This window comes from Lygodium microphyllum, chromosome 30 (assembly GCF_053477565.2).
Source record: "Lygodium microphyllum isolate KBCC chromosome 30, Lygodium_microphyllum_v1.1.10, whole genome shotgun sequence".
Lineage (NCBI taxonomy): Eukaryota > Viridiplantae > Streptophyta > Polypodiopsida > Schizaeales > Lygodiaceae > Lygodium > Lygodium microphyllum.
In genome coordinates, this window is record NC_141164.1 from 58,274,174 (window position 1) to 58,418,352 (window position 144,179).

Consider the following 144,179-nt stretch of genomic DNA (forward strand, 5'->3'; position numbering starts at 1 on the left):
TGCCACTATGAAGCAAGCATGATTATATTAGGTTCAGCTAGCCCAAGGTCAATCATGGTTTAGCAAATGTGCCAAACATGGAGTTGAGCTACGTAAAGCATTTGGATGAGGCATTTACTGCTTGGGTGGACAATTCTTCCACCTTTTATAGATTAATTAGCATTGATAGGGTTTCTTCAATGTGGCAGTGGAGAAGATCAATATTTGCTTACTCAATATGGGGGAACTTGGTATAGATTAGAAAGGATATCCTCTTATTGGGGTAGGTTGGCAACAACAATGGTCTCCAATTTAGAGGATTGAGGTTGTGTTGACTAGGGAATTGGTAGGTGAAGAAGGAGTTGCCAACGAGAGAGAAGGAACCAATTATCCTTTATTTTGATTAGGAGTGCTATGTGAAAGTTCAACAATGATTAGTTTGGCTGACTTATGAGGTCTCATCAAAGTGAGAGCGATGATTTGAATATGGCAAGGAGCCAAGTGTATAGCCATTAATGATTTTGGAAGCCAAAGAGTGGAGCAACCATCATAATACCCATGTGCTTCAAGAAGGGCCTTTGGAATCTATCGACTATTGCATATGGCTTACAATAAGGTCTGGTGACACTGATGGACATGCCTTCACTTCTATTTCCCTAGCTTGCACTGCAAAGAGAGGCGAGAGGAGTTTTTTTAGACTACCACTTCCACTAAGTCGTGGAGCTAACTTGTGGGCTTGGTTATTTAATAGATAGGTCAAAAGTGAGGTCATTTTTAGAGACATAGGGATTATCTGAGTAGGCAAAGTTCGCACCTCTTTAGAACTGAAGGTCATGATTATTTGAGTAGGCAGAGTAAGCATCTTCCAAATGTTGATAGATGTGATTTAAATGGCGTAATTGATATTACAATTGGTTAAGAACTTGAATGTTTGTTCCAAAAGGATCTTGGTGCCACTGCCTTCTTCAGAGTTTAGAGGAACGCAAAAGAGGAGTGTAAAGATTTCATTCTCAATAGTGATGGTCAATTTATATTTTCCCATCTAAGGTCTCCCTCCATAGGGATTCAATTTTGCACAAAATGGAGTTTGTCCCATGCAATCTTGTAGGTTGTCTGATAGGCCCATAATGCTTCCATAAGCTCACAATTCCAATTTGAATGCGATGCTAAGATGGGTTTTATTAATATAGTGATGAGCTCTTTGCTCATTGCTTTTGGCTACCCATTTCCTTGGGGATAATAAGGGCTAGAATTCTTATGGATGACCTAGAATGTTGATAACAGGTGCTCAATCACTTGAGTAAGAAAGTGCATCCTTTGGTCACTAACAATTTCAATGGGGCAATGAAATCATAATATAATTCACTCCCAAAAGAATCGTACCATGGTTCGTGCATCATTCTTATGTTTTAGCCCATTCAGTCATGCAGTCTATGGCTATTTACGATAATGTATCAAGCCTATGAATATTATGCGGCTGGACTAATGGGTCCCATGAATTAATTATATACCCCATTTCTTAAAGGGTTGGTGGGCGATTACTAGCATGAGTTCAGTTTGATCCTTTTGAATAGGTAAGTTCATGTATTAGCACTCATCACAATGTTTGACAATTCTAGCTACATCCTTAAAGAGGTGGGCCACCATAATTGGGAGAGAAGCACTTTTTGAGCTGTGGTATTTGCATCAAAATATCCTCCAACTATACTACCATGAGGCTCTTGCAAGACATCCTCAATTTCATGCTCACAAACACACCACCTTAAGAGACCATCCTACCCTAGGTGATATAGTTGACTTGCAATTAATTGGTAGGGTTAGGTCTTGATCAAGGACGTCTTAGTCAAGCTTCTTTGATTGGTCATTCTGGTAGGCCTTTCTCAAGGATATATACAATTCCCAATAAGGCATGAGGTTAGTCTTAAAGAGTTGGAACTTCTGGGTTAATGTGGAATAGATGAGCATTAGGGAGTTGATCTTGTCTCCTATGGCCTTCTCATCATTGGTTACTCATGATAAGTGATCAGTAATGAAGTGTTATTTCCCCTTGCATACCACAATAGAGAAATCAAGCTCTAATAGTAGTAAAAGCCATCTGGAGATGTGTCCCATGGCACAAGGTTTATTTACAAGGTAGAGTAGAGCCTAACAATCAACAAAAAAGACAAAAGGTGTAGCCATGAGATCATGGTAAAACATTTTTACAACATAAACCATTGCTAACCCTTCTCTTTTGGTGGTGGAATAGCTCATTTCTGCCTCAATGAGCTAGTGACTAGCAAAGCTCACGGAAAAAGCCATATTATACTCATCGGCTTGGCTTAACATTGAGCCAATAATAATTTTAGAATTGTCAATATATACATGGAATGTTATAGTCCAAAATATTAGTCTTGTAAGATGGGAGCAGTCATACGGCCCTTTTTTAATGCTTCATAGGAAGCTTGACATTCCTCTCTCCAAGCCCAAGTAATCAATAGCTTATAGAGTGGTTGTGTAATAGCAGTGTAGTTTAACACAAAATGCTAACTTATGATACCCAGGTTAATGAGCAAGCTCTCAGTATGAGAGGATTTGGGATCCATATAGATTTGCTCAGTGGCATAACCATCTATGTCATAATCGACCAAACTAGAGTCCAAATATTTATTGTCTTGAACTGAATAGTCGTCTTTAGAGTCACTTAGTTCCTCTTCTTCCATGCCTTACTCTATCAGTGAGGCAAAGAGGTTGTTATATAAATTGAATAGTGCTTAGTACAAGTTGGTCCACTACTAGGTAGGACTATTCAACGATTCATCAAAGATAGTCAAATTAGTGTTCGCTCGGTTATGGAAGCAAGGCCACCACTGGCTTAGGATCTTGTGTAATGCAAGTCTATCCATTGGGGTAGGATAGCCCTAGAAGGTTGCAGTTGTTGAGTCAAGGGCCATCATAACGAATGGCACTAAAATTGTTTCCTTATGGGGTTTTATCACATGAGAATTGAAGTGTCTCATGCATCTCTCTGACTCAAGCACTCATAGGCCAATTACTATTCTGCCTCTTCTATGAGAATGGTAGTTCCAAGGTGGCTAGAATGTGCATCCAATCTTGATCATCCTCATGAGAGGAAATGCATCAGGTCAATGGTCTTGGGAGGTTGGAGGGTCGTTAGAATCTCCTTGTAAGAGTGTAGATATAGCATCCAAGTCAACTACAAAGGTTTTTCAGGATACTATCTCGATACGAATTACATCTTGCCTATTTCCTAAGAAGACTAGACCATTGTGCTAGTGCTTGATGAGACATGCATTGTGCATCCATGGTCAATCGAGCAACAAGTCATAGTCTACACATTTAATAATAATAAAGTTAACTTTGAACTACACTTTAGCATCTTGAGTGTCCAATCTCTTAGGATGTCCATTGATCAGTATCAAGAAGTAAATTGGAGGGGAAGAAAGAGGAGAAAGAATACTATAGAACAAAGAGAAGAGGAAGTGCAAAAGAGAGAGAAAGAGAGTGATGAGGAGAGAGAAATAGTAGAATAGGGTAGAGAAAGAAAAAAAAGAAGAAGTCATTAAAGCTGAGAGCAAGGTAATGAAGAGAAGGACAATAATGTATCAATGTGCTGAAGATAAGAAAAATTACATGTCCCCTCCTTTTATACCTATGTCAGTGTGACATGGTATCACTATTATTTACACACTAAATCACTATTCTTCCCAACTTCTTAGTCATCCCGTCCCAAGGGTTTTTGCCCTAAAAAAAAAAACTTACAAAGATTGGAAAATGATAGATAGAACATAGTACTACTTTGTTTAGCTTTACAAATGGGAAAATGAATGAAAGATGAGAGACTTATGGACTGAAATGAAGGATTGGAAATAGGCCTTAGCTATATACATAGTCAAGAATTCTTCAAAAGCACTTGAAGCCTTAAAGTCTTCAATTGATGAGCTCAAAATGAAGTAGATAGCTTAGTGTATAAAAATAACCTACTGAACCAAATTTGCCATAACTTCTAATAGAAGTATCCAAATGAAGCGTGCCACATGTCAAAACATAGCTCTTGAAGAGTACTTTGACTTTATGTAGCTGGCATAATTTTGAAAATTAGGCAGAATAAAATTTGTTCTAGAATAGTATGTTGTGCACCACAACTAGCTCCATAATTAGTAAGCTTCAGTCACCCACCAATATATCCCTTAGGTAAGGAAACTCATCTAATATGGAATCAAGCCTCCAAGAAGCTTCCTTAGGTGGTAAACCTCTCCATTTGATCAAATATTCAATGATGGAATGAGATCAAAGCTTCTTCTCATGCTAACCTATGACAACCTTTGGGATGTACTGAATAAGACCTTCTTCATCAATAGGTGGCATCTCATCAACTGTATCAATAGGATCACCATAGAAAAACTTGAGTTGACTAACATGGAATACATTATAAATCTTAGTGGAAGAGGATAGCTCCAATCTATATGCCAAGTCTCCAATGCACTTTAGGATTCGATAGGGGCCATAAAATCTATGAGCAAGCTTGTTACCAGGTCCATCTTTCAAAGTAGAATATTGAGACTTGGGCACCATCAACAAAACCGATTCTCCTTCTTGGAACTCTAAAGGTCAACTCTTTTCATCTGCATACATCTTCATTTGGTCTTGAGCTTTCCTAAAATTCATCTTACACTGCTAAATAAGGGTTTACATTCTTTCCAATTCTTCATTCCCATGAGGATTGAATCTTTCATTAAAGATGACTATGGGTAAGGGCACCTTACAACCATACATAGCCTCAAATGGTGAAACTCCAATACTAGCATGAGTGGAGTTATTGTAGGAAAACTCAACCAAGTGTAACTAAGAATCCCATGAATTTTGAAAACCATAACAGAAATGGCGAAGATAAGTCTCTAACCACTTATTTACCCTTTTTGTCTGTCCATCAGTTTGTGGATGATAGGCCATAGAGGGAGGCAATTTAGTACCCATGGATGTGAATACCACCTACCAAAAGTTACTCATGAACTTTGAATCTCTGTCATGAACAATCACCTGGGGTAATTGATGTAATCTAAAAAGCTGCTCCATAAACTAATTGGCCACTTGAGAAGTAGTAAAGTGGGTCTTGGAATGAAATGGGCTGCCTTGGAGAGTCTATCCACCACCGCATATATATACTATTCCATCCATTTTTGGTATTAGGCAAGCTAGTAATGAAGTCCATGGTAATGTGTGTCCATTTGCCCATAGGAATTGGTAATGGCTATAACAAACCACATGGCTTATGGGTGTTGTCCTTATTTTGATGATAAGGTATGCACTTCATGCCAAAATCTTTGATATCTTTCCATAGCCCTTTCCAATAGAAGCTTTTGTTGTTCCTATCATAGGTTTTGAAAACTCTAAGGTGTCTAGCTAAAGGTGAAGAATGCAAGTCCTTCATAATTTTTCATATAAAAGAAGAAGTAGAGGGAATAACAATCTTGCCATTTAACCAGATTAGGCCATTTTGAAGCTAATAATGTGAGTATCATACATGAGACCTTGCTATAATTTTTGAATCATATGGCTGAGATCTTCATCCAAAAGATAAGCCTCCTATAATTCTTCAATCAAGTCACTATGTAGCTTGGTCATTGTTGAAACTTTGCAGGCCCACATACGAGAAAGAGAATCAGCCACACTACATTTCTTTGCCCCTCGTATGAGTGATGTCAAAATCATAATTTTGCAGTGTACCTATCGACCTACACTACTTACGAGTAAGATTGGATTGAGTGAGAAAATATTGCTTGATCCTATGATCACTTTGAGCTCTGAAGTGGTTGCCATAAAAATAGTGGTGTCATTTCTTTATTGCATGTAAGATAGCCAACATCTCTCGGTCATAAATGTTCATAGCCATTTTTTTATTTATAGGACCTATGACTTTCAAAGGCAATCACTCCATGCTCTTGTAACAAAATAGCCCTAATGCCTCAGCTACTGCTGGCATCACACTATATGGTAAACTCCTTCAAAAAATCTAGGCATACTAGAATAGGAGCAGAAGTAAGGAGCTCCTTTAATTGGTTGAAGCTACTATCTGCAAGAGAATCCCAAAAGAAAGCTTCCTTCTTCAACCTATCAATTAAAGGAGCTACAATAGTTGCATAATGCTTAATGAATCGACCATAAAATGAAGATAGACCAAAGCCAATCTTTAATACACTGCATCTTCTTGGGGTCAGCTTGGATCCCTTTTTCACTAACAATATGTCCCAAGTATTCCACTTCAGCCTACATGAAAGAGCGTTTGTTCTCGAAAAGAGTCTATGATGTCTCAATACATCAAAAACCTTCCTCATGTGTGAGATGGTCTTGAAGGTTCTTACTGTAAATCAAAATGTCATCAAAGAAGACCAAGACAAACTAAAAGAGAAAAGGCTGCAAAATCTTGTTTATCAGACTCTGGAAGGTAGCTAGAGCATTTGTAAGCCCAAATGGCATCATTAGAAAATGGTAGAGCCCTCGATCAGTCCTAAAAACGATCTTAATTTCATCACCCTCTCCCATATGGATCTGGTGATACCCTAACCTCAAGTCAATCTTCATAAAGAATCTAGACCCCTTGAGCTCATCAAGCAAGTCATCAATCCTAGGTATTGGGTACCTATTCTTCACTGTGATCTTGTTAAGATCCCTGTAGTCAATACACATCCTGAAAGATCCATCTTTCTTTTTCACTAACAAGATCGGAGATGCATAGGGTGAAGAACTAGGTTCAATGAATCCCATTTCAAGAAGCTCCTTGATTTGCTTGGCTACTTCTTCCCACTCACACTTGGACAATCTATAGGGTGGCTTATTGATTGCTTTGAGTTGGGCTCCAAATCAATGGGGTGATCTACTACTCTCTTGGGAGGCAATAAAGGATGCCCCTTAAACAAATCCATGTACTTCTCAAGAAGAGTTTTCAAGGCTCGGTGACTTGTTGAATTTGTAGATTGAACTTCAACCCCTTTATTCAAGTGCAACACAAATATATGTGCACCTCTTGTACTCCTTTTTGAGTTGTTGAATGGTGATAAGCTGAAAATTTGATTTACTAGGAATTCCATGTAAATGGATGAGCTATCATAAAAAATAAACTCCATATATAGCTATGAGAAATCCATAGTGGTTTTGCCTAATATCATCAACAAATCACAATCGAGTACAATATCTATGGGCCCCATTTCCAAGGTTATCAAGTTTACTTTTGCTTCATAATTTTCAGCCAGCTGCTGTAAAGAAACTAGTGGGCATATTTGAGTGTTGATTTCTTCTTCACCATTGGCCACCTAAACTCTTATAGGCTGATGTAAGTCAATGGAAAGATAATTTATCTTGTCCATAATGGACTTTTTCACAAAACTGTGTACTGCCAGTATCTATTAGGATGAACGCATCCTTCCCATGAATATTACCCTTCATGCAAAGTGTATTAGGGCTCTTAGAACCTATTGAAGCATCCATGAAAATGGAACAACTAGTGGTAGCAAGTGGCTCAACATAAATCCCTTCTGGGTTGAAAGGAACACTCCCACCTGGGTCGAAAGGAAAAGAATCGGTCGGATCAAAAAAATATTATTGCCCAATTTCTTCCTCAAGATCATAATTTTCAGTAATATGTACAATTGCATTGGCCCCATCAATGTCATTTTCAGAATCCTCAAAAACTAACATAGTATGAACCTTGGCTTTTGCATTTTTGTATACACACTTTGTGGCATGATTAGTTGTATACTTTTCCCCACATTTGAAGCATAACCCTTTTTCCTTTATGTCTTTGTAGAGGTCCATAGGAATAGACTTTGGATTCATATTGATTGAAATAAGACTTTGGATTCATATTTATTGAAATAGATTTAGGCTTCCTGTCCCCTTATTTAAAATCTACTCTTGGACTATTTGCTACCCTGAAATTTCTTTGAGGTCTTGAAGCATTGAATAATGGATAAGTCGGCACTCTTAAGCTCCCACTTGGCACATGATTGCTACCATAAACATTACCAAGTTGTCCTTGTTTAAAAATAATCCTTGGTTGTCCATAATGGCTGAAATGGGGACTCCCTTCTATATTTCCTTCCATAGCACTTTGCAAGCTCAATAGCTTTGAAAAGAGTGGTAGGGTTTTGTGCCATAATATCAACTAATAAGGAAGGGTCTAAACCATACATGTACTTGTGGAGTTTAGCTTCATCACTAATGCTCTCTACATATATGGTAAGATTGATGGTATACTCTCGTACACTTAGGCCTCTTTATTCTAATCCATACCACCTTTGTGCCAATTTCTCTTTTTCAAGAGGAGAGTCAAAGACCTCAGCCACCATAAGTGTCTTGAATGCATCCCAATTCTTTACAAGTATGTTCTCCTTCTTAATGTATCTCCACCAAGTATGTGCAAATCCCTCCAAATGCAAGGATGTAAAATGAATCTTCATATCATCAGTTCTAGGAATATATCAAAGTAAGATTCCAATTTGAAAATCCATTCCTCTAGATCAAATGGTGAAGATGATTGACCATTGTACTCTGCCAAGATGATCTTATCTTTCAGCTCTCTTTCATGGAAGGGTTGCTGTCCCAAAATAGACTAGTCATGAGTATTAGGCATTGAACCCCAAAAGAAGATGGAACTCTCCCAATAGGTGGTTGAGAACCAGTATGAAACCTTCCCATTGGTAAAGGACCTCCAGGAAGTTGGGTATTTAGTCCAAAAGCTTGGGAATTGCCACCATCCAAAATGCCCAAATAGTCATAATGTCTTTGGGAAGTCTTACCTACGTTATATTGGCTATTTGGAATACCCCTTTGTCCAATTATTCCATAACCTTGACCATTTTGGTTAGGTAGCTGAAGTGGGACCTAGGGTTCATTGATTGAATGAGCTTTCTCCTCTAATAACTTGTCAATGGAATCCTTTGTTTAGGTAGTTGAATCCACTATCTTCTCAATGGAAGACTTCGTTTGACTAGTAGACAGTACCATCTGCTCCACTCTTGATAATAGCTCCATACGACATTGGGCATGCCTATTCTTATGTTCACACATGGTATTTTTGAGTGCATTGATTTCTCCATGCACTTGAGGCTGTTCACAGACCTCTTGAGGTATATATTATCCAGCATGGAATCTCTAATTTGCTATGCATGCTCATCTTGGGCCTTATTCTTGCCTTTAAGCCTTGCCATAGTAGTGTAGTCCTACAATACCCCCTGTCAAAAAATTGGCTATAACTTGAGCTAGAAAGCTTTGATTACCAAATGTTTTTATTCAAATCAAAGCCAATGATGCCATCTTTAAGATGAGTTATAGCACATCATAATATGTTTAGGACAAAAAATTATGCAATTCAATCTCTGAGTCTGAACTATCCAAGCTTGCATCCTGTTTCAACCTGTAAATACCATGTTTCCACCTGTAAGGGTAAAATGGTGGTTCCAAATGGCTACCAAACCTTGTAGGAGGTTGAATAGGACTTGTGGGAACCAAGTAGTACCTGCACCTATACTTCAGTAACGAAGTTGGTACATGTAAAGACCCTACAGTGTCTTGTAAAGTCCATGTTTTACCTTATTTTGCTCTTGAAGGTACTTGAGTCTTTAAAACCACTTAAATCTTCAATTCTCCACTCGTTGTACCTATGTGAGGGATAAAACAGTAGAATATGCTCCCTACAAAGGCTCTGAATCACTAGAAGGTGGACAAAGTTCCCCCCAGGTCGGTTGGTTGCACCCTTTCAAGATCCTTAATAGTGAGGGAGGGTCACCTCTCTTTTGTCTCACTATCTCCCCCTAAATCCACCTTTTTCCTCAGTGGGAATATCAACATGGCTATAGCATAATACTCTAATAAATCAGCATGAGATGCATTATTGAGATATCCATTCAATCCTTTTTATGAAATGCAATAGGATGGAAATTTTGAAAAATTGGATGGGAAGAGGGTCTTACCAATGTAATTTAGTGACCCACCAATTGCTAGTATTTACCCTTTACAATATCTCAATCTTGGGTAAAGGAATTCAAATAATCAAGTCAAGGCTATGTGGCAAAACCTTGTAAATGATATCCATGATGGATAAGATTGAAATAAATGCTGAGATTTAATGTAATAGGCGTTGATTAATAGAAAGATCACTAATCTCTGATCTATTGATCAATTCAGACAATTAATTGACCAATACTCTCTCATTAACAAGTGAAAAAACTAAAGCAAGTGGATTATTGAGAGATTTCAGAGATTAAGCAAGTGGAATACCTTGATTAAGCTTGAAGAAGATAAATAATGTCAGCTCCAATCCAAATAATAAAAAAGTCATCCATAATCCACCATGAATCCATCATAAAGTTTGAAAGATCCATAAGATCAGTCCATATAAGCTCCAATATGATTGAATCCCTGAAGAATTAATGCCCAGAGCTTTCTTGAACACTTGAATGTCAAATATTCAAGCCCCTTGAAGAAAAGCCCCAAAATAAACCTTCAATATGAGCTTCAAAATCCTCAATAGGTTGAAATCATTGCAATGTCTTCAATTTTGGAGTCCATTCAGCTTCAAAATGATGGTAGAGAAGCCTTGGAGGTCAGAAATGCCCAAAGATTGAAGAACTTTAAGCTTCCAAGTCCGTGGCTATGGTTGCCCTGCTATGTTTTAGGGTTTTCAACAAAGGGAGTGAAGACTAGGGCTCAAATCTTGTTGAAACTTGCTAAAGATGTTCCCCACTAAGTGTGCCAAGAATGTTCAGCCAATCTGAAAGAGATTTGTAGCAGGATAAGTGTGATGCAAGAGCAGGAAGATCAGTTCATTTTTTGGTGTAAATTTTAGGCTGCAACCTGGTCCATTCTCTGCATCAACTACTTCACATAGGTGCTCTATTTGATTATGTGCAGGAGATGAAGAATCTTTACCCCATGGTTTGACTAAAAGAAATTGTCACTAGAAAGCAAGCTTGAAGGATTTCTTGGTAGCTACCATTGAAGCTTCAACCAAAATCTTGGAAGAGGGAGAAAGAGAAGATCCACTTGAAAAGTAACCACAATTTATTTCCCTTCTAATCTCGATCAACTCCCATTTTACCAAGTTACCTCAAAACTGCATGGAAATTTAATGACGACCTGTTATTTTAGCCTTCCATCGCCATATTTGTCCTTGAAGATCTTCAGATATAGTCTTCATCTAATTGTAGATGTCCTACAAACCTCTGCTAGTCACTGTCTATGTCAAGTACTAGTAGTACTTGTCTGAATTTGTTTTTTATGGAGAAAATTTGAACTAAAATAGAGAAAAATGGATCAAAGACCAATGCTTTGATACCACTTGTTAAGAAGTGAACTGGAGGGGAAGAAAGAGGAGAGAGAAGACTGTAGAACAAAGAGAAGAGGAAGTGCAAAAGAGAGAGAAAGAGAGTGATGAGGAGAGAGAAATACAAAAAAGAAGAAGAAGCCATTGAAGCTAAGAGCAAGGTAATGAAGAGAAGAACAGTAATGTATTAATGTGTCAAAGATAAGAAAAATTGCATGTCCCCTCCTTTTATACCTATGTTAGTGTGACATGGTATCACTATTATTTACACACGAAATCACTATTCTTCCCAACTTCTTACAATCATGAACTTTAAATCCATTGTCAATGGTCAAATTAAAGTGTATCGATTCAATTGGTAGATTTTTCCAAGTTTGGAGTACCTATAATTCCATAACGAATAGGATACTCCAAGGGTTTGCACATGAAGAACAACATGTTACTTAGTTTCTTCCTAGAATGTGTTAACCTCTAAAGCACTTAAGGTTAGGGGTGCACTAAAGCTGGGTTGTGAAATATGATAAAATCTAGTAGGGTTTGTACCTTCTATCCATTACTTTAATTGGTGTCGGATCAAGGTACTATTTTCAAATAGAGTTCTAAGTGGAATCGTAACTTTAGTTGATGTTGAGATGGCAAGCTCAACACGTGCAAACATTGATGATGGACTATCTAGCTAGATGGGTCCACACGTCTACACTTAGCACATCCATGGTCATTATAATCCCCACATGGCCATCTAGTGACTTATCACTTATTATATTTAGTTTGGTGTACCTACCTACAACTAGCATAGTTATAACACCAGTCGATTAGTATAGTCAATTATGCACTGATTGACTTAGTAGGCCACTTTTCTTTATGTTCTATCTTATCTATAATTTACGTGCATTATATTGTGTGTGGAAGAAGAATAAGAAACCAGCAAGAAAACGTTTTGGCCTCCATCTCTTTTCTTGTGTTCTTGAGTGTCTTGTGTGTATGGTGTGTGTATAGCACAACAACTCGAGCAAGTCCCCCACCACATGATTCTTGACACGGTATCAAAGTGATCACTGAGAGAGGCTGGTTTTGAAGGTTGAAGTGAAGGAGAAGAAGCATGGATTCAAGCAAGCAAGCAATGGGTAAGCTCTAACATTCTTCCACTCTTTCTCCTGGATAGTACCTATGAAAGCACCAGAAGCAGAGCACGATGAAAACCTCAAATTGCTGTGAGATTTAATATGCGAGTAGAGCACTATGTATTCTACAAATTTACCCTTTAGGCCTCTCCCGTAGGTTTTTTAGCCATCTAAGGTTGCGGATAGTAGTTTCAGGGCATACTGCAAATTTAGTTGTGTCAACCAAAAGTGGGTGCACATATTACACATTTCAAATTTGTAATTTTTGAGGTGTTTGCCAAGAAGTAAACATAAGTTTTATTTATAAACAGGTTGCTAGAAAGTAAACATAAGTTTTATCTATAAGCAGTTGTAAATTACATGTACTATTGAGCAATCAGTGAAAAAAGTTGCTTAATGTATTGATGTGCACTTGTTGTGAAAGGTTGATGAAGACTTGCTTGTTGTTTTGTATTGTTTTTGTGATAATAGCAGAGAATAGTGGAAATCCCATCATTGAGAAGCTAGACGACAACAACTACTCATCATGGAAGTTCCATGTGACAAACTTTCTTTCTTATTGGAAAAGGTCTTTATGAGTTCGTTTTAGGTGAAGATAAGGAGCTAGAGCTAAGTAACCTTGTGACTGCAAATGAATTAAAGGCATAGAAAGAATCGAATGCAAAGGACAAAAAAGTGATGTATTGGCTACTATAGTCATTGATAATACTATGCTGGGGTATATTAGGAATGCAAAAACTTCATGTGCAGCTTGGAAAATTTTCGAGAACATGTTTTCAGTAAATACAAAGGCATGAAAGACTCAACTCAAGCAAGAGTTGAATACTTTGAAGAAAGGAAAAATGTATGTCAATGAGTATGTTTTGAAAGTGAGGAGTACTACATATGCTTTGGAAGCGATTGATGCAATGCCTAATGATGATGATTTGATTTTATATGCTTTGAGTAGCCTTTATAATAATAAGATTTGGAAATCATTTGTCACTTCTCTCTCTCTATGAAAGCCATTTTTAGATTTTAATGAGTTAGTCTCTCTCATGATTATCGAAGAGATCAATATGCAAGGTGACTCATTTGAAAGAAATGGGGAACGGGTCTAAGCATTTTACTCAAGTTCAGGAAGGGAACATGGTAGATCCTCTTCGAGAGGCTGTGGTATAAGCGCTGGTGATAACCTGCAAAATAGGTTAAATCAACAATTCGATGAAATGTAGATTTTAAGAGACTATTGAAACTTTAGAGGCAAAGAGAGCTCTAGAGAAAGAGGTGGATGGCATGACAGAGGTTCTGGAAATTCTGTTATTGTTTACCATTATTGTGGCAAAATAGGTCATATTGCAACTCATTGTTATGCTAAGAAGAATGATATGCACAGTGGTAAATTGTAGTAAGAAAACTATGCATAGTCTTTATGACAAAATGAAGATAAAAATGAGTGTTTGTTTATTATATAACATATGATGAGTGCTATACAAGAAATGGGACACATGATGATATATGGTATGTCGATTCAGGTATATAGAATCATATGATCAATCATGCTGAATGGTTTGGAGAGATGCATGGTTTACAAAATCCAAGTTATGTGCAAATGGGTGATGATTCATGCCACCCAATTTCACACATTCAAAAGGTTACCTTGTTCTTGCATGATGGCTAAACAAAGAGTTTGTTAGATGTATTGCATGTGCCATCAATTACAAATAATTTAGTATATATTAGCCAAATGGTAGAGTAAGGGTTGCAAGTTCGATTTAATGTAAAAGATTGTTTTGTAGAAGACTTTAATGATAAGTGTAGATTGGTTGCAAAAGGAAGTAGAGTTGGTCGCATGTTCACTTTAGATGTTGAAATTTTTGCTATGAATGCTAAAGGGAAGGAAGTAGTTATAAACAACATTGAAATATAGCACAAATATATTGGATATGCAAATGTGCAAAGGCTAAAGTTAATATAGTCCAAATGATTAGTTACAAGGTTTTGTGCTTTTAGAGTTGCAGAGTTTCATAAAGTATATGAAGTATGTTGGTTTGGTAAGCAGGCAAGACAACCTTTTTCACATTACAAATATGTGAGCAAAAATATACTTAATTTTGTGCATACATATATTTGGGGCTTACACAAAATGTATCTCTTGATGGAAATAAATACTTTGTCATGTTTATTGATGATTGTTCAAGGAAGTTGTAGGTATATGTCATGAAGGAAAATAGTAATATATTTGAGCACTTCAAAACTTTCAAGGCTACTGCTATTGAAATAAAAACAAACTTGAAAGTTAAGTGCTTGAGATCAAATGGAGGGGAGAGTACCTCTTTAAATGAGTTTAGTAACTTCTTGAGGTCTCATGGGATAAAGAGATAGTTTACTTACAGGTATACCCCATGGAATGGTGTCGCAGAAAAAAAAGGCATATTATAGAAGTTGCATGGGCATTGATGGCTAAAAAAAATATATCAAAACATTTTTGGTCAAAAGTTGTTCATACTATTGTCTATATTATGAATAGAACTCCCACAGCTACAGTTCATGGGATAACCCCCGAAGAATGCTTTACAAGCAAGAAGCTCGATGTGTTACATTTGAAAGTGTTTGGTTGTATTATATATGTTCATATGCCAGATGAGCTGCAAAAGAAACTTGATCCAAATGCTGAAAAATATATTTTTATTAGATATTCTTTAGAGCAAAAAGGATATCATTGTTATAACCCTATCACATGTTATTTTTTATTAGATGAGTAGTTGGTATGCATCTAGTGGTGATGTATTAGATGATGATGATGATTATGATAGTTATATATAGAAAGAAAAGCAAGAATCACGAAGCCTTAGTGGACTAGAAATATCATCTGGTACTACATCTACAGTTAGCCCTTGGTCTAGGAGACTAAGGAGTGGCTCCACATATTTAGGTGGATCCACAAGTGTTGTAGGTAAAGACAAAGGAAAGAAGAAAGTGTTGCATGGTAATGATACATCTAGTAGTCATTTGTGGTTTGATGGAGATTCTAGTGGTTCAAAGAGTTTGGATGATAAGCTTAGTATTCCTTTAGTCAAGACACCAAGTGTATAGAGAGAAACATGGTAATATAAAGGCTCCATTAACTAATCCAGTGGTACGCACGTCTAGTAGGGTCAAATACTCTACTAAATGATTTGGTTTTGAAGGTTATGTAGCTCACCATTATGCTTATATGGTAAAGGTCATTGAGGATGTTGATCCCACTTTTGTTTTGAGCATAATGTTGATCATGCTCATTGGGATGTAACAATGGATGAGGAGATGGCTATATTAAAAGCCAATAAGACTATGTGTGATTGCTTTGGCAGTAGTAGCCAAAGGTTGGAATTTGTAGCAAATAGATGTTAAGAATGCCTTCTCACATGGTGAATTGCAAGAAGAGGTGTATATGAAGTAGCCAGCAAGTTATGAGGATTTAGAGCATTCCACATATGTGTGTAGGTTAAAGAACATGCTCTATGGGCTGAAACAAACACCTAGAGCATGGTCTAACAAGATCAAAGAGTATCTTGTTAACATTGGATTTTATGTTTTTGATGCTAAACACTCACTTTATGTGAGAAAGGGAGCCATCTATGTGGATGAATTGATTATTACATGTGGCAATGACAGTGGGATTGCTAACATTAAGGATTTTTTGAAGAAGAAGTTTGAGATGAAGGATTTGGGGGAGATGAGGTACTTTCTTGGTATTGAGGTGATCAGATGTGATGATGGTATATGACTATCCTAAAGGCAACATGGCTTGGATATGTTATCCAAGTATGGTATGACAACATGTAAGCCTCTTTCAATACCATTGGAGCAAAATGTGAAGTTGAGTCCTAATATTGGGGATGAGATAGAAGACCCTACTATGTTCATGAGGATAGTAGGGAGTCTAATTTATATAACTATCACAAGGCTAGACGTGAGCTATGGTGTTGGCCTTGTTAGTCAGTTAATGCAGATGCCTAGAAAGCCTCATTTGGATGCAGTTAGACACATATTGAGGTATGTGAAGTTCACTTTACATTATGGACTTTTTTATAATGGGGATGAGATAGAAGACCCTACTATGTTCATGAGGATAGTAGGGAGTCTAATTTATATAACTATCACAAGGCTAGACGTGAGCTATGGTGTTGGCCTTGTTAGTCAGTTAATGCAGATGCCTAGAAAGCCTCATTTGGATGCAGTTAGACACATATTGAGGTATGTGAAGTTCACTTTACATTATGGACTTTTTTATAATGGGGATGAGATAGAAGACCCTACTATGTTCATGAGGATAGTAGGGAGTCTAATTTATATAACTATCACAAGGCTAGACGTGAGCTATGGTGTTGGCCTTGTTAGTCAGTTAATGCAGATGCCTAGAAAGCCTCATTTGGATGCAGTTAGACACATATTGAGGTATGTGAAGTTCACTTTACATTATGGACTTTTTTATAAGCTAGATAAGGATGTATAAGTGCTTGGATATATAGATGCAAATTGGGCTAGTAGCATGCCAAACAAAAGATCTACCAATGGATTCATGTTTTCCCTTGGTAGTGTAGCAATCTTATGGAGTAGCAAAAAGCAACCTACAATTGCTTCATTGAGTATAGAGGTTGAGTATAGAGGTGCTGCTATGATAGCATGTGAGATGGTATGGCTACAAAAGTTATTGGGTGATTTGGATGTGCAAGAAGATGGTGCAGTTGTTATTCACTGTGATAACATGAGCAACATACAGCTAGCTAGGAACCCAATATTCCATGTTAGGACAAAGGACATTGAGGTGCACTACTGCTTTGTGAGAGAGAAGGTACTTGTAGGAGAGATTGACTTGGTATATGTCAGCACACATGATTGGATAGCTAACATTTTCACAAAGGCTTTGGGTGTAGAGAAACTTCAAAAGTTTCGAAGCTTACTTGGAGTTGCAGAGATATGATTGAGCATGAGGGGGAGTATTGAGAAGACAAGCTTAACATGTGCAGATATTGATGATGGATTACTTGGCTAGATGGGTTTGCACTTCTATACTTAGCACATTGATGGTTATTATGATCCTCATATGGCCACTAACTTATCACTTATTATATTTAGTTTGTTGCACCTACCTACAGTTGGCATACTTATAGTGCCAGTCGATTAGTATAGTCAATTATACATCGGTTGACTTAGTTGACCACTTTCCTTTATGTTATATCTTATCTATACCTTGTGTACATTGTATTGTGTGTGGAAGAAGAAGAAGAAACAAGCAAGAAAACGTTTTGGCCTCCATCTTTGTTCTTGTGTTCTTAAGTGAGCTTCCTCTTGTGTGTATGGTGTGTGTTTGATGCAGTAGCTCAAGCAAGTCCACCACCACACAATAGTTGAGAGTTGATATAAGAGTTGCAATAATGGTCCCTTCAGTAGTCTCATAGACATGGTGCAACTTGCTTACATCAGGGACAAGAGAAGTCTCTTGTTCTATGGGTTGTGATTCATGTAAGGGCTCAATTGTGATTTCATCTAGATGTCGGGCCTTCTTTTATAGAAGTGTGTGGAATAGGCTTGGAAGGCTCAAGAACTTGTTCATTGGCCCTACTTGCAACTCATCTTGAGTCACCTTTACCCATTCTTTGACCTTGCCAATTACAACTAGCTTTGCTAAATTGGGTCAAGGTATTCCTTTAGCAATTTGTGGTGTTGTCGTAGCATTCTCTATGCTAGAAGTAAGAGGTGTTTTGGGTTGTGATTTAGCCTCATAGACTTGCTTGAATTGATCGATAAAATTGTAAGTGTAGTCTATGATGAAATACTTATCTAGCTATTTCACCACCAATGGAAATTTTGCCAAGTCTCTAGTGCGCTAGTATATTTCCCATTCCAATTAGAATGGTTAATGCAATGTGGGTCCCTACTTGCATTATATCTAAGTGGTCAAACATGTGTCTTTGCATGAGATTCAAGAGAGAATCCTATGATGAGCCCATTGCTCTTGCATTCAACTGCATTCTATGGATACCGTCCATCTTAGTTGGCATAGTCACATGTCTGTGTCTAGTATCAATGTTAAGGTCTAGGTTGAGAGTGTTTGTTCCTTGGCCTTGCAACTCTTAAAGTTTCCTTTCCATAGCCTTAGAGGTCAAAGAGTAGACATTGAAATTTGTAGCTTGTTGGAAGCTATCAACTAAAGCCTAGAAGTCATTCGAAGCATCTCCTGATCTCACCATTATGCTTGAAGTCATACCCATGGCTCCTTTCACTTCTTGCTAGACTAGATGACTTGATCGTGGATAGGGGTGTTTTCATAGTCTATGGTGGGTCTCTATGGGATGTGGGCATTTGGATGTCTCATCCATTGCACAAAGTGCATGTGCCTAATTCATGATTATTTCAAGTCCTACGTAGTGCTCAAGTTGTTAGTTTATCCCTCATTTCTAGGTCTCCTACCTTGATTGAATTTTGAACAAGAATAATTTATTATGATTTGATTGGTGCATATGAAATGTGTATACACATGCTTTCTTATTTTCAAGCAACTTGTCATTTCAAAGAACAACAACTTTGCAGCATTTATTGGATGGTCAATATTGAGTAGTCATTCTATTTTTTCCTTGGTGTTGTGTGATTTCAAAGAACAACAACTTTGCAGCATTTATTGGATAGTCAATATTGAGTAGTCATTCTATTTTTTCCTTGGTGTTGTGTGATTTGGTCCTTCTCAAAGCATGCTCATTTTTACTCCTTGGGTTCACTTGCATTGGTTGTGTGGACAAAGGCTTATGTATGCATAATGGTGTGATTCATCCTATGTACCCTATGCCTATATGTGTGGGATGGGTGCAAGGGAGTTGTTGTGTACTAGTGCAACATATGTGCAATATCCTAAGGAATATCTATCACACTCAAGTGCTATGTGAATGTATGAAGGTGGACTAGTGCATGTGGTGCACAAGCATACAATGTGCTAGTAGGGTTAGTGTGTGGGGGTGAAATTTGTGCGTGCATGGGGCGAAATAGTGCACTAGTGGCTGGCTATGCACTAAGTTAGGTGATTGTGGGTTGGGAAGGAGGGTGGGAATTAAGTACCTTAAGTTGGTGGGATTGTAAAGTGCAAAAGGCATACGTGTTCATCGCACTAGCACACTTATGCATACTACGGTGCTCATGGGTGCACTAGAATGACCTAGGCATGCAGAGTATTAGTGTGCTTAAAGGGTTTAGGTTATGCGAGGGTTATTTATGTGATATGTGCTAGAATGTGACTATGAGCTAGGGACTATGTGGAATGCATTTAGGATGTGCATCCATGTGCTAGATAAGTGGACTAGGTTTTTTCACAAGGTTATGTGCACAAGGATAGACAAGTGTAGCCTAAGTGTCATGTTACAAGTGAGTATGGTGCAACTAGAATGCTTTAGTCCTCAAGGCTCGAATGCATATATGTGAGTTTGTGCGCAAAAGTGAGTTGTATGAATGCACAAGTATGTTTGGTAAATAATCATGTGCATCAACACACGTGTGCTTGTGCATGCTTGCTAAGATCACTAAGTGTCTCGTAATGTGGAAAAGGGGGTGCACTAGAATGCTAGTGAGTTATTCTCTATGAGTGTGAATCCTAGGATGTAGTGGATGAGGAGTGGCCTTAGTGCTTATGTGCACTAAGATAGAATGAATTTACTCATGTGCACGATATTGCATGGAGACACACTAGGGTAGGAAGTCAAAGGACTTAAGAGAAGGAGATTTCTTATGGATATGCACAATTAAGGGTGATCTAAGGGTCAGTTCAGACAATGGCGGACGGATGCTTATGTGGATCATGCTTTCTTTGGATTGTGTGTGAATATATTCAACGGTCAGACATGTATTTCCCAAGTTCTTACCCGGATGCTTGGTTTAAGTGGTAATTTAAGGCCCATCAATTTTGACAGGGGTTTAAATCTCGTGATCGTTTTTGTTCCAAAAAGTTAATGGGCCTTGTCTGATACTTTAAGTTCGGACATGTATAGATTTGCGCAAAAATCATCTTGACAAATCTACTTTTAACACGTCGCCATCACGAGCATGTATGTATGTTTTTAAATGTGGCCTTTTGCACAGTCTGAACCGGGCCTAAATCTATGTGCTCTAGAGAGAGCAAAAAAATTGAAAGAGAGAAAAAATGAGAAAGTAGGGAAAAGAGGGGAGATACCAAGGGGTAGAGAGAGAGAGAGAGAGAGAGAGAGAGAGAATATATAATTTTGAAGAGAGGGAAGGAAAATTTCCGTTCGCTTCGCTCATAAAATTGCTTCTTGGCATAGCCTCCTGAAGTGCGTAGACTCTAGAGGGACGCTACTTCAGACAACACTAAATTCAAAGCTAGCTATATAAACACATACGCATATATTTAAGATAGCAGATAGCAGATGGTAGGAAGTTCTGTTCCAGCTCTTGTGGAAGACGGTTTTAGTGCAGAGGCAATCTATCGTGCAAACAGTGCAATCGTAATAATCAGTCATGGCGACACCGCGCACCCTTTGCTAAGAAGAAAAGGACCCACCCCATCTCTCTCTCTCTCTCTCTCTCTCTCTCTCTCTCTTATTACCTGTCCCCTCCTTTCTCTTCCCGACTTCCTGTCTCCCGCGAGATGCTTCTCTCCCGCGATATCTCTGTCCTGTACGCTCTCTGCCACACCTGTAGCTGCCTACTGCCAACTTCTTAGCTGATTTCGAGATCTCCCGCAGGTCAGAGCTCTGTATTCGCAGTGCATATGAGAGAGAGAGAGAGAGAGAGAGAGAGAGAGAGAGAGAGAGAGAGAGAGAGCGGAATTGAGCTACCTCAACTAACATTCCATCCTTGGTAGAGACTCTATAAGCGATCTGCCTTGATCAGATAGTCTATTAATGCCGCAATTATGCTGGATATGATGGCAATAGTGACCATTGTGGTAGCGATAGTGATAATTGTGGCATAGCTAATGGTCCACTACAGAGGCATTGGGGTGGGCCTTCTTATCCGATTGTGAGTGCATTTGTAAGATGATATCTTTGAATTTTCATTGTATTATTACCACAATTGTGCTGGATATGATGGCCATACTGACAATTGTGGTAGCAGTAGTGATAATTGTGGTATAGATAATGATCCACTGCAGAAACATAGGGGGGGCCTTTTTTGTGCAATTGTGAATTTGTAGTGAAATCTTGGGCATGATATATCTCAATACATATATCTAAATTCAAAACCAGGATCGAGACACTGGGTGCCTTTGGAACGATGAAGTGATCATGACAAGCGATGGATGCCTTTCCCATACATGATTTTGCCCAGTAATGGGTATATTTTCCGTACATCATTGCTGTGATCCACTTCACCTCAGCATCTTATCATAAATTGCCAATACGCTACAGACTGAATTTGCTAGCAGTTTTGACTTTTCATATAGATACTTGCATCATATGGGATTTTAGACTGAAGTCTCCAAGCATCCATCAAGATTTGTTTCCTATCAAGTCTGTACGTATCTGTTGACAATGAAGCGAATGCAAGAGTGAAGTATAAACGGAAGGTTTTTGGTCGCTAGAAGCCAGGAGGTATCATTTATCATGAAGATGATGATGTAAAAAAGATGATATCGGTTTAGTTTTTATTGAATGTGTTAATTTAGGATACTCTAAGTGAACAAGTTACTGAGCTTCAGATTTGGTATACTACATTTTCTCAGTCTTATAAGGTGCAATGTATGGCAGGGATGGAAGGATCTGACTCTACTGCATTAGATACCATTGCTTTACTGCATCGGTTATCACAGCTTGAATCAGGTTGTTTCTATGTTGTTTTCTGTTTTTCCAAGGCAACATCCAGTGAGACAGAATGATCTCTCAATGATATCATGATATTTGAAAAAAAACTTTAATTAGTCCTCAACATGCTATTGCTCAGTGTTATGCAAATGAAAACAAAGGTATTTGTCTTTGGTAGATCATCTTTAGGACTTGCATTGTTTGGTAGATTGAGTCTATCCAAAGCAGTACAGCCATGGATGCTCTATCTGGTTGATGTCATAGTCACAGGTTTGGCTTAGCCACCTTTTATTTTATTGAACATGACATGAGAACCTGCAACCAGCACTTTCTGTACAACGAGTGAGTATTTAGTGAGTCAAGTGATAGTCATGGATTGGATGAAATGCATGTGCTAGGATAGGCTAGTTCTGAATTTTTCTCAGATTTTTGTAAACATTTAGAAGGTCATTCTGATGCTTGAAGGAACTGCATTTGTAGAGAAGACTGGAAAATGCTCATCCAGTTTCTCATGTGACTAACCTACGTACATGAAAGTCTTAGAAGGGTTGACAAATGTCCATCAAGATTCTTGTGACCAACGTACTTACATGAAAAGCTCGGAGAACCTTGCTCTTGTCGCAAAGTTGATCCAACCTCATTTAAGTCCTGTGAATGGACATCAATACCTTGGAGAGGTTTTCCCAGTCTTCGAACACTAGGAATGTTTTAAGCTCATGGTCCACACAAAACTCAAGTTTCCTTTACTCTTAGGATAATCTTGGGCTCTTTTAACATTTTCTCTTGCAAATGCCACTGTTTGGTTCATTTTTTTGAGGAATTAGTCTCTTGAACCCACTGATTTTGCAAACCAACAGCAAAACAAGCTAGGTTGATAGCCATACATAAAGCATGAATGGGCTATGATCTGTCTTTGAATATTTAGAAGATTAGAAACAAATTCCATGATTGTTAGATAATCTTTGGAGTCCAATTGCTTGTTACTCTCATAGGTTGTCCTCTAGAGTTTGGCTCTCCATCTAACCTTTAGATTTGTATGCTCATCGGCTCACAAGTGCTAACAATATTAGAAGGAAGTTTGCAACTCGTATAATTGTGCAATAGACATCCATGCTAGCTTGGGCATTCTTACATTTATTCTACTATTAAATAAGATGAAGCATCTTTGTTTAGTATTTTATGCAGTCCTTGTTTCTTTGTCATTGATTCAAGTTTTGCGTTCTTCTTTTTATGTTCTCTCTTTCTCTCAGCGAGAGGTGGCACTTGGCATATGTACACATAAGCATGCTCGAACACTCTTCAGACGATTGGTACGCAAAAAGAAGCGGGAATACCTGAGCAAACTAGACACAGAAATGTATTCCATGTTCTTGGGACAGGACAGCAAGAGAGCATGGAAAAAGATGCATGAGAACCAGCCACCTTTACAGATTACTAGACCGGATGATTGGCATGGATATGCTTGCACACTCTATGATGTTCCTGGCCAAGAGCCTATGCCACTCCCCTCAACCTCAAGACCAGCAAATTGCAGATTTTTCACAGAAAAAAAAGTGAGGAATGCCATATGGAAACTGAAAAATGGAAAAGCCCAAGATCATGATGGTTTAGTAGCTGAATACTTCGCACATGCTTGTGATATCTTGGCACCAACGCTGGCTCACATCTTTAATAGGGCAGTTTGTGAGGGATTTCCAACCTGTTGGTCAGACCATATTATTGTGCCGCTCTTTAAGAGTGGAGACCCTGCGCTACCTAGTAACTATCGAACTATCATGATTGGACACATGCTGGCCAAAGTATATGGCTCTATCGTGGAACAAGCATTGAGTGAATGGGCCGAGATGCATGGCCTGAGATCAAAAGGCCAGGCTGGCTTCAGGAGGGGATATACAACTCTAGACTATATCTTTACATTGAGGGCAATCATCGAAGAAGGCAAGGCATTCAAGAAAAAGATCTACTGCTGTTTTGTGGACTTTCGCAAGGCCTTTGACACAGTGCCACGTGCTAGACTCATGAGAAGAATGCAAAACATTGATGCGCCTGTAGAGATACAGTGGAGTATCTATGCCTTGTATGAGACAGTGACGGGCAGAGTACGAACACCTGAGGGCATCTCAGATACAATCAATAGCACCATTGGGGTGAAACAAGGCTGTCCACTTTCACCGACACTATTTGGGTTGTACATAGATGAAATTTCAGAATATGTGGACAAAACTGGTGGAGCCGGAGCCAGTCTAGCTGGAGTGCTGATACCATTATTGCTTTATGCCGACGATATTGTACTTATATCTGACTCACCTGAGGGACTAAATAGACACTTGGATGCATTATCAGCTTTTTGCAGAGATAGAGATCTTAAGGTGAACCTTGGGAAAACTAAAGTTATGGTATTTAACACTTCAGCTGCTTGGGTGACAAGAGCTGAGCACCAGTTTACTTTTGATGGAGAGCCAGTGGAGATGGTTAGGCAGTATGTCTATTTGGGGGTCACATTGAAGGGACCACAGTTCTCTTGGAGAGAGACATCAGAGGCTCGTTTGGCAAAAGCATATGTAGCCTTAGGTGCATTGGAGAGGCAATGTGCTCACATACAATTTCATGAGCCGTGCACCAAATTGTGGCTTTTTGACACCCTGGTTACACCCACACTCCTATATAGGGCAGCTATTTGGGGTCCGAGTCTCTTTCACACGAGGAGACAACCTTTGGGAGACCAGGATGGACCAGAGAAGGAATACTATGACGGGTAGGAGCATATGGAAAGACCACTGGTCATGATGATCTCACGTATGATACGAGCGAAGAGCTCGACCCCACATGAGGAGCTCCCCCAAGATAGATACCCACGGCTAGCCTTGGCCTCTTCTAGACAACTAGCAGCAGATGGTGACAGACATTGTTGGTATGCTCAGATGAGTACATGGATGAGTCTACATGGGCTGCAGATTGACAGACTACCCCCCTTTGACTATAGCTTGGATTGCCCTACACTTGACCTAAGCCGATCAAAGCTAAACCATGTGATCAGAGCAGACATACTGAAGTTAGATACGGAGAAGACTTGGATCCGACCCCCCTCCCCCCATGGCACGAGGATGGCACACTACCAGACCCACTTCCTTCAAGTATCTGAGGATGGTTTCATCATCTGACCCAATTACATGGACACACAGCTCCCTCATGGACTGCGCACAGTTATTGGTCAGATCCGCACCTCATCCCACCACTTGAGGATTGAGACAGGCAGATGGGAGGGTATACAGACAGAGGAACGCATATGCCCACTATGCGACAAAGAGCTAGAGACAGAGGAACACTACATTTGCCGATGCACTGCATATTACGATATATGAGGTAGATACCATTGTGTGTTTCGAGAGGGTTTTGGACCCTTGAGACGGATCATGCAGTTTGAGGATCAGAGATGCTTGGGATTCTTCCTCTTGGAGCTCTAGAGGCACAGAGCAACAATTCTACGGAGTAGGAGGCCCCCACAACTCGGCTCACATAGACAGAGAGCAGTCACTAACTTTTTCACTGATACACGACAGAGTATGGCAGATACCACTGCTACTGCCACAGAGCCTACAGGAGTACATCATCATTGGACCTCATCTTTTGTAGGTGTCCCTTTGGATAGAGCAGTGGCACTTAGCCGGTCGAGGCGCCCACGTCCACCCAGACGAAGGCCTAGACATCCACACCACAGACAAATTAAAGCCATCATTGAGCGCCACAGAAGACAGATGCCGAGACACCTCAGCCATGTAGAGATACACCTCCTTAGAGGACAAACATCTCATTGATGGAGAGTTTTCCTTTCCTTTTTCTACTTTCACTTTTAAATCATTGACATGTTTCCCTTTTATAGGACACTATTTCATTTTTTCAGTCTTAGAGGCATGTTTTTCATCTTTTCTCATTCCAGATGAGAAATACACCATCATTGTATGTATTGCTTTGGTCTCATAGGCCACGTTGGCCTTTTAGAGACGTTAATACTCTTTCTCTCTCTCTCTCTCTCTCTCTCTCTCTCTCTCACAATTGCATTGTTTCTTCTGCATGTGCACTCACATACCATAATCGCCAAGTGCTTAGCATCTATGAGAGATGGTGCATTTCTCTATCTCGCTGCTGCATTTCCCCCCTTTCTGCGTCTTTTAGGCCTGCTCATTCTGTTCTTTGCATGTCAATCCCTAAAGGATAGAATTTGTGGTTTGTGGATGGCAATGCACACTCTCTGTGCAGCATCTTCGGCAAAATTCTGTGAGAGTGCACAACAGAAAGAGGAAAGAGAACACATAGAGGGATACAAAGAGAATGCAGGAGAGAGAAGGAACAATGTGACCACAATGGCTGAAGGTACAAGGTTGCAACAGTCAATGCCAACAGGTCATCTAGAGTGTCTAACACACATAAAATGATAGACAAATACAATGTGAGAGCTGCTAATGTCCTCATTTGACTCAGACTGAGGCTTACCGGTAGGAGATGACCACACAAGTCACACATGACGGCTAACACCTCCTCTCAGATCCTGGATGTGATGGAAAGTTAGAGGAGATGCAGATTTGAGGGTGGCAAGAAGAGTGCCAATGCTGATGTAGTCCATTGATCAAGAATGCCAGCCAAGGAGCAAGATCCCCTCTCCATAGGAAAATCTGATAAAATGGAAGGTCACCAAAGAGCAAAGGAAATGGATCACTCTTGAAAACTCCAGTAGGGGATGGGCGGGCCAAGCCTCTAACCTAACTATGAGACGATAGTAAGGAACTGTTGAAGGGGCTACATAGAAACACTAGGGACCAGGGGCCAAGTGGCAGGGAATGGTGGCTTGATGAGGAAGAAAAGGGGTAGCCGCATAAAAGCCCGGGGGGTCCACTAGGATTTACCGTATGGTACTATGTAAGGGAGGGGGGTTATTTAAGGGAAGGAATGTACATTTTATAAGGTAAGGTCCCATAAATAGGGGGTAGATAAGGGGTATTTTCATCTCTCTCTTGCACGTAGGTGACGTGTCCTTATTACTACTAGTGAATCCCCCGTGCATAAAAGAAAGGCCTAAAGTAGAGGGGAAACCCTGAAGCAACTTCTCACGATCTTGGGAAGTCCCTCTGAAACACAAAGGGCTAGGAAATCCATAGCCGCATCATCAATATCGTTTCCCTTTGAAAGGGATGGAAGGTATAAGGGAACCACTAGAGGAGATGATGGGGTGAAACTTGTGGAATAGATGGTGCACAATTGGGAACGAGTGTGGCAATAGGAAATTGCTCGGAGGACCCTACACAATGGAAGGGGAATGGAGCATAGATAGCCCTCTCTCCAGCCAACCCGTCACACAAAAGTGGATCTTGTAGAAGAATCCCCAAGGAAGACGACGGGCTCGGGGAAGATGAGGGTTTTGAGTCCAAGAAGGCCATAAATTGAGAAGAGAGAGAAGCCCAAGTTAGGAACATGTAAGGCCTTGGAAACGGAGCTCGATGGACGGTCATACAATAGAGGCAAAGTGCCAACACCACTAATAGGCACTCGAGAAATGTCACCAGTAGTGACAATATCCTTTAATGGATGGAGATCTTGCAACAAAACACTTGGTGGAGTCATAGGACTCAATGCACCAGTGTCAAAGAGCCAAGGCTACTCACAAGTTGAGATGATCTATGAAGGCTCCTCCACTTGATAAATGTGTAGAAGCACTGATCCGCGGTAATAATGGGTGACGAAGGAGAGAGAGACGAAAGTGCCGATGTAGATCCACCCTTTGCTCCCGGATGAAGGTGAGGGTAAATCCTCCAGCACTTCTCCTCGGAGTGCAAGGTCTTTCCACAATGAGGACACATGGGATATCCTCTACGCTTCCCCACAAAAGCTATATTAGAGTCAGAAGTTGACTCTGACTTCTTCCTCTTTTCTTTCTTTTGCTTGGCTTGCCCTGTACCTATAGATAAAGCCGCATAAGCACGGCCATGTGCACAGGCTCCACAAGAAACTGGCTCATTGTGATGTGTATCCTGCTCAAGCACCAATGGGACTAGCTCCTCCCAAGTGAGAGCCTCCCAGAAAGTGAGAAGAGTGGTGTAGAACAGATCATAGGTCGGTGACCCAAGATATGAGAGAAATGTCACAACTAGGTCCTCTAAAGAAATGTCTATACCAAGGAATAAAAGCTCATCCCAAGTCTTCTCCATCATGTGGATATGATCCCGCATCGTAGGGGAATTTGCTGGCAAAAAGATGTTGTAGCTTCAACTCAAGAGATAATCAATGCCCAAATGTTTGGATTTGAATGAGAGATGTCAATCTCTTCCAAATCTCTATAGCAGTGCGGATACATCTAATATGCTTGAGCATAGAATCTGTACAACTCAATAAGAGACAAGAGCGGGCTTTGGCATTCAACGGTTACCATAAAGCTGCTGAATTTGCGGTCATATCATCATGAGGAGCCATGGTAGGTTGGGGTATAGGGACTATAACAAAATCCCAAAGGTTACAATCGTCGAGGAGACACTCCATGCAGCATGACCATAGAGTGTAGTTCATCCCATCTAGCTTGTCCGATGCGGAGAGAGGGTAGGAGTGGCACTTGCTTAGGAGATGCCATTAATGCCAATTGGGGTCTAGAAGCCCCAGAAGAATATAACGGGAAAGAGTAATAAGATGGTGGTCGGTTTGAATGATCCTGAACCACATGATCTCCCATAGCATACACATTGGCTATAGATGTCAAGGTAATGTGTGCATTTTAGTTTATGCTTAGTTATTAATTGCTGTACTTAAGTGGTTGATTAGGTTTACCAGGGTGGATGTTATTATTTCATCACCTTCATTGATGACTTTGGACGTTTTTGTTGGGTTTATTCATTGGCTAAAAAGTCAAAAGTGTATGATGCATTTTTGGCTTTTGAAACACTTGTGGAGATTCAATCAGGCTATCAGATTAAGCCTCTCCATTCGGATCGAGAGGGGAAATATATGTCTTCCTTGTTGAATAATTTTTTGAAGCAAAAAAAAATTGCACATCAATATACCACTGCATATACTCCATAGCAGAATGGGTTTGTAGAAAGAAAGAATTGGTCACTCATAGAGATGGCGGGATGTATGTTGAAAGCTAAAAAATTGCCACATGGATTTTGGATGGAAGCAGTTATGTGTGCTTGTCACGTTTTGAATAGGTGTTCTTCTAAGGCATTGAAGAATATTACTCCTTTTGGAGCTTGGAACAGTTGTAAACCTTTAGTTTGTCACTTTCGTACTTTTCATTGTCTTGCATATGCTCATATTCCCAAAGTAGTGAGAAAAATGCTGGACAATAAGGCTGTCAAGTGTATATTTGTGGGTTATAGTAGTGAAAGCAAAGGGTACAGGTTGTAGGATCCTATTTCCAAGAAGGTTTTTGTTAGTAGAGATGTGATTCTTGATGAAAAATTAGAATTATCTCTTGCTGGTTATGACACATATCCAGCTGCAAAAGATGTATTTGAGGGGTTGTTGCCTATTTCTTTTGATGATACAGTTGGAGCTTTACTAAATGAACAAAATGTTCAGCTGGCTTCTCCATTAAATAATGCAGAAATTCAGCCTATGGCTAATTTGAATATTCAGCAAAATGTTGAACATGAGGTTCATCGAGAGCATGCACGTAATCAGGAGACTAGACATATACCTAGATGGTACTTGTAGACTCTACAAGACAATCATTTAGATGCTCCTCTTGCTGGTCGTACTCGAAGACAAACACGTTTGCATGATTATGCTAATGCTATGGAGTTTGCTATGGTAGTAAACACGATGATGATGAGCTTGATTCTTTTGAGGATGCACAATAGTGTGCATTGGATGGCAGCAATGCAAGTTGAATATGATTCTATCATGAAGAATCAAATATGTGATTTAGTTACATTGCCTGTTGGCAAAAAAGCCGTTGGTACTAAATGGGTCTATAAGCTGAAACAAAAAGGGAATGGATCAATCGATAAGTACAAGGCCAGGCTTTTGGCAAAAGGCTGTGTGCAAAAGAAAGGCATTGATTATGAGGAGCCATTTGCTCCTACATCTTGTATGATCACTATTAGGTGTATGGTTGTATTGGCTACCCATTATGGTTGGATTGTGCACCAGCTTGACATTAAAATTGTGTTTTTACATGGGGAACTTCAGGACGAAGTGTCAACGGCCCATGGGTTTTGCAGTTAAAGGATCCGAACACTTGGTATGCAAGTTGAAAAAGGTTTTGTATGGTTTGAAACAAGCTCCGCGAGCTTGGTATGCCAAAATTGATGCCTTCTTACTTAGCCAAGTGTTCATTAACAGTCCATTAGAGTCTATTGTTTATGTATGCAAAGAGGGGGATCCTTGCTGGTTATTTTTCTTTATGTGGATGATCTTCTGCTCATAGGACTACATGTTGATCAAAATTTCAGTATTTAAGAAAAGTTTGCAAAAAACTTTTGATATTTCAAATTTGGGGCCTTTGCATTACTATTTGGGCATTCGGTTTATTCATGATTCTAGAGGCATTGGTTTGACATAGTCCAGATAAATTGGTAAACTCCTTGAGAGATTTGGTTTCCATGATTGCAAGGCAGTAAGCACACCAAGGGAGACTGGACTTAAGCTGTCTTTGAATGATGACAGTGATATGTTTGACATTCATACATGTCCCAGTAGTTGAATGCCTTATTTATTCATGCAATACAAGGCCAGATATTTAGTTTGCAGTTTCATCCTTGAGCAAATATATGCACAGGCCACTCATGCCACATTGGCAAGTTGTGAAGTGTATTTTCCGTTACTTGTAGGGCACTAGGACTCTTGGATTGCTTTATGCCAAGGGGGGGCCGCTGCAATTATATGGTTATAGTGATTTTGATTGGGATGGAGATTTTGATTCTCATTACTCTACAAGTGGAAATTGTTTCTTTCTTGGCTCTTCTTGCATTTCTTGGCTTAGCAAGAAACAATCCACTGTTGCCACATCGTCTTGTGAAGCTGAGTATAAGGCAGCTTTCACTACTATAGTTGAATGTATATGGTAGAGACGTTTGTTGGCTGATCTTGATGTATCTGTCACAGAGCCTACTCCTTTGTTTATTGGCAGTTAGAGTGCCATTGCAGTGGCATGGAACCTAGTGTTTCATGCACGCACAAAACACATTGAGATATATTATCACTTTGTTAGAGAGAGGCTACATAGGAGATACCAGCCTTGTCTACTGTCCTACCAACAATAACGTGGCAGATATCTTCATCAAAGCTCTTTCTTGCGACAAATTTGAAGCATTTTGCAATGCTTCAAATTTGATCTCCTTTGATGGATGATCCTTGTATGTTGATCACTTATCACTCTAGGGACATTTGTTGGGTTTTACTCACGTCTATGCTCACACAGGAGTGTCGGTGATCAGCAGGTAGAACATTGGGGTACTTTTTACTCTCCATAAGAGAGATTCTTTCCCCCAGTCACATTATTCTTCGTTTGTGTATTTATGTTACACAGTTTAGTCGCTTACCTCACATTACACATATCTGTGTGTTAATGCACTTTAAGCCACTTACATAACCCTAAAGTCTAAGGATTGTACTTTGTACTTTTGGACTTCACTTTCAATCAATCGAGTGTCGAGAAGTGACCATACCCTCTCTCTATATTGTGTGTACACTCTCCCAAGTTGAGCTGCTGTCCATCATCCTGTTCATCACCAACAATTGTATGCTTTACAGAAGAAGAATATGCCATTTAGATGGACAATAGTGGAAATTTCAGCATTTGAAAGTTAAAGGAGAAGATGACTTCGGATCCTGTGCTTATGTTACTTGATCTAAGGAAGTCATTTGTCGTTTAGTGTGATACATGTGGTAATAACATTGGGGTTGTTCTTATGTGGGATGGTTGTGTTGTGGCTTATGAGAGCCGAATTCTCCTCAGTGTGGAGAAGAATTTGTAGGTCTATGAGAAAGAGCTCTTGGTTGTAATTCATGCAGTCTATATGGAAATATTATTTGTTGAGGATTGATTTTATAGTGCAGACAGAGCATCAAACTTTGATACACTTTTCGATGCAGACAAAGTTGTCAGAGAAACATATGAGGTGGGCAAAATTTTCTCTGTATATTTCATTTTTAGATTGTACATATTAATAGTAAAAATAATGTGGCTGATGCACTGCTACCTAAGTTACAAATTTCAGCCATTAGCATGGTTTATCACATTGAGTTGGATGCCATAAAAGAGCAATATGTTGCTGATTTGGGCTTTGCTAATGTTTATGATCAGTTGTGCAATGGCCAAAGACATGAGTACTTTGTGCCAAGAGATGGATTTCTGATGATGCATGGAAGATTGTGTGCCACAAAGCACTTGAGACCTAGAGTTTCATTGAAAGTCATGCTCCTCCGTATGCAAGACATAGAGGTATTGATGCCATAGCCAAGGTAGTGGAGCATTCCTTTTATTGGCTAGCTTTGAGGCCTAGAGTTATCATTAAAAGTCATGCTCCTCTGTATGTAGGACATAGAGGTATTGATGCCATAGTCAAGGTAGTGGAGCATTCCTTTTATTGGCTAGCTTTGAGGCATGATGTAGAGCAGTTTTTGAGGACATGTATCGTATGTCAGAAGATAAAGCATGATAGGCAAAAGATGTCGGGCTTGTTGTAGCCCTTGCCTATTCTTTATAGGCATTGGTAGAGCATTGTGATGGACTTTATTTTTGAACTTCCTAGGACATCTGTAGGGAATAATGGGATATGGGCTATTATTTGCAAGTTTAGCAAACAGGGCCATTTCATTCCGGTGAGGAAGGAAATAAAGGCTGATTATATGACACCCTTGTTTCTGTAATATATCTTTAAGTATCATGGTACGCTAGAGTCGATCGTCAGTGATCGAGACCCTTGGATGACTAGTTTATTTTGGAAGGGGTTGTTTGAGAATATGGGTACAATGTTGAAATTCTCATCATTCTTTCATCCATAGACAGATGGTCAGTTTGAGCAAACAAATTCCACAGTGTTAGATCTTTTGAGGTGCTATGTTTCAGACCATAAGACACAATGGGAGCAGTATTTGCCATTGGTTGAGTTTGCTTACAACAATACAATGCATAGTTCCATTGGCAAAGCTCTGTTTGAGGTGGTTGAGGGTGGCAAGAAGGTACCATCTATCTTGCAAACTAGGAATAAGATCTTTGTGATTGACCATTATGTGGAAACCTTGGATGTAGCCTATATAAAGATAAAATATGCACTTTAGAGATTACAGGAAAAGCAAAAGAAGGTAGTTGATTACCATAGATGTGCTTCAAAGTTTGTAGAGGGCGCGTTTTGAAAAGGCAAGGCTGAAAAAGATGAAAGAAAGAGAGAGGTTATATCCGAAGTTGAGAATGAGATACTATGGGCCCTTCCAAGTATTGGAGAATATAAGTTATGTGGCATATTGGCTGAAATTACCTCCACATTGGTGGATATACAATGCCTTTCATGTCAGTTTGTTGAGATCATTTCATGGTGATGTGCCAAAGGATATGTCTACTGAAATTTAGCTTGAGGTTGAGGAGTTGGATGAGATCTTGGTACTCGATTAGATCTTGGTACATAAGGAAAGAAAGGTCAAAGGTAAAGTTTCTAGGAGATATTTGGTGAAGTTTTAGAATTATTCACCCAATGGATGCAAAATGGATGGAAGAGGATGACTTGGTAGACCATCCTCTGTTGTTGTAGCTTTACCGAGATGCCTTTCAATTAGAGCCGACTTCAATTTGGGCTCAGTCAGGTTCAGAAGAGTAGGGGTCTGGAGTATTGCCTAATACTCGGGGGGGAGGTAGCACTTCCACTCCTTCAGTTGTGGACAACTCTTGTATGTAGTGGGCCTTGGATGTATTAAGTATGTATCCAAGGTATTGTGCTGACGGTATGTTTGCCATGAGATCACTATTCACTGTACTAGTCATTGTGAGATGTATGCATATGAGTATGGTTGTTATCATGGCTTTGAGACTATAGTTTTGTATCAATTTGAGATTAGTTCATGATCAATTAGGCATGAGCTTTTGCCTCAATTTCGAGATCAAATTTTGATCAGTTTGAGAACTGGTCACTTTTGGGATTAGTTGCGCATCAGTTTTTGCATTAGTTACGCTAATCAGTTTTTCTAATTAGTTTGGGGTAACATTTGTAGCAGTTTGTGATGAGTTCTCAAATCAGAAAATGATCAGTTTATGATTAGATTATGCTTAGTTTTCAATGGTTTAGAGCTGCTTCCATGGATAGCAACATGTTAGTAAATGCAATTGACAGTTTCAGCCATGGCTTGTGCTGAGAATTTTGAGAGTGTGCAATGGAAGTTAACGGAATCACAGAGACAAAGGAATAGAGAGAGACTGCAAGAAAAGAAGAATGAAATCTACACTAAACAAGGAAGAATGCTAATACAATTCATCCCCATTCTTTTGCTTGAGGCAAACACAAATGGGAAGAAAGAAAAAATGTGAAATGGGAATTTGTAACAACTATGAAGCAATGGAAGGGGGTAATTTACATGCAAGTGCAAGTGGTGTTAGAACACTTGGGATTCTAGTTTTGATTTAGCTTGTTTGCTTGCTTACTCAATTTACTATAACATACTAGATTTAGATACATTTTTACAGTTTTAAAAAATTAAAATTAGGGCAACGTATGATTCAGCCCCAAGGTGTGAATCGTACTCCAATCATATTTTCGTACCTGTCTGTGTATGACGTATGATTTCTGTATGAAAAAACTATGCAGCTCACAATGTCAGTGAGGTCACCAGATCAGGCTGATGACGATGATAGCACCAAGTATGGAGGAGATGAAGTGCCAGAGTGTGCACCTGTTGGAGAGTAAGAAGACCGAATGAGATAATTTGCCAAGTGTGGGATAGGCAGGCTATAAATAGCCATAAATGCGCTTAACTAGCCGACCTATAGTATATAGTGATTGACCAGCATTTAATGCTGGTTGCATTGGGAAAATACTAGAAAAAATGACAGGTGGCCATAGAAAAATCGCGACAGGCATGGACAATGTCTAACAAGTGGAGGTAGACTGAGAAATGTAGAAACTGACCTAGAAATGCATACAGGATACTGACAACTCAAGGAAATGCATAGAAATGCAATTGGAAAGCGACTCAAGAGTGACTAGCCTCCCCCATTAAAACACATGACAGACATGTCAAAGCTCCTAATGTCCTCATCTGACTCAGACTGAGGCTCACAAGCAAGAGATGACAAGGCATGACAAACATGACTGCTAACACCCCCGCTCAGATCCTGGATGTGGCAAAAGGCCAAGAAAGAAATGAATCTTGGGGGTGGCAAGAGTAATGCCAAGGTTGATGAAGTCCGTCGATGAAGACTATCAATGAAGAAGCTTCTCACGATCCTAGGTAGCCCCTTTGAAATACGAGGGGCTAGGAGATCCACAGCCGCATCACCGAGATCGTCCCCCACTGAAAAGGATTGGGCGTATGAGGGAACCACTAGAGGAGAGGGTGGGGGATGGGAAGAAACTTGTGGAAAAGATGGTGCACAAGCAGGAATGTGTGTAGCTCGAGAAGGGGAATGGAGCTGGTAAAGCTCACCCTCTTGCCAACTTGTCACTATAATAGTCCTTGTAGAAGAGTCCTTAATATAAATAGTCTGCTTAGTGAAGACAATTCGGGTACCAAGCCTAGTAAGGCCATAAACTAAGAGGAGTGGAAAGAGGAAAACACTGGTGAGAAACTATCGCTAGGCATTGTAGAAGGTTGCCTCCACAATAGGACGATTGAGTGGTGGCAGAAGGTGGATGCCAAGCATAGAGAGATGACATCTAGATGCTAGATGATGTTGCCTCTACACAAATGCTCCACAAAAGGTTGTGTTTGCAGCAAACATAGATGTGGATGGCCTCCTTTGCAAATGCCAAAAAAATGATAGGTGACCATAGAAAAATCCCGACAGGCATGGACAATGTCCGGCAGACAGACTGAGAAATGTAGAAACTGATCTAGAAATGCACACAGAATGCCGACAACTGAAGGAAATGCATAGAAATGCAATCAAACAGTGACTTGAGAGTGATTAGCCTCCCCTATCAAAACACATGACAACATATCAAAGCTTCTAATGTCCTTGTCTTGACTCAGATTGAGGCTCACGAGTAGGAGATGACAAGGCATGACAAACATGATTGCTAAGAAGAATATGCTTTACTATGGTTGTGAAGTCAAAACAGTTGAGAAACATGAGTTATGCATGTATCCAATGGGTTTCTGACAATAGTTTTGAATTATATTTCAGATTTATCATGTTTATGCTGGTTGGAAATTTTCAATAGGTTTGGGGCATATGGCATGGTTGGACAACAGTAGCCAATGTTGTGATTGTGATGCCTTGTGGAAATTCCAATATAGTATGCTTTTCTTTTGGCACAATGCAAGTGCAATTGAGGACGATTGAAGGGATTTCAAGGGGAGATGTGTCATGAGGATGTGAAATTTTAAGATGCTTTAATCTTGCCGATAACATTTGACTAAGTTATTAATCAAATGTGCAAGGTTGTTTAGCATGTGATGCACATGGCAGTTATTTCATGGTAACATGCCAAGGACCCCGAGGATGAAGTGGGTGCCAAAGGCAAAAGTTGTGATAAGTTATGCCAGTTGGGCTTTGGGGGTTAGTTGGTGTTAGTTTGGACACCAACTAATAGTCATTTGGTCAATAACTGTTAATGGTGATACTAGGGACTATCATTAATTAACTAATTAATGCCAATCTAAGGGTCAATAGAGGTTGGGGACTACTCCAATTTGCAAATGGCCTAGCCAATTTAACTATGGATGGGCACATTTAATTTTGAGCAAGGTCAGAAGGGCTGAAATTAAATTTCAAGAATATTTAAATCTAAAAATTAATTAAATGGCTGGATAATGCTGAAAAATGGGTTTAGAAGGTTGCCACTCAGCAAAAATACTTGTGCAGACTGAGAAAACGTTTTTGGGGGGGTGGTCTCAGACATTCATTTAGTTTTACACACACACACATACACGCACACACACACACACACACACACACACACACACACACACACAGGCTCCCCCCATCCTTTTAGGAGTTTGCTGACCTGGTTCTTCCTGATATTGCTACTCCCTGGTTGGACATTGTTCACTCGACACCAGCTGTGCTTTCAGTGTGATACTTCTGTGTTAGAGTCTGTGTAGACTTTCCCTCATGACTATTATTTTTTGTTTTTTTCTAAGCCGACTTGATGGTCTGATGTAAAATATTTACTACTAAATTCAATTACTTCACGGAGAGAGAGAGAGAGAGAGAGAGAGAGAGAGAGAGAGAGAGAGAGAGGGATCACTGCTTACCCATTTGGTATGTTCCTGGAAACTGGTCCTCCGGAAGGCTCAGTGGCATCCAGTGGAGGATCGCTTAGTTGCTAATTCTTTTCAGCTGGAATTGCTGGCAGTCTCGCGGTTACTTTCATGGGAAGGTAAACAAGAGCTTCGACCACAATTCAACCGTATGGCACGTTTGGGCTTAACTTCAGTCGCGGATGCCACCCTTGCCAGTCGCAATGTGTTGATATCATTTCGTACAGCCAGGAGGATCTTTAGGATCCCTCGTGGATACAGGCATTTATGGGAACAGCTTTTGATGGTGCTCCAGAGCAGACAACCCTTTCCTGCCCTTGCTTCGGATCGTCCTTGGCAGGATTGGGACTTTGAAGGCCGCCTGAGTTTAGACAAAGCTTCCGCTAACCAGGTCTATCATCTTCTGATTAAAGATCATCACTGGCTGGTCACTAAAGCTAATGCGCTATGGGGATTGCGTAAATCCCGGTCATGGTGGAGGGCAATTGTGATGGAAGGGTGGCTGAACAAGACACCCTTCAAATATAAGGTCTTTCTTTGGAGGGTGATGATTGGGGGTCTTCCGCTTGCTTCGGCTCTTTCCAAGCAACGAATATCCAATGGCAATTGTTTCTTTTGCATCACCAGTGTCGAATCTGCCCGTCACCGATTTCTTTCTTGCCCTATCGCTAAGAAAATATGGTCGTTCTTGTCAGCCGTTTGGAGAGCAGTGGTTGGTTTCTCTAAGGCCTTTGATTGGGTCTTTGTGCAGCCCAAATACCCAACACCGGCACAGCCACATATGAAGCTCGTGTTTCACTTTCTTCGATATTGGGGCTGTTGGCATAACTGGACCATTCGGAATGCTTTTCTTTTTGATTCCGCCTGTAATGTTCAGCGGCATATTGCTAGGCTTAAGGGCCCCTTGTATTGGCAGATAGATCTTTTTCAGCATTCTGACTTACTTTCCCGGGAGGACTTGCGTCCCTGGCATATGGCAATTTCCTCTATATCTTTGCCATGACCTTGTAACTCTTAGAACTAGAACCGTTTCACATGATGGCTTAGTGCCATCATGTATCTTGTAATCAAGTAAACTTGTACTTTTTTAGGGAGTTGCTGGTCCATTTTCTGATCAAAGAACAGCAATTTGTTGTAGAAGATGGTCATCTAGGGGCCTTAGTAGCCAGGAGATAGCAAGGAGACACCTTCTAGGGGTGGGCAACAGCATTGTTGATTAGGTGATAGCATTTTGGAGGTGGTTGGCAGTACGTGATTGCATTAAATGCAGGCTGGAGCAGGCAGCAGGTAGATTTTGGATTTTCTCACGAAGAAAATCAGATTTCTCTCTCATCTTGGCTTTCGCTCATCTTCTCTAGTAATTTCTCGAAAGATCTCTGCATTTCTCAGCCATTCTCAGCGGATCTTAGCCCAGTTTCGGTGGATAACAAGAGGATTTCTGTTGTAAACCCTAAATTTCTATAGAAATTAGGGTTTGACAGCCACCTTGGGACTCTTGAAAATAGGAGAAGGCATCATACATTGAAATCAGCACTTGAAATTCATGGAATTGACATGGATTTTACATGCTAGCCCATCCATTGTAAATTGGGGCAGCATTTGCCTAGTTGGTGGTTCCATTTGTGCAAGTCCTAGGTGAAAATCAAGGGGCAATTGGCCCGAATTGCGTGCTGATCAGATCAACAAAGGAGATTATTTAATCTCAACTTGTACACTATCCATTAGCAATCAAAGTTAACGAAATACTGAAAGGGGAGTTAGTTTTGGGGCCAACTGGGTGTCTATTGTCCAAGATTATTAATGTAATGTGTGCATTTTAGTTTGTGCTCAGTTATTAATTGCTATAATTACGTGCTTGATCAGGTTTTACTACTCTATCTGAGAACAACGGTTGGTTTCAGCCCCAAATTTAATTGGTGAAATTTGAGCTCAAATGTGAAAAGCCCTAAATTTTGGCACAAGATCAAGCAATTTTTGAGCACGGAGTGTAGAATCCCCAAAAGTTTGGTGAGATTTGGGATTTTTTGGCAAAAGTCCAAAATTCTTGAAGAAATTTGAGAAATATTGAGATTTGATGTTAAATCCTCAAGATTTGTGCTCGATAGAGGTACTCTATGCGAACAAAGGTAATTTGAAGTGGCTTAATGTTGATTAAGGCTTGGGCACCGGTGCATATGGAGAAACTGAGTGAACTTGAGGAGACGGGTTGTGGCAACTTGAACGTGCTACATGTGGGAAAATGGACCTGCCTTGGAGTTGCGTTGGGCTAGGATTGTTGGGTTGTACGTGGATAGGCTAGCGTGGCGAGATATGATAGGTAGTGCAGGCCTGAGTTGGTGATGGGGGCACACAAGATGGGTAATACAATAGGTAGTCAAGCTTGAATTGAAGGTGACATGCAAATTGAGAAGATTGGAGAGTAGTTGAGCTCGAGGCTCAATGGCAGCTATGGCAGCACACAAGTGGCGGCGGTTGAGAGGTATGGCTCTAATACCAATGTTAGGCTAGTGTTCAGCAGCATACACACACTCATAGTGAACAAGTGACTAGCAGGAGAGGAGAGCGCAGGAAGGTTATATCCACTATGTGAGAATGAATGAAAGTACAGTCCCTAAGATACTAAGTGTATCATGCCCACTAACAGGTGTTTACATGGAGAAAACACCTTTCTCCAACTAGAAGGTAAAAAGTGCACGTGGGATAAGGGAGCGTTCACACCAGAACTTAGGAGGAACACGATAAGTGTAATAGGATCCACTAAGGAGGGGCTCGGAAGATGATGTTGAGGTGTGGGACCTCTGCTCCATGCCACTATTTGATGTCCATCCTACATCTTGGCCATTGCTATGCTAGTAATGCAAGCCCTGCCTCTCCTAGCCGTTGAGAGACATGGTACCTATATGTGTCTATCCTTAGGCACTCGTTGTGCAACCTCTCCCTTCTGTGCCATAGAGTTTATTTTGCATTGACTTTGAGATTTTTATGCTCAAGCCAATAAGATGCATTGGATGTGTACTAAGTCCTCTCGAGCAAAAAGAGGATCATGAGGTGCCATGGTCTCCTTGTGACCGCCACAATGTGCTACGAAGGTTGTTTCTATTTCTTCTATGGTTTTAGGAATACCACCTTGACAACCTACGGTTTTATAGTGTGCTCCATTGAGAGCAGTGATGGTTGGATACCATCCCCTTGGCAGTCTGCTCCTTCAAGAGACAGTGGTTGTTCGACACCTTCCATTACTTCAGCTCCGTAGTCCACTCCATTGAGAGACACTGATTGTTGCCAACCCTTGGCTTAGGATGAGCCTCACTTTTTCCCACCCTCAACTACTTAGGTTCGAGACACCACCTTTGGGAGTTCTTCGACATCTTTGCCACCCTAAATACCTTCTTTGGCATGGCTGGCAGCACTTCCTTTGTCATCATAAGATGATTCAAATCCCATGATCCATGAGTTTTTAGATTTCCCTCTTTCTGGTAGTGGAGGAGAAAGAGGGGCATGTACTCTCTTTGCCCTCAAGAGGGGGCTTGTACTTCTTTGGCTTTAGAGGGGGCCCTTGCACCTCCATCGTTAGAGGGGGCACCTACTCATCATGAAGTTCTTCCACACCATTTACTCTTTGGGGATGGCTGTCGTCGCACAATCATTTCTCCTATGATACCTAGGATCTTTAGGTACCACCTAGATCGGGGCCGTGGAGGTGTAGCCGTGACTTGGTGATAAGGCCTTTGAATTTTTCCAGCATGGAGTTACAAAGCTAGTGGCTTCTCTCTCGAGGTAGAGTTAGTTACATCCAATCTATTGTTCCTTACCATACAGGTTACCTTTTAGGTGGAAATCTTGGATCTCTCAGATCCTCCGCGTCTTCTTCGTATCTCTCTTTGCTCCTCTTTCTTCATCCCTTTTTGGGCTTGAAAGGGGGTGTTGATAAACCACTTCTTTTGTGCATCCACCTCAGTTAGGAATTCGCATTGACAGCGCCAAAAAGGGCTTGTGCCCTCATTTTGGGCACTTTTATCAATGGGTCCCAACATGCATCCACCTGCTGGGTTGCCTTAGCACTAAGGCGGGTACACTCCGCAGCCTGGTGCCCAAAACCTTGGCATTGTAAAGATTGACCTGGCTGTCGTGTCACAATAATATGCTGTCTAAAGGTGTGCTTGCCAGCCTTGATCTCTAGAAACTTGGGTATTTTCTTGGTATCTTTCACTACCACCCATACTTTTGGGACCCTTGCGGCCATCACTGCATTGGCAAAGGAAGGGGGAAGAACCATGCCGAAGAGGCACCCAAAATCCTCTGCCAGTGATGATCTCTAAAGAACAAATTGCGCACAAATACGCTATGATGGCCACCCCTTGCCTCCAACAGGTCAAAGCCAACAGGCAGACCCTCAACATCTGAGTGCAATGAGCTCTTCCAACATTTCTCATAAATCTTAGATAGGGAGCTCCTTGCTTACATAAAGTGCCAACCAAGCAGACCCATTAGCTGCTTTTGCAAGGTAGTAGGAGAGATTTTCAGAATACCATGCTATCATTTCTGTCCATGACCACCATAGTCTTGTTTGGAAGCTCATAGTCTTCTTCCTTTTGCATGACCACATGCCACTTATTCTCATCAATTTGTGTGCTCACATGCAGCCCACCAAACTTTTCATGCAAAACCCCTTAAGAGTCCATTTACATAGGTATGAACTAAATAGAGGGTGTTCATGCCTACCTATCCACACTTCATAGAGAGCATAGAGATAGTTCCAACATGATCATGTCCCTGTCATCAGAACTCATTTGTTTTTGACCATGTTTTGCTCACTTACTGGACATCCAGATTTCCCATGGTAGTCTGTATTCAGTTACCTTATTTGTTAGTTGCAGTCTATTTGTCCTATTCTCAGTAAGTCCCAAGTTTTAGGAGTCAAAGTGGATAAGTAAAGTTTAAAGGCGAAATCTGAGACTCAAGGACAATACTCTTCAGGTCATTAAAATAGGGGGCTTTCTTCAGCAAGATGAAGCTATCTTTAAGAGCCTGTACAATTAATGATGAACAGTTGGGTAAGAACCCAAAAGTTGAAGATATCAGTTCCCAATTCCATTTAAAACAACCTTTCTGAAATTGTGAGATTCAGGTTGTGAAACATTATGATCTTTGCAAGGTGTATCCTGAGAGTTTTTTTGGTGTGAGATCTTTGGTTTCACTTATACAGTCATTATAAAAATTTCATTAAGTAAATTTTGAAGGTTATGCAAGTTGTGAAGATAAGATTAAGTAAAGCTTGAACGTTATACAAGTTGCGTACATTTTCCTTTTTTTGACAATGCTAATTGTCTAGGTTAACTGTTCAAAGTTACTTTTGATATTCCTTATAAAGCTAAATGCCTTGGTGTAGATTGTGAAGGTGGTGAAACTTAAGCTCTTGATATTTATTTGTGATAATGCAGAGCGAGATGGACTTCGACAAAGGGTTGAGGAGCTTTCTGCAACACATGCTAGTGGATTTGGTAGTTTGGATTGGAGTTTGGATTTTGTTCCTCGGTTCCAAGGTCGAAGGTGCACATGTGATGCATGCTTTTGTTATTCATGTTCTTTAATCATATTGCTGCCAGAACTTGATTGCAAATGTGGGATGAGGCCCACCAGCCCGACTATTTCATGGCATGCATGTGTATTTCACTTTGCAATATAAATTATATTCACATGTATGCTGCTGTTAGAAGAGCTGTTTTGTTTGTGGTGATTGAATGTTTTGGATTGTATTCCCACGATTTGAATTGTGGTTTCTACAAATGCAAACTAAAACTATTTTAACTGTCTAGTGACAGCTGAAAAAGTTGCTAGGGCTAGAGGAGGAGAAAATCAAGATAGACAATATCAAGAGTCTCTTTCCGCTGTGTCCCCTGCCCTGTTCTGCCTAGCCTACCTGCCTTCTCCTTACCCACCACAATTAATGGGACTCCTTTTCATGCGCGGGCATTTCAAATTTCAAATGCATATAAGACTTGCTGATGTCAAAAAATGTGCATATAGTGTCATTTATGACAAATGGTTCATAATCTAAATCAATGCATCAACTTACCCTACATAGTGCCTCATAAGGGATCAGCTATGATAGTATGGCTACAACTCCAATACCTCATACAACACTCCAATACTTCATACTATGTCACTCATGGTACAATGTGATTTGTGTCTTAATACTCGCAGGAGATGAGAAAGGGTGAAATGATAGTAAAACATTAAAGAGCGGGTGAAGGTGGTGCATGATCAGAAAAAGTGAACAAAGATGGCAGTCCTATATCTCGGCTATTCGGCCCTCTTATGGGCTATAGTTATCCTGAAGATGAAGCTCTAAGCTAAACAATATCAATTGAATATGTGTGATTTTATTTTGATGTACTAAGGTCCTAACTTGTCATTATTTTAAACATGTGCTTTAATATTATGCCTTTTGCTCACAAGTTGTAGTTAATTCCATCATTTTGTTTGTAAATTACAAGGCCTTGAATTACACTATTTTCAAATCTTATATGCATATAAATATAATTACTTGTGCAAATTGTAATATAAGTAAGTGTACATAATATGTATGCATGTATTTGTGCATGTTTGTAAGGTATAAAAGCTATCAATTTGTTGGAAAACACGGATCTAGAGCATGGCAAGAGCTATGGAGGTTGGAAGATAGAGATCAAACTCATGGTGACATAGACAAAGAAGAGACGATTGTTACACAAGTGAATTAGGTTCCAAGATTGAGACTTGGACTCATAAAGGCATTCTTGTGTATTAGACAGACAATGACAATGACACTAACTGAAAGAGGAAAGCATCATAATATTGTATTCATTCTATATGAAAGTGACAATCAAGTACAATGCTTTATAGAAGCAATTTCCCAATCTGTGCCTATGGGATTCAGTCTGCCTGCATGTCCTAAGCCCAGAACTACCTTATACAAAGAGGCCATAGTGGGTGATTAGAAATATCTCAACACCCCTCCTCAATCACAACCAGAAAGTACAAAAAGTGTGTAGAGGCTTTAGTGAGAGCAACACTTGCAAAGTGTGGACACACCATAAACATGGCAAAACACCAGAGAAGGCTGTCACTAAAAAGGCTAAGTGTGGGTGCCACAAACATGGTGGACATCTAGAGGCTGTAACAGGGGCCTCACAAAGTGTACAGAGGCTGTAGTACAAGGCTACATGAGGAGTTTACAAGCTTATGACAGGAGCATTTTGGGCTAGCAATACAAGGCTAAAAAAGTCAATAAAAATTAGGTCAAGAACCGTGAGGTCCTTGAGGTTTTCAGCATTTATTTTTACATAGATCTTCAATTCATTGTTGATCTTCTTGTCGGTGTAGTCTAGCTTTCTCTTTGGTGTAGGCATCTCCAACATTACCTACAAGTGATGCAAACAAGACTTCTATGTACTGCAAGTGCGCAACAAGAGTAATGTTGCTTTGCATTTGCATTAAGATCTTCTTGTTCATCATTGTCATGACCAAGGATCAATAGCAAATCAACTCCAGAATTCTCAGATTATATTAGTGGAAGAGTAGATTACAGTGTGTCAAGAGACACAAGTAATGACAGTATGAAAACACACTATGTAAAGACTATGTCCGAGTTGATGTCGAACTTGAATCTTCTTAATTCAGGGTCATCGATCCTTCTTCGATCTTTCCAAGTCCTTCCCCTCCTCCTTGATTTGATGCTGGGACAGTAGATCGAATTGGCAATGGGTTGCTCCAGATGGCAGCAGAGAGAAAATGATGAGATTTTTAAGCTTAGGTGAAAATGGCTATGGAGTCACAATTAGGGTTTTTGACAGTGGCCTAGTTTTTTTGGCATTGCAGGAGCTATACTTGATGATTTTTGAAACTTTTTTTATGAAAATGAAGCTGACTTGATGCTCTATCAAAGACCTATGAGCATCTTGAAGATTAGTTACAGCTCGTCACGTGCAGAAGGTCGAAACATAAACAGGTGCATTTTCATCAGCAATCTAAAAAATTCGTAATGCCACGGCCATGGAGCACTAATGTCAATGATTTGTGTGATGGCAGGCTGCGCCTTGAGTTGAGGAATGATTGTCTAGAAGAAAGCAAGAGGAGATATGCTTTTTATTGAGAGATCCAGGGACTCCAAGCAGGGTATGTTCTGCAGGTCACATTTGTAAAAAGCTATGGCAGTGATTGAGAATTTTGACAATGCTAAGCCTATGGTTGTCCGATGTCAGTGATTGGAAAAGTGCATGATGGCACTATCTCTCCATCATGGCCAATGCTGCGTATCCTCGTGTGAGTCGATCTTTGGCTGCCTATGCCATGGTGAATCTTCCAGTGGATGTAGTGAATGTGACCCCTAAGTAGATATATGAATCCACAACCTCCACTTGTCCTCCTCCTAAGGTGAAGACTCCCCAACCACAATCTTGTTTTTGGAGCTTGTAGGTGCTAGAGCTTTGCTGTCTACACTTCTTTTATGGAGGAATTCTCAGCCGGAGATGTCCACCATTGATGCCAGGAGGCATATTTCACGGTGGATTCCGTGCCACGGTGGATTCCGTGAGGTTTTACGGTGGATTGTGTAAACTTTGTTGACCGGGGCTCATACACAAAGTGGATTCTTTGTGCGAGAAGTTGATGGGGACGCCTATCCTTTTCGGGCGTTTCATTAATTTAGTGTGTACATGGGTGATTCCATAGCGGGTAATTCCGCAAAATACATATTAAATTAATAAACGTTTATGAGTTTAGAGTGCGCACTCGTGATAAATTAAGGTTAGGATTGATTTCTAACCAGTTGATTTATTTATGTAGTTAAAGATTGCTAGGTATTCACTTTTGTCGGTTTAATTGTATTATTTTACTAATGATTGTGAATGCTTCAGTTGATGTGTAGAGATAGCAGCAGTGGCGGAGGAAAGCATTGGAGGATAGCATGTATTCGAGTTATCATTTATATTTTGATAGGCGCATACCTTAGGTATGGTGTCTATATTTTGTCGCGCCTATTTATTGAGGCGTTGGATATTTATTTATTATTTTGTATGCGCATGGGCTCATGATTATGATATTTGTATTTGGACATTGTATTGGGTATGCCTGACTCTTTGGGCTCCCGCCCATTAGCTTTATTTCTATTTTGTGCTAAAGCAAACTCAAAAAATTATTTGAGCTTGAAGATTATTAATACAAAAAATACATGCTTTGTGGAGCGCTCACACAAGGCATGGGGGGAGATTGCACCCAATTGGTCTCTTGTTCATGTCGTGCATGCTTTCTACCTTGAGTTTTGTGCAAAAAGTAGAGTTCTTTTGTTCTTGGGGATCTTTCGGCATTCTCTACGCGAGCATACATCATCCGATCTGCGCACCAACCATCGTCATCTACCATTAGGTGCTTGCTTCTCAACCCTCCATCACAGAATTCAACTATTTTCAACCATCCTTTCATTGCTGGACATCAAGGCAGCTGCTATCTACATTAGAAACTTGCATTTGCTGTTGCCCATCACCTGAAAGATTGTGTTTCAGCCCGACCAACTGTCGCATACAGTTGGCGACCTCCCATAGTGCTGCGTTTTCATCATCTTGCTTTCGCCCAGCTTGGTTGCTATTGCGTAGAGCTGCATTTTACTGTTCCTAGTTATCTCCAACTACCATGTCATCCCTACACTGCTACTTTTGAAGTTTTTGGTTAGTCTATTGCCCATCAGAGACCCCGATCCGCCATTCTACTGCTGCGTTTGCTGCTATTAAACACATCCAGAGGTTGCCTTGTTGCGTTTTGGGATCCATCAAAGTATGACACACTCTCCAGCTCATACTCTTTGCCTCCGTACCTCAAGACATGAGAGTTTGGGAGCCAGTATTCTTCATTGCATAGTGTGTTCTATTTAGTTTTCATTCATTATCTTTCATTGTACTTATTGTCTCTGAATTACCCTAACCCTAAGTGTGTATCTTTATTAGTTTGTGCATTTGTCATATGATTGTGTTGTGTTTTTTGTGGTAGAGCATTTCTTTACATGGTATCAGAGCTCAGCAATTGTTACCATGGCATCACTAGCCCCTAGTGCCTTGTCCATTGGTACTGCTTGCTGCCTCCAAGTGCTAGGGACCGATCTAGAGCCATTAGACAATTGTGTTTACAATTTGTGCAGACCACCTTGCCCTCCGGCCTCTTCTTGAGTATCATATAGCTTGCATTTACTGTAATGTAGGCCCAATCTACATCACCTTCACCTTCTACAACTGTCGCCCAACTTTCTATTGTTGATGATCAACTGATATCATCCTCGGGTGGTTACATTGTTGCATTTACTAGTTCTAGTCCCAAGACTGCTGCAATTTGGTTTCTAGCCTATTGCTCTTCTATTTTCAGCATCACCTTAGCTTTGATTGTGGTTACAGCCCTCGGGATTTGTCTTTGATAGACATCACTCTCTGACTACTTCCTTAGCTTGCTCACTTGAAAGTCATCAATTGTTGGATAGCTCTGCCTTTGAGCATCTTATACACCCTTTCCTTCATTTATAACATTCATTCATTCATTTTAGAGAGCTCTTTATATGGACTACGTTTTGATGCCAATACTTAGTCTCCTTATTTGAAGGAAAAAGGGGGTGGTATAGTCCAATCATCACAAAGACCCTTTTAGTATTACTTACCCAAAAAGAATAGCTTTTGTACATTTTGCTAGAAACCAGACCATGTAGATGAGAATTGTTGCTAAAGGCCAAGGGTATTAGATCCACATCCAAAATCATACCATCTATAGGTAAGGGTATTCTACCCATACAAAGTAGACTTTAATACCAATTCCCAAACCAGCCTTAGCCCCTTTTGGCAACGTTAGTGCTACTCGAAGGTAGCTGAGGGGAGTCTTCCCTAGGGGGGTTGTGGAGTTTCTCCATCCCTTGGTATCCGTATTCATGCGGCTGCCCATTGGTGCGGTGGATCCTAGCTTCCCCTTTTAATCAGCGCCCTATGGCATCTTTGATTGGTTTGGTCATTGTCTCCCACTAGGCTAGTCTCTTAAAAGTCCTAGGTCACCAGTGGGAACCTTAGGCTAGTTAGATTCCCTTTCCTTTAGGCTTAGCCATACTTTTCTTATTAAGTCATCTATTGTAGTCCTAGTCCTTGGGCAGTCCACATGCACCCTTGGCGTGATGCCCTAGCTAATTTGGGGTCGGATGCTTTGGGGGTATTATGGTTTGAGCTATGCTTGCCCCCCTTTCATGGTTTTAGTTTTGGGCTTTAGAGGGGGTGTTAAGCTAAAAAAGATGCATTACACATTAAGTCTTCATTAGCTCATTAAAACAGCCTCAAAACTCAAAAATTACCAAGGTTCTAGTGTCCCATAAGCAAACACCCAAAATTTGGGAGGATCCATATCTATAAATAGGAGGCTGCTTGGCCACTCAGGTCATCCCTTGTTTTGTAGGTTTTCAGCCATCAACTCTCCTTCCACTAGTTGTCCAACCCATAGCAACTGTTGCCACATCATCATCCATGATCTGCCCGTGGTGCCCTGTCCACCATTGCTGCCTGTTGCCTCCAGGTGCTAGTGACCTGATGTGGAGCCATCAAACAGCTGCATTTACAGTTTGTGCAAGCCACCCTGCTGTCCAACCTCTTTGTGAGCATGATACAGCTTGTGTTTATTGCAGTGCAGGCCCAATCTACATCAGCTTCACCTTCTATCCTTGTTGCCCAGCCTCCTACTGCTGTTACTGATCAGCTGACATCATCCTCGGATGGTTACATTGCTGCGTTTACCAATTCTAGCCCTAGACATTGCTGTGTTTTGGTTTTGAGCCTGTTGCCCTTCTATTTCAACATAATCTGAGTTCTAACTAGTGGTTCCATCACTTGGGATCTATGTTTGGTGGATATCACTCTCTGACTGCTCCCTCAGTCTGCTCCCATGAGAGTCATCGGCTGTTGGACAGCTCTGCCTTTGAGCATCTTGTATACTCTTTCCTTCATTTACAACATTCATTTATTCACTTCAAAGTTCTCGTTCTTCTCTATTTGTGTTTGAGCTCTTTCTGTTTCAATTGTGGTTGTAGTGTCAATGTCTTCTTTTGCAAACCCTGGCATATCTCCACACATTTTCCCATTTAAAATTTTCCCTTTTACTTTCTTCTCCCTTCATATCATGAAATCCATTCAGAGCTTGGAACCGATGAAACCGCAACTGAAAATGAAAGATCTCTAGATGTGGAGTTGCAAAACATTGCAGAAAAAATTTGTACATGGAATTTGACTAATCTAACACTGGGAGCAGCTCTGACATGCCTCAAAACTTGAAAATGACTTTTGAAAACCGAATTCCAATTTCATAATCATGAGATCTGTAAAGAGTAAGGTGTGATAACCTTAGCCACAGAATAGCTGTTTCTGTTTGGCTATTTTTCAGGTCACTTAATAAAAAATACTAGTCACAATGATTTCCTACTGCTAATTTTCTTCGTTTGTTTTTAAATAATGAAAACATCAATAAACTAAGTTGAAATATTGTGTCAGGTCTACAACTTTGGAGCATGAGCTTGAAGCATGCCAACAGAAACTGAATTCTTACAAAAAGGAAAATGCGAAATTGCAAGAAGAGCTATCAGAAGTTTATAATATCAAGGTAGTATCTGTTTATACAAAACAATTGCTCTTACCTAGGATTGTTTAAAGTCTTTGATAGGTCACAGTTAGGCCTGCACTTCTTTCGACTGTAGTTTATGCAATGCACCATGCAGTTGATGGTTTAGAACTTAGTCAAGTAGCACCATAACATACAGTTTAAACCATCATATCTAAGTTTTGCAAGGTAAATTGATACCTTGCACATTTCTTTCTCTCATATGTCCTGTTTGTTACAGAGTAAGTTTGCTGAACTGCTTAAATCAGAAAGAGAAAAGGTAAATCTGAACTCAGAAATCTGATGCAATGACTCACTCCTTTGTCTTTGTGCCTTTCTGCTCAAGTGTGCTCTTATTTTCTTTCTTTCACTTTTGATTGGGGTCTAGAAAAGCTTGAAAGCTTCTGTTAACAGAGTGGGAAAAACATGAACCAGTTGTTTGTATGGCAGAACAACAGTTTAGAAAAGGAGGTGAAGTTTTTCCAAACTCGAGCAGCTGCTGCCCTCTCTGATAGAGATCGTTGTATATTGGAGGTATATTTACATGTCTTTAGTAGATAGTGCGCTTATTAATACCATATATTTATATGTCCTTACTAACACCAGAGTAGATTGTATTTGTACTTGGTAATCTAGGTTGAAAAGTTTCAAAGGAAAGAAGATGCCATGACAGAAGAAATCAGTGAATTAGAGGACAGGTATAATAGGGTTCATTCTTGATCTATTATTGAAACAGCAAGCCACCTGAGTAAGGGAGGATTTGTCTTGATGTGCATAGTTTAATTCAAATCAAGTTGCCATTGATTCCTGTTTACTACAGGTTGGGTGAGGTTACTGCAGAACTTGGGAAAGTACAGAGCATGTCTCTCGAAGTTCAGACTGAGTTGGACAAAACACAGGAGAAATGTGAAGCTTATGAGAAGGTACAAGTACTGGCCATTATTTATTTCTGACAATCTTTAAACTCCAGTAACCTCTTAATACAAAGGGTATTGAGATTGACAGGTGGTTGAAAGAATGTGGAAAGTGCGAGAACAGGCCACTGGTTTCTGTGCGACTGAAGGCTTTCACAATAGGGCTGGTGTTCTCTTACATGATTCAGAGCATTTGTGGAGTTTTGGAGAGATGAATAGAGATCTTCAACTTCAATTAAAGCAAGCAAAAGAAGACTTGGTATGGTTTATGTTGCCGATCAGGTTGTTTTTGTGCAAATATTGCCAGCCATTTAGAAGTAAAGTTTGGCTTTTGGAGGAAGGATCCTGCCTTTTTTTTTTTTTTTGCAAATAAAGTGTGGCTAATTATATTACTTCAGAAAAAACCTGAATAGCTGTAGGTGATGCAGAGTCACAGATATATCAGATGTACAAGCCTCTTAGGGCGGTCTAGGGGGCATTGGGGCAAGAAGCCATGGAGGAGGGGTGTATCGCCATCTGGGGTTGCCTGCCTCCATCACGAAAAACAGGTCATGGCCGCCCCAAGTGCGCATGAAATGACAATGGTGCTCCTGACGAGCCTTGGACTTGCCCTGCACCTGGTTCCATCAGCCGTGGAGGGAGTGGATGATGGAGGTTCAGAGCTCTGCTAAGGTCGCCTGTACTGAAAGTCTCTCTCCTCCAAAAGTCTCCTGACGCCGCGCCTTCCAGATATGCCATCCAGTAAGACTCCCTATTATCTCCCATACCTCAGAACGGTCTGTAGGCTCCAGTACTTGGCGGATGGGTAGAGCCTCCAAACCGACCATTGCGCACGACCCTGCCTCTAAAGAATATCATGTCTTGCATTCCGGCCTCATATAGAAGGTGACGGCCCTGGCTGATTGCTTGCCAGTAGAAAGCTCTCCATGAGATACATCCAAGGCTGGGTGCTATACGACGAAGGATGTGGCATGCTCCTCTCCACACAAGCTGCGCCGTCTCACATGACCAAAGGCAGTGCTTTGGGTTTTCTAGAGGTTGTTGTGTGTAGCGCTTGCAACCTCCCTCCTTCTACATCTGGGCTAGCCAACTTCCCACCTCCAAGCCTCCATGTGCCACCAACCATAAGAAATAAAATACCCTCCTTGGCCTCCAACTGTTCCATAGGCGACGCCAGAAGGCTTCGTGATGCTGTGCTTTGCCCAGTGCCTGCTGTGCCCAATCCATGTCCTCCTGCATCAGTATGTGTCTACCAATCCTGGTTGTGTACTCTAGGAACCTCGATGGCTTCTTGGCGACCGTAGTAGTCGAGCATAGCTACTCTCTCGGATACCACTCCAGCTCATCAAGTGGCTTGCTCTCCCAAATCTAGAGCCACCACTCCCTGAGCTTCTCCCAGAAGACATAAGAGTCCAGCCGCCATGTCTTTCCCTGAAGGTCAATCACCCGAATCCTCCTCCATGAAAGGATAACTATCCCCTTAGGATTCATCCTGTTGTCCTCTATCAAGGGCCAGATGCCCCCCCTCTTGCACAGTGAAGAAGATCCAGGTGGAGCGCCGTCCACTCTACTTGCCACCTGTAGGGGGATATTTGCTGGTGAAAACCTTGCGGCCCATACCTCCCTGGGCTCTACTGGCTCCTGTGGGGGTGCAAGCCACTCCTGAGGTATTGCTGCGTCTATCTCCCTTCTCCTCAACTCCACTTCTCTCTCTGGCACCCTGATACTCGCTCTAGCACCTCCTCGTCCACCATCTTGTATATCTCCCGCCATGTCCTCATGGTACGAGTTGGGCCAGCCTTACAATAGGTCCACTGGATGTGGGGGTGCTTGCCAATCTGTGGCCCTTCCTGATCTTTTACTGGGGGTTCTAGATCACCTGCTAACGGTCTATCTCCTTCTCGCAGCCTGGGGGGGCTTTGGATTAGGGCCTTACGGAAGCCCTGCTACACATGGAGCAAGCTGCGTAGGAAGGGGGATCTGGGGGGGTGATGTGGGCTGTCGTGAAGATCCATCCCAGGGACTGTCTCCACTCACCACCAAGCTCGGTCTACAATCTTGAAGCCCCTCATGCAATAGGACCTTCTAGGTCTGCCCTCTTGGTGTGAGGCTGCGGACTACTAGCTTGCCCAAGAGGGCCATACTCTGATACTCTGGGTCTATGATCCCAAGCCCTCTCTCTGACCAATGCCGGATGATGGTCGCCCATGTCACCTTGGCCTGGGAATCCCTGGAACTATCTGACCCGGACCAAAGAAAGTTCCGCACTAATAGGCGGCGAAGCTGAACTACACAGGATGAGGAGAAGCACCAATACGAGGCAATGTACCAGGCCGTTGCTAGGAGGACTTGGTTAACCACTAGGGCTTGGCGTGCTAGGGAGAGGCGAGCAGTATTCCAGTAGGTCAGCTTACCCCGAATAGAGTCGAGAACTGGAAGAAATTGTTGGGCGGGAGTGATGTCGAGTCCCACCTTGAACCCTAGGTAACAGACGGTCTGCTCTCTGCTCACCCATCTAAATCCCAGGTGGACTCCCCACTCCGTGCTAGAGTCCGGGTCTGTAAGAAATCCAACCAACTTTCGCCAGTTGATTTTCACTCCCGTTGCAGTACAGAACACCTCAAGATCCAGTCTCACTCTCTCCTGCATCAACTCATCGTCCTCTATGTAGAGTGCTATATCATTTGCATACTTTGAGTCTAATAACTCCGTCTCCTCTCACACTAGAAGTTGGAGGCCGCATAACCTGCTCACACGTGACCTGAGGAAGTGAGACATCGCCTCTGCAAAGAGTAAGAATAGGTATGGGGCCAAGGGACAGCCCTGCCAGACCGATCTCTCCAGCCGAAACTCCTCCCCTTGCCTCCCACCTATGAGAACCCTGCTGGTAGCTGATGTGTAAAGTGCGGAGACCCCTCGGATCCATGCCTGGGGGAAGCCCAACCTCACCATGGTGCCCTCTAGGAAATCCCAGTCCACCTTGTCATAGGCTTTCTCAAAGTCTAGGAGTAGTACAGCCAGTCCCTGCCCATTGTGTTGAGCCTACTCTGTCGCCTCAAAGAAGGTGAATACATTGTCTAGGATGCTCCTATCCTAGACAAAGCCTGTCTGTGTGTCATGGATGATGTTTGGAAGCACAAGGTGTAGTCGCCTACCAATCATCTTTGCTAGTGCTATAGGCCAATGAGAGTAAGGTGATCGGTCTCCACTGGGAAAGCTCCAACCAGTCTTTCTCTTTGGGGAGAAGACTGGTGAGGCCTGTTGAAAGTGTCCTTCGTATTTGTCCTGAAGTGAAAATCTCTTGGAAGGCCATCAGTAAGGGGTCCTTCACCACCTCCTAGTAGGTAGTGAAGAAAGCCTTAGAAAGGCCATCCTCTCCCGGGCATTTCTGCCCTTCTTATGTATGGAAAGCCTCCTCTAGTTCCTTCTTTGTGAAGGGGGACTAGGAGGGAGCGTCCCATCTCCTCTATGACGAGGGACGGGATGTGATCCCAGACCTGCTGTCTACATCGCTGTCCTTTAGCTGAGGCTGTCTCCTGCTCTGGGCCTGTCAGTGAAGCTGCCTTGGCTCCACAGCACGTGTACTTTGCTGCCAGGTGCCCAAAGTCATGGCAACGCAGGCACTGCCCGGGCTGCCCCGTCACAATAACCTATAGCTTGAAGGAGTGTGTGCCTGCCTCAATCTCTAGAAACTGTGGTATGTTCTTTGTCTCTTTCATTGCCACACGTACCTTTGGGACTCCTATGGTTGTCACTACGTCTGCGAAAGAGGCGGGAAGGACAGTGCCGAAGAGCCGTCCAAAGTCTTCCATAAGCTGACGATACTCTATTGCTAGTCCGGGGAAGAGTAGGGTGACCGGATGTCTAAGGAAACTGTTGTGGAGCGCGAATGCCTCCACTGAGAAACCACTGTACTAAGGGACTATGTAAATGACCCCCTTCGTGAAGGCATAGGGTGAACTAGCCACTAACTCTTGGGCTGCGTTTGCTGAGGTGAGTCGTACCATGAAGATTCCTTGCCCCATGAGAATCATCTCCACTATCTGTGCCATGCCGATGCGCAACGTGGAGTGAAGCCAGTTCCTAAGCTGAGCCTTGGATGGGGAGTGTCCTACGACCTATCCAAAGATCACTGTTTCTTTTAGCTCCAGCTCTGTGGCACGGATTGCTAAGAGCTGTTCCTCAAAGAGGAGTACGTGCAAGGTGTTTGGTTGGGGGGCACTCGTAGAATGCACCGGCGTCTGACCAGAGGTTTCCATTGCGCGTCCCTTTTGAGAACCTACCAAACACACTGCTGTACTGTCGGAGAAGGGGATGTTGTTGCTGCAAGTGGAAGGAGCAACCGGGGGGGGGGGGGGGGGGCGATAAGATAGTGAGGACGGGGGGGTCTAGTTTTTGACGGTGGTAGGGCACCGGGCGCCATGGGTGATTGCGTTAGGTTGGAGCTGCATGGGTGGGGGGACCTAGATCCGCAGGGTGGAGGCCAAAGAGTACCTGGGGGGTTAGATCTGAAAATACAAATTTACCTACTGATCTTGGACAATGCACACGTGATTGGCCCCAAAATTGGTGCCCCTTTCATTATTTCTTTAGCTTTATTGAAGAAGAAGTTGATTTACAATGGGATTCTTCCGATCCCCTTCGCAATCCAAACTCCCCTTGCTGTCCAAAGTGACCAGCAAGTCTTCAATCTAATTTGCCCCTTGATTGGATCACTTAATTGGCCTTCACCTACTTCATAGACGATGGAAATGCCCCAACTTCAATGGCTGGCTATAGTCTTCCACCCGAATTTAGTTGAAATTCACCTTCAGCCTTGAAAAATCTTGGAGCTTTTCATTTTTTGCACTCTTTCTGAGGCTATTGCTACACCCTAATTTCTACTGTAAATTAGGGTTTACAACAGAGATATTTGCAATTTCTCAGCCTCCAAGGGTCCAAATGCTGAGATCTTTGGAGCAAGGCTGTGAAATGGTTGGGAGATGAGAGAGAAAGCTGTAGAGAGAAAATTCAGAGTTTTGTCACGAAGAATGATTGAAAAATCAGCCAAATGCAGCTGCTTCCTTGCCACAATAGCATTAAATGCTGTCACCTATATCTGAGACATCTTCACCTTGTACCTGGATGGAATCGCCCAGTTGTGGAGGGTCCGAATTTGCAATCACCTCCTCAAAACTCACTCGTGGCTGGTTGCAATGGCTGAAAATAGGTTGGCCATGGCTGCTCACAACTCTCCCACGTTTGCTACAACAAGAATGATCTCGTTTTTCCTCTTCTTCAGCCTTTTACCAGGTTGTATGGGCAAGTATGCCAAGTGACAGTCTTCCCAAATGGTGCTTTCAACATTATCCATCATTAAATATTAATTTCTAGTCTTTAATTACTGAAAATTAATGTAATAATTATTTCAGTGCCGAGAAAAATAATCAGATTGGCCAATAATTAAATTGCCTAGGCATATTTCATTTTTGAGTCTCTTTATGCCATCTTTGACCATTAGATTGGCATTATGTATCATTAAAAGCTACATCTCTAGTGTTACCAATTGACACTTATGGCCAAATGAATGACCTAGTCCAACAATTGATACCAGATACCACCAAGTACCTATGCAATATAACTTATAACAACTTTTGCCTTTGACATCCCGTGATTTTCTCGGGTCCCGAGCTCGCAAATTTACTCTAACCCCAGTTGCACCTCACATGTGCAACATTTAATCATGCGATTAAAAATTAATCCATATGTTAAGTGAGGTTTCAAAAATACATGTCCTCATGACAGCCCTCCCCCTTGAAATCCTTGCAATTGTCCTCGATTACACTGCCAAATGCATCAAAAGCAAAGTACTACACTGGAATTTCCATAGGGCATCATAGTCAACACAACATTGCGCACTGCTGTTCAATCATTCCATATGCCCAACATATGCTGAAAATTATTAGCCGACATAACATAACATAAGACTCACAAAGAATCTCAAAAACATTGCCAGATTATCATGCAACATGTCCATTTCTCATGAGCTCAACTCATCAGGCAAAACGAAACCATAGTATAGCGAAAACCAAGCATAAATCATGGCTGAAACATCAATGGCATCATAAGACATGTTGCTGTCCACAAAACCAGCTGAGTACCATTGAATATTACTCTCTCTCTCTCTCCCAGTCTCAAGCGTTTTTCCACCTTGGATGGGCAAGTTTTGTCAAGTGGCAGCCTTCCAAAACAATTTGCAGCACTATTCAACTTTATTAAATTAATTTTCAGAAGATTAAATTTGAAAATAAATTTAATAATTATTTATGGCTCAAAAAAATAAAATGAGTGGCCAACAATTGAATTGGCCAAGCCAATTTATCACCCAAGTGATCTTGAGCACTCATTAGCTTGGAACTAGCGCAGAAATTTCGCGCCCTCATAACTAAGTCATAACATACAAAAAGAAACTCTAATTGTTGTCAGAACCCGTGTGGATGCATCCATCAACTTTTTCTCAGAAATGTTCTAACCAAACAACCACAGTAAAGCATAAACTAAGCATAAACCATGGCTGTACTATTAGTGGTGTTACTTCACATGTTGCTGTCCATAAAAACTGGTTGAATACCATTGAAAAATAATGATCATATGCTGAAAGTCAGCAACTAATAATCAGCCTTTGATGATCATAATTTGATGACCATACTCGAATGATCATACACTAATGCAAATGCAGAGTTTCAGAGCTGTAGTGAAAACCATAACCACTTGCATACCAACTACAGTGACTACTGACCTCCTAGCAAACATATTGTTAGCAAATAGTACCTTGGATGCATACTGAATACACTTGAGATCCACTATATACTAGATGTGTCCATCTAGAGGGATGGAAGTGCTACCTCCCCCTTCAGTATTAGGCAATGCTTTGGACCTTCTAAGCTTTGCTGAGCTTGACTAAGCCTGATCTAAAGTTGGCGCCAACTAAAAGGCTTCTAGGTAGAGTTGCAATAATTGAGAGTGGTTTGCAAAGTCTCGCTCTTCCATCTAGTTGGCATCCATTGGTGAATAATTCTGAAATTTCACCAAAGTATCCCCCAGCAACTTTACCCCTAATCTTCCTTATTTTCAGCTTGCTATCTATTGGGACAATCCCTTGCCAAGTACCCCTCCTGTTCACATATAAAGCATCTATTTGCAGCCATTAACTCCTTGCATTGTGCAAGTGTTTTCCAAGTTTTTCCTTGCTGTTTTTGCGTCTTCTCGATCCTATTTTCAAATCAGCCCCTCTTTTTAGCCTTTGAAACTTCCCGGACAGCTCATCATCATCTTGGAAGCTTGAATCCTTTCCATGTAGCAAAGAATCGGTTGTACTTGCCAAAGCCATACTAGTTGGCTTCAAAATCATGTATACATCTTTAATAAATTTCAAGTAGTACATCACTCTTGGTCATTTTTGTTGTATACATTCAATTGTCTCAATCTATGTTGCATAATCTTTTCGTAATATGCGCATTCAATTTGTAAAGCTGGATGCAACCCAATGAGTATGCAATTTAGGCAGAAAAAAACCAAGGAGTTGGTGGTTACAGAATTTGTGCTTGTAGCCATAGGTTTGTAGCTAGTAGCTCCATAGATTTTTTTTTCTGGCTTAAAATTGTTCATAGTAGCATTAAATGATGCATAAAAATTGTAAATCAAAGTGTGTTTAAGTGAATGTTTAAATGAACGCAAAACGTGCAAGTTAAATTGCATACAGAAGTGCAAAAAAAAGTCATATTTATATTTTATGAAATAAGCATAGTTCTGGATGCAGTCTCCTAACACACTATTTATTATGAACTTAGATGGACCCATAATTTTTTTTTCTCATTTAAGATGTGTGCAGTCACCTATGGACCTAATCCCTTGTAGTGTAGGTATCTTTGGAATAGTCTTTCTAAACAACAAAAACAAAATCTCAAGCCAAAAGTTGGAATTAGAAAGGGACTATAAGCATGGCTCAGCCCCAATATCTAGAGGTGTCCCTTGAAAGCAGCTAAGGCATTGGCCAAGGGTGCACATCAGTTGTCCAAGGACCTACTAAGATTACAAAGGCCTCCTTTGATATGCCAACCATCTCCATTCATTGACAAGATAGGTTGCTAGGTTTGGGTCAATGTGCCACTTCCTCTTGAAGTGTGCCACTACTTTGGTCCTTTGTTTGGAGCATCCAATGAATGCTATTTGGTCAAGGTCCTCTCACTAGAAGCAACTGTCCTCCTTATCCATAAAAGTAAATGTCGACTAGTTGCAATGGCTGCTAGAAGAATGTCCCCTCTAGAGAAGAGACCAATCGAAGTCTGAGAAGTGTTTGTAGCTATCCGCCAATCTGGTGGGACTCCCTCCGTCATGGCTTCAATCAGAACTCTCGCTCCCCTGATCCTTGTAGTCTCTCTTTGAGTGCAGTAGCTCTTGAAATGCAAACCAATCCCCCATTGATGCAACAACTTATAGAGAGTGAAATTAGCCTTCTTCTTGAATAGGGTGATAAGTAGCTTGATGAAGCACTAATTCCAGCAAGCATAAAATTCATATAAACTGAAATATAGATGTGGCTAATCAATCTTGGAGATTGGATCCTCACTTGGCCCCAACACTAGTGCCCCTTTGGTATTTCTCTAGCTTGTATTGCAATTGGATGAAGTACATTGAGATTTAACTCCAATCTCCTTCATTATCCACTATCTCTTACTACCAAAAGAGAATAGCAAGCCTTCAAATCAATTTGCATTTTGGTTTGATTGGGATTGTGGCCTTCAATTGGCCCTTGGTGGCTGGTCAAATTTAACCCCAAATCTGGGATGGCTGGCTTCTTGAAATCTTTGGCAATTCCTTGAATTCGAGCTGGTTGATTTCGAGTACTAAGCCTTCAATTTCTTGGCATGGGACTTGAGGTGGTTGTTAAATCCTAATTTTTGCTACATAGCTATTCACAGGCTCATGAAAATGGCTGAAATTTATTGAGGGATTTCTTGTAGAGGAGAGAAAGCTGAGGAGAGAGAAACCTCCAATTTCTATTATGAGAAGGTGCTCACATTTACCGCTGGTTTGTTGGAAATGACTCAATGATTGCAGCCCACCATCAACTGTTAGAGTGCAACGGTGCGGAAGCGTGGGACCAAGACTGAGAGAGTAGAGTGAACACAGAGAGAAGATAGAGAGAGAAAGAGATAGAAGAACATGAAGATCTGCTGTATAAAGTATGCTGAATACAAAGGAATGTAGATATGTATACGGGTGCAGTCCGTATGTTTGCATATCTGGACCTCGACAATGTCTCCCTGCTGGACACCTCGAAGTCTGTTGCAATCTGTCCGATCTCTGCCCTAAAATTTGCAACTGCAAGACTGAGATAGTGTGTTGGTGGCAGGCTATTTATAGCTTGAATAAAATGCCAAGAAATAATCAGGTCGGCTGCATTAAATGCAGTCGACTGTGTAGAAAAACTGGCCGACTGTAAAGCAGTCCGATTGGACTGCCATGTGGCAGTCCGACTGTATCCTCTGTGGCACTGCTGACGTGGCAAACCTGCTCTGCACACGGGAACTCTTTCAGATGACTGCCCGGATGGAAAACTGCTTATGTACACACCCTAACTGAGAAAAATGCTTGTCAAGGGGATGACAATCTCTAACACCCCTCCTCAGATCTTGGACGAGGCATAAGACTGAGGGATCTAGAATGTCGGTGAAGTAGAGCTTGGGGAAGCACCTTCGTAAATAGAGCTGCAAGATTATCCTGAGTCTTATAGTACTCCACATCGATGGTCTCATCCAAAAGCTTCTCCTTGATGAAGTGGTATTGGATCTCTATGTACTTCGTCTAGGCAGGGAATACGGGATTCCTTGCCAGGGCAATGCAACTCTCATTGTTGCACCGTAGAATAGTAGGACGAGTCTGGGGGCAGCCAAGCTCCTCCAACAATCTCCGAAGCCACACAGTCTCACATGTGGTTGAAGACGCCGCTCGATACTCTGCCTCAGTCGAAGATAGGGCTACTATGTGCTGCTTCTTGCCACTCCAAGAGATAACTCCTACACCCAAGGTAAACCAATAGCCTGTAATAGGCCGCCTATGGTCCACATCACCAGCCCAATCCAAATCACTCCAAGGTGCAAGGACAAGATCGGAAGCACCTGTACCTGCTGGATAGTAAATCCCTAGGTCTGAGATCCCTCTCAGGAACTGTAGTATCCTTTGGGCAGCTTGCCGGATGCACCTGCTGAGGTGCACTCTTGAACCTAGCCAAGAGATCTACAGCAAAACATAGATCAACATCTGTGTTGAGGAGCCAAATCAACGATTCAATCAATTGACAGTAGCGGGTAGTATCTGCCAAAGGAGAATTTGAGTGTGAAGTGGCCTTCCAGTTCGGATCCATAGGAGTAGAAATGGACTGACAATCTTCCATCTCAAAAGTCACCAAGAGCTTCTGTGCATATCTCTGCTGAGAGATGAAAATTTCCCACTAAGTCTGATAAATCTCGTGGCCCAAAAAGAAATTGAGAAGTCCTAAATCCGTCATCTCGAACTTGTGATGTAAGGTTGCCTTCATCTCTTCAACCTTCTGGGCATGGTCACTTGTAACAATCAAGTCATCAACATACAAAACAAACAACACACGGCCACACTCGGAAGTGTGCACATAAAGCTGCGGATTGGCCCTAGGGCGCTAATATCCTAGCTTTGCCTGGAGAAACGAATCAATCTTCTCGTCGTTCCAAGCAAGCGGAGCCTGCTTTAGGCCATACAAGGCCTTTTTCAACATGTAAACCTTCCCAGCTGAGGAACCAAAGCCAGGTGGCTGCTCTACATAAATCTCCTCCTTCAAATCACTGTTCAAGAACGCTAACTTCACATCCATGATCCAACTAAAAAATGGGCCATCTCCTATGACCAGCCAAGGCAAGAACAGCACGGATCGTCACCATACGAGTAGTGGGGGCAAAAGTATCATGGAAATCAATACTTGGGCACTGAGCAAAACCTTTAGCAACAAGGCAAGCCTTGTGCTTGTCCAAAGAGTCATCACTATGGTACTTGGACTTCAAGACCCATTTGACACCAGTCGCCTTCTTATGAGAGGGACGAGGCACAAGGTACCAAGTGCCATTCTGCTCAATAGCCTCGAACTTGGCTTCCATCACTTTCCGCCAATGAGTAGATTGTAAAGCCTCCTTCAGGGAGGTAGGGTCTCTATCTTGCATAACACGAGACATCAAACAGTAGCTAGAGCAAACAAGCTCCATAGAATGTGCCTGGTGCCTCTGTGACCTCCGCGGTCCATCCTACGGTTGCCACTCCTCAGGGATCCCCTCAATCCTTGAATCTCGGAGCATGTGACGGGCCCAACGAGGAGGCCAGATCTTGCCTTAGTGCTCTTCATCTGCTGAAGTTTTTGGAAGGTCTACTGATAGCGTATGAGCAATCGGTGAATCCGGTGGCTGGGAACTGGGCTCCTCATCTGAAGAAAGTCCTCAAGAGACACATGCTCGAGAGGAGCAGTCACTGGGGTTCAGCTATCACCGGGATCTCCAAGAATAGGGTGGTCCTCACCCCTCTCTGGGGCTGAAACCTACACGAATGGAATGTCACGGCTCATGTAGACATTTCGCTTAATGGGATCATACAATCCGTAGCCTTGAGATTGCAAGCTATAGCCCACAAACACATGTCTTTTGGAAGCTGCTTCAAATTTGTCACGCTATGTCTTCGGGATGTGAACATAGACATCACACCCAAACACCTTGAAATAAGAAACATGTGGCTTTGACCCAAAGTATGCCTCATAAGGAGTCATACCAACAACAGCGGAAGTAGGGGAACGAGTAAGGATGTGGATTGCAGTAGCCACAGCCTCAGCCCACAGACACTGAGGTGTCTGACAATGCTCCGTCATAGTACGGGCCATCTTGATCACACTACGATTCTTCCGCTCCAAGATGCCATTCTCCTGAGGGGTGTTGGAATTGGCAAACTCTTGGTGAATACCATGATCTGCGCAAAAACCAGCAAACTCATTAGAAATAAATTCTCCGTCCTTATCCAATTGTAAGGTCTTCAGCTTCCACCCCGATTGGTTCTCTTTAAAGAGCAACCAATCCTTAAGGTGGCAGAAGGCCTCTGATTTTAGCTTCAAGAAATAGGCCCATGTCATCATGCTATAATCAATCACAATTAGCATGAAATATAAGCTCCCTCTAAGGGACTCCGTCCTCATCGGTCCACAAAGATCAGTAGAAATAAGCTCCGAGGGTGCTGAAGACCGCCTCGAAGCCTCGTTGGGAACAACGTTACGAGTCAACTTTCCACGGATGTAGGATACACAAGGTTGCTGGCTCACCACAATATCCGGCAAACCTTGAACAAACTGGTTCTTGGATGCCTTTTGAAGGTAATCATAATTGAGGTGGCCAAACCGTGCATACCAAAGCTCGGACTGAGTTTGAGAGGTAAGAAGAAGAGAAGTCAAGGAAGAAGAAGACCGCAACTTGTAGACTCCATTCTCCTCATAACCTGAAGAAAGAACTTGTCTCGATGCTCGATCAAGAATCCAAAAAGAATCTGCATTAAATTCGACCAAAAGGCCGAGGGCACAAATCTTATGTATCGAGAAAAGATGATACCTCAAAGCCGGCACATAAAGTACCTTTGATGCATGGGTACCACCATGTCCATCTGGAATAAGATGCATGTTGCCCCGTCCTTGAATAGGAATAGACGAACTATCACCAATGAGAATCTGACCATGGAAAGGCCACAAATGAGCAATACCTGCTGAAGGAGGAGTCATGTGTCCGGAGGCAACAATCCACTTCCGAGTGAATGGGGCCGTCGACGCAGCATCAAAAGCCGTTAGGGTGGAATCCTCAATCACCTCCAAATGTAGGAAAGCAGCTGATGAGGGAGTAGCCACCATTCCGGAATCCTTTGAAGATTTCTCCTTCTCTTTGTCGAGGCAATCCTTCTTCCAGTGACCTATTTTGCCACAAATGTGACAATTAGACTCCTTGTCTTTGTTCTTCTTAGATTTGTCTTCCTTCTTTTTCTTTTGGTCCTTCCCCTTCTTTTGAGAGGATTGACCAACCAAGGGCCTCATATTTCGAAGCATTAGTTCCTTTCAATTGCTTCTCTTGGTCCAAGACCATACGAACCAACTCTTCCCACCAAAGAGTCTCAGACCGCCCTGAAGCAATCAAGGCGGAATAAAAACCACTGAAGCGAGGCGGTAATTGTGAAAGGAGAGTTATCGCATTCGAAACCCGATTCAGGCAAGGTAAGAGTCTAAGTTGGAGTTTTGGCTCGCTCCGGACGCGATGGTGAGCCATGTCTTTAGAAGTGATCACCTTTCCTGCTTTTTGAACCTGCATCTGAAGTTGCCTTAGCTTGTTGATATGCTCCCGCATGGATGATGACTTGTTGATACTCATGGTCTGCATTTGCACTTCCAAAGAGACTCGCTTCATGACTCTCATCCGATTATACATGTGATCTAACTTGAGCCATATCTCCCGAGCCACCATCAAATGCTCGATATGAGAGATAACAGCTATAGTACATGAGAGAAATAAAAACGAGTGAATGCGAGCATTGAGTTTATCCCAATGTGCATGAGCCTTTGCCAACTCCACCTTCTCACTGGAAGAGAGTCTGGACTCATCACGTGAAGGACGGTGAATAGCCTTCGTAACAAGCTCCGCCAAATCATAGGACTCCAAAATGGCAAGCATTATGACCCTCCAGTTGCGGTAGTTCTTGCCATCGAGCTTTTGATCTGATGGAAGAGCCACTAGGATGCACCTTCCAGTCCATGATCTCCTAAAACTCTGTCTCGGCCTCAGAAGACATCTTCACCTACAATGCCTGCACAAAACAAAAAACAACCCCCTTTGACTGTGAAAATATAGCCTGCTACGACTACTCGTCCCATCCTTCATTCGCCGGAGGTGATGAAAAGGTAAAATCTGCACTTGAAGGCCAAAAACTCAGCCTTCCTTCTCTTGGAACAGTAGCAAGCAGTAGTAACTTCACAAACTTTGATCCTTTTCTGCACGCCCATGCTCGCTTCAGCCTTGTTCTGATGCACATAATGATTGCAAAACAATCCCAAAATCACAACCAAATCAAGGGCTAAGCAAGAGAAACTACCAAAATAGTGAGTTGTAAACAAACTACAATCAAGTAATTGTGAAATCCAAGTGACTGCCCGTAGATAGAATGCATAAAACTAAAACGACATGCTATTGTAATAAATTGCAATTGTATGCCAACAACCAACTGTGAGCAACCAAGAAAGAAAGACCATGAACAGTCACAACTGCAATGTGTTAATAACCAGACATGTGGTAGACATAGACATCATGCGCATAGGAGATCTCAGGGTAAAGAGAAGAGAACTACCAAATGCATAAACCACTGAGAAAAGCTCAATACATAACCCATAATCATATAAATATCATTGACAACACATTGATAGACATAATTGCCAAGTCCAAATGCAGGAAACACAGCCTTGTGTCGCGCTGAAATCTCCTCTTTAGATGGGTTCTTCACTCAGCCAGTCTGTCTTCACTGCTCTAATACCATGTCAGAGTGCAGTGGTGCGGAAGCGTGGGACCAAGACTGAGAGAGTAGAGTGAACACGGAGAGAAGAGAGAGAGAGAAAGAGACAGAAGAACATGAAGATCTGCTGTATGAAGTATGCTGAAAACAAAGGAATGCAGATATGTACATGGGTGCAGTCCGTATGTCTGCGTATCTCGACCTTGACAATGTCTCCCTGCTGGACACCTCGAAGTTTGCTGCAATCTGCCCGATCTCTGCCCTGAAATCTGCAATTGCAAGACTGAGAGACTGTGCTGGTGGCAGGCTATTTATAGCCTGAATAAAATGCCAAGAAATAATCAGGTCATCTGCGTTAAATGCAGCTGACTGTGCAGAAAAACTGGCCGGCTGTATAGCAGTCGGACTGGACTGCCACGTGGCAGTCTGACTGCATCCTGTGTGGCTGCTGCTGACTTGGCAAACCTGCTCCGCACACTAGAACTCTCTCAGATGACTGCCTGGCTGGAAAGCTGCATATGTACACACCCTAACTGAGAAAAATGCCTTTCCAGGGGATGACAATCTCTAACATCAACATGAGGCCCACATGTAGTTGCTTGTCCTTATGGGCCACACACTTGCTATCACCTGCTTGTAGACAACCAACAACGACTTTCACCTACGTCCAATGGCCTCGTAATCAATTAATTGTAGCTCTCTTACAGTCTCCAATGGTTGGGTTGATTACCAATGGCTGGAAAATTGTAGCAACAGCTCTCTCCTCTCCCAATCTCCACAATGTTGGAATGAAGCCTCTAATCGCCTTTCCCTCACTTGTATGGGCAAGTTTGCCAAGTGGCAGAGCCTTCTAAATGCAATTTTTTTAGAATTAATAATTCTGAAAATTAATTGAGTATTGTCCTTGCCTAGAAAATTAATAGTCATATCCACAATTAAATTCACTAGGCCATTTTGACTGCCAAGTGGTCACGTGCATGAATTGCTCTTCAAACAAACATTAATTTATCAAATAATATCTAGTTTCTAGTGTCACCACTAACATTGCTTAAATAAATGCTTTAGGCCTAAATTGACACCAAGCAACACCTAGTACTTGTCCAATATAAATTATTACAATTGTTGTCTTTGACACCAATTGATATCTTGGAATCCTTGGCCCATTATCGTGAATTGATTGTCTTGCATCACACATGTGTACCTCACATTTGCACATTTGATTAATAAGTAAATCAGATGCTAAGCAAAGCATTAAAAAATTTATGTCTCCATGCTAGGGAGAATCACCTCCATGATAAGTATGACCTTTTGCTATGGAGGGGGTCATAGAAACATGAAATGGGGAATGGGAACGTGGATGATGATGGGGATGCCAAACCCAAGGAATGGGAATGGGGGGACGAGAATAGCATTAACAATTCATCAATTTTCAAAATAAAATTATTTCCCCCATAATTCATGTATAATATTAAATCCAAGATATATACTATATAAAGACAGAGCATTTTAACTTTAAAGATATCATATATGTCTAGTTACTATAAATTGAATTTCAACTTTCAAATTGGTTAATATAAAATGCATATGGCATAAAATATTAAATAGTGAACTTAGCTAAAACAATGTACCAAAAAGGCTACAATGAAGCCTATTAAAGACTAAAGTCTACTTTCAAGTTTGAAGCAAAATGTCAAAATGGCCCAAAGGGCAGTTGCAAGTACAACTATCAATGGTGACATCGCCAACATGGCACAATGCCTCAACTATCATGATATACATGTGTCATGATAAGCAAACTAAATCACTCGAGATCATCATGATTTGAGGCTGGCCGAGTTGCTCCTTAAGTGCCAGTCTCATGATCATGTATACCATGAATTGTTGCATTTCCCTTAGCATTAGTGTGTGTTTCCTCTTGCTGTATCCTCCATTTTGTTGTTAGAATTTGCCGATTCTATGGGCAGCGCCCAATGTAATTTGTGTGGTGTGGATACTTATTAAAGTGTCAATGTAAGGTGTGTACACCTAGTATCTTAGAAACTTAAAGTAGTGACACTAGGCTCTAGAGTAAAATAAACCTAACTCTAGTTAGTTGGTGGAAGGCTGGTTAGGTCAACCCTTGACCTAAACATAAGTTGTACTTTCACTCTTATCTTTCATTCTTGCAAGTACACTCTACTCTTTTTGCTTCAGCTCACTCTCTTGCTGTCGTTGTCTTTCCTCTCTCTCTCCATAGCTGGCTGCCATTTTCCAACATTTGGTATCAGAGCAGCTCGTACGTGCGGATTCCATTCAGCCACCTTTAGCTGGTGCCGTCCCGCCCAAGGTCCTACTGCTGCCAGCTTGGTTCTCAGCTCGAGGAAGAGTTTTGAGCTGCTGTGTGGTGCTGCTGAAGTGGAGGAGCTGTAGCTGAGCCGTCTCTTGTCTACTCCAGATCTGTCCATCTGCTCCAGATGTGTCTAGTTAAGCCATCAGCTCCAGATCTGTCCAGCTCAGTCATTTACATTGAGATCTGCTGTTTTCAGCCTGCGCACAGCCTGAGGAGCTGCTGTTTTGGAAGACCTGCTGCTGTTTTCAGCTCTGCCCGCCATTTTCTCAGTCCTGCCTGCCAATTTCTGCAAACCCTAAAAAGTGCAGAAACCCTAATTTTTAGATTTGGGGTTTTCTCGAAATTTCTGGAATTTCCAGTCTATTTCAGCCATCTCTTCTCGAATCTCAGCTCGTGCTGCCCAAAAATTTGGGGCTTTTGCTAATTTTTGCTCCCGGAGTTTGAATTGACAACTAATTCGAAGAAATTTCTTAATTTCTCAGACATTCCCACAAAAAATTTGGGGCTTTTGTCCGACACGCACTCCAAGGCAAGCAACAAGCAGTACAATAGCATTTAATTGCTGTTACAGTCAGATTGGGCAGAGAATTTTGGAAAAATTCAATAAATTTTGGTAAGAATCAGCATTAAGAAGTTGTATTTTGTACTTTTATGGACACACATTTTGAGGCGGGTGTGGTACAACAGTGTAGTGCTGTAATTTACTGGCTAAGTGCTGATTTGGGTGGCATTGTGTACACTTTGGCATTTGAGTGACAGTTTGATACTTGTTTCTTAATCCCATGGGGGATTTTGGTACTCTGAGGAGTATACTCTATACTACAGCATTGAAGTATTTGGCTACAGATTTTTGTCTATCATTGACAACATGGCATGTCAGGGGAATAATGATCAGAGCAACATCCTTGGTGTCCTCACTCAGGAGAGGACAAACTCGATGGCTCAAACTACCTATTGTAGAGTTTTATGGTCCATAACCTTCTTGTGGCATAGGACTTATGGGACTATGTTACAGGTGATTTGCAGCGACAAGGTCTTGCACATTAGACACCTTAGTGTAATGCTCGAGGATAGGTTGCTAGTGGTGGTGGTGGTGGTATTGGTGCTGCTATTGTTGGTGTCCCTCCTCTCCCTCCTACCGAGTATCAGAGGAAATGGGACTCAAAAGATGCACATGCACTTTCTTTAATTGCCTTGTTAGTGAAAAGGGCAACTATTCTGCACATTCAGTCTTGTAAGACCTCAAAATAAGCATGGGATGTACTTGAGCGTATGTTTGCAGCATGCAATGAGGCCAGCATATCCTATCTCCGCAGAGAGTTGGCCAATGTGACCATGGATGAAGGTGATAGCATGACAGACCACCTTACTCACATATAGGATTTGCGTGAGTAGCTATTCAATGTTGATGAGGGCGATACTTTCCCTGAAGTGGAAAGGGAGAGGTTCCGCTGAATTGGTAAACATCACACTGAACTCTCTTTCAGAGTCATATCTTGGTTTCCACACTTCTTTGATGTTGTCTTTGAGGGGGGGACCAGCAACCCCTTATATTTGTGGGGTTGGAATGCCTCTTGCTGCAAGAGGAACAAACTCGGAAGAATGTGGCATTGCGTTCAAGTGATGTGGCTATGCTTTCCAAGTTCAAAGGCAAAGGAAAAGTCCAGCAAAATGTAAAAAATTAGTAAAAGGGTGATGCTAGACAGCCATCAAATAAGGTTGTCCAAGATACAGAAAAGACTAAAAAGAAGGGAAAATGCCATTATTACAAGATGCCCGGTCACTATATCGATGAATGTAGAAAGAGATTGACCAAAGAGAAGAAAAAAAACTCCGGTTTGGCTGTCCAAGAAACATCAGCTAGCAAATGTACTGATGATGATACTTCAGCCAACTTTGTAGAGGAGGACTATGCATTTCTCAGATATAGTTATGATTCTTCAATGGCTGATTCAGCATTTAATGCTGCTGAAACGTAGCAAACATGGTATTTTGACAGTGGGGCATCAAAGCACTTCACTTCTAGGAAGTGTTTGTTTACCTCTTTGCATTCAGCCCTTGCTAGGAAGCATGTTACATGTGTGAATATCAGCAATTATGATGTATGTGGCATTAGGACAGTCACTATTATTGCTGCAGATGGTTGTGATTTCATGCTTCTAGATGTCTTGTTTGTACCTTGCATTACAAAGAACGTGTTGTCTATCCCTGCTTTTAATAAGCATGGCTTTCAGGTCATCTTTGAGAATGACAAATGCATTGTTAGAGATAGAGAGATGGATTATGCACTTAGGCTGTCCGGCACCCTGCATAAGGGTCTATTTTTGTTGGATACATATGACAGATAGTCTCATGATGCTTTAGTAGTCACTACTCTTTCGCCCGCTATGCAAAATGCGGAGCTATGGCATTCCTGCTATGGACACATGAGCTTTGGAAGACCCTTCAGAGGTGTTATATGGTAGATGCATTGCCTCCAGTGGAGATTCCACCTCCTCATGCATGTGAGGGATGTATTTTGGGCAAGATGCATAGGTTTGGCTTCAAAAAGGATGATGCAATGCGTGCTGTCCGAAAAATGCAGCTTATTCACTTTGATGTTTGTGGTCCCATGAGGACACGTGCACTTGGAGGTCATTAGTACTTTGTTACATTTATTGATGATTACTCTCGGTATACATAGGTATATGGGCTAAAGGCAAAATCCGATGTGTTCATGCATTTCAAACATCTTGTTGCAAAGCTTGAAGTTGAAATTGATTTAAAAGTGCAGACACTTCGCATAAATAGAGGGGGGGAGTACATGTCTCGTCCTTTTGAGACATATTTTCTTGATCATGGCATTACACATCAAGCCACTGTTAGAATGACTCCTCAACAAAATGGTGTTGTTGAAAGGAAGAATCGGACTCTTATGGAGATGACTCGTTGTATGCTAAAAAGCAAGGGGCTACCTCATAAATTTTGGCTAGAAGGCCTTCAGTGTGCAAATCATGTGTTGAATCATGCACCCACTAAGGCACTGAAGACGATCACATTGTTCGAAGCTTGGCATGGCAAGAAACCCAAAGTAGACTCTTTCGGGTGTTTGTGTTGCATAGCCTATGCACATGTTCCGAAAGAGCTTTGTGGGAAGCTTGATGACAAGGCTGTAAAATGCATATTTATTGGCTATAGTTTGGAGAGCAAGGGCTATCGCTTGTATGATCCACGCACGAAGAAAGTCTTTGTCAGTGGGGATGTCCTATTTGCTGAAAATGCTGCATTTTCACATGATCGGTTTCAAATGCCAGGCACCCATGACATTGGTGATGTCTTTGAGGGTCTTTTGCCACTTACTTTGGAGTCTGTGCTTGCTGTAAATGGTAGGATAGACTTAATACCGCAAGCTGTTACTGTACCATATACTCCCAAACAGCAGGGTATCGATGATGGTTTGCCACATGTAGTGGAAGAAGTAGAACAGCATGAAAGGGCTGCTGTAAATGCAGCCAAAACAGTCCCAAGATGGCTGTTACAGAATTTCCAGGAGAGTAAAATGGATGTTCCTATACCTTAACGCACTAGAAGGGCTACCGGAAATGCAGCAAATGATGCAGGGGGTGCAATTTGATTGATTTTACGGAAGTAGACGATTGTGATGAGCATGCGTTTATGAGCTCACTATTGGATGATGATGAGCTTACTTCCTTGGATGAAGCTCAGCAAGATGTACATTGGATGCAGGCCATGTAGGATGAGTTAGACTCTATTGCCACTAACTCTACATGGGATCTTGTGGATTTACCACTTGGCAACAAGGCCATTGGCACAAAATGGGTTTTTAAACTCGAACGCAAGGCTGATGGTATAATTGACAGGTACAAAGCGCGGTTGGTAGCAAAAGGCTATGCACAGAAGAAAGGCATAGATTATAAAGAAACTTTTGCTCCTACATCCCATATGAGTACGGTGAGATGTGTGATTGCTATGGCTACAAATTATGGCTAGAAAGTACATTAGTTGGACATTAAGAGATCATTCTTGAATGGGGATTTGTGTGAGGATGTTTATGTGTCACAACCTCCTGGGTTTGTGGTTAAAGGGAAAGAGCACATGGCATGCAAGCTGCATAAAGCTCTTTATGGTCTCAAACAGGCTCCTCGTGCATGGTACTCCAAAATTGATACTTATTTGGCTAGCGAAGGGTTCAAAAATAGTCTAATTGCTCCCACTCTATACATTAAGAATGAGGGGGGGACTTGCTGATTATCATTCTTTATGTAGATGACATGCCGCTCACTGGACCTACAAAAGAAAAAATTGTAGATTTTAAGGTTATTAAAACATGCATTTGCTATGTCAGATATGGGCTTCCTACACTATTATTTGGGGATTCAATTCACCCAAAATCAGCATGGTATCATCATGTCACAATCACAATATGTGGATAAGCTGTTACATAGGTTTAGTATGCAAGATTGTAAACCTGTGTGCACTCCTATGGAGCCAGGCTTAAAGCTGTCTATGCATGATGGTGAAGAGATGTTTGATGTTGCAATTTACAGCCAGGCTGTTGGCTGTCTTATTTATCTTTGCAACGCACGCCCTGACATTCAGTATGTAGTATCTCAGGTGAGCAGGTATATGCATAGTCCACGGACCATACATTGGCAAGCTGTTAAGCGGATCTTCAGGTATTTGCAAGGTACTCAGTCACATGCATTATTATTTCCTAGGGGTGGAGACTTGCACTTACAGGCTTACAGTGATTCAGATTGGGCTGGTGATGTAGATACTAGGCAATCTACTAGTGAACACGCTGTTTCTTTCTAGGCCGTTCATGCATTTCATGGCTAAGCAAGAAACAGTCTACAGTGGCTACCTCGTCTTGTGAGGCTGAGTACAGGGCAGCCTTCACGGCAACAGTGGAATGTGTATGGTTGCACAGATTGTTGGTTGATCTACATTTACCATTGGAGGGTCCTACACCTATTCTTTTTGATAGTTAGAGTGCTATTGCAGTAGTACGAAATCCTTTGTTTCATGCTCACACGAAAAACATAGAGGTGCATTACCATTATGTCAGAGAGAGATGCTATGCAGGAGAGATCAACTTGATGTATGTACCCACACAGAAAAATGTTGCAGACATTTTCACCAAGGCACTACCACGCGAGAAGTTTGAGGCTTTTCGAAAGTCCTTAAACTTGTTACCCTTTGGTGATTGATTATCCTTGTACTTCATCACATTGGCACTGCAGGGGGTTTGTTAGAATTTGCTGATTCTATGGGCAACGCCCAATGTAATTTGTGTGGTGTGGACACTTATTAAAGTGTCAATGTAAGGTGTGTACACCTAGTGTCTTAGAAATTTAAAGTAGTGACACTAGACTCTAGAGTAAAATAAACCTAACTCTAGTTAGTTGGTGGAAGGTTGGTTAGGTCAACCCTTGACCTAAACATAAGTTGTACTTTCACTCTATCTTTCATTCTTGCAAGTACACTCTACTCTTTTTGCTTCAGCTCACTCTCTTTCTGTCATTGTCTTTCCTCTCTCTCTCCATAGCTGGCTGCCATTTTCCAACATTTGTGAATGAATTAGGCTTTGCTATCATACTATTACATAATATCCATAATTTAGCACTAACAAATACCAGATTATTTGCCCCTCTCCACACCAAGACAGTTTCTTCTTTTTTGAAGCAATGTGTGTGTATATACTTCACAATTGCTCCAAACAAGAGGAGCTAATTGGTTGACTCAAAATATTGATGGCTAGCTATTGCAACTTAGAACCATTTGAACCATAGTCCTTCCATCATAAAGTTGTTCCAATCTTGCAGCCAACCTTTGTGCATCCCCACAACCAAAAGAAACTTGAAAGGTCCTATAACATAAAAGTTGGTCTTTGATCTTTCATCTAGTACTATGATTAAGCACTAGACGAGACAATATCAATCTCCATGCATCCATAACCTTCGTATCATTCTCCTGACCCTTGCCTTGAAGTTGAAGATCCACAAAAAACACAGTTGTGTGCATAGGTGAGCCATAGGAGTTCCATTTCATCACAATTAAATGATATAACTTCTCATATGCATCATCATTTGATACTAACTCTTGCAACTTTTCATTCAGCCTATCCATGGCCTTGTATACCTTGCCAATGTAGGGTGCATAGCATCCATGACTCTCCAAAAAGTACACAAAAGGAAACGCCATAGCATATATTTGCTTTAGATCATCCTGAATTTTAGAGTTATTTTCTTTTTTAAAGCATAAGATATGTGTAGTTGTATTTGCGAGTAATGATGAGGTGAACTCATAATCAAGAAACCATTAGCAATCAAGGTGATTCCATTTTTAGCCCATAGGCTCTCTTTCTAATCCATACTGCTTGCTTAATAAGACACTTCTCCTCATCAAGTAGATTGGTGTGCAAGGTCTCTGATGACAGAGACACATATGAAGAACTATAATCACCAATCCTCTTGCACATCCATTTAGAATTCTTTGACTTGATTGCACGACATTGAATGTGGTCATGATAGGAAAAATGAGCCATTGAATATGATCATGATAGAAAAAATGAGCCATTGATGTATCCACCTCTTTCTTCTTCTTTGGATTCCAACTAGTATCAAGTGTGCTTTGTCTATGTGCACATGTGGTGCTGTTGATCGCATGGTTGATGCAAAGTTCCCAGTAGGTGTGGAGGCAACACTGCTTGATATTGATCCTGCTCTAGACACATTAGATGGAGGTAGTGTCACAAAAGTTGCAAGGTTAACTGTAACATGTTGTTACGAGGACGTGAAATTTTGAGATGCTTTAATCTTGCTAATAACATTTGATTAGGTTATCAATCAAATGTGCAAGGTTGTTTAAGCACATGTGATGCACATGGTAGGGATTACATGGTAACAGACCAAGGACCTTGAGGATGCAATGGGTATCAAGGTAAAAGTTGTGATAAGTTATGGTATCTTGGCTTTGGGGGTTACACGGTATCAGTTTTGACCTTGGGACAATTATTTGGTCAATGAGTATCGGTAGTGACACTAGGGACTAGCATTAATTAATTGATTAATGCCAGTCAAAGGGTCAGTAGAGGTTCGGACCACTCTAGGTTGCAAATGGCCTAGCCAATTTAATTATGGATGGGCACATTTAATTTTATGTATGGTCAGAAGGGATGAAATTAATTTTAAAGATGATTTAATTTTGTAATTTAATTAAATGGTTGGATAATGTTGAAAAATGGGTTTAGAAGGCTATCACCTGGCAAAAATGCCCATTCAAACTGAGAAAACGTTTCTGGGGTTTGGGTCTCAGCCGTTCAGTTAGTTTACAACTTGGGGGAGAGAGAGAGAGAGAGAGAGAGAGAGAGAGAGAGAGAGAGAGAGAGAACTGTTGGTCCATTTTCTAATCAGAGAACAACAATTTGCTGTAGAAGACAACCATTTGGGGGCCTCAACAGGTATGGGACAACAAGAAGTCACCTTCCAATGGCTGGCAACAACATTACTGATCAGGTGACAGCATTTTGGAGGTGCTTGGCAGTAAATGACTGCATTAAATGCAGGTCGAAGTAGTTAGCAAGCAGAATTTATGGTTTCCTTGCGAAGAAAATCAGATTTCTCTCTCATCTTGGCTTTCTCTCACCTTCTCCAATCCATTCTTAGGCGATCGCAACGTTTCTTAGTCATTTTGAGTAGATCTGAGCCAAATTTGGTGGACAGCTGAGAGATCTTTGTTGGAAACCCTAAATTTCTGCGGAAATTAGGGTTTGACAGCCACCTCGAGACCTATGCGAAGGCATCATACTTTGAATTCAACATCTGAAATTCGTGTAATTATTAGGGAAATTAGATGCCAGCCCATTCATTGTAATTTGAGGCAGCATTTGGCTAGTTGGTGGTTCCATTTGTGCAAGTCCTAGGTGAAAAATCAAGGGGCAATTGATTCGAATTGATTGCTGATTATTGCCACAGTAAAAAGGGGTTTTTGGAACAACAAAGGGGATTGTGAATCTCAGCTTGTACTCATTCTATTAGTAGTCAAGTTAAAGAAATACTGAAAGGGGCACTTGTTTTGGGGCCAACAGGGTGTCCAATGTCTGAGATTATCAAGGTAATTTATGCATTTCAAGTTATATTCATTTACTGATTGCTGTAGTTAAGTGCTTAATCAGGGAATTAGCACCCTTTCCAAGAAGGAAGGCTGGTTTCATGGTTCAATTGCCGGGATACCACTCAATCCCTTGATTTGATGGGCCTGTTAGATATGATCAATGCCCCACCCTCATTAGATGCTACCAATGATCCATGGTGCTCAAAGTTGTAAGGCCCCCATTATGAGGAGAAGCCAAATGTGAGCCCGGACATTGGTTGAGTCTTGACTTGTATATCAGATGAGGTCTATGTGATCGGATGGCAAAAAGATGACTGTTCGGGGGTCCGGGGGCAGCGCTCCCGGCCCGATGGTAAAGGGAATATTCCCTGGCCGACTAGTGGAGGCAATATTCCCTGGCCGACTAGTGGAGGCTCATATGGTAGGTCGGTCAATAGGCCGACCTAACGACCTTCGCGGGCTATAAAAGCTAAACCCCTTCGCAGCCATCACTTACTTATCTTTCACCTAGTCAGAGTTGTTGTTCCAGCTAGCCTTAAACTCTTCACCTATCTTCTGTCTAGATCGCCATCTAAGCTTCACACAGTGGAAGCGCACGGGTGGACAGAGCCATCTTTGTATCAGTTGTTTGGAGTTAAAGAATTTACTGATTCTCCTCTTATCTGTTGTGTACTCTCTATCTCTTTCTCAGATTCTGTTTGCTGCGCCGTGTAATATTTTACACCTGTGGCACTTGATTGTAAGCCAAAGCTTTGTGTTAGTGCTGATTTTTGCTCTCAATTGAGAAATTACAGCAATGTCTTCATACAGTGAGGTGCAATCAAGTAGTGATGATGCCTCTCAGTATGAGCATTCACATGGGAATGAAGAAAATGCAATGCTTGACCTTGGACAAGGCTGACACCATGGATAGTAAGTTGAAAATGTTGCCGTTGGGCAAGTTCCACGGTCTTCAGGGCATAAGGAGATTGATGACCAACAAAGTGAAGAGGAATTTGATGATTAGTTTACGAATTGGATGAGGACAGTATCAAATCTCTTTACTGAATTGGCAAAGGATCCTTAGTGTACGTGATTTTTGAATGCTCCGAAGAAGGAGGACAACGGCAAGAAGAAGAAGACATCTTCTACACCTTTGAGACAGTAAGGTGCATCGAAGTTAATGCCAAAGCCTTTATTTGAAGCTCCCAAAGATGCAAATGAAACAAGACCATTGGTACCTACGGGACAAGGAACGCAAATGCAAGGCCATCATGGAAGTGCAATCCAATGGATTTTGGATAGCTAAGCTGCTAAAAGCTTGGACTTTCATTCATCAGTTTGATGTAGCCTATAGGTTCAAGGGGAAACTTCACGGAGTCCTCAAAGATTCAAGGGGTAGCCACTTTCTTGAAGGGGAATGCATTACAATGGTGGTCCACTCTTTCTATACAAGATAGAGCATCATCAATGTAGATACAATTCAAGCAAATGTTTGCATCGAATTGATTGATAAGTACCTTTGAGGTAGACATCATGACAACTTGGAATAAACTGGATGCTAAGGAATGTAAGAATTTGGAACAATATAATAAGAAGTTTTGGGATGCATTGCTGTCTATTACTTCTTATCACCTCATACCCCTTCATAAGCAAGTGGAAAAATAGGTTTGTGGGTTGCTCAAAGGAATCATTGATTTTGCATTAAATCCACTATGTCTAGCATGTCTCAACTCATAGAGATTGCTGCTACAGCCACTGCTTTGCTGTGTGGGAAGGATTTAGACTTTCAAAAGAGTAGGGAGAAGGCAAATAAAAAGTTGTTTTTAAGGCTGAGGAAAGGGTCAGATCTGAGAAGCATCTTAATAATAGGCCAAATCAGCAAAGAAGAGGCTCGAAAACATTGGCACAATGTGGGGATGGCTGCAAATAAATGTTTTATTTATGAACAGGAGGGTCACATTGCAAGGGACTATCCCAATAAGCAGCAAGCTGGAAAATAAAAAAATTAGGGAGATTCTAAAGGAAAGAAGCCCAATACATCAGTAAAATTGGTACCCGATGTTATTAGTGATCAGCCCAATGATGATGATACTAAGTTGTGCAGAGCATGGCGCAAAATTGGAGATCGGTGTGTATTGATTTTCTTTGATAATGGTGCATGAGCCAACTTCATCTCTGTTGACATGGTAGTCTGTCTAGGCATTAGAGAAGATGAGATAAGACCCATGGGAGAAGTTGGAATGGCATGTAAAGGCCATGTGGAGTTCATCACATTGCTCATTGGAAAGCTTCAATTACATATACAAGGATATGTGGATAGTGAAGAGTTCTTCATTGCTCCACTTGAGGGTTGTGATGTATTGCTTGGTATGCCATGGTGTGACCATATATACGTAGTGATTTATTCTCGTGCAAAAAAGATTACTATTCAGCATAAGGGAAAGGCACTCACACTTGATGTAAAGTTGAAAGGTGAATCTGTCCTTGTTGTATTTGGAGCACTTGTCATTTCTAAAGTAATAAAAAGTAATCTTTCAGCGTACTTGGTTTTTACTAATGATAAAGATGGTAGCGAGAATGTTGGGAATATGTCTAAGTTAGATAAGAATCGCATGTCATTTCTGAAAATGTATGCTGATTGCTTCTCTCAGTCACTTCTAGGGTAGCTATCAGCTAAAAGGCCAATAGATAATGGCATAGATCTTATCCTTGAAAGTAGTCCACCTAATAAGCCACCGTACAGAGTCAATGTAGTCCAACAGAAGATTATGAGTCAGGTGAATGAGCTATTAGAAAAAGGGCTGATTCAGCCCAGCTCATCTTCTTTTTGTTCTCCAATGCTTTTGGTGCAGAAAAAGGATGGTTCATGGTATATGTGCATTGATTATCGTGCTCCGAATAAGATCACGATAAAGAATTGCTTTCTGTTTCCTCGGATCGATGATGTTATGAATAGATTACAAGGGACAACTTGATTCAGCCGATAAAGAATTGCTTTCTGATTCCTTGGATCGATGATGTTATGAATAGATTACAAGGGACAACTTGATTGAGCCGTATAGATTTGAGAAGTGGGTATCATCAAATATGCATTAGACTAGAAGATGTGCCTAAGACAGCTTTTACGACATCTTTTGGATTGTACAAGTTTCTTGTTATGGCTTTTGGACTTATAAATACTCCTGTCACTTTTAATCGGATGATGGATTGCATCTTTAAGCCACATGAAGGATTTTCCTTTATTTTATGACATGATTGTCTATTCAAAGAATGAGGCAGGGCATAGAAGATGCTTAGATATTGTATTGAATGAACTAAGTAAGCATAGGCTGGTTATCAATGACAAGAAAAGTGAATTCTTTTTGCATAAAATCCACGTTTTGGGACATGTTGTATCTGTTGATGGTATTCGCATGGACCATGCAAAGGTTGAGCCAAAACGATCATGGCCACCTTTGAGAAATATGCATGAGATTCGCAGCTGCTTAGGTTCATATTCTTACTATAGGAAGTATGTACGTGGGTCACTGAAATTGTATCTCCATTGCATGCTTTGTAGAAGAAGAATGTGCCATTTAGATGGACAGCAGTGGAAATTTCAGCATTTGAAAAGTTAAAGGAGAAGATGATTTTAGATCTTGTGCTTGTGTTGTCCAATTTAAGAAAGTCATTCGTAGTTTAGTGTGATGCATGTGGTAACAACATTGGGACTCTTCTTATACAGGATGACTGAGTTGTGGCTTATGAGAGTTGAATTCTCCATAGTGTAGAAAAGAATTTGTAGGTCAATGTGAAAGAGCTCTTGGCTGTAATTCATGCACTGTCTACGTGAAAACACTATTTGTTGGGGATTGATTTTATAGCGCAGATAGAGCATCAAACTTTGAGGTACTTTTTGACATAGACAAAGTTGTTAGAGAAGCATATGAGACGGGCAAAATTTCTCTTTATGTTTTATTTTTACATTGTACATATTGATGATAAAAAGAATGTTGTGATTGATGCACTATGAAATAAGTCATAAATTTCAACTGTCAGCATGGCTTATCACACTGAATTAGATGCCATGAAAGATCAATGTGCTACTGATTTGGATTTTGCTAATGTTTATGATTAGATTTGCAATGGCCAAAGGCATGAGCACTTTGTGCTAAGAGATGCATTTTTTTTGATGCATGGACAATTGTATGTCACAAAGCAGTTAAGGCCCATAGATATTACTGAAAGTCATGCTCCTACGTATGCAAGACACAAAGGTATTGATGCCACAGTCAAAGTAGTGGAGCATTTTTTTAATTGGCCAAATTTGAGGCATGAGGTAGAACAATTTGTTAGGATATATATTGTATGTTAGAAGCTCAAGCAAGTCTCCCCACCACAGAATTCTTGACATGGTATCAAAGCAATGCCACTGAGAGACTGGTTTTCAAGGCTGAAGTGAAGGAGAAGAAGCAAGGTTCAAGCAAGCAAACAACATGTAAGAAGCTCTCCCACTCTTCCATTCTTTCTCTTGAATAGTGCTTGTGGAGACATTGGAAGCAGGGCGGCTGAGTGAAAATCTCAAATTGTTGTGAGGTTTGGGGTTGTAGAGGCGTAAGATTAAATCACATATGTCAAGAAAAGGCAAGGAGAAGATTGAAAACTCACTGTTCATAGTGGATGTATCATTGATGAAGAAAGAACTTGTCTCGATCCACGATTAAGAATCCAAAAAGAATCCACATCAAATTTGACCAAAAGGCGGAGGGCACAAATCTTGTGCACCGAAAGGAGATAAAATGCATGTTGCCCCGTCCTTGTATAGGAATAGACGAACTGTCTCCAATCAGAAACTGGCCTCTCAAAGGCCGCAAATGAGCAACAATTGCTGCTGAAGGAGTCATGTGCCGTGAGGCACCACAGTCCACAGTCCACTCTTGAGTGTATGGGGCTGTCAATGTAGCATCAGAAGCCGTCAAGATTGAATCTTCAACTACCTCCAAGTGAAGGAAAGCAGTTGATGAGGGAGTAGCCACCGCTCCGGAATCCTTTGAAGATTTCTTATTCTTCTTCTCCTCCTTCTCCTTGTCGGGGCAATCCTTCTTCTAGTGACCTGTTTTGCCACAAATGTGACAAGTAAACCCCTTTTCTTTGTCTTCCTTAGATTTTCCCTCCTTTTTCTTTTGGTCCTTCCCCTTCTTCTAAGAGGACTGACTAACCAAGGCCTCAGATATCGAAGCATTGGTACCTTTTAGTTGATCCTCTTGGTCCAAGGCCATAGAAACCAACTCTTCCCATGGAAGAGTCTCAGACCACTCTAAAGCAATCAAGGTGGAATAAAAACCACGGCGGTAAGTGTGAAATAAGAGCTATCGCCATGCGTTTAGAAGTGATCATCTTCTGTGCGTTTTAAACCTACATGTGAAGTTGCCTTAGCTTATTGATATGCTCCCGCATAGACTTGATGACACTTATGGTCCATATCTGCACTTCCAAAGAAACTCGCTTTATGACAGTCATCCGATTGTACATCTGATCAAGCTCCAGCCATATCTCCCAAGCCATCGTCAAATGCTCAATATGAGAGATAACAGTTGTAGTACATGAGAGAAATAAAAACGAGTGAATGAGAGCATTGAGTTTATCCCAATGTGCTTGAGCCTTTGCCAACTCCACCTTTTCAATGGAAGAGAGTTTGGACTCGTCTCGTGAGAAGGACGATGAATAGCTTGCGTCATAGGACTCTAGGATGGCAAGCATCATGACCTGCTGGATGCGGTAGTTCTTGCCATCGAGATTTTGATTTGATGGAAGTGTTGGTAAGACGGGCCCTTTCCGGTCCATGATCGCTTGAAGCTCTGTCTCGGCCTCAGAAGACATCTTCATCTACAATGCCTGCACAGAGCACAAAGAGCAGCCTCTTTGGCTGTGAAAATACAACTTGCTACAGCTATGGTTCGCTTGTCCCACTCCTCCTTCACCCACCGAAGGCGATGAAAAGGTAAAATCTGCACTTGAAGGCCCAAAACATAGCCTTCTTTCTTCTCTAACAGCAAAAACCAGTAGCAACTTCAACAAATCTTCTCCTTTCTCGCACGCCCCGCTCGCCTCAGTCTTCTTCTGATGCGCAGGCCTCCTGCTCGCACTTGAACGCTGAAATTGAAGCCTTGCATTGCGTTGAAATCTCCTCTTTAGATGGGTCACCCTAGGTCGCAGTCCTTCAATGCTCTGATACCATGTTAGAGTGAAGCAATGTGGAAGTGAATGACCAAGAAAAAGAGTGAACATAGAGAGAAGAGAGAGACAGTGAAATACAGAAAATCTGCAATGAAGAATGCTGTTTAAGGATGCAGAATTATACACGGGTGCAGAAAGAATATCTGCGTATGTCTCCACCTCGAAGATCTCAGTCTTTGCTGTCAGCCTCAAGAGCAGTCTCCATGGTCTGCAATGTGAAATCTGTGAAAACAATTGATAGAGACTGTTGAAATTAGGGCCTATAAATAGGCTGGGAAAAACACGAAAAACAATGCAGGTCGCCGACTGTTGTCCGACTGCCTGCCATGTGCCACCTGCGCTTGGCCAACCTACCACGTGTCATCTGCCTTGCTGCCTGCACTCCTGCCACGTGGACTGCCTGCTGAAAACGGCACCTGCCTGTCCAGGGAATGCCACTCTCTAACAAAAATGAGGTGGCATATGGTCCTTCTAGAGTTTGGAGACCTAGCATCATGTTTGGACAGGGCTTTAATGAATGTACATAATATTGTAGACTGTTTTGCAGCTGGAATATACTGTAATGTGGTTGAGGATAAAGGCAGGCCACAGTTAAAACTAATAAAGTGTTGTCATAAAGGGATGGCTGTGAAACAAGTTGGGCGATATTACTTCAATCATGAAAATACTAAGATCCCCTCTGAAGGAAAGAGTTCAAGCTGGGAACTTCTGATTGGAGGTCCAGAGAGGTGGTATGGTGCAGTACTACAAGGTTGCTCTTGGCAAGTAGATGATCACTATGTGGTACTGCAAGGTTGCTCAAGATAAGATTTTTAGCTCAAGACTTCTGATTGGAGGCTTTCCTATAAGTGATATGGCAAGATTGCTATTTTATAGGAGATGAACCTCATCTTTTCGTTTCATCCCTGGTATCTAGGTACTAGGTAGGTATACACCTTCATTTCCAGGGTATGCACATCTATGACATTACAAAGGACTACACATGGATGGGTACTGAAAAGAATGTGAAGGGCTGGTATACTTCACCCACAACAGTCCACAGTTTTTGTTTTCATGATGAATTAGACTTTTGGGGGATTATTATTGTGGCAGGTGGCTTCTGTTGATATGGTGCCTGTTGAACAATCTCAATTGTTGTTTATGCATGATATTATGTTGTGCAATAGGTGTTGTGAATGGAGAATGCATCTCTTATTGGATATGAAAATTTGTGTTCTAGCTAAGGATCTCTTTATCGATTGAGCTGTGTTAAAGATTTGTCTTTTGGGTTGATTCAAATTTATGCAGGAAGTTCTCCAAAAAGATTTGCAAAATTGCAGTGTGTCACTGGCTGTTGTTCAAGCTCAGCTTGAAAAGGTAATATTTTCCTTGTAATGATAGTTTTTATGCATTTACTACTACATTAGCTGCATGGTGAAATAATGCACGTCTTCAAATGTATGCTTGTGGTTGCTTTCTAAGAAATAGTGTTTCTTTGGGTATAGAAAAAGAGCCTGTATGCAAACATTTGTTTGTTGTTGCACTAAAAGAAATAGGAACATGTTTTCTTTGCCTAGGAAACCTTGGCCCGAAAAGATGCAGATAATGCAGTCCTCCATTGCAAGGAACAGATGGTATGATTCTCACCATTATGCACTTGCAGTATCAACAAATCTCCACAAATTTTAAAAATATTGTTGCCTGCAATCTCATCATCTTTTCAATTAAGGCATCTGAGTGGGTAAAGGTTTTTCCAGTCTTGTTTGACAGAACTTGTGAATTCCAAGCTTCAAGAGCTAAGGACAGATAAAGAAAGGTTGAAAGAAGATGTAAACTCCTTTCTTCAAGAGGGAAAGGTGCGGATTTCTTCTCTATCAGAATCTTGGGAATATCTAATTGACAACAAAGTGCAAGAAAAGTCTGTGATCAGTACAGGTGAGGAGAGGGTTGTAGTGTCACATGCTGATATGCAGCAAGAATCTGATGAAACTGAAGATGCACTGGAAAAACCCTTCTACACGGCAGCAAACACTGAGGTATGCAATACAATTAAGAAACTCAAGTGCAGGATACTTAACAGCATGCCTTTATATGTGCATATGAGCTTGTAATGTTTCAACATGTTTGAATTGTCGTGTATATGTATGCACGTGTGCTTGTTTTGGTTATGTATCAGCTAACTGCTCCGTATTTATGGAGATTGTATGAAAAGGGAAACTTGCTACCAATCATTGTCTGCACTGTGTGTGTAGTTCAAGAGATTGTATAAAACTTATTGGTGGCCAGATTGTTGGCATTTTTTGGCTCTCAGAATTTCATAGATATACTTCGCCAGAAACTTTTGGATATCTAGTTGATATGATGGAATATCATTGTCAAGATTTCGGGCTCTTTATACACTTTGGATAAATCGCAATAGATTGGTATCCAAAACTTTCCTACTTTCATGAATCATTACCTATCTGTATACTGAAGAACAGAGATCTGGCATAGTTCCAGTAGTAGCATGTGCTGAGGACCTGTTACAGGAGTGCCTTACTGAGATGAACAGGTTCTACTCAGTGTAGTCAAAGATAATGAAGTAAATGATTGGAAAGTATCACGGGCACACTTGAAGGTTGGCTTACAGGACATCTCTTCACTGGCTCTATGGAGTAGTTTTACAACAAGTAGCTTATTGATCCCACCAGCTGAAAACGAGCTAAATATCACTTGCACTTTCAGATTCGACAGCTGTAGCAATCAATCCCTCCTCCAAATCTATTGGCAATCAATGCCAAGATCTGGCAATCTTACTTCAGTGCCCAAATGCATGTCTGTCATGCAAGCTTTACTCTACAAAAACCTTGCCACACTCATGCCTATGCATTAAAGTCACAAAAAATCTCCCCTACAGGAGAGGGAATCGCATGGACATGCAACATTTAGGGGTAACCAGGGCCCTGCTTCATGAACTCCTGCAGAAGGAATTGTTGGGAAATTGCCTGATGCTCCAAGTAGAGGAGTTCAAAGAACTATGCTGCCTGCCTCCTTTGCTAGGGGAGTGCTCCCACCAGAGTGTGATCCTTGGCAGGGAGAGTAGCTGCCTGAGGATGGGGGACACTATGGAGGGGCCAAGTTTGGAAGAGGGAGGAGGGGGTGGTGGTCACTGGGCAGTGAAGATAAAGGGGGCAGTTGGCCCTACTTGAGGGCATGGCCTGTTGTAAATCCTTTGAAGTTTTCTGCACCTGCTCAGCCACCTTGACCCCACCACGATGTCTCTGGATGTGGTGTAGGCCTTGATGTCCACTGTAGGGGTATGCTCTACCAGAGGTCTGGTCTTACCAGGCATGCTCTGCTGGAGGTGTGGTCTCTTGCTACTTGGCCTTCCGTAAGTGCAGATAGTAAGTCACTCCAATCCATAGCTCTCCTGGGGAGCTCTGAACCCGACTCCCTTACAGTGTCACCAGAGGGGAGCCAAACCCAGGAATATCCCTTGTCAGCCTCAGCAATGTGTGAGGCACTAATAATTAATGATTGGAGCAGTTAAATGTGGGAGAGTGAGGGCCCCAAAATCCTATAAAGAGTGCAGTCTCAAAGTACATCTTCATAGAGGGGCTGAAGAAAATGAGGAAAGGAGAAGGGTGTCGAGGATGGAAAGGGATGAGGAAGACACATGAGAGGGGAGTAGGAAGGGAGGCAAAAAGGGGAGAAGGTGAGGAAGGATAGAGAAGGTGGCAGAAGGAGAAGGAGGGGCAGGCAGCATAGTACAAGTAGGCAATGCATGAACCAGGCCCCTTTGTGGTTTTTTTTTAATTTCATTGTTTTGGCGGCGGGGGTTGTCGTGTTTCTGAAATAGAAGGCAACCTTTTTCAGGAAATGACTGTTTGGTTCCATGCAAGGAAAGACTAGCTGCTCATATTCATTGTGACCAAATTTAATTTCAAATCAATTGATGATGAATTACAAATACACATTTTTCTCTTACCAAATGTGTGCTTTTAGTAATTTATCTCAATAAAAGCATAAAGTTAGCATGTTCTTTTGATCTCTTCAGCTTCATGAAATCTTTGTTGTGAGCAGTTTAGCAAACCTGAAGTTCAGGGACCAGTGGCTGTAGATGGTACAAAGGAGGAAACGGTGTTAGGTGATTCAGAGCATAAAGGGGAACAGAATCTGGTACATTGCTACACAATATAGGCTCAAATTCCATTCAAGTGTTGGTACAAGGAAGCTTTTCAGTATACTTTTATTGCAATTTTATTGCAATAGACTAGTCTGACAGGCTTTGTACCAAGGATGTACAACTAAAACTAATGGGTTATTGCTCTTTCCTTTTAAGCAGAGCAAGGTTATAAATGTGGACGATCAGATGTCAATAGATGATAATAAAAAGGCCTTGGCACAAGCTTTACAAGAAAAGGTGGATAATTTGTTGAGTGTGCTTGTCATATAATAAAGCAACTTATTCTGCTTATTGTCGTAAATTTCTTTTCTGTAAAGCCAGTGAGTTATGTCTCTTCGCAACTATACAGAATGAAATCATTTATGTGAGGGAACATTGCTATTACCCATGGCAGTAAATCTTTAGCTGTTTTTCTGGGAAGTCTATGATCTCCTTGTGGTTGGATGATTCTCCTATTTACAAATCAGTCCAAAGGGATACAACAACTCTTATGCAGGCACAAGAAGACATGACGAGCTCCTAGTCTGGCCATTCTTGAACAATGGCTTCTTGCTGTTCTCTCATCCTCATAGAGTAAGCGTGAAGCTTCTTCCAATAGCTCTGCAAGGAGTGAATGATAACAAGTCAAATGAATGGCCATGAGAGTAGGAATGAGAATAGCTGAGATCTAGAAAATCTTGTAGTCATTCTACTACATAAGCCTTGTTAGCCCAAGGCTGAATTTGATATACAGGACTTGTTCCCTGAATTATTTATCTTAGACAATTGGTATGAATCAAATAGAGAAGCTCGCTTCCATACTATCTGCTCTGGCCGTTTGGGTCCTCCTCCCCACACTGGTACTAGAAAGAAGGTGTGCTAACTTGCAAATTTAGCAGGAAATAACAGTCTGAGTGGAGCCCACTCCCTGGGAAGTCATTATAGACAAAATTTTGCAACCTTAACATTCTTGTGGAGCTCCATGGATAACAAAAAAGAAAAATTTAGGCAACATCCTGTTTCAAAGATAGCACCTAAAGAAAAATGTCAAGGATGTCTTGTATGAATGCAGATGCATGAATCCACAATGCAGGTAGTCCAGTCAATGGGTGTGCTATTTTTAGGATGAATAATTAAATTGTTGACCCTAAGCCATTTGGATTAATCTTGTACCTAATAGATGGGAGTGTGGACTTCTCACTCTCAGACAGAAGCACAAGAACAAGAACACGATAACATGTAAGAGAAACAGTGGACAGGAAAAGGGACCCTCTAGCAATGATCAATGAGGTACAGTGAACATGACTAGGATAGCTATGTGGAATGTGCTCAAATCTCCTCTCTTTCTTACATGTGCAAAGCAGTGGTACAATGAAATGCCATATGTGTCTCATGCCCCACCCCTCTATCTAATAGGCACTATTGTGAGGCATGCACCAATTTTTAATAATAGAGTTACATCAAGTGGGATGTAAGTGTACACATGGTAGGTCCAAATGATAACTGCATAGACCCTCTTGCAAATCATAGGTGAGATCACATGGCAAGCAAGAGCAAAATATCACCCGAGATGCACCATGGATATTTCAACAAAGTGCATTTTACTAGATGCATCTCTGAAAGTAACACACCAAAGTAATGTGATACTCCTAAAATCTCCAAACCAGTTATTCCATGCCCCATGAACATGAAACATAGTGAAGGAAGAAATGTTGATTATTGCCAATCACACCAACTACTAGTGAGCCAGTCATGAAATAGACTCCTCGTCCCGGAGCATCAGCATGCTCCAAGATGCCCCCTATGAAAATTAGGTGTTGAAACTTTGTGATGCCAAAGTCCACCATGGACCTGAAACTATTACATGCGTATTTTTGCTCTAGTCTAAGCAATGTCCCTCAAATCGTGTCATGTGTGCAGTAGAAGATGGTAATCCCTTTACTTGACTTCTTTGAGCACTCCTTGTGGATATGCTCTCTCTAGCCACAAGAGAAGTAATGGACCTACTTTTGTTCTACTTCTCCTTCTTCTTCTTCTTCTTACAGGAAGACATCACAAACCATCAAAGGTGGGTGTCAAAACCAGTGCCTTACACCTCAATAGCTTGGCAGCCATATCAAACTCAGAAGAAAGCTTAGTGGGCATTTAACCACTCAGCTACTTAACAGAAATTGCAGATTCCAAAGAGAGTATTTGATAATGGGTGACGTAAACTGGCATGGGGAAAGTCTGCATTCACTTGCCTTGCTGGAACTGTGAGAAAAAATGCTGGCTGTTAATAGTGAAGATTTTTCTGCATGCTTTAATTCAGCAAACAAGCAATCTCAGCTGGCAGTTGCTAGCACATCTTGAGGTAGTGAAAAATTTGCCTATAAATTGGAAAGAGCTTCTTCGTGTTACAGTACACTGAGTAAATTCTTCTTCATTCCTCTGGGTGGTCCACTAGTTTGAACTCTCAGGCTTCATAGGCCTAGGCTCAGGACTTCTGGAGACCTCATGCCAAAGAGCTTCACTTAAAAATCAAGCTGAAATAGAAAACTCCTAATTTGAATAATTAGGGCCTCTTAGAGTAATACAGTCCGTAGAACAAGGCAATGCCATAATGATGTGAAAACGGGTATACTTTCTAGACATTACCTCTCATGAGAAGAGTGAAGTAGAGGAAAGCATGTTAATCTTGGTGATCAAACAAGTCGAGCATTGTGCATCTAGGCTAAGCATAATACTTCATAATCAACAATGTCTAAAACTGAATTGTAAACAAAGACAATAGAGAGACAAGGAGAAGGCACTAAGGTGGGAAGTGCCCAAAGCCCTGATTGGAAGATGATTGATTCTCATCTAGTCTTTTTCCCCCCCAGTGGAAAGATAAATCTATTAATGAAACTACGATGAGGTAAAAATACTAGGGAAGTGCTGTCTAGGACTCGAATGATACATCAAGGATACAAGATGGTGTGATACAAAGTGATAAGTGAAGAATCAATCAGGCAAGGTGTAATGTGTAATATCAAACCATATGTGCCTCAATGTGGAAGAATGTGTGGAATCCTGATTACAAAGAAAAAAAAATTCTCATTCTCGTCATGCCCTTAGAGTCACCCTTTGGTCTCTCTCACCTTCCTCAGAGCACATGAATGACCTTTGTCCAAGTCCTACAGGTGTGTCTTGTAGAGCAATGATATGGTTATCTTGTAAAGCAATGATATGGTTACATCTCCCTGTCCAAAGTGAGCAATCATGGGATAACATTCCTCATCCACTCTATCTGTGAGAAGTCTGGTGTGGAATCTGGTCAACTGCTATCGAAGACAAAAAAGACTAGCTCCCCTTTAAATCCAAGCTATTTTCCCAGAAGTCACCATTTAAGTCTCAACTGTACCATGCAAGACAATATTGAATGCTTTCCTTTACATCTTTTTGGCCCTGGGACAATCTGATAAGATGATCTCCACTCTATCTCCAATGCATTTGGGAGAGAGGTAAATCAATCCCTCATGCAATCTCTCCTAATGCAATGAACTTTTGGACAAAAGTTGTGAGAATACCTACTTTTAGAATATGCCAATAACTCAGGTAGGGCCTCTCCAATTTGTCATCATGTGGGCATTTTCTTGAGGGCAAGGCTGCCAAAGCTTTCATAAGCTTCTCCTCTGTGGAAGGGGCCATAAACTGCTAGCTCATGCTCTCAGTGACAACCGTCCTAGTGCTTTTCCATATGCTCTTTCTGTGTGTCTCATAGATTGGAGTTCTAGTTGTGAATCCTAGTAAGGCCGTGTAATAATCTGTAGCCACCTTTTCAACCTCCTTTGGATCCTAGGCTATAGATATGTCTGGTCTCTTGAGTCTTCTTACTTCTTGTCTAGAGGTCAGGACCCTATACTATGTAAGGTTCACTAATAATTCTGTGTCCTATCTGTGTCCAATAGGTAGCTATCACATGGTACTTGTGCTCTGACCTAACTTCCTTCATGGCATCTATTTCTGCTTTGGCATCATGCATCCTCCCAGCCGCCCCATCTACACCTTAGGTGTGCTTCTCTCTCTAAAGTACCACAAACAATGCCCTCTCCCTCTCTCTCTCTCTCTCTCTCTCTCTCTCTCTCTCTCTCTCCTCGAAAGGCCCTCTCTCCTCCTCGAGGCTTTCTCCCTGAAGAGAATTGATTTCCTGGGGGCACTCATCCAAGTCTCTAGCTGCCTGACCTTCCAAGAATGGTCTAGCCCCAAAATTTCTGCAATAAACTCCCTAACATTATCATAGAAAGGTGCTTGGGAATCCGGACATATGATTAGAGCCCTCTAGTCCTCTCAAAGGGAATTACTCTGGGAAGAAAGTGATTTGAAATCTTGGTCCTTGGGATAATGCCAAAACTCTCTTAAGATTATCATAGAAAGGTGCTTGGGAATCCTGACACTTGAATAGAGCCCTCTAGTCCTCTCAAGGAAAATTAATTGGGGAGAAAGTGATTGAAAATATTGGTCCTAGGGATAATGCCAACTAAGCATCTGTCAAAAGTATTGTCATCTACATAAATATGTTCTACCCTGGAAAAGGTTGTACTTGATGCCACCCCTCGAAACTTGGAGGGAGCTGGTGGATCTGACAACCCCACTATGAACCAAGGATCCCACCTTTTGGTCTAAAAACAATAACTCCTCCCAGCTGCCTCCTCTAATGATATTGATGCATTTCACCTTCTGTCCTCCAGAGTCTACATACTAAAATTACCATCCACTATCAATCATCAACCCAAGGAAGAGACTGACTAAGGATAGACCAGACCTATGCTCTTCCCTTCGAGACTGTGTGAACAAAGGTCCTATCCCTTTGAATGGCATGGCTGAATATGTTCCCAATATTGGAGAGAGAGGGTGTAAAATACTCATTGAGGTGTGGGGAGCAGATGGTGGTGGCAATGCCATTTCTGAGTGAGGGGTAATCCTTACCCTTGATTCAGCAATCAAGCAATCCCATTGAGGTCTGAATGTCTAGTGGGCTGGTAGGAAATACTGCCTTAAACTACTTCAGAATGCTTAACTGAACCATGGAACACTCCTTTCCCAGGAGTGTATTGCTATTGCTATGATCCTGCTGGTGTCATTTGAGAGATGCTTGAAGTGCAACTTTCAGTGTCTGAAGTGCTGGGTGATCTTCCACCAACCAGCAGGCAAGATATGATGCCTGGAGGCTAGCCATTTTGTCAATGTTGGCAAGCTCCATACCAGTTGCGAAATGGATACTGGGAAAACATTGGCCGAGGAAAGAGGGTTTTGGGGGGCGGGGGTTTTTGCAACAGGGCCTTGGTTGAAGTTTGAGACCACATTTATCTCCTACATTTTGCTGGGCTACTGTTCCTTGAACAGCATTTCTTCCCTTACCTTTCTGACTGATTCCATCTCCAAGGGTAGGACTATGAAGCTGAGGTGATAAGTTGGAGGAGTCTTGCAGAGTGTGGAGGAGCAAGCTGCCATGAGGAAAGAAGTAAAAGAGCAGTAGCTGCAGGTGATGGGAGGAATAGCAAGCAAATAAGTGAGGTACAGGTGGTGGGAGGGGAAACAGGTGGTGGATGGGCAGTGAACCAGAGGTTGAAGGAGCTGCAGACAGGTGGTGGGAGCAGCAAAAGGTGGGAGCAAGGGATGGGTGGTGTGAATATGTGCTAAACAAAGGGAAGGAGCAGGATGTGGTAGCTAAAGAAGCTTGCAGCCTGAATCGGCTGAAACAGCTAAAAAAGGGGGTAAAAGGCACAGCGGGGTTGGCAAGAAGCAAGAAGGGGGGGAGAAAGGTGGTGGAGGTGGAGAGCAGCTTAGCATCTGGCAATTTCAGCTCAGTATGTCAAGTAAAGTACAAATTCTTTTCATGGTCCTCCTCTAGTTAGTTGTCTTCCTAAGATAGCAATTTTTTTTTCTGAACGTAGTCTTTTTGTCTCCTCTTGCTCCCTGCATCTAACACAAGGAACATGGTCTCTACCATAGCCAAGCTATGTATCAATTGCTAAACTCTTGTGCACTAGTAACCATAGAAAGAGTGAGGTCGTTCTTGGTCTAAAGCTCTCTTCCAATCTCCTCCAAAAAGGACATCCCTAGGTCTTTGTAAATGGATCTCTCCATACCCACTCCCAAGGTCCCATGTAGTCTCTTAAGAGGCCGCCTCTTGTATGCCCAATATCTCTAGCCGTCCATCATACATGTCTCAAGGTTTGGGTCTAGGTACCACGTCTTGTCACAATGAGCCACAACCCTAATCCTCTATTGATAGCATCCTGTGAACTCCAATTGATCCATATCCTCTCTTGAGTCTACCGTCCTTCTGTTCTGAGAAAGTAAACACACTCTCTCTCCAATGGTAGACACCTAGAAGGATGTCTACTTTTACGAATAGTGCAGTCTGTGCTTGACGTGCCCATGTCAATCCTCCACGTTGGGGGTACCATCATCTCTCTTTCTCTCCATCATGTCTCTAGCCCCCTTGATGCTGCAAAGTCTTTGTCTTTGTGGGTGAGCCGGTAGCTCAAGAAAGGTAAACCACTCCCCATTTTAGAAGCTATTTGGAAGAGGACCTCTCCCAAGATAAGCAAATCCTCTCTCCGATTGTGTGGCCTTTATGTCTTGAGTATTTGGTTGAAGAGAAATGGCTACCTCAAATAGAGATCTCCAAACAAGGATAGTAGATGGAACACATTTGACCTCAAAACCATTCCCAAGCTTGGCCCAGTAGTGTGGATGCGCTGAAAGATCTAGTGAATGCTAGGTTGCCATTGTCCTCCATCAGCAGGAATTGAAACCAGCCTTCCTTCTTGGCAAGGGTGGTGATAACTTGATTTAACTCAAATTACAACAAGCATTAAATTACACAAATTTGAAAATACACACTTTACCACTTAATCTTGGACAGCCGACACTCGATTGGCCCCAACAACTAGTGCCCCTTGTGGTATTTCTTTATCTTGTATTGCAATAAGGTTGAGGTACATTGAGATATTGGCTGGTCTCCTTCAATCTTCAATACAATGATTGAATTAAATGATCAGCATTTCTTGGGCACAATTTGCCCCTTCATTGTACAACAATTTGGGCTTCGTTTGGGTCTTTAATCTCTTGCATTCAGGCTACAATAATTTGAGAATGGGTTACCCCTTGGATCAGCTGTTAATGCCTTCAGCTGCTACGCCGAGTACTTGGGTCTTCAGTGATTGAGCATGGATCCCATGATGGTTGTGGAAACCCTAATTTGTTCTGTAAACTAGGGTTTCAGCAGCTATTTCTTCAATTGCCCATTACCCCAACCTGGAAAGCGCTGTGAAATGTTGAGGGATTGATTGAGGGGAGAGAGAAATTTCACAATTCTGTCGTAGGAAAGTTAGTGTACCAACTGCTGCCCTGATTTAGGACAGCAGAAGTGCTGTCACTTGATGATCTGTGGGCCCCAAACGGCTGTCACTTGCCCCAAACTGAAGTCATTTGATGCTGATGACCTCTTGGGAGCAGTCATGTGCTGTAGAAGCCCCTCTGCCTGGTTGGAATTGCACAGAGGCTGCTGGTGCCTATTGTAGTACCACTGTTAGTGTGACTGAACTGGCTTGCACTTCACATGTGCACAACTAAATAATGCCAAAATTAAGCATAAAAAATACACATCCTTGTGATCAGACCTCCCCCTTCAAATCCTTGCAAATGTTCCTAATTGCTTTGCAATGAGATAGAAGAAAATAGATATTGAATTGGATAAAAAACATAGGGCATCATTTTCAAAGAAGATTAGCTGCTGCTGTTCATACTATGCCATTGCGAAACACAAGCTAAAATTTCCAGCCAACGTAACTAAGTCATAACTGACCAAAACTAAACCATAACTGTTGTGAGAACCATGTGGGATGCATCCATTAACTCTAAACCAAAAGTGTTTTGACCAAATTGTTAAAAAATGACTAAAGAGGCTAAAGAGACAACATCATTTGCAAGGGAAACACAGAGTTTGTATGGCAAACATTGAGAGAGAAGAAAAACTAAAAAACATGAGAAGAACACGGTGATGATGCATTGAATCATACTATGAGAAGAAAAGTTGATATTGTGGAGCCAAAGCTCAGAAGATGATTGCATTGTCTTGTCTGAATTAGGTAGCAACACGTGTGGGAGCCTACACAGTGAAGGAAGCAAAATACAATCCTCTGGGCAATGGGCTATTAAAGTAATCACTGAAAGGTGAAGAATAGTTGTTGAGGGAGCGAACCACAGTCCTCTGTTTGAGAAACCCTTCACCCTCAGTTTGCATTTTTACGTTTTTGCGTTTTGTATTTAGGGTTTGCAGCCCCAAAAAGGGGCGCCACCCTAGACCAAGTGTGCCGATTTATTGGCCACTCTCTCATTCATTCCTTACGGCTGATCCTTCAGTCCGTCACTCCCACTCTCTCTTCGTAAGCCTTCTGACACTCTCTCTTTCATCATCTCTCTCTTCTCTCCTACCACCTTCTTCACACTCTCTTGGCGCCAGCCTTCATCTCTAGTTGGCTGTGTTTATGGTGGTAGTGTGCTCCTCTTCAGCTGGCGTCCATTCTCCATTATTGGCGACAGCATCTTTTGTGTGCTCCTACACCTTGCATTTGGAGTCCACACTCTCTGGCGTCATCCTCCACTCTTCTGACTGCTCCACCTTCTCGTGTTTGGTTGCCAAGGCCATAGAGATGGTTCTATATCGGCTATCGGAGTATTATGCTCAAGGAAATAAGCCGCAACCGATGCGCACTAAGTCCTTTCGAGCACACGGAGGCTCTAAGACCTTACGAGGCGATACCCCACTGTGCGGAGGTTTCCCCTACCCAATTCCGGGTACAGTGGCTTCCATGGCCCACATCTCCTCCACAGTCCACTCTCTTGAGAGCCTGCGACTGTTCCCCACCCTCTTCCACTCAGGTTTGAGGGGTCACTTTTGGGTGCTTTCTTGCTTCTTCTTCCGAGCCCCAAATATCTTCTTTGGCACGATCGGCGGCACTTTCTTCGTCATCAGATGCTTCGTAGTCCGTGAGCCATGAGTGGTGGGATTCCATTTGTCTCTTAGATTGGGATTCAGAGGGGGATTTTCTTACTTCACCCTTAGAGGGGGCTTCCAGTTCTTCGGTTTTAGAGGGGGCTTCTACTTTTACTCCTTCCGATTCAGAGAGGGACCCTATGTGCCATGAAGTTCTTCATACACCACCACCTTTCACTTTCAAGGAGTGACTCTCCTTTGAGCAATCATTTCCTCTACTCATACCTAGGATTTAGAGGACCTACTTAGATCAAGGCCCTTGGATCTCCAGCAATGACTTGGTGATTAGGCCTTCGTATTCCTTCCACCATGGAGTCACGGAGCTAGTGGCTTGTCTCTCGAGGTTGAGTTTCGGGTTCTAGAGCTCATCTAGTCTCTTGACTATCTTCAAAGGTCTCCTTTTAGGTGGTATTCTCAGATTACAGGGTGGATCTTCTTTGTCCCTTGGTCAGCATGGAGCCAACTCCCAAGATCGAGTACGGGTATATCCTTATGGTTCTCGACACCACACAAAGTCCAATATTCCTCCTATGCATTGCATTTCGCACATCACCACCTTTCACTTTCGAGGAGTGGCTCTCCTTTGAGCAGTCATTTCCTCTACTCATACCTAGGATTTAGAGGACCTACTTAGATCAAGGCCCTTGGATCTCCAGCAACGACTTGGTGACTAGGCCTTCGTATTTCTTCCAGCATGGAGTCACGGAGCTAGTGGCTTCTCTCCCGAGGTTGAGTTTCGGGTTCTAGAGCTCATCCAGTCTCTTGACTATCTTCAAAGGTCTCCTTTTAGGTGGTATTCTTAGATTACAGGGTGGATCTTCTTCGTCCCTTGGTCAGCATGGGGCCAACTCCCAAGATTGAGTACGGGTATATCCTTATGGTTCTCGGCACCACACAAAGTCCAACATTCCTCCTATGCATTGCACAATTTCATCATCTTTGTACTAGGGCGCTTGGGCAAGTGAACAATTTATCCCACAAGGGACATTGTCCAAGTGGCACTTGCTGCATGAGCATTCTTTAGCATATAGCATTGCATCTCCACCTCACTCTTCTCTTGTTACCCTTTTTGGACCTGAGAGGGGGTGTTGAGAAACCCTTCACCCTTCACCCACAGTTTGCGTTTTTGTGTTTAGGGTTTGTAGCCCCCTAAAAATGGGCGCCACCCTAGATTGACTGTGCCTATTTATAGGCCACTCTCTCATTCATTCCTCACGGCTGATCCTTCAGTCCGTCACTCCCACTCTCTCTTCGTCAGTCTTCTGACACACTCTCTCTCCCATCATCTCTCTTTCTCCTCTCCTACCACCATCTCCACACTCTCTTGGCGCCAGCCTTCATCTCCAGTTGGCTACGTCTATGGTGGTAGTGTGCTCCTCTTCAGTTGGTGTCCATTCTCCATTGTTGGAGACAACATCTTCTATGCTCCTACACCTTGCGTTTGGAATCCACACTCTTTGGCGTCATCCTCCACCCTTTGGCAGCTCCACCTTCTTGCATTTGGTTGCCAAGGAGGTTCCTCACCATCTGGTATCTCTCAGGCGTCACCTTCATTAGAGGCAGTTGCACCTTGCGTTTGGTCCCTGACTGCTTCCCACCCTTCTGACGTCACTCCAGCAGCTAGTGTCACCTCATCAAGCTTGCGTTTGCAGACGCAGGCTTCATCAGCTATCTCCTTGCTTGTAGGTACCACTCTTCATCCTTGCATTTGCAGATTCAGAGGCTCCTCACCCTTCGACGACAGTCTCCCTGCTCCAAATGACATCTCCTCGTCTTGTGTTTGTAGGCTTAGAGGCGTCATTTTTGGGCTTAGATTACACGAAAATTTGAAGGTGTGCCTCCACGCGTGAACCCTTGGTAGGGGAATTTTAAAAAAAGAAATTTGAAGAGAAAAAAAATATTGAACGACGGGTCCGTTGACCCGTTGTACAGGTCGCCGCCCAGTCACCTACCCGTCTCGTCGCATGCTGATAGTCGCGTGGTCGTTCGTCAGTGCCCACCGTTTCGTTAGCTAGTCCTGTTCGTCTCGTGAGCCCCGCTGGTCCGTTGCGTCTACAGCTGCCCATTACGCCCACTGGACCGTGCCGCGTCTGTTGTCAGTGCCTCAAATTGCCCTGACTGTCGCACGCCCTGATTGTCGCCTACAGTTTGCTACCCATCGAGAATGTGTGCCACTCGTGCGACTCCTGAAACGCCGCCTGCTGCTCTGTCGACTGCCTCTCCTATACCTGCTGGACATTGACATGCGCTTGTTGCTAAGCCTATGCATGCTTGTTGACTATCTTGAGACGCGTGCACACCTGAGCTGTCTCTTGTTCGCTCTGATACCAATTTGTAGTGACTGGGAGGCACGAAGATCGAGACAGTCAGTGTTCATTAGCAGTGGCGAGACAGAGAGAGAGAGAGAGAGCAGATTAGAGAGTGTGCACGATTTGTGGATACAATCACGAGTGTACCAGTTTAGGTTTTTAGATAGATATATATATATGAAAGTACAAGTGCTAAGGGTGTGTTCACACCCGAGCACATTTAAAAGGCATGAGGGCCTTTATTCCCAATAACTCCGTCCTCATCGGTCCACAAAGATTAGTAGAAACAAGCTCCAAGGGTGCTGAAGACCGCCTCAAAGCCTCACTAGGAACAACATCACGAGTCAACTTCCCCTGGATGCAGGATACACAAGGCTGCTGGCTCACCACAATATCTAGCAAACCTTGAACAAACTGGTCCTTAGACTCCTTTCGAAGGTAATCATAATTGAGGTGGCCAAACCGAGCATGCCAAAGCTCGGATTGAGTTTGAGAGGTAAGAAGAAGAGAAGTCAAGGAAGAAGAAGACCGTAGCTTGTAGACTCCATTCTCTTGATAACTTGAAAAAAGAACTTGTCTCGATGCTCGATCAAGAAACCGAGCATGCCAAAGCTCGGATTGAGTTTGAGAGGTAAGAAGAAGAGAAGTCAAGGAAGAAGAAGACCACAACTTGTAGATTCCATTCTCCTCATAACCTGAAGAAAGAACTTGTCTTGATGCTCGATCAAGAATTCGAAAAGAATCCACATCAAATTCGACCAAAAGACCGAGGGCACAAATCTTATGTACTGCTAGAAGATGATACCTCAAAGCCGGCACATAAAATACATATGATGCATGGGCACCATCACGTCTATCTGGAATAAGATGCATGTTGCCCTATCCTTGAATAGGAATAGACGAACTATCACCAATGAGAATCTGACCATGGGAAGGCTGAAAATGAGCAACACCTGTTGAAGGAGTCATGTGCCGGGAGGCACCATTGTCAACAATCCACTCCTGAGTGAATGGGACCGTTGACACAACATCAAAATCCGTCAGGGTGGAATCCTCAACCACCTCCAAATGGAGGAAAGCAGGTGATGAGGAAGCAGCCATCGCTCCGAAATCCTTTGAAGATTTCTCCTCCTTCTCCTTGTCGAGGCAATCCTTCTTCCATTGACATGTTTTGCCACAATTTTGACAAACTTCTTAGATTTGTCCTTCTCCTTTTGATCCTTCCCCTTCTTCTGAGAGGACTGACCAACCAAGGCCTCAGATTTCGAAGCATTGGTGCCTTTCAGTTGCTCCTCTTGGTCCAAGACCATAGGAACCAACTCTTTGCACTGAAGAGTCTCAGACCACCTTGAAGCAATCAAGGTGAAATAAAAACAACTGAAGCGGGTGATTACTGTGAAAGAAGAGTTATCACCATATCTTCAGAAGTGATCACCTTTCTTGTGTTTTGAACCTGTATCTGAAGTTTAGCTTGTTCATACGCTCTTGCATAAAAGATGACTTGTTGACACTTATGGTCTGCATCTGCACTTCCAAAGAAACTCGCTTCATGACGGTCATCCGATTGTACATCTGATCAAGCTCTAGTCATATCTCCTGGGCCATCGTCAAATGCTCAATATGAGAGATAACAACTGTAGTACATGAGTGAAATAAAAATGAGCGAATGCGAGCATTGAGTTTATCCCAATGTGCCTGAGCCTTTGCCAACTCCACCTTTTCACTAGAAGAGAGTGTGGACTTGTCTCGCGAAGAAGGACGATGAATAGCCTTCGTAACAAGCTCTGCTAAATCATAGGACTCCAAGATGGCAAGCATCATGACCCGCCAGATGCGGTAGTTCTTGCCATCGAGCTTTTGAGATGGAAGAGCTGGTAAGATGGACACCTTTCGGTCCATGATCGCCTGAAACTGTCTCTGCCTCAAAAGACATCTTCACCTATAATGCATGTCTTCACCTATAATGCCTGTAGAGAACACAAAGAGCAACCCCCTTTAACTATGAAAATACAGCCTGCTAGGGCTATGGTTCGCTTGTCCCGCTCCTTCACCTGCTATAGGCGATGAAAATGTAAAATCTGCACTTGAAGGCCCAAAACACAGCCTTCTCCCTTCTCTAACAACAAAAACCAGCAGCAGCTTAAGCAAATCTTCTCCTTTCTCGCACGCCCACACTCGTCGCAGCCTTGTTTTGATGCCTAGCCCTCTCTATCGCACTTGAACACTGAAAACACAGCCTTGTGTCGCGTTGAAATCTCCTCTTTAGATGGGTCCAATAGGCCAGTCCTTCAATGCTCTGAATCTCCACGGCTGCAGTGTGAAATCTGTGAAAACAACTGATAGAGACTGCTGAAATCAGGGCCTATAAATAGGCTGGGAAAAAAAAGAAAAATAATGCAGGTCGGCTGCAATTAATGCAGCTGACTGGACAGCAGCTGTCCGACTGACCAGCTGTGACGTGGCACACATCCAGCACTAGACGCCTGCTGCACCAGCTGCTCCTACTAGTTGTGCCTGTCCAGGGAATGTCCAGGTCTAACAGGTAGTTGCGAGGAATTTAGTTTTTCATGCTCACACTAAGCATAGTGAGGTACATTATCATATGTCTGAGAGAGGCTCCATGGAGGGAAGATTGACTTGGCTAAGGTCCATACACAGGACAACTTGGTAGACGTGTTTACAGAAGCTCTCTAAAAAGAGGTTTAAGCCTTTCGCAAGGCTTTAGGCTTACTACCATTTGGAAATTGATCTGCTGATTCCCTGTATATGTTCACATCTTTCACTCAAGAGGGGTTTGTTACACTTATCGTGTTCCTCCATAGCTTTGGTGTGAATGCTCCCTTATCCATGGGCACTTTTTCTTTCTAGTTGGAGAAGGGTTTTTTCCCGATTGTTGTCAGTGGGTGTGGTACTTTAGTACCTTAGGGATTGCACTTTCATTATCATTCTCACATAGTGGATGTGACCTTCCAGCAACTCTCCTCTCTTGATGTTCACAATGTGAGTGCATGTCGGTGTGCGTATTGCTGAATCCTAACATAACACACCCAAAAAGTAAAATTATTTTTCAAGCTGCTGTGCTCCCAAACAACACCTATCTAGGTAGAGTGGATGAGGTCTTCATTTGAATAGAGAGTCTTAGATAGCAAGGATCCTTTATGGTTGGGGGGGGAACAATGTTGAACGTGTAATCCATTCTTTTGGACAAACCTGTCTTCCACTGTTCAGATTAGGTTTGATTCCTGGCTCTATAAGAAAGTTTCCAACAAAAGGGATGGGCCAGAGGTCCTCCATTATCTTAAGGTTGTGGAGTTAAGTCAATTCTTTAAACCTTCTAGTTAAGTGCATAGTGGTGCCAGCAAAGTGATATGGATGACCTTAGGGAGTGGAAGATAAGACCTTGGACCACAACTCATAATGTTAAAAGCCAAGTGAAGCCTACGTTCTTGTTTCTTGCAAAACAAACCTTGCGATTTCAATTTTCTATCAACAGACTTATTGGCCATTTCTTATTAAGTATGCACTGTTTACAAATGAAACTTATAGCCAAAGTTCTGAATTGTTTCTCATCAGTTTTCAATGATCCAGTATTGAGAGTAGGACTCAGATTTATATTTGAAATTGGTTGTGCTTGAATAAGATGGGTTTGCAACACTATGGTTAAAGGTAGAGCCAAATGTATTTCAGAGACTATTGAGCTTGAGCATTTTACCAGCTGAGATAGATCTGTAGTATTCAGTCTGAAATGCATGATGGTAAACTTAGAAGCTTAAAACTTGCATATTGAAAGTGGGAGGCCAAACAGAGGGCCCTGGAACTGTTAATAGGCATGACCATGATTCACATAGGTAAATTGCATTCAACTTATTTGAGACTTCGTATTTGGTTGTCTCCTGGTCTTATTTTAGCTGATTAGTGAATTAATAGGCGAATCATCTATAAGGGTTTAGTAACTGTCTGAAGTCCCTGGCTAGGAGCCGGGTTATTGAACATTTTTCTCCTTGCACTCTAGTGAAGGAGAACAGGTGAAATGTGAGAACATTTTCATTTTCTTGATTCTGCAGGTGTCTGCCTTGTTACTTCTTTCTCAACAAGAAGAGAGGCATATTTTTGAAGCTAACACTACCTCAGCTCTGGAATCTCAAATTGCTGCCCTTAAGCAGCAGCTCCTGCAGGTAGAGAACGTCTCACATTTGTTTGTTCTTTTGCAAATGTACAATAGTATATGGCTTAAAGTAATTGCTCCTTCCAAACAAATGTATATCAAACTCTCTCAGGTAACAGGTGAAAAGGTGAATGCTCTTGTAGAACTTGCTCGGCTACATGAAGAGTGCAGAAAGCTGCAAGGGTAGGAATACAATGCTGTTGTCTGTACTTCAAGTGTGTTTTTGGAAATGCATCTGACATGGATTTCGGCAGGAGCTTCAAGGAAACATTGCAGCATAGACGAACATTTTCAGGTGAACAGATTGCCTCTATCATGGACAATGGCTGTACGCCGGTGGATGTTAAGCACTTCCCATCACAGGCATTTGAGAATGGAAAAAAGTCCTCCTTGCAAGGCTATTTAAAGCATTTTTGGCTGAGGGGTCCAGAGCTAGGCTTGAGATCAAGGAGTCTGAGTCACATGTGGCCTTCAAGTAAAAGCAAAGAGACTGAAACACTTGGCTTAACCAGGTGAAGCTCTTGTATGCTACTGTGGATGTCATATGCCACAATATCAGGGGAACCATCTATTCAATGTTTCATGTTTTCTCCTTTTAAAGGTTACAGACTGAGAATGCTTCTCTTCGAGAAAGTCTTTCAAGTATTCGGCATCTTTGCAATTCAGCTAATCGATTGCGTCTTACAATAGCTAAAGTAAGCAAGCTACATAACTGTAGGCATGATATATTTTGTCAGTGAGGCTTCTTTACTGATACTGTGGCATCCTTTTGAACAGGTGGCAGCTGAGTCAGTCACACAAAGTGAGAGTTCGTTTCAAGCTGCAGAAAATGCCGTGGATGGTGTTATTTCTGAAGCACTGCATCTGAAAGTTGCTCTTCATGATTCTGCTCCTGCAAATGATTTGGGCTGGAGCAGTATTGGCTCGCCCCTAGCAAGAGCTGGAGTTGGCGATGTGAGTCATGACGGGTCGGATGGAGAGGCAAATGATGATCTTGATATTGTTTCATTTTTTGGACTTGAAGTTGTAAGGTTGGTGCTTTTAGCTGCACAGCTACAAAAGAGGTGCTTAGGTCAAAGCATCCAACTACAGTTGTGATTCGTCCTGCAAGCCCGAATACATCAAGAGCTTGAGGTAACTCTGCATAAGCAGGTTAGTTAACAAGCTGTCTCTGTCATAAGGTATATTACAAAATGCACAATTTGTATCTGCCCTGGGATGGCCTGTTCAGAAGTTATTCCCAATGTTATCAAGGCTACAAGCATTGTATATTATTCTTTCACATTGTTTCTACTACTAGATAGGTCTTTGTTTCAGTTATCAAGTTTGAACATTATATGTTATAATGCTCTGGATCACTTTGAGGGAAGTTGGCAAAATGTTGTTACCAGGAAGTACTTCATATAACATATCATCTTGACCTGGCATGAAAAGTTTCAGCATGTACACATGAATCTGAGCTTGTGGGCATGCACATTACTATCAAGTGGGCCCTTTTTTATCTTTTGTCAACAAAGGATGCTCTAAAACAAGATATGTCTGAAGGGAAATAACCCAAGTTGCATTATTCATCATTGACTATATCGTTGGCTTTTTTAGAAAGGTACTAAAACCAAGGAGCAATCAAGAATCCATTTGATTGCCAAACATGTGGGTAAGTATAGAGAAAGAATGACCCCTATAAATTCATAAAGCAATTTGAGGAGGTATGTGAGGCTAATTACTTCACATGAGGTCCAAAAAGAGCACAAGCTTTTGGATTGTGCCTAGGCAAGAAGGGATAAATGCGGTTTATGGACCTAGACATTGCAGAGACGCCATCTCTGTTGACTCTTACATGTATTGTTGAGCAATCAGTGAAAAAGGTTACTTGATGTGTTGTTGTACACTTGTTGTGAAAGGTTTCAAAATACTTGCTTGTTGTTTTGTATCATGTTTGTGATAATGACAGAGAACAGTGGAAATCCCATAATTGGAAAGTTGGACAAGAACAACTATCCATCATAGAAGTTCCGTGTAACGAACATCCTTATTGGAAAAAGCCTTTACGAGTTTGTTTTAGGTGAAGAAAAAAGGCCAGAGTTAAATAACCCTAGGACTACAGATGAATTAAAGGCATGGAAAGAAAGGAATGCAAAGGACAAAAAGGTGATGTATTGGCTATTTGTAATCATTGATAATACTATGTTGGGGCGTATTAGAAATGTAAAAACTTCATATGCAGCTTGGACAAATTTTAAGAACATGTTTTTAGTAAATATAAAGGTATGAAATATTAAACTTAAGCAATAGTTGAATACTTTAAAGAAAGAAAAAATGCATATCATGAGTATGTTTTGACATACTTTGACAGCGATTGACAGCGATTGATACAATGCTTGATGATGATGATTTGATTTTATCTACTTTTGGATAGTCTTAATAATAATAATAAGGCTTTGAAAATCATTTCTTACTTTTGTATATGTACGGAAATCATTTCTAGATTTAGATGAGTTTGTCTTTCTCATGATCATCGAAGAGATCAACATGTAGGGTGAATGATATGAAAAAAATAGTGAACATGTCTAAGCTTTTTACTCAAGTTCAAGAAGGGAACGTTGTAGATCCTCTTCAAGAGGTTGTGGTATGGGATGTGTTGGTGATAATTGGCAAAATAGATTAAATTAGCAATTTGGTAAAATGTAGATTTTTAGAGGCTAATTTAAGAGACAGGGGGAGCTCTAGAGGAAGAGGTGGATGATAAAATGTAGGTTTTGAAAATTTTGATATTGTGTTATTATTGTGGCAAAATAAGTCATATTGCAGTTTATTGTTATGCTAAGAAAGATCATAATGGTAGATTGTATCAAGGAAACTATACATAGTCTTCATGATAGAATGAAGACAAAAATGTGTGTTTTTTTACTATGCAACATATAATGAATGTTATAAAAAATGGAATATATGATGATGTATGGTATGTGAATTCAAGTGCATCTAATCATATAATCAGTCATGTTGAATGGTTTAGAGAGATGTAAGATTTACAAAATCCAAGTTATGTGTAGATGGGCAATTATTTATGTCACCAAATTTTACAAATTGGAAAGGCTTTCTTATCCTTGTATGATGGTCAGACAAATAGTTTGTTAGATGTATTACATGTGTCATTAATCATAAAGAATTTAGTATCTGTTGGTCAAATGATGGAGCAAGGATTGTAGATTTGATGTAATATAAAATGTTATTTTATAGAAGGCTTTAATGATAAGTATAGGTTCGTCACAAAAGAAAGTAAAGTTGATTGCATGTTTACTTTAGATATCAGAAGTTTTTTTATAAATGTTGCTATGTACGCTAAAGGAAAAGGAGTAGTTATAGATATTGAAATATGATATAAACATATTGAACATGTAAATATACAAAGGTTGAAATTAATAGAGTTCAAAGGATTGGTTATAGGGTTGTCTACTTTTAGAGTTGTAGAATTTGATAAAGTGTGTGAGGTATGTCAATTTGGTAAGCAAGCGAGATAATATTTTTTTAGAACAGAGATATAAGCAATAATATACTTAATGTTATGCATATAGATGTATCGGGTTTTACATAATATTTCTTGGTGGCAGCAAATATTTTGTTATGTTTATTGATGATTATTCAAAAGAAAGTTGTGGACATATTTCATGAAAGAAAAGAGTGACATAGTTGAGAATTTAAAACTTTTAAAGTTGCTATTGAAACAAAAATAGACTTGAAAGTTAAATGCTTGAGATTAAATGGAGGGGGAGATGACTTTTCTAATGAGTTTAGTGACTTTTCGAGATATCATGGAATAAGAGATAATTTACTTGCTGGTATATTCGACAGTAAAATGGAATTATAGAAAAAAAAAGACATTGCAGAAGTTGCACGGGCATTGATGGCTAATAAAAATATGTCAAAATACTTTTGGTTTGAAGCTCTTTATACTATTGTCTATATTACGAATAGAACTTTCACAGCTGGAATTCATAGGATAGTCCTTGAAGAATACTTTACAGACAAAAGATCCATTGTGTCACACTTGAGAGTGTTTGGTTATATTGTATACGTTCATGTACCAAATGAGCTATGAAAGAAGCTTGATCCAAAGGGATTGAAAAATGTATCTTTATTAGATACTCTTTAGAGTAGAAAGTATATAGTTATTATAACATTGTCACTGATAAGTTCAAAGTGAGCATGAATATTATTTTTTATGAGACGAGTAGTTGGTATGCATCTAGTAGTGATGCGTTGGATGATGATGATGATAGTCGTGTGTAGAAAGAAAAGTAAAAATCACAGAGTCTTAGTGGATCAGAAACATCATTTGGTATTGCATCTACAGTTAGCCCTTGGTTTTGGAGACTAAGAAATAGCCCCATATCTTCACGTATATCTACAAGTGTTGCAAGTAAAGATAAAGGGAAGAAGAAAGTGTCGGATGATAATGATGTATCTACTAGCCATTTGGGATTTGATGGAGATTCTAGTGGTTTAAAGAGTTTAAATAATGAGCTTGATATTCCTTTAGTCACAACATTAGGTATACATAGAGCATATGGTAATGTAAATGCTCCACTGAGATCCAATGGTATGCATGTCTAGCAGGGTTAAGTATCTCGTTAAAAGATTTGGTTTTGAAGGTGATGCAACTAACCATTATGTTTAATGATAAAGATGGTTGAGGATCTTCAGCCTACTTGTTTTGAGGATGTTGTTGGTCATGCTCATTGGGATGCAACAATGAATGAGGAGATGATTGCATTAGAAATCAATAAGACTTGGGATCTAGTATCATTGGATAAGAAAGCTATTGGCTATACCTGGATTTATAAAATCAAGTATAATGTAAATGGTTCTGTTAGCAGGTATAAGGCTAGACTAGTTGCAAAAGAATATGCTTAAACATATGGCATAGATTATGAAGAGATATTCAGTCGATTTGTTAGAATGACAATTGTTAGATGTGTGATTACTTTAGCAGTAGCCAAAGGTTGGAGTTTGTAACAAATGGATGCTAAGAATGCCTTCTTGCATTAGTGAAATACAAGAAGATGTGTATATGGAGTAGCCAATAGGTTATAAGGATTTAGAGCATTCCACGTGTGCGAAGGTTAAAGAAGGCACTCTGTGGGTTGAAACAAGCACTTAGAGCATGGTGTTATAAGATCGGAGAGTATCTTGTCAACATTGGCTTTTATATTTTTTATGTTGATCACTCACTTTATGTGAGAAAGAGAGATGCATGTTTGATCATCATAGTCATCTATGTGGATGACTTGATTATTACATGTGATAATGACAGTGGAATTGTTGAACTTAAGGATTTTTTGAAGAAGTTTGAGATGAAGGATTTGGATGAGCTGAGATATTTTCTCGGAATTGAGCTGATAAGATGTGATGATGGAATATGGTTTTTCCAAAGATAGTATGACTTGGATATGTTGTCGAAGTATGATATGATAGTATTTAAGTCTCTTTCGATGCCATTTGAGAAAAATGTGAAGTCAAGTATTGATGTTGAAGTGATAGAAGACCTTACTATGTTCAGAAGGATAGTAGGAAGTTTGATTTACATGACTATCACAAGGCTAGACTTGAGCAATGCTATTAACCTTGCCAATTAGTTTATACAGATGTTTAGAAAGCCTCACTTGGATGTAGTTAGATGCATATTGAGATATGCGAAGTCCACTTTGCATTATGGAAATTTTTATGAGATAGATAAAGATATATATGTGTTTGGATACATTGATGGAGATTAGATTGGTAGCATGTTTGATAGAAGGTCTACTAGCGGATTCATGTTTTCCCTTGGTCGTGCAACAATTACATGGAGTAGCAAAAAGTAATCTACAATTTATTTATCGAGTACAAAGGCTTAGTATAGAGGTGCTACTATGGTAGCATGTGAGGTGGTATGACTGCAAACATTATTGGGTGATTTGGATGTGTAGGGAGATGGTCGAGCTACCATTCACTGTGACAATATAAGCAGCATATAGTTAGGTAGAAACCTAATGTTCCATGCTAGGATAAAACACATTGAGGTGTATTACAACTTTCTGAGATAGAAAATACTTGCAAGAGAGATTGACTTGCTATATGTCAACACACATGATCAGATAGTTGACATTTTTACAAAGGCATTGATACAGAGAAGCTTCGAAAAATTTCGAAGCTTACTTGGAGTTGCAAAGATACAGTTGAGCAAGCTTAGCATGTGCGGATATTGATGATGGAATGCTTGGTTAGATGGGTTCACACGTTTACACTTAGTATATCGGTAGACATTATGATTCTTACATGGCCACTTACTTATCACTTATTATATTTAGTTTGTTGCATCCACCTATAACTATCATAGTTATATCGTCAATTGATCAGTATAGTCAGTTATACATTGTTTGACTTAGTAGACCAATTTTCTTTATGTTGTAGCTTATCTATACTTTATGTACATTGTATTGTGGGTGAATGAAGAAAAAACCAGTAAGAAAATGTTTTGGCCTCCATCTCTCTTCATGTGTTCTTGAGTGAGCTTTCTCTCAAGTGTATATTGTGTATGTTTGGCCCAATAGCTCAAACAAGTTCCCCTACCACGCGATTTGTGACAACAAATACACACCAATGGGTAGTAGAGATGGTGGGGCAACGAAGCCCTCGCTCTGGATGATATCTTTGTCAAAGAGGTGTGGGCAACGAAGCCCTCGCACTGCAAACTACAAAAATAAGGTTGAACTGAGCAGGAGGGCAACTGTCTATTTATAAAAAGTGTGGGGCCTTCGAAGTTAGGGTTTACATGTGGGACACAAAATATGTCGAACCGCTCTAGATTTAAAACAAAGCGTTAAAATTTATTAATTGATTTTTGAGACTGTTTAATGAAAAAAAATGATAACTTACTTGAACATCCCCTCTAGGGCCGAAAATTGGAATTAGAAAAGGATATCAAATCAAGCCCATGTCCTTTTTCTTTGTTTTTTGCCAAGGCAACGCAATCCAAACCAACTAGGGCATTGAACAAAGGATGCATGTTGGATGCCCAGTGTCCTACCAAGACTACAAGGGCAATGTTTATCTCACCAAGGGAGCCAGAGTGTTCACCCCAGAGATGACACATCATCAAATAAAGGGTGCTTGTTGATTGCCTAGTGGCCTACTAAGTCTTGCAAAGGCGGATGGAAACATAATGGAGACTCTCTCTCTCTCTCTTTTTCTTCTTTTTGAGAGGCCTTTTGTTTGGTTTTTCAAAAGATTTAGCATTGAGGATTTTTAGAAAGTTTTGGTTGATTGAATAGCAATGCTTGAAGGGATGATAGGGATGGGCAACCCCAAGACCTTTACAAAACAAACAAGTTTATCCCTACCACTAGTAGATATCAATGATAAAGGAAATAGGCAAGGTGTAGGTGAAGCTAGCTAGCCATTTCACTTAGGGTATTTTGCATTTCAATCAAATGTTTTGGGCATTTTAGACATTTCACATTTCAATACAAGCGAAAACTCTAAAATGAGAACTTGTTTACTTGAACCAGTTAAAATTTAAAACCATAAAGAGGTTAACTTATCATTAAGCAATGATTAAGGGAATAGGAGAAGTAAGAAGCTTTCGATGAAGGTTTTGAAGCCTCTAGAAAATGATGATGTACTGTAGGTTGAGATTTTTGTGGCACCTTTCACGAGAAGCACCGATTGATTGATTGCCCTGGACAATATGTCTGCAAAGTTTTTCGATGACGACATAAACTTTAGGTGAATGATGCCTACTCAACCTACTCTCTAGTGGAGTAAAAGTATACGGCAACATGTTGCGTTGGATGTATGATGATTGGGTTATCAACTAGTGCAATTGCACTCTGGTTGTCGCAATAAATGATAGTTGGTGCAACACATGGAAACTGAAGTACGGTTGGTAAGCTACTTAGGTAGATGGCCTTGGTGGTGCCATCAAAGAGAGCCCTATACTCCATCTTGACCTTGGAAGTTGCCATTGCTGCTACTTACAGTTTGGCCCAAGAAATGGGAGCCATGCCGAGGCCCCAAGGTAAAGAGGTAGCCACCATGGGAACACTGAGTGTTATGATCTACTACCTTATTAGAATCAGTGTATCATTGCAAACATAAACTAAAACCATAAGTCAGTCCATAAGATTAGGTACATCTCAAATAATTCAATCAACCAAAGAGGTTTCTCTACTAGAGATCTTTATGTGTGTTGAGACCTACGGTATTCTTAGATAAGTGGATAGTTGGATGGAGAGATGTGGCCGCATGCCGTGTTTGATCTTGGCAATATTGATCCACCAAACTGAAGAGAGTATTTATGTTGTGGCACAAAAGTACATCCCCCAAATCGAACCATCTTATTCGCAAAAAGTTAGACGACAAATTAAGGTCTATCATCTTGAATGTAGCACAAAGTTTGACTTTAGTTTTCGCTATAGCAGCAGAGTCTGAACTAATGATAAGTAAATCGTCGATGTGCAAAAGAATATAGGTGAATCCCTTTGATGTAATAGAGACATATAAATTTGGGTTATAAGGGGTAGAATGGTATCCATGGGCTCAAGGAACTCATCCATCCTTTGGAACCAATGATCACATTGTTTGCTTCAGCCCATAAAGAGCTTTTTGCAAGTGAAAGACCTTATCTTTTGGGTTAGCAGAAAAAAATCTAGGTGATTGCTCCACATATACTTCCTTCTCCAAGTAATTGTTCAGAAATGCACTTTTGACATCCGTCTAATAGATCGACCAACCGTTGTGAGCGGCTAGCACAACCAACATATGAAAATATGTGAAATATGCAATAAGAGAAAATGTATCTTCATAGTCAACACCTTGCTTCTATTGAAACCCTTGCATGACAAGGAGAGCCTTGTACTTGTTTAAAGTCTCACCTTTAGCTTAGTCCTAAATATCCACTTCATCCCAATGACTTTCTCGTGACTCCGGTGATCCACCAAGGTTCACGTCTCATTTTAGTCAATACTCTCTAGTTTCTTCTCCATGACCTCTCGCCATTGAGGGTGCTGAAGAGTCTCGTGCTAACTATCTAACTCAAAATGCATTGTAAACAACGATGCAAATGAGGTTTGAGGTGTAAGTTAGGTAGATTTTTTGGGGCCCTTTAGAGTGAAATTTGGTGGAAGGATCCTTGAATCCCACATGGTTTGTTGGCACCAACAAGGCAATGCATCTTGCGGAGATGGTTAAGGAGCTGAAGAATCTATGGGAAGGTTAGGAATGGGTAGTAGACTCAGCTTAGAAGGCACTGTCTTCGATGGAACATGCTGAGGGATCAGCTTGGAGTCCAGTGTAGAAGACTACACAATATTTCTCTCATAAAAAACCTTCGCTCTCCTAAGAATCACCTTGTTTGAGAATGTACACTAGAGTGTTAATAGCCTTGAGCCAAAGGCACTCAGAGAGCTTTGCTGTGAACAACATAGAGCGTGCCATGTTCATAATGATTTGGTTCCTACACTCTACGACTCTATTTTGAGAGGGGGAATTGGTAGAGGTAAGCTAGCAAGAGATGTATGCTTTTGTACAAACTTGAAAAACTCATGGGAGGGAAACTCGCCACTACTATCACTTTCATGCATTCTACATGATGACCGGTTTGGTTATATATTAGGAGCATCCAAGTAGAAAAATATGTAAATGTGTTGGAGTTATGTATTAGAATTATGCTTGGTAGAGGTAACTTGGCAAGAGATGCCATGCTCTATAGAACTTGTGGGAGGAAAAATTGCTATCACTATTACTTATGCATTCTACATGATGACCAAATTGGTTATGTACCAATATAGCACCCAAGTAGAAAAATATGTAAATGTGTCTTGAGAAAATACACCCACATGTATCAATAATGATCATCCACTATCACTTCTCATGCATTCTACACGATGACCAATTTGGTTATGTACAAATAGCACCCAAGTAGAAAAATATATAAATCTGTCTTGAGAAAGTACACCCATATGTATCAAGAATGATCATCCACTATAAAAAAAAACTACTATGTGCTGCACAAGGTGGTGATGGATATTGGTCCACAAAAATCAACATGAATCAATCTAAGAGGTGTCCGAGCTCTATGTGTGGATCATAGTTGTCAAGTATGAAAGATATGATAGGGTATGGTATGATAAAATACGGTATTAAATAGTACCTTAAGATTTTATAAGGTGTGGTACAATATTAGTATGAAAAAAAATTTAACTTGATTATTTTGGACTAAATATAATAGAATAAATGTTTAAAGTCTAAATAGTAATGCTATTAGAGTATATAAGATGAATATTTAAGGGTAACATGCCAAAACCTTATGACGTATGCTTAAGGAGTATCCTACGTGTACTACTGCTACCTACAAGTTACAAGTACATAGATGAGAGTGCATACATCATACATGAAGGATCATACAAATAAGAGTAGGCTTGAGAGAGAGAGAGAGAGAGAGAGAGAGAGAGAGAGAGAGAGAGAGAGAGAGAGAGAGAGAGAGAGATGAAAAAAAAAGAAAGGAGAAAGAAAGAAATACACATGCTTAGGGGAGAGTGGCCAAAAAGGGTAAATTATTTCGTATTAAATCATACGAATACATGTGGTATAATACAAACATGGGAGTTGATATATATAATAGCATTTATGAAGGATCATACAAATAAGAGTAGGCTTGAGAGACAAAAGGTTGAGAGAGGGAGGGAGAGGGAAAAAAAAGGAGAAAGAAAGAAATACACATGCTTAGGGGAGAGTGGCCAAAAAGGGTAAATTCTTTCGTATTAAATCATACAAATACATACATTATGATACAAAGATGGGAGTGGATATATATAATAGCATATATGAAGGATCATAAAAATAAGAGTAGGCTTGAGAGACAAAAGGTTGAGAGAGAGAGAGAGAGAGAGAGAGAGAGAGAGAGAGAGAGAGAGAGAGAGAGAGAGAGAGAGAGAGAGAGAGAGAGAGAGAGACTTCAAATAAAAAGAGGGTGTGAGAGGCTTGAGAAAGGCTTGGGGGAGAGAGAAGAAGAAAAAAAGAAAGGAGAAAGAAAGAAAGTTATAGCCTTGGGAAAGAGTGGCCAAAAAGTGCGAGTTTTTTCATACTAAATCATACAAATACTTATGGTACATATTGTATGAATCAATCTGTACTACGTTCGGAGACAACCTTGGTGTGGATTGCTAAGGGAATGGGATAGGATGTTTCTTTTCGAGTTGACAAGATTTATAGATATCTCGAGATAGCTCTAAGCATGAGAGACCCTCAACCATTCATCAAGACAACTCATAAAGAGAGTTATATTCGAGATGGCCTAAGCAAAAAAAACCAATGACGCTCAGTGTTTGTAGGCTCCCATGTAGTGGCTAAATCCTGGAAGTGGTGGAACTCGGAGCCCTTGGCAGCTATTGACTCAAAAAGGAATTGGGTCATGTGGTATAGGCCACTAAGTTGTACCTCACCTCACAAGTAATCCCTAAACCAATGTGAGAGTCAAGGATCTTAATTGTGGTGGTTGTAAAGAAAACTGCTCATCCCAATCGGCAAAGCTACTAAGTAGATAACAAGGTCACCCCAAGCTGAGAGACATAGTATATATCATCCAACGTAGCAAGATGTAGGTTGTGGTCAATGGAAAAATCGAGGTGATCGTGAGCATGAATCTTGACCAAGGAATTATTCCCAATGTGGACCATCTTGATTGCGAGGGCTCATAGATGAAAATATCAGAGATGGGAGTCTGATGATGAGTAGCTCCACTGTCCACAATCCAAGGAGTAGTTAAAGCAATCGGTTGTGACAAGTGGGCCTTTGTAGTTATCTTGTCATTTAGGAGGCAACTTGTAGATGTCGATGAGACTTGTATCCTCAAATGTGTCTAAGGAGACCATGTGGGCCTCTAGAGATTGGTCAGACATGTCCTATAGCATTGAAAACAATGTAGACTATGACGGTTGACTAGTGGTATTGTGGGTTTGGCCTCACCATATCCCTGCTAGGGGTTACTACCACCCTACCTTCCCTACTAGGGGTTGCTCGATTGAGGGGCATGGGTTTGAGTCTTAGCTTTTGGTGTTGTGTCTCTTACCTTTGAACAACACTCATTAAAGTAGCAAGCTTGTTGACAATGTTGACGATAGCTATTCTTTTTAAGTACATTTTTCCACAGGTTTTAGAGAAGAGTGAGAGTTCCCTTAGGTCTCAAACTAGCTTGAGTTTGATTTGAGTTTTGATTTTTCTTGTCCTTCCCTTGCTACCCGTTTTGAGAAGACGCAACAAGAGCGCTCTATGTGGAGGTCATACTATGAAATCAATCCAACACTTGTGTAACATAGTAGTTGACACTCAAATTCATAGAATGTGGATATAGTAGGTTATGAGATCACTTGCTATACAAAATCGAAATCCATAGCAAGTTGTTAAGGAATAATGTGATGTGATCGTAGAGGATGTAGGAGGCCCACAGTAGAGAACTTAGCGAGAACTCGTCGATACTCAATCAACTTGACTTTTAAGTCATCCATCTAGGTTAGTGATTTTAAAGTTTTGGAGCTCATGTCAAGATTAATGTGATGGGTCCTATCCCAAGATGAATAGCAGTTAGTCAAGTGCGCCCAATGCTTTGATGTGGTAAATCAAAATATTGAAGCTGAGAATGAAACTCATGCAATAAACCTTGCATTAACTCGATAATAGCGGAAACATTTCAAGCCTTCCATGAACAAATAACCTCATATGGAACAATTGCAGGATTGTGTTGGGGGTCCAACCCCTGCACAATACTGCATAGGTGTTGGGAGACAAGAATACCTAGTGTAATTAGACCTGTCAAAATGAGTCTTGCCAATGAAAGCATGCTTGATTGATGAGGAGAAAGAACCCTGAAGTAATGAGTAGGTAGGGTAAGAAGGATAGTGTGGATAAGACAAATGTGGTGAAGAGGGATAAGGAGGAGATGAGTAGGTAGAAATAGGTTGTAAGTGTCCAATGGGTGCCAATTGATGGGAAGGCATTGGAACATGAATGTTTCCATAAGGTGCTAGTGGAAGTGGAGGCATCATGATACGTGAGCCTTGTCAAAATGTCGATTGGGGCTTGAATAAATATACAAAATAATGCCATAAATCATGTCAGGTCAGCCAACATTTAACGTTGGTTGACTAGCAGTAAATGATAAAGTGACCATTATAAAATGCTAAGAAAAATGCCTAAATAATCAGGATAATATCTGGTGCCCTAGCCCACTGATATGCAGAGACTTAGCCATGAACTCACATATTTGCTAACACCCTCTCTCAGAGCCTGGGTGATTGGATAATATACAATATAGAATGATAATGTCCCATCATAGTACGTACAACAAGGACCACTAGAGTAGAAACATGGATACCCAAGTACTCGGTGTGGTGCACAAGACACCACCAGGGTGCCTTTGAGAGAACCTAATGTCAATGTCGATCAGATCAACTCCTGAAAATAGAGAAGAATCATAGCAGCTCTCAATATCTGTCAACAACGGTGCCTTTGAGAGAACATAATGTCGATGTCGATCAGATCAACTCCTAAAAATAGAGAAGAATCATAGCAGCTCTCAATATCTGTCAACAACGTCATGTGGTAGCATACAAGACCAGCTTGTCAAAAATGCCTCTGAACATATGTGACCATGGATTCCCTTGCCTTTGGTTGGTCTCAGACTAGGAGCCAATCCTGCTTTTTGTCAAATAACTAGCTTATTGCGAACCTGAATGTCAATCCTAGCTCTAGGATTTGAACTTGCCGGACTTCTATCATGGTGGTGCGTCAGGGAGACCCCTCTCTAAAACCCGTGCATGTGTATACCTATATAGATGAGGATCACCTACCCCATCTCACACCCTCTCACACACTGTCTCTAGTACTAGAGAGTTGTGAGAGATGACCCCATTACCTGTATTAGAAGCATGGAAGGGAGGCCCTTGTAGCCCCATCGTCCAGGCCACATAGATGGAGCCTAAACTTGGGCCTGGAGAAGAGGAAGACTCGCCGAGAGAGTTGTCACCTGCCATCACCATTCGTGCCTGGTCCTATTGAAAAGTAGCTACTGTCATGCAATCTTGCCACAAGTGTCCCTTCTTGTTGCCACAGTAATAGCATTGAGACTTCTTCTTTTGCCATATGGCACCCCTCTTTGAAATGGAAATATTTGAAGCACCAAGAGATAGCATCCTCACCAGAAACTTGAAGCTAAATACAGCAAGTCTCCAACATAACACTCATAGGGGAGTAAAGAATATGTGCATGCTGACCATTAGGAGGAGATGCTGGAGGACCCATGATGAGGGAGATATAGAGAAGATGAAGAAAGGTAAGGGATCTTCAGAGAGAAAAGTATGGCAAAAATATAGACTCACAAGGTTTGCACGAGTTCCAAGTAGTAAAGAAAGCGCATAGAGAAAATATTAGCAATAACCAGAGTGTAATGAAGAGAACACGACAATCGAATGCACATGAACCCTCTCTAAAGTTGAGTATTGTACCACAATGTGAGAAGACAAACAAAAAATAACTAGAACCATCTTGAAAATACTGTTGTCTAGCCTTACACAGAAGCACACAATCAAAATGCAGGTGCTGATCAGTAAAAAAACAAGTAGTAAATACCAAAATGTAGAGTTGGAAGGGTCAGTAATAGATCCGCAGCCCTGATATAAGCCCAAAAAGCTGAAAATGAAAATGACAGTCTACAAAACATTGACAAAATAGGCCAAAAATGATCAAAAGATGGTTGCTTAGGTTGTAAATAAGTCACAATAATCAGAAACATGTCCAATTAGTAGACAAAAAGTCAAAACTCAAACCTAAAATAGTGTAAAAGAGTAGCAGAGGAACAATGATCCTGCAATTTGATACCATGTCATAAGTGGATTGAATGATAGAAGCGTGTGGAAAATTGCTATAATAAACTACTGAACACAAGAGACAAAGGAAAGAGAAAGATAAACACTATAAAAGAAAAGAACATTGCACAAGGAACTCAGAAGCAAAGAGATAATCGGGAAATGGAATCCATATAACAAGATATGAGACAATATAGAATTAATGTGAGTCACTGGCTGTGAAGGCACTTGCACTTGCTCCTCTTCCTCCACAAGAACTAGTCAAGTGATGAATGATCATAATGATGAATGTGGAGGAGAAGCCTGAATAAATAGGTAAAAATAATGCCATGTTGGCTACCTAGTAATACATGCTAAAATGACCATCATAAAATGCCTAAATAATTAGGATAATATCTTGTTGCCCTAGCCCATTGACATGCACAGACTTAATGATGAATTGACATATCTGCTAACAACATGCAAATGAGAGAGAAGCTAAAAACATAGCTTCTAAGATGTGGGCGATAGGTAGATGAGTATGAGGAAGGTGTAAACGCAATAGAAAGTGATAAATGTAACCTCCTAGGTGTAAAACATAGCAGTAGAATTGTCAACACTAGTTGGGGAAGGTCACCGAGCAAGAAACATAGATGTAGACACATTCTGGATCAGCTAGTGGCAATTGGAAGCAATTTCTTAGCAGTAAACGTAGCTTCCTAAGTGTGGTGGACGGCAACTGACAATAGTAGGAGGGGAGATTGGTAGGAAGATAGCTTGAATTATGCACTAATGGTGGGTAGTAAATAGGTTGGGGTAGCATTGGCTAAGATGTCCTCTACAAACAGGGTGTGGGTAGCGAAGCTCTAGCACTTGCAAATTGCAAAACGAGATTGAATTGAGTGGGAGGGCACGCTATCTATATATAGAAAGTTTGAGGCCTCCCAAATTAGGGTTTACATGTGGGACACCAAAACTCTCTCAGACCACTCCACGTTTAAAAGAACCGATTAAAACTCATTGATTAATTGGAATTTTGGGGATATTTAATAAAATTTAATGATAATTTAGCTCAACAATTTGTTCATTTAGCTCAGGAAATTTCCCAATGTATAGGAAAAAAGAACTAAAATATCGATGTGCACACATTTAGACACTTGGTTACAGGTTCTCCCCTTTGGTAGGGTCACTAAAGAAGAGCGTCACAAAGTGATTGTTTCAATTGTCTTGAGAGTTATTTTCTTTCTGGTAGAAATTTTTTTATTGTGGCACTTGCTTAACCGTGTTACCAAGTATATTTATATCACAATGAAGAACCAACACAATTATGATGCAAACTCACAATTAAAGATGAATCACAAAAAGATATAATAGAAATAATACTAAGCATTATAATCCAACTACAATGTGAATTGCATAATTTTCTACAAAGCAAACAATCATGTTAAAATTTTCAATTGTTCTCTACATACATTCTTTTATGAGCCATTTCTAGAATCTCATGAATTTGAGTAAAGATGTATTTTTCTAGTGGAGCCTAAGATGGGATATGCCCATTGTTTATCAAAGAACTTGAAGCAAGCTTAGATAAGTAGTTGCTAAATTGTTGTTCAAAATTAACATGTACAATAGCTAAGGTTCAATCTAAATCCATGAGCATTTTTGGCAAACAAATAGAAAACTAATAACAAAGGTTAAGGGCCAATAAGTGAAGAGCATGTATCATTCTACTATAAGGAGGATAGTAAAGGTCAAATGCTCCATTCTTGCTTAGAAAATCACATTTTGAAGTAAGTGAAATTGATAAAGGAGAATTTCAAATCCTTTACTTGAAGTATGTATGTTAGTTATGCTAATGGGTGATCTACTACGAAGTAAATAGCAATGAATAATATGTTAAAGATCTAATTGTTTTTAATACATGTTTAGTACTTGCAGTAGAGATCCTTTATTGAAGGTCTATAACATTCTAGTAGACCGAAAGGAGGGATTAATATGTGAAGAACACATATCATTTTTTTGAATAACCTTGGAGCAAACATAGAGCAGTAACTATCAATTTGCTATTCCACAATAATGCATGCATTAGCTAAAGTTTGGTCAAAATTCACATGCATTAGATTAGCACAAATATGGTTGTGATCAAGGTTTAAATTTATATTTGTATATTAATTTGAAATATGTTAAGTTGTTAGTCTACAAGCACATAAGTCTCACATATATAATAGTAGTGTTGATCATGGTTCCATCTACATACACAAGTGTTATCAAGTCTTTATTGCATTAACTCATGGCATGTCACCTTCTATGAATCATAGTCACATCCTCCTAATAAAGATGAAATTCATGCTTACATGTGCTATCATATATCTAATATCTAATATGGTAATTTATCTATATGCACATGATGATTTCATAATCAACTACCCACTTGTGTAAGCATTCAAAGTGTCCAACTTGTATCAAAAGCAATAGTAGGCTCAAGTGAGTTTGTGCAGAAGATGAAAATGAGCTTCATGTGTCAATAGGTGTTGAGAGGATATGAAAGTGGTTGCAATGTGAGGTTTGCAGTTCAAATTGCAAGGGATAGCTCATTGTAGTTTGTGCTTTATCTTGCACTTCACCATATGGATTGTGTGCTAAGCTTGAGTGCTCTTCTCCTTCTATCTTGCACCCTTCTCTTTTCTTCTCCTCCTCGGTCCATGACTTTCATTGAGATGTGTCATCCTCTTGCTTTGAGCTCTTCTTATTGCTCAACATATTTGAAAATTGAGACAAAGCCTCTTGAATAAAATTGGACTTAGGTATTAATACTCTATTTAAGGGTGTATCAATTCATTGACCACTCAAAAACAATGTTGATTAGTTGGAAAGTTTACTTGTGAAAATATAGTCAGAACCTAACACATCACTACTTAAAAGACATTTGATTGAGTGCAAATACTAGAATGATTAGTTTTATACTCCTTGAAATGTATTCATAGGATGTTATATAACACACTAAAATTGCAAATTGAATAGTGATTTCAATGCCTTTTTAGCTTAAAGGGAAGGAGAAGTACAACATGTATGAATTATGTAGGCATATTGATAGTGATTATGCTCTTTTTAATGAGGAATTTTGTTGCACATCAAAAGAATCACCAGATATATGACTGCTCTTAAGTGAATTACTATGCTTTGAAATGTTGTAGTTAGCTTGCATTGTGATGTCATTCTCCCATAGCTAAAAATCTTGAAGCTACTATGAGAAATGTAAGGAGAATTCTAAACTATAAGTCAACCAATCAACACAATCCTATATGATTGTATGCAAGTAAGAAAGAGAGTGTACATGCACACACACACACATGCATATGTATGCGTATGTGCACTAGCATGCTTGATAACCTTAGAAATATAATTGTGATTGAATATATTATGATCGATAGTTGTACAATGAAAAAATACTCATACCATCAATTTCATGTGTATGTTAATTGTTGTGTTTGAGGTTTGCATGCATGCACATTGTTGAAGTTAATTGAACAAGTATAAGCTGCCCTTGATCTTCCTAATGCACACTACAAGTGTTGTCAAACATAATTGGTACTTAATGGATTCTACAAGGGTCAATGAATTTGGGAGGTATCTACAAGTTATTGATGCATGGAGAATGAATCTAGGCATGATTATGGTTGACAATTGAGGGCCTAGAATATTTTTACCCTTAGACTTAGTCTACAAGTAAACAAGCTCAACCCATGTAGTTGATTATTCCTAGATCTAGCTTCAAGGTTCATTGGGAAGTTGCTTGATTAGAAGCAGTGTTACAAGCATTTCCACAAGTATAGACAAATCTTGGCACAAACAAGCATATCTTCTTCAAGTGCTTGACATACTTTTGGATGGAGTAGGAGGTGCTTGACCATTTTAACACAGTGATTGTGGATACTTTTGCATATAAGTGCTTTAAAAATGTATGCTATTAGTGCCTAATTGTGTCCAAGGTAAAGAATGTGATAGTAGATAATCTTGAAGACTTTCTTTGTGACTGTGTGCTATAAGGGCTTGCAAATTGACTGTAAGCATAAAATTGCTTGAAGTATGGATGTAAGTACCAAATGAGCACATGGCTTGATGATGAGAGTCTATTTGTGTTCCAAATGGTGGTAAAGGTAAAGGTGTGAAAGTTTAAAGCAAGATATTTACCATCATAATATTTTTATTTATATTTTGGTTGGTGCTTATTCATACTTGTATTACAATATGACTTTACACATGTTCTTCATGGTGCTTGTGCACCAACTTATAATGTAAGCCCAAGGAACAATATACATATGCATCCACTTTTATGGAGCTTTTATGTACATGCCAAACTAACCTCATACGTATTCTGGCTAGTGCTTATGCATCACCAAGTCATAAATATAGAATATATGGTGTTTATTCAAAAGGTGTGTGTACACTAATAATAGAACTTGACATTATGATTGTACTTGTGATCGTAAGTAATAGAATCTTCAATGTCTCTACAACAAGCTATGCTAGCACTACAGAATCCTACTATACCATCTTGACTAGCTTGAAGTCTATGATAAATCTAGACCTTGGCTTTGAGACACAAAGCCAAACCACCCTTTTATGAGACATTCTTCTTTTTGGAATAAGATCAAGCTTAAAAAGCACAAAGGGAGACACTAACTAGTAGATAAACAACTACTAGCTAACTAACATACATTTGTTGAGTAGAGCATGGGTGGCGTATGAGAGCCGCCAATAACACTGCAGGTGATTTGTATGCTGCCTGTCCTAGTGTCAGGGTTTCTATTGGTGATGTAGAAGAGGATTTTCATTTCTTTGTGCAGGATTCATGCTCTTATCCCATAATTCTTGGTCAGCCATTCATCACAGAGATGCGCATGGAAACAAAGGTCATGGATGATGGATCTGCTTATGCACGGATTCGCAGTAAAGATGGTATAAGAGCAGTTCAGTTTTTGACTGTATGTGTGAACCATGTTAGAAATAGGGATACTCTCAGAGATGCACCTTTGCCCACTGTGAGGGATTCGGGTTTTCTTTAGGTACCGCCGTTTCGCGAGACGACGGTGGTACAGAGGAGAGGAGATTGGAGTTCTCACCTCCTAGCAGCGGTGTTTTCTCCTCCGGTTTTGTTGGGATTTCAGCAAACATTTCGATGAGTTATCAGAAGACTTCTAGGTTGCCTAGAGCTGCCAGGCAGTATATATGCAGGAAGGAGAAAAAATTGAAAAATGCAGGAAATTTGGAGGATGATGAGCACATAGATGGGATGTATGACAGTGTGATTTGTGCAGATACGATGACAGAGATGGGAGATATGCTGAAAATTGATATGCAGAATTGTCACAGTAATGTATTAGTGCAGTCCCTGGACATGTTTCATGAAATTGCAGATTTTATGTCACAGATTGAGTCAGAGGTTGAGGTAACTCAGCAAAGAGTGTTGAGTGCTGAAGAAATTCAGCAAACAGAGTTTCCAGCTGGTTATGATCAGTTTTCAGAGAGACAGAGGGCTGAAAACTTTCAGCCAACAGAGTTTACTGTTGAAATATTTCAGCATTCAGAGTTTAGGGCTGTTTCTATGCAGTCCATAGAGCAGAGGGCTGAGGATATTCAGCCATTGGAGTGCAGAATTGCTGATTTACAGCAAGATTTATGTAATGCAGAAGAGCATAATGAAGCCAGGGTTGACACAAAATACAAAACTGTGGATAAGAAGGTGAAGCCGGTTGCTGTACCGCTTCCACCTTACAGTGATCAGCAAATCGAGAGGGCTGCTAAACAGCAAATTTTGAGGAATCCGGAGCATATTGGTCATAAATTTTCAGCAGAGACTCTTGCTGAATTGAAAATTGGAAATGGTGATTTCTTGCTACCCATAGAGAAGCAATGCTTTCAGGAGATGCTTGAGCGTCATGGAAGGGGATTTGCTTTTTTCTCGCATGAGATTGGATGTGTGAATCCTGATATTGTTGCTCCTATGGTCATTTTTACTATTCCTCATATCCCATGGAATCTCCGACCTATTCCAGTGCCTAAAGCACACTTGCCAAAGCTGATTGATTTATTAAATGAGAAAATCAGGATGGGAATCCTTGAGCCTTCATCTGCACCATACTCAAACAGGTGGTTTACAGTTCCAAAGAAGAATGGTACTCTCCGATTTATTCAGGACATGCAGCCAATGAACAGAGTTACTATCAGGAATGTTGGTATAGGTCCAGTTGTGGATGAGTTTGCAGAAGCATTTGCTGGACGTGCCATCTATTCTTTAGGTGATTTGTATTCAGGATATGATCAGTTTTAGCTGGCTTTGGAAAGCACGGACATAACCACCATGAGAACTCCTATTGGGCTTGTCAGGATGTGTACCTTGCCTCAAGGTGCCACTAATTCTGTTGCGCATATGATGAATGCCATGCATAAGGTCCTTCGTGATTATATACCTCAGCTTACTATGCCTTTCTTGGATGATGTACCCATTAAGGGGTGTGTAGAAGAAGAGAAGAATGAGAGTCTAAATGAGCAGGGATGCAGATACTTTGTGGCTGATCATATTTCAGCATGTGAAAAGATTTTGGCCAGGTTAGAAGAAGTGAACTTGACACTTTCAGGGCAAAAATCTGTTTTTGGAGTGAATGAGGTTGTCATTGTTGGGCATATGTGTGGATATTATGGCAGGAAACCCTCACCTGATAAGGTGAATGCTATAGACAAGATTGCGGAGTATTGTTCTACCACTTCAAAGGTACGGAGATTCATTGGAGCTTGTGTGTTTTATATGATTTGGATACCTCATTTTGCACACATAGCAGATTGTTTGTATCAGCTGCTTTGAAAGGGGCAGAAATTCTATTGGGATGAGAGCCACACTAGAGCCATGCGGAAATTGAAGAAGTTATTGCAGAATGCTCCTACTCTCAGGAAAGCGGATTATAATTGTGAAAGGCCTATTGTATTGACAGTTGACACTAGTCCAATTGGCATAGGTTGGGCTGTGGGTCAATATGATGCAGATGGAAATAGGTATGCTATTCGGTTTGGGGCGAAAGTCCTAAACGAGAGATAGAGGAGATATTCACAAATCAAAAGGGAGTTGTTGGGGATTGTTACGGCTCTCAAATGTGACAAGGAGTACTTTATTGGAGCTTTAGTTGTGGTAGAGACAGATTGCTTGCCATTGATTGTTATGATCACGAGTTGCTCTACTCCGGATATAGCTATGCTGAGATGGATTGCATACATCAAGTCATTAAATCCGGAATTTAAACACATAGCAGGGAAGGATAATCTAGTGGCAGATATGTTGTCTAGAGCCAGATATGATGATGAGGAGACTCTACTTGCAGAAGAGGATGATGCAGAAATTTCAGCCACTATGGTTGATCATGTTTGTCATGTCTGTGATATTGTGGCTTTCATAGAAGAACTCTATGTTGGAGATTGGTTGCAGATTGGCAGGTACCTTAGTACACTAAACAAAAGAGATGAATGGACTGATGAAGAGTTCAAGAAGATCAGAAGGAAAGCCTATGGTTATTTTCTCAAGGACGGATTTCTTTGGAAGCATCCGAAGAAAAGAGGCGGATTACCTTTGCGGGTTGTCTGCGATAGAGAGACACAGTTACAGGTGATGAGGGAGTTTCATGAGAGTCCTTGGGCTGGTCATAGAGGAGTGTGGGCTACTTATGAGAAAATCAAGGAGAAATATTGGTGGAAAGGCATGTATAGAGATGTTTCTCACTTTGTTGAGACTTGCAGAGACTGCCAGATGTATTCAGTAGTGCGTCATCGAGATGAGCTTCATCCGACCTATCCGCTATGCATTCATTATAAGTGGGTAGTTGATTTGGTTACCATGCCTATGGGTCTATGGCAGATGAGGTACATTGTTTTGGCAAGAGAGGATCTTACCAATCATGTTGAGGGCAGATCTTTGAGAACGAAGACCACTAGTACAGTGTGTAAGTTCTTATTGGAGGAAATTTTCTGTAGGTATGGTTGTGTGGGTAAGATCATTGCGGATCGTGGTGAATTGGATGCAGATGAAGCTAGGGAGTTTTTCTCTCAGCTAGGAATCAAATTGGCTTTAACCACAGCATACAATCCAGAGGGAAATGGGAAGAGTGAAAGAGGGCATCTGCCAATAGTGAAAGCATTAGCCAAAGCATGTAGAGGACGGATTGGAGAATGACCGAGACTTCTACCATTTGCTTTGTGGGCTGATCGTACGACTCATAGTGTTACCACAGGATATATGCCTGCAGAGTTGATGTATGGTCAGAAACCGGTTATGCCGACTGAGACTTGTGCTTTGACTTGGTCAGTTTTACCTTGGCAGGAGGATTTGACGAGAGAGGAGCTCTTAGCTCTTCGGATTCGACAGTTGGAGAGGAGACCTGATGATATTCAGCTAGTTATTGACAGGTTGAAGGTTGCTAGACTAAGGAATAAGGACAGGTTTGACCGCAGGCATCGCTTGCGGCCTAGAGCAATAGAAGAGGGAGATTGGGTATTGGTCTTTGATAGCAGCCTTGAAAATCAGCATATTGCACTTCAGAAGATGGTGAAAAGATGGTTTGGGCCATACATAGTCAGACATGTCTTTGATAATGCAACATATGAGCTGACAGAATTGGATGGGACAGTGCTTAGAGTGCCTATTGTTGGAAAAAGAATCAAGATTTTCAAGAAAAGAGATGATGAGGATTATGCATTGGAAGAATTTTCAAGAGAAGAGCAACGAGAAGAAACTCCAATGGAAGAGATAGATGATATGACAGATAATCTTGTTGATCTACCGAAAATGCATAACGAAGAGATTGATCTGTTTGTGGATCTTGATGATAACGATCATGGGTAGTTGGCCCATCCGGAGGATGCGTAGGATTAGAGGGGGTGGATGTCGTATTGCTGCGCATTCGAGGTGTGAAAACCACCCAAAAGTTGTGCGTATGATTTGATACTTTGTACATACTTAGTTGTTATGTTTGCTCTTTTATTCTATGCTGAAGACGGAGAAGAACAGGGAGTTTTTGGTAGAATGGTAACTTGAGATGCAATCTCATGGGCTACACTTATTTCAAGATATGCCGATTATGGGTTTTGAGAGGAAGTACTAAACCATTTCCAAGAGATGCAAATCGAAGTACATTGAAGGGTAAATATGCCAAATGTGGGAGCTTGCTTGATGTTGTTTAACTGCCACACTACGGATCAGCGAGAATGACAGAATGGAACTTATAAATTATTATCAGAACTATTACAGTCAATATGTTAGGGCCAAGCCCAGTGTTACCATTGATTGGTTTCAGTCAGGCAGTGCATTTCAAACTGCATCGCTCCTGTACCAAGTTACAGCTGCATTTACTCGGATGGAATGCTATACTCTGGGCTGAGATCATGGAATCAGGAGAAGAGCTGGCTGTTAAACAGGAGAATTATGCTGTGTCTAACATACTGCCTCTTGACCTAGCAAGTACACCACGATCAATGATAGAGTTCGTTTGCAGTATGCGGCTCTCTAGAGGCTTGGAGAGCGGTTCATCGAGGCGTTTGTCAAGGAGTTTCAGATTGGAAGACATTTTAGATACCCTTGAATTGGTGCCATCATCTCTGCCTGAAATTGCTCCTTACATACATCTTGCTCAACAACTTGATGTCATCGCTCCACGTGTTGCATTCCTTTGCCAGAAGCATGCTCTAATCAAGGCAAAAATATTGGATCCGTTATCGAGAGAAAAAGGGCCACTAATCCTGTCGAAAGGGAAAGAAAAGGGTGGCTAAAAACAAGGGAGGGAAAAAGCAGATTTAAAAAAAAAGCAGGGAAGATTCAGCAGTTTAAGGAAAGGAAGGAAAAAAAACAGAGGAGGGGATCGACGGGAGATGAACGAAGAAGGAAGAAGTAATAAGGAATGAAAAGCGATGCATTCGGGTTCCAATTCTCCGACTGTCAGGGTGTAGTGGTTGGATTTGAGCGTTTAAAATGTCTGTGTTCTGTGTGGAGCATTAAGGTGAAACGGGTGAAATTTGAGCCTCTAAGGTAGCTGAATTCTCTGTGGAGCATTGAGTCTGAAACAGGAGCCATTACCTTCCTGCAGTCTTTGGGATTTATGTTCATGTTAAAAGATGATAGATGGGTTCCAAGCTTCTTCCGTGTGCGAGATAAGAACAGGAGAGCTACGGAACGAATCGGGGGGGGGGGGGGGGAGGATCTCTGCAGTCTGCCCACATAGATCGTCCTCTGAGTCTGGATGACCTTGCAAGCGAAGAGATTGTGCATTTTGAGTTTTCATGCCCTTTCTACTATGCAGAGTACGATATCGGTTCACTCTGTTCTCATCTTGAGGAGGAATTCTGCAACTTCGAAGGAGATTTACGGAGAAGGAAAGGAAATAATTTTTTTTAATCACAGGGAGGCTGCGACGTAGCACCGATGATAAAGAAGGTGACGAGCTCCCCTGAAACGAAAAACTGAAAGGGAAGAAGGGTGTCTATTGTGTCAACTTCCAGTGAGAATTGTACGCTCGCCTGATATCTTGGAAGCAGATGGTGGACTCTTGGCAAGCTATGGAAGGACGCAGACATTGCTATGGATGAGGGGCTCGGAGAATGCAGACCAAGGAGATGATCTGCTGTAGAATCCGCTTGAGGAGCAACTCCTCCTTATTTCATTGCCGCTCTGTATCACAGAAGACACGTGATGCTGCGACCTTGGCTATCTTGCGAATTTTCCTCCCAAAGGCTCTTATTTAATTAACTTCTCAATTGCTCATCATGGCTGTGGCATTTCAGAACCTTCAAACAAGCTTGATGATGGTAAAACTGTGTATGATGCAAGGTTGTCTTATGACTGACCTGTTTAAGAAACAGGGTTGGCTCAGAGTAATGATATAATAAGCCTTTGTTTGGACAGAGGCGATTAACTATCTTCTGTTTTGGCTATATTTATGGATCTGCATTGCAAGTAAGTTCTAAGTGTTTGATAGAGTGGGCAAATTGGAAGCTCTCTATTGGCATGTTCAGAGCAATTGCTTTAAGTTTGGGCTTGCTTGAGCCTACTGACAGGCAGAGGGCTGATCTCTGCTAACTATGGTGGTTGTGAGAAGCCAGGACTGCAAGTCTTGCTGTTTTTTTTAATGGAACTCCAATTGATAGAGCAGACAACCAGGAAACAGAATTTGCTGAGATGTTCCAGGAGTTGGTTGAAGCTGCACGGGACATTGTGAACTTAATGTTGTCACAAAATTCATTGAAGCCTTGAATAAAGAATTCCAGGGATTGGTGTAAAGAGATAATTTCAGAATTTGTGCAATATCTATGCTTTATCATTGCTTACTTTGAAAGTGGAGTGATTTCAGTGATAGTGACAGTGGCAACTATAGCATTGACAGCAATAGTGGCAGTGACAGTGAAAACTGCAGTGAAAGTGCCAGTGAACTAGAGATTGCTAAGTTCAACAAAGCCAGAAGTGCTACTGATTTTGGCAATGAACTTTGCTGCATTTTTGTAATGTTATTGCCATGGCTTCTTGAGTGAATTAGGAGCTTCTGAGCTACGTATCCAGATCCTGTATTCATCCATGTTTAGCTTCTCAACCGCATCCTTTATAGCCTGTACAGTTGATAATAGAGCAATAATGGAGGTTCTATCATATTCATGACATCCATCATAGGTACAAAACGGGCTTGTTTCTTGGTGTTTCTGTTATAGGAGCCTCAATTGCAGCTGTCAATTATCTCATAAGATGAGCTGGACAAATACTTGAATTTACAAGATTTCACCCTTTATTTTGAAGTCTGAACCATACACACAATATTCACTTGATTGGTCTTCTATCCTAAAATTATTCAAAGTCCTCTGTGGATGCGATATTGCTTTCACGAACCCTTCGACATCTTTGAGCAATTACTTTAAGTTTGGGCTTGCTTGAGCCTACTGACAGGCAGAGGGCTGATCACTGCTAACTATGGTGGTTGTGAGAAGCCAGGATTGCAAGACTTGCTGTTTTTTTTTATGGAACTCCAATTGATAGAGCAGACAACCAGGAAACAGAATTTGCTGAGATGTTCCAGGAGTTGGTTGAAGCAGCACGGGACATTGTGAACTTAATGTTGTCACAAAATTCATTGAAGCCTTGAATAAAGAATTCCAGGGATTGGCGTAAAGAGATAATTTCAGAATTTGTGCAATATCTATGCTTTATCATTGCTTACTTTGAAAGTGGAGTGATTTCAGTGATAGTGACAGTGGCAACTATAGCATTGACAGCAATAGTGGCAGTGACAGTGAAAACTGCAGTGAAAGTGCCAGTGAACTAGAGATTGCTAAGTTCAACAAAGCCAGAAGTGCTACTGATTTTGGCAATGAACTTTGCTGCATTTTTGTAATGTTATTGCCATGGCTTCTTGAGTGAATTAGGAGCTTCTGAGCTACGTATCCAGATCCTGTATTCATCCATGTTTAGCTTCTCAACTGCATCCTTTATAGCCTGTACAGTTGATAATAGAGCAATAATGGAGGTTCTATCATATTCATGACATCCATCATAGGTACAAAACGGGCTTGTTTCTTGGTGTTTCTATTATAGGAGCCTCAATTGCAGCTGTCAATTATCTCATAAGATGAGCTGGACAAATACTTGAATTTACAAGATTTCACCCTTTATTTTGAAGTTTGAACCATACACACAATATTCACTTGATTGGTCTTCTATCCTAAAATTATTCAAAGTCCTCTGTGGATGCGATATTGCTTTCACGAACCCTTCGACATCTTTGAGCAATTACTTTAAGTTTGGGCTTGCTTGAGCCTACTGACAGGCAGAGGGCTGATCACTGCTAACTATGGTGGTTGTGAGAAGCCAGGATTGCAAGACTTGCTGTTTTTTTAATGGAACTCCAATTGATAGAGCAGACAACCAGGAAACAGAATTTGCTGAGATGTTCCAAGAGTTGGTTGAAGCAGCACGGGACATTGTGAACTTAATGTTGTCACAAAATTCATTGAAGCCTTGAATAAAGAATTCCAGGGATTGGTGTAAAGAGATAATTTCAGAATTTGTGCAATATCTATGCTTTATCATTGCTTACTTTGAAAGTGGAGTGATTTCAGTGATAGTGACAGTGGCAACTATAGCATTGACAGCAATAGTGGCAGTGACAGTGAAAATTGCAGTGAAAGTGCCAGTGAACTAGAGATTGCTAAGTTCAACAAAGCCAGAAGTGCTACTGATTTTGGTAGTGAACTTTGCTACATTTCTGTAATGTTATTGCCATGGCTTCTTGAGTGAATTAGGAGCTTCTGAGCTATGTATCCAGATCCTGTATTCATCCATGTTCAGCTTCTCAACCGCATCCTTTATAGCATGTACAGTTGATAATAGAGCAATAATGGAGGTTCTATCATATTCATGACATCCATCATAGGTACAAAACGGGCTTGTTTCTTGGTGTTTCTATTATAGGAGCCTCAATTGCAGCTGTCAATTATCTCATAAGATGAGCTGGACAAATACTTGAATTTACAAGATTTCACCCTTTATTTTGAAGTCTGAACCATACACACAATATTCACTTGATTGGTCTTCTATCTTGAAATTATTCAAAGTCCTCTGTGGATGTGATATTGCTTTCACGAACCCTTCGACAACGCGTAGACAACGAGTCATGTGGAAATGATAACGTAATTATCTTCTAGAGTTAAATAAATTGGCATAAACCAAAAATACCTAAACCGTGGAGTACTCATTTAGAATGAGTTAAATTCCAAGAAATTCACTAGAAAATTAATAGTGACCTAATCGTACGTATTGCTAAAACTGGAACTCCTATACCCTAAATACTTGCCCACATTCACCGAATGTAGGGAGAGTGAAACATATTTGGGAAATGATCTAGGGTTTGTCCTTAAGAATCTTACAAGATGGAACTTGGAACCCTAGGACTGACGACGTCAACCCAATGTAATCCAGAACAGATTGTTTCGTAACTCCACTAGATGAGTAGAATAGTCTCATAGTTCGATGCGACACTTGCGCAACAAGTGCTGAGTCATATGATCTTGTGATTTGGATCACAAGGGAATGGCCAATTCTCGCAATGAGGTTGGTAGGGCCTTACGCAAGTTATCTTGCAAGAGAATGAATAATCATCCTAATTTAGTATCTTTCTTGAGTAAAGATAATTGCTTGGAGCAAAGGACAAACCAACAAATTGGTATAACATATGAACTTAAGGTATTGACCTAGTCGAGTTAGTAGGGTACACCCTAACCCAAGATATAGGAATCTTGCCAAGTCGCAAGTCATTCCAGATCGAGTGCTAAGCGCATTCGAAAGGAAGGATTCATTCCTTAGCAGTTTGCCAACAAAAACGACCAATGGAAATGTTTGTGCTTGCTATAGATTTTAGAGCACTATTTGGCTTTGTTTTGATCAATGAATTAAGAGAAAAATGGATATCTATACTTCAGGTTGAAGGCCTGAAGGGAGAGGCAGCTTCAGTTACCCCCGACTGCCTACCTGACCCTAACCAAGGGGGTTGTTAACCGCGTCGAGAAAGTGGATGAAACCCGCCGCGAGAGGTCTCTCCGTTGAGCGCTACTTGGAGCAAGAGGACGCTTCGGTGCCAAAGGGGGCTCTGGCCATAAATCCCTTGCCTTCCGGGCCCTACATAAGAGGCTAACATGACTCGGGATTGGATCTAGAGGCCCGCATACTAGTCTACAAGCGGAAACTTGGATCGGTAATCCCTATGGATTGCTGGATAGCCTTCAAGCGGATTGTGGATAAGCCTACGGGCTGGACTTTTTGTATTTCAAAGATTAATACGATAACCTGTTAATAAGGAACTTGTTTGACATTGTTTTTCTATGTCAAGTGATATGATTACGTGAAAGAACCAGTGCTTAATGGGCTAATTAAAGAAGTTGATTGATACATGTCCAACTAATGTGTTAGGTATTTAAATAACTAAAACAACCAGAGCAAAGTGCGGAGGATGGGCCATAGGTCCGTCCTACGGATGGGTGGTCCCGGTTGGCCGGGAACTTTCCTCAAATCACGATGGACAGCAGGAAGATCATCAAAGAGCACGAACAACAAAAGCGTTGACCTAGAATTATGATTGATCCCGATTTACACTGTTTTAGGGGAATTGAATGGGACTTTGCCTTATGGAAAAGAGGTTGAGCCTTGCATCCCTCTCGTTTCCCATTCTCCTTGAACCAAGTGTAGCATGAATCAGCTTCGGACCTGGCGTTTCTGCGTAAAGTAGTTCGCTTGGGTCTGACGCTAGTTGCCGTTAGGAAATGACCAGTAAGGAAAACCCTAATTCAGGTCGATCCTAAGTGGGAATGGCCGGAATACTTCCGCTATGTGGCAGACGCGAAAAGCTCTAGAACGCAAACCCCGTAGCATTCCATGGGAGTGCCGGGCGGAGCTTTCTAGACATCCTTTCTGATGGACTGCTAAGACGTGACTTGAAGATACAAGTGGACACGTTACAGTTGGTATCAGAGCCAACCAACAAGGAATTGCTTTTATGAAATATTAATAAGATGAAGTAAAGCAAATGTTGATGTTCCAAACATTTTCTTACTTCCAATACTGTCTTGCAAAATTACGAAGTGTAGAACAAGTTCTTAGTATTTGGAGTCACATTTATGACTGCAATGCATTCTCCGCATTATCGACAAAGGATTGAGATGATGAACATCTTGAAGCAAATCTATAATCTATCACATGTGTACATGGAACGAAGATGGATGGGTGCCTCAGGAATCTACTATATAGCTGCCCACCGATTTGCTTATCTACAAACCAACCTAAAAAGGATCAAGTGGTTGGAAGACTTGAAAGTCATGAAGTTGTTCATTTTTGTGGAAGCTCACGTAAACTCAACTTTACATATTTGAGGTCGAAGGGTTGAGATGAACTCATATGTGTATGAGGAAGTAACCCGTGTGATCCCCGCCGACAGGATTAAAGTGTTGGGGCTCCAATCTATAATCTATCACCTGTGTACATGGAACAAAGATGGATGGGTGCCTCAGGAATCTACTATATAGCCACCCACCGATTTGCTTATCTACAAACCAACCTAAAAAGGATCAAGTGGTTGGAAGACTTGAAAGTCGTGAAGTTGTTCATTTTTGTGGAAGCTCACGTAAACTCAACTTTACATATTCGAGGTCGAAGGGTTGAGATGAACTCATATGTGTATGAGGAAGTAACCCGTGTGATCCCCGCCAACAGGATTAAAGTGTTGGGGCTCCATGAGAAGAATGGGTTCCAAAGGAAAGGATACCCTGAACTTCCAATGACTTACCGATTCCTGAAGATCCATGACCCGAAACCATACTATTATACAGTTCCTATAGATAAATGTAATACAACGTTGTTCTCCCTAAATTAAATGTAACAGTTGGCTTATCATCACAATAAATGTTGTATTCCAAAAGGGCTATGCCCATATAAGTACAAATAAGACTTCTTTTTATCAATGTCTGATTGTGCATGAGAATTGATAAAAATTTAAGTGGTTAGATTGCTTGGGTGATAGCGGAATTGAAGAAGTAACATAAATCAATAAAGTCTATCATATAATAACGTTAAGAAACCTTTATCCAGGCATAACCCCAGGTACAGGTTCCCAGTTCACCTCCTACATCAAGTATTGCTGTAATCCAGGAGAAGAAGTTTCTTCTCAAGAAGATTAAGCCACCCGAGTTTGATGGGAGAGGCAGGTCCGTCCAAGCAGATGCTGAAATTTGGATTGAATCCATGGAGGATTACTTCGAAGCAGCGGGTACTGCACTTGCCAATCAGGCTATGCTCACCAAGCTAAAGCTCACCGGCAAAGCCAGGCTTTGGTGGAAGCAATGGTGCAGGGATCAAGGGATCACAGAGGGATCCATTACCTGGGAGAAGCTGAAGAAAGCCGTGCAGGGAAGATACTTACCACCTGCATATCGCACGCAGAAAATGAATGAGTTCTATGAGCTAAAACAGCTGGGGCTCACTCTTGACGCATACTACTCTAAATTCGTCTCACTTCTTAAGTATGCGCCACAGATGGACATGACACAGTAAGTGTCCAAATTTTGGAGAAGATCTTTGCACGCTCTCATTCCAGCTGCGCCTATAATTCAAGAGGTGCAGACTAGACCAAGGGGTAACAAAACTTGGTCTTATAATGACCCGAACAGAGGAGCATTCATACCTCAAATGAAGATAGTTCAAGGTCATAATCAGGGACAAAGAAAGAAAGCAAGGACTAATAACGTCAATAACTTTGTTCCTACTCAAAGCAATGGCCGAAACCTCCGTTTTTTCCACTACAATGAACCAGTCACTTCAAGAGGCAATGTCCCAAGCTTGGTGGAGGACATCACCAAGCACCTTTCCAAGGAACGGGCCGTGGTCAAGGAGCCACTACCCAAGGCAGAGGAAGAACCGCCTGCATTGCCAATAGGCAAATGTAAGAAGAAGAAGAAGAAGAAGAAGATCCGACCATGGAAGCAGAGTTTGAAAGGGCGACAGTCCATCCCACTCTACACAAGAAAGGCCCGAATCACCAGTTCTCGGTGATTCAGACACCGTCGGATTATCAATGTCAAAGTTTCAAGACCTTGATTGATTGTGGCAGTACACATTCCTTTATCTCACCAGCTTGTGCAAAAAGATTAGGAATAGCCACAGTAGAAGCACCTACCTTGCTTGTGGAATTGGCAAATGGTCGTGAGGTTACTTGTACCAGGCAAACTGCTAAGGTGGAATTCTTTTTAGGAGGAAAGAAGACTTCAATAAAATTCAGAGTTATGAATTTAGGTATCCACGAGTGTCTACTCGGAATGGATTGGCTTAAGTCTAATGACACCCACATTCATTATGGAAAGGGCCAAGTTTCCTTTTGAAACTCTGAAAAGGAATTAGTCACAACTCAAGGTGAGGCTGGAGTGCCAAAAATCCAATTGGCCAAAGTATCTCAGATCATAAAAGGAGTCGGAAAAGGATTACTTGTCTACTTGATCAAACTCAACAAGTTAGATCAAAAGCAAGAGTCTAGTGAAGGACCTTCTTGGCTAAAGGAATACGCGGACGTATTCCCTAAAGAGTTGACAAAACTCTCGCCTCAAAGAGAAGTGGATCATGAGATTAAGTTAGTACCAAGAGCTGTGCTAATTGCAAAGAGACCTTATAGAATGTCCATACCAGAAGCAATTGAGCTGAAGGAACAACTCAAGCAACTGCTAGATCAGGGCTACATCTGGCCTAGCAGTTCACCATGGGGAGCTCCAGTACTATTCCAGAAAAATAAAGATGGAACACTTCGACTATGTATTGATTACCGAGGGTTGAATCAATCAACTGTCAAGAACAAGTACCCTATTCCTAGAATAGACGAGCTTCTTGACCGTCTTCAGGGTGCAAAGATCTTCTCCAAGATTGATCTCAGGTCAGGTTACTATCAAATAAGGATCAAGGAAGAAGATATCCCAAAGACAGCCTTCAACACAAGATATGGGCACTTTGAGTTCCTAGTTATGTCATTTGGACTTACGAATGCACCTACCACTTTCAACAGGTTAATGCACGATATCTTTAGGCCATATCTTGATGACTTCGTGCTCGTCTTCTTCGATGAAACTTTAGTCTATTCTAAACATGAAGAAGATCATGAACCCCAACTTCGGATTGTCCTTGAGACAATGAGGTCACATAAGCTGTATGCTAAGATGAAGAAGTGTGCATTCTTCAAACGGTAGATTGAATATCTGGGATTCATAGTATCAACAGAAGGAATCTCAGTGGACCCAGCCAAGGTCAGAGATGTGCTAGAATGTCCAATACCAACATCTGTCAAAGAAATACGCATCTTTCTTGGATTGACAGGATGGTATAGGGTCTTCATCAAAAACTATGCTTTGATTGCAGCACCTCTGACAGACTTACTGAAGAAGCAAACTTCCATTGCATGGTCAACTCCCAAACAAAATAGCTTCGATAGATTGAAGAAAAGTTTGGTATCAGCACCTATCTTAAAACTTCCAGACCTCACTAAGGAGTTCGAAGTAGTAACTGATGCTAGCACACTTGCCTTGGGATGTGTGCTCATGCAGGAAGGTCATCCTGTAGCATACTCTTCAAGGAAATTGAAGATTCATGAGAAGAATTATGCTATGCATGATCTGGAATTGCTAGCTGTCATCCATGCTCTAAAGCTTTGGAGACACTACCTGTTGGGTAACAAGTTTACTCTAGTAACTGACCATAAGAGTCTCAAATGGAACTTTACCTAGAATGAGCTCAACATGAGGCAACGTCGGTGGATTGAAGTGTTGGAGGAGTATGACTTTGAAGTCAAGTACCGACCAGGTAAAGAAAATGTAGTTGCTGATGCACTTAGTCGCAAGGCATTCCTTAATTCTCTAATCCTGCAGAATCCATCAATAGCTAGATCTCTAGCTACAAAAGTATCTATGCCAAACAACCAATACTTGAGTTAGCTAGAGAGGATGCATGCCATGATCCGGCCTACCAAACAATGCTAAGGGAGATCTCTATCAAGGATCAGAACAAAAAGCTGCAGGCTAAGTATCATGAATTCTCTATTAATAGTGGACTTGTCTACTATAGAACAAGGCTGTGTATACCAGTAAGCCAGTCACTTAAGCAGAAGATATTGTGGGAAGCTCATGATTCCCCTTTCTCAGGACATCCTGGCTATGCCAACACTCTCAATGTAGTTAGAAAGAGCTACCATTGGGAGAGGCTTAAAGGTGACATTCTCAAATATGTCACCGAGTGTTTGTCTTGTCAACGTATCAAAGCTGAACATGTCAAGATGCCAGGGAAGCTGCAACCGCTTGACATTCCCCAAATGAAATGGGAATTCATCAGTATGGATTTTGTTGTAGGCCTACCCCAAGTCCAGGGAGGATACAACTCCATCATGGTTGTGCTTGACATGCTTACTAAGGTTGCACACCTTATTCCGGTAAAGACAAACTATAAAGCCTCAGACATTGCAAGATTGTTTATCAAGGAGATATTCAAGCTACATGGGCTACCAAGAAGAATCGTTAGTGATCGTGATTCTCTCTTCACATCACACTTCTGGAGAGCCATCTTTGAAGCCATTGGGACTCAACTCTGCTTTAGCACCACTTACCATCCCCAAACGGATGGCCAAACAGAGTGAGTAAATCAAGTCATCGAGGATATGCTTAGGGCATACTGCTGTCGGGAGCCAAAGAGGTGGATTCAGTACTTGTCTTTAGTTGAATTTGCCTACAATGCTTCTTACCAACAAAGCATTCAGATGACCCCTTTCCAAGCATTGTATGGTCATGACTGTCGAAGTCCCCTAAACTTCTCAGATCCAACCTTAAGGGTTGAAGCTTCAAGGCAGATGTTGGAAGAAATGGATGACCAAATAAAGTCAATAAAACACCATATTGGGGAATATGGGAATTTCCCATAAGTTTGGGACACGTGGTCAAATCTTTGGATTTGTCATAACTTGAACACTATAACTCCAAATTGAGCGCTCTATAGCTCAATAGATTCCATTTTTCAAGCGCTTTCCAATGATAGGTCACATCATATGGTTTTGAGAAACTTCTCGGCATGTTATCCAGATGCCACCTTTTTAGTATTCAAAAAATGGGAATTGGGAGATTTCCAAACTCACTAATATTGTGTTATAAGACAGGATATCCAAGCTGCCAAGGATAGACAGAAGGCATACACAAATTTGAAGCGTCAAGATAGAATCTTCGGAGAAGGAGACATGGTCTTCATTCGCGTACACCCAAAGAAGAGTTCCCTATCCTTAGGAGATTGCAAGAAGCTAAGTCCAAGGTATTGTGGACTGTACAAGATCCTCAAATGCCTAGGACCTAATGCTTATAAACTGCAACTCCCTGAGAACCTAAAGGTTCACAATATATTCCATATCAGCCTATTAAAGAAGTATGTACCTAATCCTAACCATGTACTTGATGACCAACAAATTGTAATGCCTAGTCAAGGAGTCCTTGAACTAAGGCATGACAGGATCTTAGATGTTAGGGAGAGACAATTGAGATCCTGAACCTTGAGAGAATGCCTCGTCCAGTGGAAAGATTATCCCGAAGAGGATGCTACTTGGATAGATGAAGGCACTCTCAACCATCAATATCCCCAGTTTATCTCAAGATGAGGACATCTCGATTCCTCTAAGGGGGAGAGAATGTAATATTCCGATGGCTTTAGGCTCACGTGAACTGGCCATTAGAAGATAATGGAATTACCTTTTCGATAAAAGAAAATTTTTTTAATTTCCCCTCTCCTCTAGCCGACTGTCGAGCTGGAGGAAGAGGGGATTAGTAAGGTGGGCAAGCTCCTTACTGGAGCTTGCCAAAGCTTGTAGCCATGCAGGACGACATGCAAGGGAGGGAGGATCCCCCTCCCCTCCCCTATTTAAACCATGGGGGCGGCCAGAGATGGAGGAGACGGAGTGCTACTGCCTATCATAAGAGAGGGAGAGAGAGGATTTGCGTCATGAGCTGCCGCACCCTTGAAATCACCTGGACCACAGTCTACCTTGCCGCTCTGCGCTGATGAGGAGCTCCCGAGCTGCCCATCGTCGCATGTGCCCAGGGAGGAGCTGCCTTGCATTCACCATCATCGCCGTCGGACGACTATATCCCCCCGTCTGATCTGAACCTCCCCCTCCACGTGGCCGAAGCTTCTGAAGCTTCCAAGGGGGGCCTTCCTAAGCTCCCCTTCCTGTGGGCTTTGGGGTTACTTTCCCCCTCCCTCCAAAGTTTTCCCTTAAGGGCCCTTAGGCCCTTTACCTCCTTCCAAAAGGGATAGCCTTTAAAGGCTACTTTTTTCCCCTTATAAAACTTCCTCTCTAAGGCTCCCTTAGGGCCTTCCTCCCCCCCTCGTGTTTTAAATCTCCCTTAGGCCCCCTTTCCCTTAGCCTTCAGGGCTACCCTTTTTTCCCCCCCTTATATTTTCTCCCCTAGGGCTTTATAAAGGTTTTTTCCCCCCCCTGAAAACTTCCCCTTAAGCCTCTATAAGCCCTTTTTCCCTCCCCAAATTCTCCTTGGAGGGGCCTTTAAGAGGTCTTAGGCCCTTTTTCCCCCAAAATTTTTTTTTTCTTAAAGGGCCTTATTTCCCCCCCTTAGCTCCTTTTCTTTTCCCATGTAAAAAAATACCCCTTGGAGCTCTCTCAATACCTTGTTTTTCTACCCCACACGTAAAAGAAAAAGAGAGTGTTGAGGGTCTTTTGACACCTTCCTTTCCCATTCAAAAGCCCTCGTAAGGGATTCTACACCTTTTATTTCCCGTTCTTGTGAGTCTTAAAAAGGCCATTAAGCCTCTCCCATGGCTTTAATGGACCTTATTAGTGTAAGACTTTGAAACATCCCTTTTTTTCAAAGTCCCTACTTCAAGGAGGAAGCCTTCTAAAACTGTTTCCGACGAACGGTGCAAGTTATCGCAAAGGAAGCCACGGTGGAATTTCAAAAAGGAGTTGTAAAGCTAATTCCACGGCAGGAAGACTACAATTGCGATGCCTCCTAAGAAAGTCCAAGGCGCAGCCCGCGGGAGGGTCATCTCCTGGCATCCATGTGGACATCTCACCCCAAGTCCAAGTTTTCATTCCTAATTTTTATTTGGTATTGTTATAATTCAATCGTGCAAAGGATAATTGTTGGAAATAGGTTGCATTCTTTGTCTTAAAGGCTTTAGAAAAATTAGCTCACGACAGAGGAATTTAGTCACTAATATTTTCAAAAAAATAAGTAAAATAAAGGCCGCATAAATGCATTTCTAGTAAATAGCTTTACACAGTGCAATGAATTAAAATTGGATTAATGTCCATTGTTATAGAACGAAACTAAAATAGTATACTTCGTTTAAACATGGAAGTATAAACTGCATATCGCACTATTAACCCATCCTCTTCGCAATGAATCATCATGGAAAATGCTAGGAATCCTTAGGAAAGTGCAAGGCATGAAATGATTCTTACAATGCATAACTCTAGGAAATTATCGTTTGTCAACCGCATAAATTATCAAGTAAAAGGTTGCTTGTTTAGCATGAATTTTGTTCGCAAAGTTATAGGAAGATTAGTTGGAATTAACCTAGCCTGTGCCTGACCTTAAATCAATAAGTTAGGGTTGAAAAATCAATTTACGCATAGACAACGAGTCATGTGGAAATGATAACGTAATTATCTTCTAGAGTTAAATAAATTACCATAAACCAAAAACACCTAAACCATGGAGTACTCATTTAGAATGAGTTAAATTCCAAGAAATTCACTAGAAAATTAATACGTGACCTAATCGTACATATTGCTAAAACTGAAACTCCTATACCCTAAATACTTGCCCACATTCACGGAATGTAGGGATAGTGAAACATATTTGGGAAATGATCTAGGGTTTGTCCTTAAGAATCTTACAAGATGGAACTTGGAACCCTAGGACTAACGACGTCAGCCCAATGTAATCTGGAACAGATTGTTTCGTAACTCCACTCTATGAGTAGAATAGTCTCATAGTTCGATGCGACACTTGTGCAACAAGTGCGAAGTCATATGATCTTGTGAATTGGATCACAAGGAAATGGCCAATTCTCGCAATGAGGTTGGTAGGTCCTTATGCAAGTTATCTTGCAAGAGGATGAATAATCATCCTAATTTAGTATCTTTCTTGAGTAAAGATAATTGCTTGGAGCAAAGGACAAACCAATAAATTGGTATAACATATGAACTTAAGGTATTGACCAAGTCGGGTTAGTAGGGTACGCCCTAACCGAGGATATAGGAATCTTGCCAAGTCACAAGTCATTCCAGATCGAGTGCTGGACGCATTCGAAAGGAAGGATTCATTCCTTAGCAGTTTGCCAACAAAAACGACCAATGGAAATGTTTGTGCTTGCTACAGATTTTAGAGCACTGTTTGGATTTGTTTTGATCAATGAATTAAAAGATAAATGGATATCTATACTTCAGGTTGAAGGCCTGAAGGGAGAGGCAGCTTCAGTTACCCCCGACTGCCTACCGACCCTAACCAAGGGGATTGTTAACCGCGCCGGGAAAGTGGACCGAACCCACCGCGAGAGGTCTCTCCGTTGAGCGCTACTTGGAGCAGGAGGATGCTTGGTTGCCAAAGGGGGCTCTGGCCATAAATCCCTCGCCTTCCGGGCCCTGCACAAGAGGCTAACGTGACTCGGGATTGGATCTCGAGCCCCGCATACTAGTCTATGAGCAGAAACTTGAATTGGTAATCCCTGTGGATTGCTGGATAGCCTTCGGGTGGATTGTGGATAAGCCTACGGGCTGGACTTTTTGTATTTCAAAGATAAATACGATAACCTGTTAATAAGAAACTTGTTTGACATTGTTTTTCTATGTCAAGTGATATGATTACGTGAAAGAACCAGTGCCTAATGGGCTAATTAAAGAAGCTGATTGATACATGTCCAATTAATGTGTTAGGTAATTAAATAACTAAAACAACCCGAGGAAAGTGCAGAGGATGGGCCATAGGTCCATCCTGCAGATGGGTGGTCCCGGTTGGCTGGGAACTTTCCTCAAATCACGATGGACAACAGGAAGATCGTCAAAGAACACGAACAACAAAAGCGTTGACCTAGAATTATGATTGATCCCGATTTACACTGTTTTAGGGGAACGGAATGGGACTATGCCTTATGGCAGAGAGGTTGAGCCTTGCATCCCTCTCGTTTCCCATTCTCCTTGAACCAAGTGCAGCGTGAATCCGCTTGGGACTTGGCGTTTCTACGTAAAGTAGTTCTCTTGGGTCCGACGCTAGTTGCCGTTAGGAAATGACCAATAAGGAAAACCCTAATTCAGGTCGATCCTAAGTGGGAATGGTCGGAATGCTTTCGCTACGTGGTAGACGTGGAAAGCCCTAGATCACAAATCCCGTAACATTCCATGGGAGTGCCGGGCGGAGCTTTCTAGACATCCTTTTTTATGGACTGCTAAGATGTGTCTTGAAGATACAAGTGGACACGATACAGTGCATCTAACTAAACCACGCTCCATGAGAAGTCATATGGTTTGAGACACCTAAATCTACATACGGTACATCATTCTTTGAAGAACCATCAGCAATCATAGTATTCATAAAGTGCTGCATAATAAATAACTATTCATTTTTATCATCATTAATTATGCTACTACTAGATGTATAGTTACCTTGTTGTTGTTTTTCACTTCTAATTTAGCCTTCTTTTTTAAGTAACTTTTTGAAATGTGACATTTTTCACCACAATGCAAGTATTCTCTACTATCACTAGTATTTTGTTGCATATTAGAATCTGCAACTTGCCCTCTTTGACTCTTCCTTCCTTGGGACTCTTCTTCTCTATATTGTTGTGCATCATAACTTAACCATGGCCACCACCTTGGCCTCTACCACAACCTCTACCTTTGCTACTAGAGTGAAACACATGTGTAGACTTGTTCTTTCTAGCCTTTACCTATTTTGCAGTAGTATTTTGTGTAGGAACTTTAGGTGCTACTGCCATGTCTCCTTCAATGTAATTCCAAACACCTTTGCTCTTCAATAAAATTTTCATTCTAAAATTTCATGCAATATAACTATTCATATCAAGCTTCTCACTAATAATCAAATTAAAGTTGTAAGATGTTTTGATAAAATAGAAAACCTTGAAAAAACTACAATCTATAAGCAAGTTGATACCAAGTGCACCACAACTAAACACAGTCATTTACATTGACTACATAACAATAACCACAATGTGCAGTCTATATGCAGATGCCTTTTGTGTTTGTAATCTAATAAACACTTGAAACCTTACAAATACAAGATCTATAACTTGTGTACCTATAAACAGTTGATACTACTGAAATTGTAGTTTACCCAAAAACTACTATTGAGACCTTTGCAAGTCTAGAACAGAGATTGAAATGACCTTAAATATCAAAAATCACAATTACAAAGTCCTAAATGGCATTTATGTAGTAGACACATTGTTCTTTCTACTCACCAAGTTTTACTACAATCGTAGACTATAGACCTACTAGCCTCAAGAGCCCTCTATGTCTATAACCTAAGGTAGATCAAGCAAGGTGAAAGAGCTTCTTACCCCTTGCTTTCTTTTATGTTCTAATTCCTTTGCCTCAGCCTTCAATTGAGCTCCACATAGTTGTGGGATAGCTTTGATATTATGAAAATAGACAAGAGGAAAGAGAGATTAAGAGATCAAGAGCATACACACAAAAGTAATGGAGACTTGAGCATACATAGAGATAGGGCTAAAATATTATTATTATTCTTTCTTCTTCTTCCATATAAAAGAACTAAGTCTATAATATAATGAAAGACTAATATGAAAGTACCACAATGTATGTAGATGTAGCCATTAAGTGTGAACCTGCTAAGAAAAGAAGAGATTACATAATGAATATGCCGTAACCAAGGATGGACTATATGGGTGTAGTCTAGCTATAGAATCATTTGCGTATCCTTATGTTGGTCACCTAACACTACAAGGGAATGGGGCAATAGCAAGATGGAAAATTGTGATGCAAAATAGCAGCGCAAAAAAATATGTCGCTATTAGCATTGCAAATTCTATTTATGATGCATATAGCAATGCTAATAGTGATGCATATAGCGAAGCACAGAGCGACACTAATAGCGATATTGCTTTGGGAAAAAAGTGTCAAGAAACCGAGTGTGACATTTACTGAAAACATTTGCGAGAAAGAATGAAAGAGAGAGCAAGAGAGCTTAAAAGTCATTGTACACGAAGAAGAAAGAGAAGTGTGCAAGGGAGAAGGTAGGGAAGGCGTGAAGAGGAGGCACAAATGGTTTCATCTTTAAACCTTCAAGGTAGGCACATTGCCTCTTCTTGCTTTATTTTTGTGTTCTCTTCTTTTCTTTTTTTGTTTTTCTTTGCAAAGGAGATGCATGGAAAGAAAGGGAGGGAGGGAGGGAGGGAGAAGAAGAGAGAAAGAGGGAGTGAAAGGAAACAAGGAGAAAAAGGAAGAGAGAAATGAGAGATGAAGGGAGGGAGGGAGGAGGATGAGTGAGAGAAGCAACGAGGGAGAGAGGGGGAGAAACAAAGAGAGAGGAAACAAAGAAAGGGAAATAGGGAGAGAAAGAGAGGGGGAGAAAAATAGAGAGAGGGAAGAGAAAAGGAGGAGATAGACAAGAAGGGTGAGGTAAAGAGAGGAAAGAGAGTGAAAAGAAGAGAGAGAGGGAGAAAAAGAGATTGAGAGAAA

General features: G+C 41.1%; 1 protein-coding gene across 10 annotated transcripts; it reads left to right on the plus strand.

Moving 5' to 3' along the window:
- The first annotated feature begins 20,786 nt into the window (after positions 1 to 20,786).
- LOC148009881 (uncharacterized) lies at positions 20,787 to 103,806 on the plus strand. 10 transcript variants are annotated; one of them, XM_087672301.1, is made up of 19 exons: positions 20,787 to 21,131; positions 22,137 to 22,208; positions 43,031 to 43,139; positions 50,129 to 50,237; positions 50,476 to 50,514; positions 50,670 to 50,768; positions 50,871 to 50,932; positions 51,055 to 51,157; positions 51,240 to 51,407; positions 83,664 to 83,732; positions 83,933 to 83,989; positions 84,113 to 84,391; positions 86,418 to 86,513; positions 86,677 to 86,757; positions 101,898 to 102,008; positions 102,111 to 102,181; positions 102,253 to 102,510; positions 102,607 to 102,693; positions 102,776 to 102,914. In XM_087672301.1, exons 2-18 carry the CDS (start codon positions 22,139 to 22,141, stop codon positions 102,686 to 102,688), a joined length of 1,863 nt encoding a protein of 620 aa, XP_087528427.1. In that variant the 5' UTR covers positions 20,787 to 21,131; positions 22,137 to 22,138; the 3' UTR covers positions 102,689 to 102,693; positions 102,776 to 102,914. The 10 variants fall into 10 exon arrangements, with proteins under 10 accessions (XP_087528427.1, XP_087528426.1, XP_087528417.1 ...); XM_087672291.1 differs by having other exon boundaries at positions 20,792 to 21,131; positions 102,600 to 102,693; positions 102,776 to 103,804; XM_087672294.1 differs by having other exon boundaries at positions 20,792 to 21,131; positions 50,685 to 50,768; positions 102,600 to 102,693; positions 102,776 to 103,804.
- The last annotated feature ends 40,373 nt before the right edge of the window (positions 103,807 to 144,179 follow it).

Bases quoted from the DNA above. Each gene is read 5' to 3' on its own strand.
- LOC148009881 (XM_087672291.1), top strand. From the start codon at position 22,139: ATGGAAGGATCTGACTCTACTGCATTAGATACCATTGCTTTACTGCAT. The intron at 50,515-50,669 runs GTAAATCTGAAC...AACATGAACCAG, and splicing joins TTAAATCAGAAAGAGAAAAG to TTGTTTGTATGGCAGAACAA. The intron at 86,514-86,676 runs GTACATTGCTAC...TTTCCTTTTAAG, and splicing joins ATAAAGGGGAACAGAATCTG to CAGAGCAAGGTTATAAATGT.